The 120,051-nt window shown below is 34.9% G+C and overlaps 5 protein-coding genes across 10 annotated transcripts; 3 read left to right on the top strand and 2 right to left on the bottom strand.

Moving 5' to 3' along the window:
* Positions 1-5,414: 5,414 nt before the first annotated feature.
* On the bottom strand, positions 5,415-28,352 carry LOC120335356 (ATP-binding cassette sub-family C member 4-like). 4 transcript variants are annotated; one of them, XM_078109814.1, is made up of 29 exons: positions 27,973-28,351; positions 27,093-27,203; positions 26,817-26,934; positions 26,443-26,658; positions 25,837-25,926; positions 25,351-25,514; positions 25,003-25,128; positions 24,185-24,323; positions 22,699-22,806; positions 21,965-22,072; positions 20,402-20,506; positions 19,966-20,157; positions 19,502-19,714; positions 19,107-19,175; positions 18,736-18,841; positions 18,499-18,608; positions 18,069-18,244; positions 17,699-17,868; positions 17,431-17,577; positions 17,209-17,288; positions 16,682-16,832; positions 16,238-16,357; positions 15,341-15,558; positions 9,101-9,295; positions 8,466-8,624; positions 8,013-8,102; positions 7,436-7,608; positions 6,269-6,374; positions 5,415-6,137 (listed from the first exon to the last, which is right to left on the bottom strand). In XM_078109814.1, the coding sequence occupies exons 1-29, from the start codon at positions 28,032-28,034 to the stop codon at positions 6,012-6,014; spliced, it is 3,948 nt and encodes a 1,315-aa protein (XP_077965940.1). In that variant the 5' UTR covers positions 28,035-28,351; the 3' UTR covers positions 5,415-6,011. The 4 variants fall into 4 exon arrangements, with proteins under 4 accessions (XP_077965940.1, XP_077965941.1, XP_077965942.1 ...); XM_078109815.1 differs by lacking the exon at positions 26,443-26,658; XM_078109816.1 differs by lacking the exon at positions 6,269-6,374 and having other exon boundaries at positions 6,009-6,137.
* Positions 28,353-35,752: 7,400 nt separating this feature from the next.
* LOC120336874 (uncharacterized) lies at positions 35,753-42,003 on the top strand. The gene is made up of 3 exons (XM_039404644.2): positions 35,753-40,386; positions 40,630-40,972; positions 41,228-42,003. The coding sequence occupies exons 1-3, from the start codon at positions 40,303-40,305 to the stop codon at positions 41,668-41,670; spliced, it is 870 nt and encodes a 289-aa protein (XP_039260578.2). The 5' UTR covers positions 35,753-40,302; the 3' UTR covers positions 41,671-42,003.
* A 14,610-nt stretch (positions 42,004-56,613) lies between these two features.
* LOC120336481 (ATP-binding cassette sub-family C member 4-like) lies at positions 56,614-72,716 on the top strand. Of its 3 annotated transcripts, XM_039404166.2 has the most exons (29): positions 56,618-57,043; positions 57,344-57,454; positions 57,618-57,735; positions 57,929-58,144; positions 58,522-58,611; positions 59,048-59,211; positions 59,496-59,621; positions 60,178-60,316; positions 61,908-62,015; positions 62,740-62,847; positions 63,115-63,219; positions 63,482-63,673; positions 63,975-64,187; positions 64,634-64,702; positions 64,938-65,043; positions 65,156-65,265; positions 65,517-65,692; positions 65,925-66,094; positions 66,246-66,392; positions 66,781-66,860; positions 67,203-67,353; positions 67,639-67,758; positions 68,271-68,488; positions 68,907-69,101; positions 69,695-69,853; positions 70,225-70,314; positions 70,791-70,963; positions 71,611-71,716; positions 71,863-72,716. In XM_039404166.2, exons 1-29 carry the CDS (start codon positions 56,982-56,984, stop codon positions 71,986-71,988), a joined length of 3,948 nt encoding a protein of 1,315 aa, XP_039260100.2. In that variant the 5' UTR covers positions 56,618-56,981; the 3' UTR covers positions 71,989-72,716. The 3 variants fall into 3 exon arrangements, with proteins under 3 accessions (XP_077965938.1, XP_039260100.2, XP_077965937.1); XM_078109811.1 differs by lacking the exon at positions 57,618-57,735 and having other exon boundaries at positions 57,027-57,043; XM_078109812.1 differs by lacking the exons at positions 71,611-71,716; positions 71,863-72,716 and having other exon boundaries at positions 56,614-57,043; positions 69,695-69,827; positions 70,791-70,929.
* Positions 72,717-74,856: 2,140 nt separating this feature from the next.
* Positions 74,857-96,770, top strand: LOC120336482 (ATP-binding cassette sub-family C member 4-like). Its single transcript, XM_078109813.1, has 29 exons — positions 74,857-74,965; positions 75,281-75,391; positions 75,544-75,661; positions 75,849-76,064; positions 76,425-76,514; positions 76,995-77,158; positions 77,314-77,439; positions 77,908-78,046; positions 79,599-79,706; positions 80,513-80,620; positions 81,069-81,173; positions 81,422-81,613; positions 81,918-82,130; positions 82,310-82,378; positions 82,569-82,674; positions 82,789-82,898; positions 83,170-83,345; positions 83,564-83,733; positions 85,100-85,246; positions 85,734-85,813; positions 86,222-86,372; positions 86,667-86,786; positions 88,299-88,516; positions 93,161-93,355; positions 93,944-94,102; positions 94,490-94,579; positions 95,067-95,239; positions 96,127-96,232; positions 96,377-96,770. The coding sequence occupies exons 1-29, from the start codon at positions 74,904-74,906 to the stop codon at positions 96,500-96,502; spliced, it is 3,948 nt and encodes a 1,315-aa protein (XP_077965939.1). The 5' UTR covers positions 74,857-74,903; the 3' UTR covers positions 96,503-96,770.
* Positions 96,771-101,722: 4,952 nt separating this feature from the next.
* On the bottom strand, positions 101,723-112,649 carry LOC144419903 (uncharacterized). Its single transcript, XM_078110112.1, has 2 exons — positions 111,295-112,649; positions 101,723-103,211 (listed from the first exon to the last, which is right to left on the bottom strand). The coding sequence occupies exon 1, from the start codon at positions 111,968-111,970 to the stop codon at positions 111,302-111,304; it is 669 nt and encodes a 222-aa protein (XP_077966238.1). The 5' UTR covers positions 111,971-112,649; the 3' UTR covers positions 101,723-103,211; positions 111,295-111,301.
* Positions 112,650-120,051: the final 7,402 nt, after the last annotated feature.

Below are 120,051 nucleotides of genomic sequence, written 5' to 3'. Positions count from 1 at the left end.
CACATTATATAGCCAATATCGCATTTATTATCGCATTACGGAAGTAATCTGCAAGAAACCTTTGGATATTATCCCAATCTGGAGGTGAAAAACGTAGTTTTACGAGTTGTAGCAATGGAACTATAGATTGACGTTACGATAAACTAACTAACTACCTTTTCCTGCTCTATGACTTTATGTAAGTAGAATTATATGCATATAACGCAAGAATCTCTTCAAAATTGCTTATAGGAGATGCTCGACATGCTGGTTAGAGTTAAAGTGAAACCAGGAACACCGAGATAAGTAAAGTCAGGTTTTATAAATGCAACAGGAAATCATACATCATCTGTAAGCATTCAGAAGATACCAAAGTAAGAACTAATAACACAACAAGAGGTCAACTAAAAAGTAATCAAAGAATAACTTGCAATTCGGAGAATGCCATATATTTCCAATGTAATCAGTGCGAGATTTGCCATTAGGCAAGCAGTGGCAAAATAAAAGATAAAAAAGTTTCAAGAGTCGGTATGATCTGATGGAACTCGGTGTTTTTTTTTATTTGGGTTTGTTAACAATCCCTTAATATTTGAACTCTTTTTGTCCTTTTATGACATTTGCCTACTGCGAAAGACGTGAAACGTAACAACTAGATAAGCCCTCAACTTCAAACAAATTTTTTCGAGACTTGTCATCTGGCTACATTCTTTAGGTAATATGGTGCGTCTGTACCTCGTTTCTCTTCATTCCTGCCCTGTCAGCGGTAATGCAGAAGCAGAAGTCTCACTGACATGGCATAGGAAAAGTAACAATACCCCTTGGTTGAACTGATATTTTCTTGAAAAGTAACTTAATACTTGTTTAAAAGGTTTATTATTGTGCATGTTTGCTTTGAAAGTGGTGCGACGATCATATCTATAATTGTGTTTTATTTATGTATTCCCATATTCATTTATACCACTGGAGTTGCTATTGAGCAATTTCCCAGGTATTTTGGCAGACTGGTAGTAGTGAAGAATTTTCTTGTATGTTAGGTCGTTATTATAGTGTTTTATTGCCGTAAATATATGTAATTCTGGTTGTAAAATGATAATTGTACTACGGAGTAACTGTTTCCGCAGTTTGAAATAGCTCTGTTCTCCACTTCTCTTGTATTTGAAGTTTTTGTAACTAGTCTATTTTCAAAGGTAATTTCCTGTTCGATTTTCGTATTCCTATGCTAATAGTACTGTATTTTTCATTTGGAGTATTCGGTTGTGTTAAGTTCTCACAGGTGTATAATTACCATAATTAGGTTAACTTGAATACTCTGCTGCAGTTGGAACCGCATGTTATTTGCGATCTACATCTATTACAGTTTCATTGTCCAAGAAGCTGGCAAAAAAACTGATTGGTGATATCAACATGATGGTGATTGTATTCATACGACCAGGAAAAAAAAGACTGTACCATAAGAAGAGTGGAGAATGGATTTTTGTAACTGCAAATATATACAGATATTAAAGACGAGACTGAAGGACTCAGAGGAAAACATCCGGAAGTTCTAGAGGACAGGACAGGACTAGTTCTAGACGTTTACAACTGATGGAAAGTAATATACAGCAGATTGGAACTCAACTCGATTCGATTAAACTCCAGAATACGAAAATGGGCTCGTCTTTTGAGCATATTTACAGCATCCTGCAAGATATTTCTGGAAAACAGCTAAAGTTTCTGATCCTGAGGAAATCACGCCATGTCGCAGGACCCATGTGTCAGCCTGATTACTTCAACACCAGCAAGGGTTGTTCCTAAAGCACTGCCTGTTCTCAAGGATGATGAAATTTCAGATTTTGGATCAGGAGATGGACAGCCAGAAGGAAAGCGGAACGCAATGTTGCAGACAATTGAAGTAAAATTTTCTGAAGAGGTTCATGTGAGTAACCTTATCTACCTACAGTTTCTTTTTTGAATGATAATGAGGTCCCAACTGATGATTTCAGTGGCTACGCAATCTTCCCCCTCAGTGAGTTTCAGAGGTGTCCCAAATGTCAATGTTATCAGTAGTGTTCTCAAAAATACAGCCAATGCTCTGATGATGGTAAAAATGCCAAAAGGCCTATGTATTTTGATGGGTCAACAGTAGGGCTGGGCATTTTCGAATATCTTGTGATTTCAGAATCGAATCGAATAATAATTTTCGAATCGAATCGAATCTCGAATACTTGAAAATATATAATTGTAAGCGATTTTATCATAGTAATTGGTCCTCTCAACACATGAATTACCGAAGACATAGAATAAATCACCCAGATAGATTACTGAGCGCTCACATAGAATAACAAACACGTTTTATCAATAACTCACTACAGAAAATAGTCATATGTTAGAATTTCGTTGAAAAAATATGACTCCAATGAAAAAAAAATTGGGGAATTCACCTCGACCATTAGCGGAAAGATAAAAACAAGATGGCGGCGATTCGAAATTTAGCTTTGAACCGATTCGAATAATTTACTATTCGATTCGATTCGAAAATTCGATTCGAAATGCCCAGCCCTAGTCAACAGTCATGTTGTGGCCTAGTTATGTATGCCATTTTAAATTGGTTGCCAGTTATAATCAGTGGGATAAGATCAGATGGGATGGAATTGGCTACTTGCATGACAGGGCTGGCTCTCAATGCTTTGAAAGTTTTACCAGATATGAATCGTACTACCTATCGTGATACTCGCATTTATGGACATAAAAAATGATCCTGAACTTATTATTCATTACTTTAAATCTGCCAGAAATGAGAGCTCATATCGTACACCAGTCCACTGTCGTAAGATTAAGCCAAATATTTAGCGCTACGGGATGACGGCAACAATTTGAAAGAGCTTTTTATTCTTGCTTACCCAAATCTTGATATAGCTGGTCAAGATGATACTCTGCAGTTTCTCGCCGGTTTAACCGATTAAAGCGTGATTGAAATGTCACTATGCAATAGCCTGATACTATTGAAAAAGCTTTGTTTCTTGCGACACTGTATCTTTAAAAAGACATGCGTAAACCTTGCATTGTAGCAGTGAAACAGAATAATACTGGTAATGTAGCTATTCAGGAAAACGATATTTCACTCAAAGGCAGTATTGGCGAGCGCATTTTAGCAAAACTGAATGGGATACCAGGACATGAGGCGCCACGTGCTAACAAAAATCGCAATTTTAGTGGTACACCATGAAACCCATCTCCTCGTTGGGGTAAGCATGGTCATTGGGGTAAGAATTGCAAGGCATGTCCTAATTGCAAACAAACTGAACATCTTAAACGACACTCAGCAGATTTGAGGTCCTCAGTTTCCGCTAAATTATTTCATTATGTAAACTTTTCGTTCGAAGCACCTCCTATGTCGGTTATCGTACTTTATCTGTAAGTGTCAGTTGTGACCCTGGAAATGTCGCGGCTATTAAAGAATGGGAAACGCCCATTTGTGTTACTAATATTCGCAGTTTTCTTGGTACAGCAAACTACTACCAAAAGCTTGTCCAAGATTATTCAACGATTGTGGACCTCTAATTCGATTAGTCAGGGAGAATATTACCGGCGAGTTTGCATTAGATACTGATGCCAGTGGTTTTGGAATTGGTACGGTGCTATCTCAAGTGCAAGACGGACAAGAGCGTGTACTTTCTTATGCCAGTAAAACAATATCCTAGTTTTATCGTAAATACTGTGCTACACACCGGGAACTTTCAGCTGTGGTTTGGACTGTTCGCAACTTTAGTAATTTCCTTCATCCCCTAATAGAAATTGCACAGACAATGCTGTTCTCAAATGATTGAACAATTTTTGCGAACCACAGGGAAAGTTAGCAAGATGGATATTAACATTTGGCGCTTATGACTTTAAGATTGAACACAGACCTGGCGTGAAGTGAAACATGGCAAAGCCGATGAATTGTCACGCCAAGTTTGCAAATGCATACAAGAAGATTATTTTGATTGTGTTATGTAACTGTGAATAATCCTATTGTAGTTGCAATCTTAAACCAGCCCAGTCAATCATCATCAGACAGTTCTGATTGTAATTATTCAGATACGTATACAGATGAGCAAATTAGATCTTGACAAAGTGAAGATTCCGATATTTCTGCTGTTTTGAAACGGAAACAAATGTCAGCTACTAAACCTGACATTCAAGAATATATGCTTGAATCAACAGTTACCAGACGCTTAATTTTGCATTGAGATTTGATTTTTGTAGATAATGAACAGCTTTATCGCCGTTGGATTCCTGATTGTAAATCGGAGGAATCCCATATTCAATTGACCCCCCAATAATTTTGTCTAACTTATATTAAACACATGGTATTTCCGCCTTACGAAATTATCATTTCCAAAAAGTGTGATAGTCGAGCGCGAACAAACGCGATATTATAACTGTTAGCTCACAATAATGTAGACCAGGGGTGTCAAATTCGTGGGTTTTCGAGGGCCGCATTGCATTTTGGAATTGTGCCGCAAACTGATTTTGATGTATTATGATAATGTATACTTGAAGCGTATTTTTAGATAGGCGTAGTTTGTGACATATACTGTGCTGCAATTGTACCGAGTCGAATGAAGTTTTTTTATTTTCTTAAATTTCAAATGCCATTTACATATTAATTATTGCATTTTACTTATATTGAAATTTAATGTATTTACTACAAAAAATCATAAATGTTCATGTCCAACTACTCAAAACATTTTTGAACAAAGTTTTGATAAGGAAAGAATAATACATACACTAAAAATGACTCAATCTAAATATATATCTGACCTAAAATTTACAAAAATACTACAAAATAAACTCAATGTTTTTTCATTACCGCTTGAGTTATGATTGATATTGATTTTTAGTAATTAGGTAGTTGTAAAACTATAATAATATACAAACACATAAAAATTTTCTGTTCGAGGTGTATCCACAATTAGGTCATATTGAAAACAAAAAAAATTTAATTTTCCAAAACTACTTTCAGTAAATTGTCGTTTTCCGTGTGAATATTCAATTTTACTATGAAAGGTTTGAAAAATGTATTACATTTAGATAAAAAAAACTTCAAAACTATTAAAACTATTGTTAAGCGTTCGAGGGCCGCATTGGAAGTTCTCTGGGGCTACGAGTTTGACACCCCTGGTGTATACGACAGCGCCTTCGGAACACCGCACATTATTGTGAAACATGCGCGGCCGCACGGGTAATGCGTCGTCTTCTAATAGTGCTGTGCAGAATCTGGTTGCCGGATTTAAATCCGGCCGGATTTTCATTTTTTTTTCGCTACCGGATTGGATCTGGGTTTGAAAATCAGACACTGAGCCGGATTCATCCGGATTTGAAAAAATCGAATTATTTTGTATACGTTTTTCATTTTTGCATATACTTGTACGACGAACAAACTCATTGCGGTAAGTAGACTACGAATCAAATATTGTTACATTTTATTTATATGTAATTTAGAATTGGGCGTAACTGTCCCCATTCTAGTGATAATACATGTTCTCGTCGACTAAAAATAGATTGGCTAGTCTAGGTGTTACATCGGTCCTTTAAAAAATGTGCATATGGCATCAGGTGACTTCACGGGGTTTAATAATTGAACGTTATTTTGTGTTTTATTGTGAATGGTTGTGTAGGCGTAAGTGAGTCCGATATTTCTTTACAGAAAAAGAATTTTGTTACAATATTCATTCATTTTGGTGATAAAATTTTATCGAAAGTAAAGTATTTTTTCAAAAAGACCATCACGGTCTCAGTTCTGTTTTCAAAATTGGCACCCTAAAGAGATTAATTGATTGCCATATTTATAATAGTAAAAGTTTCTTTGGTATATATAAACTGACAGCAACTGTTATCAAAAAAATGTAGTTCGACATCCTAAAGTGTTTGAAGAGCTAGTACGATCAATTTCGGATATGTAATTGAATGCGCATATCACGCAAGGTATATATATCCTAGCAAGAATTTATGTTTACAGAGAATGAATGGAAAGCCTGAATAAATACATTGATTTTTGTAATTTTTTTCTATTCGCAATTTGATTCTGCTGTAGACAGACCAGCGTTTTTCACTATGCTTGCAAACAGGCCATTCCTTTTCTGTAAGAGAACATTTGGATTGTCGAACTCCTGGACTTGTCCTTCTTCTAGCACCTATACATAGAAATTAAATTTTTTAAACATTTTTACTGCTGAAAGTGATACTCGAATTTGAACTATTTATGTATTAAATTGTAAAATAGTATAATCGGCGACCGACTTTTCGTCAAATAAAAAAAAATTACCAGAATCTTGTCTGAATCTATTATTGTATTTATTCGGTGAGCAATGGTTATAACAGTACATTGCTTGAACGTTCGTCCTATCGTCTTTTGAATCAGACGATCTGTCCTAAAAGTATGAAACATAGATTCAGCAAGCGAATTAAGAATAACTAGATAGTCGCCTTTTTTGTTTCCGACTAAGGGATTTGTGATTATTGTGCGTAAATATGAATGAAAAATATGTTAATGTATTATGAATGGTGCTTAAAATATTTAATCGCGAACTTCGGTAACCGATATATTTTAGTTACAAATAACTTTACCGATACTGCCAGGACAGATAGTACGCCTTTTTCAGTGAATATTCAGTCGGTAAGTTTGTTAACCGAAATAATTTAGTTACAATTAACTTTACCCATACTGCCATGACAGATAGTACTCCCTCTCCAGCGTACATTCAACACTGATAAAAATTAATGGTTTACATCGTTTTTATGAAATAGAATATTTCGAAATCATATAGGAAATGCCAAGATTTTTGTCAAGTATTGCAAATTCGCCAAATATGTATGTTTAATGCTCAAGAGATGTTGGATGAAATTCACAGATCTAGATATGAGATATTGCCATAATACTAAATTTCTCAATTCATTATAAAATAGTTTTTCTGTCATAAATATTCACATCTCCCCAACATTAAAATATTAAAAGAATATTTTATGCAGAATTATGAGGTGATTGCAGAAATACTACTTATGAATAATTTCAAATGTTTTATGCTGGTACACTGTCTACGGACAATTGAATAGAATGGTTAATCAATTGAATATAAATTAAGGCATATTTAGTGGGTTGTGCAACAATTTTCTTATTTTCGTGCCGGTCGATTAAATTTTTACATATCCAATATAGATTTTCATAATCGATCTCATATAATTGGAACCGGTAATAATTTGTTTTTAGGGGTAAATTAAATAAATCCAAAGTGAAAACTATAGAATGAAAACAAATCTTAAGCACGAATCTTACATGACGTCGAATATGGTAATTGCTGTGCGTTAATTACTACTTGACCAGACATTGTTCATTGTTATTTAACTTTTCTGAGTTTCCATTCGATTTTTATCAGTATCAAAAATAAACCTAATATGCATAATTGCATTTCTGGATATTTACCGACTTATGTACCTGATATCAACATTTGCAGTTGCTTCATCAATCACAAGAATTTTACTTTTTCTCAAAACTGCTCGTGCAAGACAAACAAGTTGTCTTTGTCCAACGCTGAGATTTGATCCTGATTCAGCAAGTTCTGTGTTAAGTTTCAAAGGAAACGATTCAACCAACTCTTTCAACTGAACCTGATATAAAAAGCGAAAAAGATCGTTATCTGATAATTGAATGAACGTTATCTGACAAATGAAATAAACACTCTCTCGATTTTCTGTACCTAATAACGCTAGCCGACCAGCGAAGAAGTTCGTTGCACAATACGTTCTCAACGAACTTCATCTTTACACTTTCTGAAAAGTTTGTCCTCGGCTGCTGTCGTTCTGGCATTTACCAGTCACAACATGGGAGTTATACCAGCAGTTTTTCAATGATAGGACGATTATAACTAATTAGAGATTTGCCAAATGTGCTAAGACCATACATCTAAATAATTAAATATACAATGGCTAAGATTTTTCTATTTACACCTAATTACATCAAGTTAGGAAAATATATTTTTCTATTGTGAATTGTATGTATATTTTAGTGGAACCTGCTCCAATGCGTCCCATAAATCTTCATCCGAGTAATTGTTAAACAGGTCAATGTTTCTTCTCATTGTTCCAGAGAAAAGAATCGGATCCTGTATAATAAAAGATTACTCAGTAAATGTCATAAGATTTAAGCTGCTTTGAATATATCGCCAGTTATTGATTCTTGCCAAGGTCTTAAGGTTATTCTCCGAAACTTTCTATAGCTTTTGTGCGTGGTTTCATGTGCTCTGGGGCAAGTTTTCGACTTCGAGAATTTTGAGTATGAGTAAAAAACTTCAAGTGGGTATGCTTTCTTATATAGCAACATTTAACTTGTAAGTGTTTGCTGTAGTCAAATTTTGTAAGTCTATTTTTAATTTTTTAAGACAAATTACTATATTGGGAGTAAACAGGTAACAAAAATTGACTTTTAGCAGAATTCCCTATAATATTAAAACTGAAGTAATTTAGACCTGTGGAATTATGGATAATGCTTTGCGTAGATCTTGAAGTCCTAAGGATGATATGGGAATTCCATCAATGAATATTTCACCACTTGTTAGTTCCGACAGTCTGAAAAGTGCCGATATAAGAGAACTTTTACCTGCACCAGTTCGTCCGACAATTCCAATCTAAGGTAAATGTGTAAAACTTGTTTCATCTTTGATTTTTATGATATTTAGGATTTTTAAACATTCAGTCTAAACGGCACATTTGAAGTGCAACAAAGAGAACGTAGGTAATTCTGTTTCAATGAAGTTCATTGATTTATTTGCCGGGAGTTTTATTCCTTATCTTCATTGTTTTATGTGCCAAAAAAATACCATATTTCATACATCAAACGCACAAGGGCCCAAACAATCTTATGAAGAATAAAACAAAAGTATCAAATATTTTCATTACAAAAATTGCTTGATATACCGTTACTTTGAGCAAAGTTACACAAATAAGCAAAGATGATTTACTAAATATCTTTTTTTGTATAAAGATTTCAATGGTCGTCAGTTTAGGTAATGATAGAAAATTGAATGCAACTATTTAAATTATTGAATAAACATGGCGTGAATCAATATTATTGTTAAATTAAATATATTTTAAAACAACATACCTTTTCTTTTGGTTGTATTACGAAATCAATGTTTCTTAACACATTTGGTCCGCCATCATAATAAGAAAATGAGACGTTTTCAAACTTGATAGCGCCACATTCTGGCCAGCTGTTTGGTGGCTTTTTAGCTGGATTCTCCAACGCGGCTTCTGGCGGTATGCGATAATATTGCTGAACTCTTTCTACTGATGTCATCTGCAAGACATTTAAATAAAATTAAATAAAAATTCTGAGAGTAAAAGAGTCGTAGTGAAGTAGATAAATAAAAATAAAATAGATGATAGAAAATACAGATTATTTTGAGCGCGTTTAAAGGGCAGTTGGTAACGCTAGCTACGACAAAACATTTCATGGCTCTAAAATAGTTTGGAAGGGATTACACTCACTGAGCGACTCATATTTTTGACTGTTTTTGACTTTTTAGCCTTCTCAGTCACGTAAAAGAAATTTGTATATACAACAGAATATGGCAGAACATTCGTTGAAAATTACTAAGCGTGCAAATATTTTATTATTTCCTCATCGTTTTGCCTTGAACGGAAATACAAGCGAGATTGAATGAGTTTCGGAAAATGAACTCAGGTATGTCGATATCGAATGGCATTTCAAAATTTTAAAAACAATCACCTCAAACCCGACGCCATCAGTAGCTAATGTAGTAGCACATTTTTAAGCCACTCATTATGGGTATTGATTACCAATTGAGATTCCAGCCTACATTTACGAATGCCGTCAATCATATTTTGTCGACGTACGTTTGAATCATCTCATTGGCATACTCGACCAGTATAACACATGGAAGTTGGTTGCAAGATGGTGGAGTTCTTTTTGACGATCTAGTCGTGATTGATGGAGATCAGAAAGTGGGTCAAGGGTGAGAATTTGAGGCAGATAGTGCAGTGGATAGAGGAAAGAAAAGTTGATGGAGATATGGCAATGAGTTGAGGATAAAGAGGTTGAAGCGGGATAGGAAGTTTGGGGGAAATAGGACAGTGGATCGAGGATAGACGGTTGAGTGAGATAGGGCGGTGGGTCGAGGATAAGAAGGTTGAGGGAGAAAGGGCAGTACTTCACTGGCTCTGAAGTCTAAACCCGAGGTCGGTAATCTTTTGTCGTTTGCGTGCCAAAAGTACTCCGTTAAACACTTAAAACTGTCCTCGACCCACTGCCCTATCTCCATGACACACTGCCCGACCTCCCTCAACTTTCCTATCCTCGACCCTTTGCTCTTTCTCCCCAACTTTCACATTCTCGAACCACCGCTTTATCTCCCTCAAACTCTCTCCTTTCGACTTACTGTCCTATCTCCCTCAACCTAGCTATCCTCAGCCCCACTCCCCTATCTGCCACAACTTACTTTAACCTACGGTGCTATACTATTCGGTACCTGACCTAACGGCGCTTTATTCACGACCCGATCGCCACACTGAACTTTACTATCTTGCGACCAACTTCCATGGGTTACACTGGTCGTGTATGCCAATGAGATGATTCAATCGTACGTCGACAAAACATGATTGACAGCATTCGTATATGTAGGCTGGAATCTCAAATATTAAACAATAACCTTAATTGGCAGTTTAAAAATGTTTTACTAATTAGGCTACTGATGATTTTTTGTTGGGAATAACAGATTTCTAAATTTTAACAGGACGTTTTATGCCCTTAAAAATTGGCCATGTCGTCAGACTCGTGACAAATATGATGCTGATCCGAAATAAGCAATAGTGTTCTGGTCCGTATAAAGTATTTTTCTTCAACATTTTATAGTAAAAGCGATGCCAAAGATTACGTACTAACTGCGTCCTTTGCAACTTCATTAAGTTGCAGATAAGATAAGCTCAATTTTGGGACTATGCGCTGAATTAAAGGGAAGTTGGCAGCGCTTGCTACGACAAAACATTTCATGGCTCTAAAATAGTTTGGAAGGGATTACACTCACTAAGCGACTTATATTTTTGACTGTTTTTGACTTTTTAGCCTTCTCAGTCACGTAAAAGAAATTTGTATATACAACAGAATATGGCAGAACATTCGTTGAAAATGACTAAGCGTGCAAATATTTTATTATTTCCTCATCGTTTTGCCTTGAACGGAAATACAAGCGAGATTGAATGAGTTTCGGAAAATGAACTCAGGTATGTCGATATCGAATGGCATTTCAAAATTTTAAAAACAATCACCTCAAACCCGACGCCATCAGTAGCTTATGTAGTAGCACATTTTTAAGCCTCTCATTATGGTTATTGATTACCAATTGAGATTCCAGCCTATATTTACGAATGCCGTCAATCATGTTTTGTCGACGTACGTTTGAATCATCTCATTGGCATACTCGACCAGTATAACACATGGAAGTTGGTTGCAAGATGGTGGAGTTCTTTTTGACGATCTAGTCGTGATTGTAGCGCCGTTAGGTTAGGGGCTGAGTGGTGTAGCGTCGTAGGTCGAAGATAAGTAACTTGATGGAGATCGGAAAGTGGGTCGAGGTTGGAAATTTGAGGCAGATAGTGCAGTGGATAGAGGAAAAAAAAGTCGAGGGAGATATGGCAATGAGTCGGGGATAAAGAGGTTGAAGGGGATAGGAAGTTTGGGGGAAATTGGATAGAGGATAGGACGGTTGAGGGAGATAGAGCGGTGCGTCGAGGATAGGAAGGTTGAGGGAGAAAGGGCAGTAACTTAACTGGCTCTGAAGTCTAAACCCGAGGTCGGCAAACTTTTGTCGTTTGCGTGCCAAAAGTACTCCGTTAAACACTTAGAACTTTCTATCTCCATGACACACTGCCCGACCTCCCTCAACTTTCCTATCCTCGACCCTCTGCTCTTTCTCCTCAAATTTCACATTCTCGAACCACCGCTTTATCTCCCTCAACCTCTCTCCTTTCGACTTACCGTCCTATCTCCCTCAACCTAGCTATCCTCAGACCCACTCCCCTATCTGCCACAACTTACCTATCTTTGACCTACGGTGCTATACTATTCGGTACCTGACCTAACGGCGCTTTATTCACGACCCGATCGCCACACTGAATTTTACTATCTTGTGACCAACTTCCATGGGTCATACTGGTCGTGTATGCCAATGAGATGATTCAATCTTACTTCGACAAAACATGATTGACAGCATTCGTATATGTAGGCTGGAATCTCAAATATTAAACAATAACCTTAATTGGCAGTTTAAAAATGTTTTACTAATTGGGTTACTGATGTTTTTTTTGTTGGGAATGACAGTTTTCTAAATTTTAACAGGCCGTTTTATGCCCTTAATAATTGGCCATGTCGTGAGTCTTGTGACAGATATGATGCTGATCCGAAATAAGCAATAGTGCTCGGGTCGGTATAAAGTATTTTGTTTCAACATTTTACAGTAAAAGCGATGCCAAAGATAACGACGTACTAACTGCGTCCTTTGCAACTTCATTAAGTTGCAGATAAGATAACCCAATTTTGGGACTATACGCTGAATTAAAGGGCAGTTGGTAACGCTAACTACGACAAAACATTTCATGGCTGTAAAATAGTTTGGAAGGGATTACACTCACTGAGCGACTCATATTTTTGACTGTTTTCGACTTTTCAGCCTTCTCAGTCACGTAAAAGAAATTTGTATATACAACAGAATATGGCAGAACATTCGTTAAAAATGACTAAGCGTGCAAATATTTTATTATTTCCTCATGGTTTTGTCTTGAACGGAAATACAAGAGACATTGAATGAGTTTCTGAAAATGAACTCAGGCATGTCAATATCGAATGACCTTTCGAAGTTTTAAAAACAGTCACCTCAAACCCGAGGCCACCAGTAGCTAAATTAGTAGCACATTTTTAAGCCACTCATTATGGTTATTGATTACCAATTGAGATTCCAGCCTGCATTTACGAATGCCGTCAATCATGTTTTGTCGACGTACTATTGAATCATCTCATTGACATACTCGACCAGTATAACACACGGAGGTTGGTCGCAAGATAGTAGAGTTCTTTTTGACGATCTAGTCGTGATTGTAGCGCCGTTAGGTTAGGGGCTGAGTGGTGTAGCGTCGTGGGTCGAAGATAAGTAAGTTGATGGATGTCCGACAGTGGGTCGAGGGTGGGAAGTTTGAGGCAGATAGTGCAGTGGATGAAGGAAAGAAAAGTTGAAGGAGATATGGCAATGAGTCGAGGATAAAGAGGTTGAAGGGGATGGGAAATAAGACAGTCTGTCGAGGATAGGACGGTTGAGGGAGATAGGGCGGTGGGTCGAGGATAGGAAGGTTGAGGGAGGTGGAGCAGTTGGGCGAGGGAGACAGGGCAGAGGATCGAGAATAGGGAAGGGCAGTGTGGGTGGCGGATTTGTGATGGGATGACTGTTTAACTTTACTGGCTCTGACGTCTAAACCAGAGGTCGGCAAACTTTTGTCGTTTGCGGGCCAAAATGACTCCGTTAAAGACACTTAAAACCGTCCTCGACCCACTGCCCTACCTCCATCTACTTACTTACCTATCTATACTCGACCTACTGCCCGACCCCCTTCAACTTTCCTATCCTCGACCCACTGCCCTGGCTCCCTCAAACATCCTATCCTCGGCCCACTACGCCACTTACCTATCCTCGACCCACTGCTCTATCTCCCCAACTTTCACATCCTCGAACCACCGCTTTATCCCCCTCAACCTACCAATCCTCGGACCCACTGCCTTATCTGCCACAACTTACCTATCTTTAACCTACGGTGCCATAATATTCGATACCTGACCTAACGGTGCTTTATTCACGACCCGATCGCCACACTGAACTTTACTATCTTGCGACCAACTTCCATGGGTTATACTGATCGTGTATGCCAATGAGATGATTCAATCGTACGTCGACAAAACATGATTGACAGCATTCGTATATGTAGGCTGGAATCTCAAATATTAAACAATAACCTTAAAGGGCAGTTTAAAAATGTTTTACTTATTGTGCTACTGATGGTTTTTTGTTGGGAATAACAGATTTCTAAATTTTAACAGGACGTTTTATGCCCTTAATAATTGGCCATGTCGTCAGTCTCGCGACAAATATGATGCTGATCCGAAATAAGCAATAGTGTTCTGGTCCGTATAAAGTATTTTTCTTCAACATTTTATAGTAAAAGCGATGCCAAAGATTACGTACTAACTGCGTCCTTTGCAACTTCATTAAGTTGCAGATAAGATAAGCTCAATTTTGGGACTATGCGCTGAATTAAAGGGAAGTTGGCAACGCTAGCTACGACAAAACATTTCATGGCTCTAAAATAGTTTGGAAGGGATTACACTCACTGAGCGACTCATATTTTTGACTGTTTTTGACTTTTCAGTCTCCTCAGCCACGTAAAAGAAATTTGTATATACAACAGAATATGGCAGAACATTCGTTGAAAATGAGTACGCGTGCAAATATTTTATTATTTCCTCATCGTTTTGCCTTGAACGGAAACAAAAGCGACATTGAATGAGTTTCGGAAAATGAACTCGGGTATGTCGATATCGTATGGCATTTCAAAATTTTAAAAACAATCACCTCAAACCCGACGCCATCAGTAGCTTATGTAGTAGCACATTTTTAAGCCACTCATTATGGTTATTGATTACCAATTGAGATTCCAGCCTACATTTACGAATGCCGTCAATCATATTTTGTCGACGTACGTTTGAATCATCTCATTGGCATACTCGACCAGTATAACACATGGAGTTTGGAAGGGATTACACTCACTGAGCGACTTATATTTTGACTGTTTTTGACTTTTCAGTCTTCTCAGTCGCGTAAAAGAAATTTGTATATACAACAGAATATGGCAGAACATTCGTTGAAAATGACTATGCGTGCAAATATTTTATTATTTCCTCATCGTTTTGCCTTGAACGGAAATACAAGCGACATTGAATGAGTTTCGGAAAATGAACTCAGGTTTGCGATATCGAATGGCATTTCAAAATTTTAAAAACAATCACCTCAAACCCGACGCCATCAGTAGCTTATGTAGTAGCACGTTTTTAATTGATATAACTCGAGAATGCTGCGCAGAGGCAACTTCGAGAAAATTTATCCGTTTATATTGTATTCACAATATTACATATATATATCAAACAGTTTTAATTTTATTCTAGCAGTCTATCTGAAAAAATACTTGAAATTGCCAAGCGGAAAATGAAAAGCTCAAGAAAGATGTGAAATGTGTAACGAAAAAAACTCTTCGTTAACTTTTATAACTACGGGTTTCTACTTACTAAATTTTCGACTTCTGCACTTTGACGAACTCCCCATTGGAACATACCGATGAGGGATGCTGTGTAAGTTAAGACTAATCCAATTTCACTCGCATTAAGATTCAATAATGAAGCGCTAATTACGGAGAAAAATGTAACGGCTGATATGAACGTAGCAGCTATCAAATCGAGTCGTAATCCAAACCATCTTGTTCCAACAAAAAATAGAAACCATGATGCTGCAAAAAGAAAGGATAAATTTAACTTACGCCACATTATAACGACAACGACCAACTGCATTGACTCGTGTGATGCACTAAAAGTAAAATGGGAGAATCAGTTGAGAGTCTCGAAGTTGAATCTCGAAGCTTTAATTCCCGAAACACAGAATGACCAACGTTTTCTATATTTATTGCATATGATGTCAGTATCGTATCCACGACAACAAGAAGATGCAACAACTCATGCATTATATTAACAGTAAAATGAGAGAATCATCTAAGTGGAGTCTCGAAGTTTCAATTCACGAAACACGGGAAGGTTATACCGAACTTGGAATATCGAATTTCAAAATACATACGAGTCCAGCAAGATCATTTCGCTTCATTTTATTTCTTACATGAATAAAAAATTGATTTTAAATTCTATTTTGTTTTGGTCAGTCATCAAATTAGATATAAATTTATTCTCTTAAATGTATTGTGAATGTTTTAGACATAATTATATAACAATTTATTGTACTAGAGTTTATAAAACTTACAAAAAGTTTATGCAAAATTTATAAAAAACAATTCTTTTTATCTTTACCATGGAATATTGCTTCAATTTCAATTTAATGTAAAATAACACTTTTACATCTCCACAAACAATCGAATAACATGTCGGTAATATTGAATACCATTATAATATAAAAAATACCAGTGTGTAAATCTTGATATTCGTGAAATTTATCTTCGAATTGTTGTTGAACACCGAAAGCACGAACCGTGAGTAAACCTTGTAAAGTTGATGATAGCAAGCTGAAGACTGGACTCCTGCCTGGATAAAATTACATAACAAACAAATAAGAAGACTGCTGATTGGGCTATTTTAGTCAAAATAATGAATGATACTATTTGTAGATCGCCAAGTCATCGTTTCAAAAATTCAGCATGAGAATTTTGTTTCAAAAATTTAGCATGAGATTTACTCTTTGCTAGGAACTGCAATGACACAATATAGAAGCCATATGGACAATTCAGGCATTTCAACAACTGGTTGCCTGTTTGGTGCTGGTATCCCAGATAGTATTTTGTCTATCACAGTGTGTATTTTTGATTTTTAAAATTGGGTAATAGTTTGAAAGATTCAATGCTTCCTTACAAGTTCCTTCTAGTCTTTTTATATCTCTCGAAGTACGCAAGTAATAGTTTCTCAGCCATAGAAAATAAATGACCAATGGAATAGTCACAAGGATCACAAAATAGTTGACGACAGATGTGAGGATTACAACACTGACGATCACGCCAAGAATCTGCAAATTAATAAACGACAAAATAAAGCAGCAGAAGTTTACAATTCTTGAAACGTGAACATCCACGTCCTGATCCGATCTGTTATACAAAAGGATCAATATCTTCTATAATTACTGTAATAACTGTGTTACTGCAAATGTCAAATAGAAGTCTTATTCTCCAAGACTACGTTTCCTACGTCGAAATTCAATTCGTTCAGTCTATTTATTAAGTACGGAATATGGCAAATGCAAAATTTATTAAGCATTGGGGATATGTCAATTAATGTAGTAATTGCTCACAATCAGTCAATGTCAGGGATGAGCACTCTGAACACAAATCAGGTTATTGTGGTGAAAGAAAAGTCGACTTGAAATTTAATAATTCTCCTCTCACCCACAGACAGTCACTGAATGCGATTGGCAAAATCTCGTCTATCTGTCCCATGTCTTTGGAAAATCTGTTCAGTATTCTTCCTAAATAAGCAATAAACTAACGCATTACGATTGTAGATCCATGTGATATACCGCGCATATTAGAATTGATTAACAATATCATAAAAATCAATTATATCCAACATAATCGCCATATATATATATGAAAATATTGCCAGTTCACCTGCTGGATTTGTATCAAAAAATCTGATCGGAGCTCGTAGGATTGCTTCAAACATCTTCTTATGCATTTGAATACCAGAGGTTACGCAAATATAAAAATGTAAATTTGCACGAAGCAACACAATCAAAAACACCATCGTAGATAGAACTAAGAACAAACAATAGAGAATGTGATCTATTATTCGTGAGTATTTTTCGAATATTGAATTTTTTTCCCCTTCACTGAATCAAGATATTCACCTGCCCATGACAATGATGTTCTAGATTACCTGCATATATCTTCATGTAATAGCTGGAATCAAACGTGTTTGTATTGTTAACACTTGTAAACGAGGTAGTGGAATTAAAAACCTCAGACGGTTCATTTTGTCCCGATCCAGAAGAAAAATCTCGATCATTTGATGACAAATTTGACAGATGGTTTTCATATGATGTTGTCCTGTTGATGTATTGGAATATTAACATACAAACAAGGTTTTTATGAAGAAAGTGTTTGGTTGCATAATAGCTTCTTACGATTTGGAAACAGGCAAAAAATGTAGCATTTGGAATTTACACGCGTCACGCCAAACTCTCGTGTACTTGTCTTCAACTGACCGAGCTAAAGTAAACAATTTACCGAGTATTAAGTAGACTCACCATTTAGATAACCACCAGTCATTCATAATATATAGCACGTGACTTGCTATAACAATAATAAAAAATAAGAGAAGCAAGAATGCGTTTGCCGCAACTCTGAAATATTCGAGATAAACTTTTCCTCCAATACTTCCTTGTTCTCTTATTTCTTCTGCAACAATCTTTGCTGCATGTCCCTATATTGAGGTTCAATATTTTAATTTTATAAATTTTCTATAGAAGTTTATTTCATTTATAGAACCGTACTTATTCTATATGAAAAGAGCCTTTATGAACTTCCTTTGTCTACAAGCCAGGAATTACAAACGAATTATTAAAAAAATTATCCGGGCCAGCAGAATATTGGCTAGTACAAGGAAAACGTTACTAGCTGGTGCTGCTAAAAGATTTACAGCAATTTACATATTAAAAATTATTAGATGATTTTAACCTCTATCTCTGTGTCTTCGATCGATAGATCTGGAACTATAGATGTTTGTGGCGAGTCATTTGAATTTGCTCTCAAGCTGAGGGGGAATCCATGAACGGTTTGCCGTGTTTCTGAAAAGTTAAAGATAAACAAATGACGCCATTTTCGTGAAAATAGTTACTATATTTCAATATTATTTCAAAATAGTTTGTATTATTCCTGATACTTAATCCCATATAAGTATGCAAAGAAAATAACCACAGCAGACTGATTCGTTGTCGTCTTCTTTTTTCCTGAGCAAAGCAGCAAAATCAACTCCACTATCCTGAAGTTCGGCATAAGTTCCGCGACCATATTCTCTTCCCTGAATGATGAATGCAGATTAGACAAGATCACCGGATGGATTGACTTGTTTTACCTGTATTAAATACTTCATTGATAACAATATTTCTTCTCCACTAATAGACTTTTAAAAGTAGCAGTGAGAATTGCAGGGAAGAATTGCAGAGAACTTTCACGGGTGACCTGTTATTGAATCATTGTCTACCCGTTCAATGAGAACGATTTTTTCTAACTCGAAGTATATGATAAAAAATCGTGTTAAAATGAACGATATGAAAGCATAAAACCTCTTTGAAAATAAGAATCTCATCCACGCTCTTCAATAGCTGCAGTTGATGAGTAACGAGTATTCGCGCCTAAGTAAGAATAATATTAGTTAAGGTGTTGTAGTGTGAGGTGTTGTATACAGTCAAAAATTTGAATACACCAGCATAGAAACTTCATTTATCATTCGGATCCTATTCAGAAAATTTATTGAAATCCATAAAATTTTGTAGGGTATGAGTAATCTTATCTTTGGTTACCTTTAGGGCATATTCTACTTGTAATCAGCATACTTATAAATGATTTCATTTTTTTTTATCCTTTCTGAGTTACTATTATTTGGTCGTTTGAGTTCAGCTATATGGAATAGCGCTCGCGATGATTAGTTGTACTATTATTCTTCAAAATTGACTCTTACTTTATTTTTCATTATTCCACAAATGCAGTTTTCGAATATATGGCTTGCCACAGTGATATCTACTGCACTCAGTGGATCGTCCAATAAACATATATCTACATTCCTTCTGTACGCAGCTCGTGCCAAGCTCACTCTTGCTTTTTGGCCGCCGCTCAATGTAACACCCCTCTCGCCTATGAGTGTCATGTCTCCATCAATCAGCAGATTGAGATCCTGAGATCAGTATTCATGTTCAGCATTTTTCAAAAGACCAAAATTATTATATCAGAGTGGAGTGGATAAAAATGTATCTTTCAGAAAAAAAGTCGTGTGAAAACGAGATGTATAAGATGATTTACTTAGTAAATCAATACGGAAGCATCATTGTTCATTGAAAATGTTTATTTCGTGAGAAAATCTGATTGAATTTTGTTTTTAACTGCTAAACGACTTTTGCGGTAACACTATGCAATATTCATTCGTACCTTATTCAGACAGCATGCGTGGATTACTTCGTGGTAACGTTCTTGGTCGAATTCCTCGCCAAATAAAATATTTTCTCGTACAGTACCGGAGAAAATCCAAGGAACTTGATTGGAGTAAACAACATTTCCCTGAACTATAGCCTTCCCGTTAGTCGCAGGTAATTCACCGAGAATTGCGCTCAAGAGCGAGGACTGAATGAAACATTTTGTTAGTTTACAGGCTTCGTTGATTTTACAAAAACTTCATTCGTGTTGTGGTAGTTTTTAGTTTTAGTTTTTTCAAATGTGGCATCGAGTCCATGTACGTATACAAACATCTTTGTTAGTGACTTGCGATTTAGGTTTATTGGAAGATTATGATCAATAGAAAATGCTTTCTGTTCATACTTCAACTATTCGTTCCGTAAGAAGAGTGTAATAATTTTTGTTGCGTTACCTTTCCTGAGCCAACCGGTCCAATAACTGCAACCAACTTTCCTGCGTCTACTCGAACATTTACACAATTCAATGTGATATCGGATCTCTCTTTAGCGTCATCGTTCTGAAAAAAGTTGCAAATTTAGAACTTTTTTTTTTTCCTCATCAATTTTTTTTTCTGATGTTAAAGGAGTCAACAAAGTGAACATTGCCGAATTTGATTCACAAATCATATTCATTTCAAAATTATATTCAATTGCATTATACTTTATCGCAATACGTCATTGTATTCTTACAACTAGTTTAATTGATTCAATTACAGTAGTAGGTTACTTTTGATTTAACGCGAAAATTTTCTCTGTTTCAATGCACTTTTGATGTGATATGATATATGAATTAAAAATAATACACGTTATTCGTTAACTTTCTTCAACACAATAGAGCAGGGGTGTGCAACCTATAATACAAGAGGCCAGATACAAATAACTTGGTGAAACCGCGGGTTATCTCAGTTGAGATGTTATCGATAAAAAATTTAAATACATTCCTAAATACTTTGCTGTCAAACCTGTCTCATTTTGACTAGATTTAGAAGAAATCGACTGATACGATGAAACAAAAACTCATTTAGCTTCTGTATCTCTCCATGGCTAAATTCTTTAAACTGCTTTCCAATTGCCTAACCTTCAACCGCCCGTTCTGACTAATTTATTGGCGTCGCCTATGCACTTTTCTTCAAATTGCTTGCTGCTCAGCAAGTGACAGCCTTGTGAATCGCGTTGTTCGCTCGCGCAAAGTTGTTAGAGCAATGTGATGCCGTAGGAATAGATGCTAAATTGGTGGACCCAGGTATAAACTTTGAAACGTAAATGAATTTGAATTGCTTGCACGAACCAGACTGGCATTTCTCCGAGGACCGCACAATTTTTCCTTGCGGGTCGCATTGGGCTCGCGTGCCGCGGGTTGTACACGCCTGCACTAAATCGCTCGCAAACTTAAGAGGCCGAACTAGCAGTTCGGCCTGTACCTGTAGCAGGTGTTAAAGGTAAAATAGTCTAAATTCGGTATTCGCATACATATGAAAATTTTTGTTGGTATAGATATACTACAGTCCAGGGGTCGGCAACCTTCTGTCGCTCGCGGGCCAAAATTAAGGGTTGCAAGTCGTTTGCGAGAAGCACATATTTTTGAAAAGTCAAAAACCGAACGAATGATACTTTTCATAATAAAAATCAAGCAGTGATACATCTCTCGAATAAAATATAGATTTATTTTCTCGTTGCATCGCATCTCAAAAAATTTCATTCGAATATTTTCGGCACCATTGAACCCTTTGCTCTCAGCATCATTTGTCTAATTATCATTGAATTATATTACTACGTGAGCCGGATCCGGCCCGCAGTTCCAACCAATTTATATTTATTTTAATGTGATCAGCAACTGTTTTCACTGGAAGACAGCTCAGGTATACACGCGGACTGGTACCGAGAACATGTTACAGTATTAGTGAATCTGTCAACTCAATGCAGCAAAACCGGCAATAACATCAGTCGGCCTATAAATCCTTTATTTGTATTCTTACCAATTCCCATTTACCAGTGAAGTTTTCAAGTTCTACGTAAACTTCTTGGTTGGAGTTTGATTTTAAATCATTCCGAATATCAGAAAATTCCTCCATTAGCAGATATTTCTGACAAAAGTGTTTTGATGTTATTTCAAAAACAAATCATGAAATATTCCAGTGCAGTAATAATTAATACCTTACAATAGCAATTCAGCAACTGGTATTACCTAAAAAGAATTTCAATGATAATTTCCGTATGAAATAATTTTATAACATATGCCCCAATTAAGTCACGCCGATCTTTTACACGGCATTGCCCTTACACCGATGCGTAACGTGCTCTATCTAGCGATGTATGCAAGACCCAAACAAGACGGTTACATGCAATGACAGGTTTTTAGATGAGCATGCAATGTAGAAATAGTACAATGTAACGTGTAAAATAAAGACGCTATTCAACAACTCAGTAATAAATCATTAATTAACAGGGCTAATAGGATATTTTTAGACCACGCCCGATTCTCTATGGACATGTTTTTGAAGAAACGAATTACCACTGAGAAATTCTTCGCGGAACGGGAGAACATAATTATGGGTGTACACCATGAATAAATTGTTGATAATAGTATGAAGATATTGGCAACGAGTACATAACCGTACAGAAAAAGATGGATATCAAAAATTGATTTAACAAGAAAAGTGCATGCCTGGCGTTTACCAGGATATTGGCATATGACCCAATGTAAACATACCTGTATTCTCTTCATTGATACGTTAGATGTTGAAATATATTCAATTGCTTGCGCGAAAAAAGTAGTAGGAAGTTTCAAAGATATACTGAGTCCCATTATTATGAATATCTGAAGTGAAAAAAGGTATATATCTTGAATAAAACAAAATTTACTTGGGTTAAAAGAACTGCAAATAAAAGTCAAAATATATAAATATCTTTTTATATACAGGATCGCCCAAAAGTAGGTATACAGTTATTTTATTTATTTTTTAGTACCTTCCAAGCAGCTAGAAAACTAATGTAAAATTCACACTAGATATATTATCTACAAAAATAAGCAATTTTTGTAGTACTTAACAATTAACATAAAGTAAACTGCAAGTAGCTTCAAAGCATATATAAAATAGTTTAATAACTGTATGCCTACTTTTGGGCCACCCTGTATATAGCTAAATTTAGAACAAAAACAACACTTGGTCCAATTGAAGTAAATGTTGTCGGAAGTATAGCGTGAAACTTTGCAGCTACTGTTGTTGTAACGTAGTAAAGAATTGTTTGCGGGGAACGAAATTGGGAAAGAAGTGAGAAAAATGCTATTCCAGCCCAAACAAACAAAGTTCGCTATAATATGCATAAAATAGGCTACGCAAGAAAACATTTCATTTGACAAATCTGAGGCGAGTGTTGAACCAGATATAAAATTACCAGTTGTTGGAAAGAGCATCCCATCGATTTGTCCAAATAAAGTACGGATTCATTCAATCAAAAAATTATTTGGAACTTTCACAGGCGTAGTGTTTAGGAACAGGAAAGAACGTTAAAACGTCATTACCAACGTTATTTCCACGGGGGACTAACTGGTTTTCTAAAAGCTCCGTCAATGATTCCAGTATCGGATAACCCACTCAAATTATATTTATAAGAACTTCCAACGGCCATGGTCCTTGGGCGACACGGTCGGCATTGTAAAAAAAGTTCAATCCGAGTTTTTGAGTTCAAAATATGGGAACCCCAGAAAGACTTGCAAAATGTGACCGCATGGTACTGCAGCGATATATACTCGTACGTTGCAAGACTTAGCTATTAGCACTAGTGGGTGCCTCCAGCCCATGTTAAAACTGTTCTTCAATTATTTCTGAGATTGTCGATTTACATTGCGTATAGAACGTAATAATGTAATAATTTGTTTTAATTAGCTCATCTTTATGTAATTGTAATAGAACATTTAAACAAAACAAAAAAACAGAAGCAAAATTTCTTTAAGTTTCAATAGTAGGGAGAAATTCGTAACGCTTCTGATGAGTTCCATATGTTCTTAACTAAAATTTGCACGATTTTAACGAAGAGCGGTGTGAAAATGACGTCTTATCTATTGATATATACAACAATAATTGATACTGATTTTAAACTATAGTTTAGTTGTTGGCGAAGTTGAGAAATATTCAATGTTCAAAAAAATATTTGGATTAGTCCATGAGATAAAACGTTGGTTTATATAAACATACCTCCGACGCTGTTATTGAACCTCCCAATGCGACATACACCAATAACGTAACAAAAGTCAGTATTTTATCTTGGCATGCATAGAAGCAGAAATTAAAAGCTTTCAATGAAGACGATAAAAGAATTTTCTCAACTTCCTTCCTACAGAAAGATAATTGCATAATAAACATTATGTTTGATTTCAAATCGAAAAACGAACAAACTTTGTACGTGGTGCTATAATATCCATTAAAATTGTAGCACAGTTCCTAGAATAGAAATTCACGTACGTGGTATATGTAACATAATGGCCGCCTGCATGGTCTATTTTGGGGGTGCACAGCCTTTTTGCTATTGGCGGCCACATTGCATTTATTTCTATTCAATACGGCCTCAAGGGGGTTGAAGAGCGCGCTCAATGCGCGCGATTTTTTGCTTTTATGACGTCATAACCACGTATTTGACCCATGCGAGGTGCAGTCTGCCCAATTATGAAGTATGTAGGACTACTTGGAAGTATAATATTCGCATTTTGAACGTTTTTTCTTTTTGGTGGACCTATTCTTGAGCAGATATATTGCAGCAAGTTGCATAATGGTTGCACAATTTTGAAAAAAATCGAAAGTCGGGGAGGAGGGAGGGGCGGTCGCCCCCATTTTCTTGTCCCCAAAAGTATAATAAACTGTCAAATATTTTAATGAATTAATTCCATAAAAGTTTGCAAAGCATAGCCGCCAAATCCTATATTTTGAACTTTTTTTGTTTATAGGATTTTGTATTTGGACGGCGGCATTATTTTTTGCAGCAGGTTGCATAATGGTTGCAAAACAACATGAATTACCTCCTAGTGTTCAAAACAAGTTTTGCAAATGGTTTTTCCCAAGCATACATTTTTATAATTCTCATTCCAGTTATCACTTCGTTCATCAGCCGTATGCGTTCATCCGTAAGTACAGCTGTCATGCTTCTGTATTTCAAAAAGTAGCTGTTATATTGAAGTGCTATATCACAACATTGTATGGATGAAGCGGTAAATTTGTTTGAACATATCACAAAGAATGAACAAATAGTAGAAAATTAGTAGAAATTTTTCACTATTTAGTGAATAAAAAAAAAAGTAGGTGGAAAAATCTGGTAAATTTTATGAAGTACCAATTTTTTTCTGTGATAGATGTTTAGTGATAGTTACCTGATTTTTCCGAATGCCCGTCCGCTGAATGTTTGTAAAAACATGATCAAAATCAAGACTCCCATTCCAGACAATACAGCAATTCCAATTTCTTGCCAGAGTATAATTCCAACAATTAAAAATTGCAAGGGTCCGACCCAGAGATAATGCAGAAAGCCAGGGAGCTAATTAAAAAAGAATATACATGTGTAATATGTACAAACCACTTTTCACACAAAAAGTTGCTAGTCATTAAACGATATGGGTCATCTTTATATGAAGCGTGTCGATATGGAGTTGAAAAAAAGCAGTTGGAGTCAGTATCTTTGCTGAAGTTTTTCAAAAGACGTCAGTTTTTGTTTTGTTACAAAGCTACATTTCATACATTCATTTTATTTATTTTACATTTTATTTCTATTGAAAGTCATTAATATGATGAAAATTCAGTTATATATATATATATTCAAAAATTCAGATATGATAGATGATTGTTTGACATATACTCACCAAATCAAATCGAAGAACATCTGTGGCTCCAAGATTGATTATTTGACCTGTCGTGGTATCATTTAATGATTTCTGACTCAAACGGAGGGTCTGCAAAACGAACCCTTCAGATTCAATAAATTGATACCAGAGAGGTTTGCAATTATGAAAATGAATATCCGACAAGAATGTCGGAGAAAAAAAATCTATTCTCACACATTCTCACAATAGCATACTCCCGAATGTGAGGTCAGCCAGTAATAATACCCTTTATTTATACGTGTTAGTGTTCCATTTAAATTTAAAGTAGAAAACATATCTATGAATAGACTTTGTACAAAAATGTATTACTACAAATAGGGGAAAAACAAGCCAATTCTTAGGAGAAGGTAATTGAACCATCAAAGGACTCCGATGATAGTTTTAAGAAATAAAGTACAAGTAGGAGCTGTTATTGATAATAAAATAGCCTCGATTAAAGCGGACAATACTATTCGTCAATTGAATGAAGGTTTTAAATTTTCGATGATTTAACATGTTATTAATAAATACATTTGTACCTGGTATACAATATTGAAGATAGTTAGGATACTTTACAAAATTATCGATTATATGAAAGTATCCTACCTTTTTATACATTAAAGCGCAGGTTGATGCACGCATACGCCATCCAATTCTATGCGCTATGTAATGATATTGATGATGAAAAAATGGCAATAATATTGTAAAGACACTTATTCCAGCGGCATAAGCATATGCATGCCAAACTGGAGTAACCGTTTGATTCTCGAAGTATTTTACGAGATATGCTATCAAGACTGGTACTGCTGTTCGAAGGCATTCCTAGAACAAATGAGTTGGTTTACATTTTTTTAAAACTTGATTATTTTAAAGTTGTATGTGTAACTTAGAAAACGATCTACACGCTTTAAAAAGATTTAATCTGCTTATGATCTTTTGTAAATATACAATAATAACTCTCAACTTTATTCACTACTCACTTCTATAAGAGCTAAAACACCACATAACACAAATCCTCTTCTATATGTCATTGCTACTGCTCGAATTAAACTCGGTTCAGTTGCTTTCTCAGATCTTTGAATTTCTTTCTCCCAATTTCTGAATAAAATTGACAGATGCAGTATTTTTATTGTGGCTTTGCAATATACAATCATGCTTGGTATTCCCCCGACTTTGTGTTTACACTACCACTTGCCCATCATCTGAGACATTGATATTGTACAAGAAATAAACTACTTTATTTTGTGCAAACGTACCTTTCCAAATCCCTTGTAATTTCTGCCGACATATTGGAAGCATCAAGTTCAAACATATCAGACTCTTGTAACACCCGCTTGGATCCTTCAGCAAACAAGTCGTTCAACCACCTGATTGAATGTTGATGCTATTACATTTAGCCATTGTATGGTTTTACTAATTTTTGTGCATATTTTGAATTAAATTTTGACACCACAAATGCAATTAATTAACATTCACATATTATATATCTTTTATTCTAATACCAAAAAATATAAAATTGTTATTAAAGAACCTCTGCAATATGACTAAATAGACTAATCCTTAGGAATGCGCTCGCCACCGCGCACCTCTGTTATGTGCGATAGGATTGCTGAACTCCTGCTGCCATAGGGTGGTTCACCTAACCGCTGGTCGGTTACGGCTTCCTCTACCACCAAGTCGGTGATCCGCAAATAAATAACTGGCTAACTTATTTCATACCCGACATGGACTGGTAACCGGACGAAAGGCCGTGGTTCGCCATATGATTAAGCCGTATTATCGACTTTCCTCTCCCCCGGGATAAATATATAAATCCTATTCCATCTAATGACTATGGATATTTATACAACGCTTGGAAAATAGTCGTATAAATATATTCATTTATTAATTGAAAGAACTCATTTTTATGAATATATATATATTCATCAGTCTCAAAAATTAGTAATTTTTTAGTAGTAATTTCATAGTAATAATTAAAGCGTAAACCGTAAGTGTTGAAGAAAATATTTATGACTATGCTTGAAAAAATGTCTCATAAGAATATTTATTCAACGTCTAATTGAACGCTAATCTCAAAGATTTATAATTTTTCATATCGTAAACCGTAAAAGCTAAAAAAAAAAATATTCTACTTACCAATAGGATAGGTAGGAAAATATATTTGCCCGAGACATTGGATTTGGTCGTAATTTCTTCATTTCTACAAAACATATACGCCTCAAGATTGCTAAAGAATTTTACATTCTTTCAACCGATAACTGCAAGATATTGATTCAGAAGTTATTCTGTCGCCACAAAAACCCAATGTCTACTAAATGACGTTTGTTGCACCACAACATTGAATACTTGACCTTCAAATCTCGTTTGGTTTGAAATTGAAAATCACAAGTCTGCAAACTGCCGCAACAATCATCCAGACAAGGCCACACATCCATAGATTCAACGTCGCGTTTATTCATATGAATATTCATTGAAATCGGTATGGTACAATAGGCTTGCTAGCTTATGATCGTAGTCTGTGCAAGTTGTATTTTAGGTTGCCACAGACTTTTATGTCATTTGGACCATAACGAAACTTCGTGTACTCTCGCTCACTGGATTCGACGGCGTGCTTTTCGCACTTGTTTCTTTCGCTTCTTGCGCTCGTCGTGTGCGATCACGCGCAGCATCGAGCTTCAATTTAGTTGTGACAAAGTGTTTTAAGGTCCCCTAAACTCTCTCCTAACGTTCTTTTTTGGGTACTCTCGTAGTGTGTGTACCAGGTTAGGGTTAGGCTATAGTTTTATTCCGATTTGTCTTATTTTAGTTCTATTACGAGTTCGGCGACTGTCTGTGTTAGCCAAGTGAATATACCCCCTGTTCATATTTTCAGTCCCTTTACACAACTTGATGTAATAGGCGAACAAAATTAGTTCCCTCCATATTGGTCACACACTTCTGTAGCGCCATTTTTTTGTTCATAGCTTACGCATTATTACCATGTAATTTAGTCTATCGTTTCCCGCTAGTTTTTAATAATCTGCTGCTGCATCCCTTTTTTCCACCCTAATTCGTGAAAATAGATAGCTAAATTATTGGAGACTGAGCTAATCTCAAAGATTTATAAGTTTTCATATCGTAAGGACGTAAACCCTAAATATTGAATTACTTACCAATATGATAGGTAAAAACATTGGATTTGGTAGTAATTTCTTCATTTCTACAAAACCTATACGCCCTTCAGATTGCTAAAGAATTCTACATTCATTCAACCGATGACTATAATATATTGATTTAAAATATATTGCGTCGATACAAAAACCTTGAGGCAGTCTAGTGAGGTTTGTTAAACCACGAAATGATTCTATCTGTATATAAAATTGTATACTTGATCTTCAGGTCGTGTTTGTTTTTGAAACGCAGCTTATTTCAAGCTTAATTCAAAGTAATTTATGCTGTTTTATGATTTTTACGTTGTGCTGATAGACTGATCTAAATCTGCATCTGCCATAAGAATACGTCCGGACAAGGTCATCCATCGATTCAGCGTCGCGCTCATCCAAATACAGCGGATTTTGTACAAAGATTTGTATCCAAAGTACTATAAAATCGAACTCTTCCTTAAAGAAGTGCAACACAGTTTTTGAATTTCTTCCCTCTCGGACATTCAAAATGCGTTTTTAATTTTTTTTTTCTGAAATATCAGTTGGTACTTAGTATGCACTCACATATTATCTCACATCATCGTATAGCAAACCTACTTTCATGACAAGTTAAAAACTCGTCTGGCAGGATTTCACAACATTCATTGTGCCTATTGCCATATAGTCTGTATTTTAGTCTAGGCCTAAGATATTCCGAAGCTTCGCACATGTTTTGATTCTATAACAGTATGTGAACTGGCTTTAAACGTATTACTTGCTTCCTGCAGGAAAATCTGATCTTATATTTATTAAATTCAAACGCATTTATTAATTAATCAATACTTTATCCGTGAATTGATGTTTGAAACAAATGACATGAACGTACGTTTTAATGAATTAAGGTATGAATTACGTCAATATGCGCGTACTGTAATAAAACCCACGCATATACTCAAGCATTCGTCAAAGTGCTCGTGTGGGATAGTGTTATTTTGTCACATCACTTTATATGAAACAAGTTTTATTGTCTATGTAGTGAAACCATTCGAGGAAAACTCATTTAGACTGTTTCTTGGCTTTTATTAACTTAAAGATTACTACTATACTAAAACAAGAAAAATAACAAGTTACAAGATGTAGCAATCCTGACGCACGCTAACCAAATAAAACCTTCGCATTGCCACGAGACTATTAACGATGGTGCCACGTTGGCCACATTAGGTGGCGCTAATTCAATTTCATCACAATCACGCCACCCAGAAAGATCATGTATATATAACAGAATATAAAGTAAGCACGAAAATTACAAAATGAAAATAGCACTTCGTACAATAAAGCTAAGAGATTTTATCTCCGTACCGATCCGGGCTCTTACGTATTCTACCAGAGCGACGAAGTTGAGGGCTTTCAGTATCTTCTACGGGAGTTTCCGAATTTTCATCCGAAGTAGAATTTAATTCATCCTGAGCTTCTGGCAAATCAGCGTCATTCAAATCATTTTGAGTCTCGGTTGGTTTAGCTTTAGATTGGTCGGGACATGGCGCCAAGTCTTTCACAGAAACTGTAGTTTGTCTTCCATCTGAGTGGCGTACCAGTGCATATTTGGAATTGGCATTCTATAGATCCACCACGTCGCAGAGAGGTTAGGTCTTTGTCCGAACGAATTTTCGAAGCAACACACTACCCCTTGAAAGTAGCCAATCGGGGAGCGATTGGCCCAGCATCGATCGTCGTTGAAAACCAAACAACCGTTCATGTGGAGTCGAGTTAGTAGACGTACATAATAAAGATCTTACGTTATGCAAGGCATCAGGTAAGACAAATTCCCAGGCGGCCTCTGGTAATTTTTGAGAAGCCAGAAGTAGCTTTATAGTCTTCCATAACGTTTGATTGATCCTTTCACACTGAGCATTTCCCGTTGGATGGTATGGAGTGGAATTGCTGTTAGCAACGCCCCTTTTTGCAAGAAACTCCGTAACATCTCTTGATAAGAATGACCGGCCTCTATCGCTATGTACGTATTCAGGTAATCCCACCAGTGAAAATAAGGAAGAAAGGCACTGTATCACAGTTGTAGAAGTCATATCTTTACAAGGATAGGCAAATGAAAAACGACTGTATTCGTCAACAATTATCAAAATATACTGCTTTTTACCACAAACGGGACCCTTGAAATCAATGCTGATTCGTTCCAGCGAACGAGTTGCTCTAAATAATTCATGCTTGTAATTGCCTATAAAATATCGCGGCTTTAGCTCCGCACATTGCAAATGTGCAGTTGGAGCAAATGTGTTTTACATCTTCAGTAGAGAAAGGCAGATTCTTAGATCTGATGAAATGTGACAATCTCCTAACACCCGGGTGACCAAGTTGTTCATGAATACTTTTGAGGTCAAAATCAGGATTGCCAAAAAGGCAACTTATTCGAGACATAGTATCAGGGGCTACATTATCAATCCCGGCTCTATGAACAACAGTATAATTGTAGCAACTAAGTTCCAATTTCCACAATGACAATTTAGTGTTTTTAATTTTGCTTTTATGTTTTTTTTGTAAAATGAAAGACAGGGCCCGTTGATCTGTAATTAAGCAAAACTTTCTACCATGTAACAAATAACTCCATTTTCTGACTGCTTCTATAATAGAAGCAGCTTCATTCTCAATTGAAGGGTACTTTATTTCACTTTTAGATAGTGTACGGGAAGTAAAAGCCACCGGACGACCACACTGATTTAAAATAGCAGCTATTGCGTTATTAGACACATCACACTCAATGATGAAAGTCTTGCTTTCGTCTATACTCCCGAGACAGGCATTTAGTAGATCGCTTTTCAAAATTTCAAAACATCTCATAGCATTGTTTGAAAGTGGAAACCCCGATTTTCTAGTCAAGGGAATTATTTTATCAGAAAATTTAGGAATCCATTTGGAATAGTAAGCAAACATTCCACGGCAACGCTTTAAACTCTTAGAATCACGAGGAGGCTTCATGTCGATCAACGGTTTAAAATGCTGAGGATCCGGTTCAATAGTGTTATGTGATAGTAGATGACCCAACAGTGATAGTTCAGTAGCAGAATAAACGGATTTATCTTGGTTTAAAGTTAACTCACAATCTTTGGCAGCAGAGAGAAATGCTTTCAGTCGTTCATCGTGTTCTTCCTTGTTCGTACCATAAATAGTGACATTATCTAAGTAAGCCAAAGTTCAAGTCGTATTTGGCAATGATAGAGTCAATATACCGCTGGAATGCAGCTACACCATTAGTAACACCAAATGGAAGCCTGCAAAATTGAAAAAAGAGCCAGAAGCTTCAAATGCAGTTAAAGATCTATCACTTATTGCTAATGGCACTTGGTGGTAAGCCGATTTCAAATCTATAGTAGAAAATACACGTCCTTTAGCTACCTCATTTACTATCTCGTCAATTTTGGGCAATGGGTAGGCGTCTAAATAGGTGTATCGATTTATCGTTTGAGAATAATCAATTACGAGACGTTTCATATGCCGGGCATCTTTGCTCACAATAACTTGTGCTTTCCATGGGGATCTTGAAGGCTCTATACCTCCCTAAAGAAGACGAGATATCTCGGCAACCTTCCGGTTCAAGTGCAATTATGTAGTTTACGCTCGGTTTTCATTGTTTTGCTTAAACGACATATTAAATGAATTTTAAACTAAAGTACTCAAACTTTAAATCTGGTCAAACCAAACATTTTCGGCGATTCAACCCGAGTTCTTTTATTGCATTTGATATATTGTATATGACTATCTATATCAGGGGTATGTAAAATTTTTGTCAGCAGGCAATAAAACCAACTTCAGACATCTAGTTGGGCCACACAAAAAAAAATGTTTTTCCATGTACACAACGAATTGAATAAGTCACACAATGCAAAATTTTATTTATTCAACATTTTAAAACTATGCTCAGAGCAAATTTAATCAGCAACTCCAAGTAATATATTTATAAAATTAGTGATTTTAAAATTTTTACACGAACTACTTGTTGTGTTGGTGAATTGCCGCTATATGTTGATCAAGAGCTATGACTTAATTGTCAAGCGCGTTGCGTTGGGGACATTCTTGAAGAACATTCGAATAGTGAACCTGGTCGCGCTAGCATGTGTCTCACTGGATCTACTCTAATAGACTTTTTAGTCAACTTATAGAATTTGCGTGCTTGCCTCAATTATGCATTATAAATAAACACTACACTAATGAAGTCCTACCAAGTGTATCACATCGTATACCTCTACAAATTGAGGAACCGACATAGTAAGACTTCGGCTAAAACTATCTGCAATTACGGGGACACATCTTGTTTTTTTTTATTGGAATTTGAGAATTTCAAAACTTCGACGTATTCTCGGTTCACGGTCACGTGGGAGAGAGCCAGTTTACAATTAAGACAAACATTGTCCTACATTTGCTTTAGTATTGTGGCGAGGACTAATATATTCCTAAGATAGTTCAGCAGCTACCTAAGGCGCCTTTTGGCAAATAATACGACATCGACTCATTTTAATAAGCGCAGCACATAGCTGTAGAACGGTCGGAAACGTGTTTTTCAATTTTTCTATTATGACGTCACGGATTCGGGGGATTGGATTCGAGTTCATTGCCTATTACTCGGATTCGTCGAATTCGCCCATTCCTACTAGCAACTGACGAAATACATTAACGACAACCAGAGCGCCAAGAAGAGAGAATGCGGCTATAACCAACCAAGCCTTATCGCTCAGCGACAAGGGAAAGGAACGATTATGTATTTCACCCATGTGAGCGTTTTTTAAGCATAAACTGTCGGATTAGAATTTTAACCTTGATGGAAAAGGCTGAGGGTTGACAAGGTCGCCGGGTTTGGACCCGCGGGTCGCCTGTTAAACGCCCTTGATAGTTCAGAGCTTACCATACAACAAACTTTAGATATTGCGGAAATGCAGGGCACGGTATGATTGTATTTAATTTTAAAGTAAAAATATTCTTCAGGAATAACATTCTAAATTTTGAACAGCCCGTTGCCTCTAACATTTTCCTTAAAAATATTTCGGAAGGATTTGGGGTTTTTTCAACAATTATATATTGACCTTTCGTTAACTTTTATATCAGGCCTCAAGTCTGGCGAAAAAATGTTAAACGTTCGTGACTAAAAGTACATAAAGTTAGTAGTATAAATAAAGTAGATCGGATATTACAGAAACTTTCCACTCGAACTTTTTAATCTAATCAATAGCTTGTAACCTATTGACCTTTATCTAAAGTGATAGGCATTTTACTTTTCACTTTTTTTGAAGTACGCTCAAATTTGACTCTGGGCAAACCACAAAATACTGATAATTCTACCCCGACTCCTATTATTGGATGTTACAGATTGCATGTAGTTTATGCATATGGTACTCAGTTTGTTGTGAGCTTTGATATGTTCTCTTGCTTTGCCTTTGTATTTTCGTAAAATTTTACCCGAATATGCTCATCGTATCATTTACTAGTTTCCTTTATCTTCACATAGAAAAATAATCACGTGACTTTCTTTACAACGGCAACTGAAAACACTCACCATTAATCGCTCTATTCTATTTTTAAAGTAGCCAATGTCATTTTTTCCTAGCTTCTAAAACTTGTTTAAAGTATGATTGAATTCTCAGTTTGAATGAGAAATGTAATTCGTAACAAAATTGGTAACTGCATGGTTATATATCGTACTAATCAGTCACATGGTAGATCACGACGGTAAATATGATTAACAATATAGAATTATTTTTATTTCAACATCAGAGTCTATTCCAAAATTCAAAATATAATTTTGGGTTCCGATTTGGGAGTCGGAATCTTAGTTTGAAAAATCAAGTCCTTTTAATAATTCTCTCCAAATCATGATGAAATACATCAGCTCATTAAATGAAAACATTGATTTATGTACAAATCATAAATGTTAACTGCGATGTAATTAAATGCAATTACTTTCGGTCATAAAAGATTGTTTCAGCGCTATCGTTGGTTTATTACACAACTTGAGCGGTATGTATAGGTTCATAGATTAAGCAAAAGTAAGATAGCAATTTATAATAATTCAAATTTAAGAATATTTGATCAGCTTAGCTCAGGCCTTTAATAGGCGAAGGGCTTTGTTAATCTATTCAGAATTTAACAAAATTATGTTTTTATTGTTGTAATATTTTTCAAAAGCAGACAAATGTGGAATATAAGTTGATTGTGTAAGTTAAAACGGTTGTCATTTTGGTTACTCACAATATTAATAAAAAACGTCACAAACAAATATCGGGATAATTGAATACTGATCGAAATTGTTTTCTACTAAAGGCTACTTAAATGTGAACTATTGTTAGATTACTTAAATAATTAATCTTTGTTGTTATTGATAAAATGTTTCGACGTATATACTATATTATTACTTCAACCTGGTTAGATTGATCAATATGTATTAATTACATCGTGAATATTTGAAAATAATGTTTTGAAATCATTAGTGATCGCCAGTGTCACTCAGATAGTTTTGGTCTAAAAATCAGTTCACACAAATAAATGATATTGTTCATTCGTGTTATTTCACTTTAGAAATGAGTGAGAGAATTTAGGACAAATCAACACAAGCCAAGTTTATCAGAGAAAAGCTGCGTCACTGACATTGCCATGGATCGACAGTTTGTCCGCAACCATAGAGCGTTTTCACACGAACCAGTAATTTGAAGGCTTAAAATGCAATTATGCGAGCGCAGTTAGTAAATTGTTTTCCGGTCAACAAACCAATGTCGGATGCAAGTCAATTATTTTATTCATAACTTAAAATATTTATTCATAAAGAAATATCCAACCACATAGTTCAGTGCCAAAGCACAAACAAATAAATAAAGCCTTAGGGCAAAATGAGTGGCAATTTAATAATGCAATTACCTAACCACAGATGTGAAAATAACTACCTCCGAATTTTGTAAGTTATTTTTATGTGGGAGAAAAAGTAGAAAATTACCACCATTGGAGAGTGTATAATAGACCTGTTCTTGATGTTACATGATATCCATTTTAGAGCGACTGTTCATGAAAATGTCAGATATTTTTCACATAACTACCAGTGATTGTTGCTACATTTGTATAGTGTTGAGTAAATATGGATCTTATTCAACCATTCCATATTTTTAGTTGTTTGAGTCGAATATATTTACTTAACATACGCTGGCTGAAAAACGTTAATTTTGAGGTTTATTGCTATTTCAGAGCTGCATACATCTGCATTTTCCGAGCTTTGGATTTATGAATAATTGTTGACATTTAATTGGTGTGAAGAATAATGTTCGCACGTAAATGCAGGTTAGAGTATGATAGCGGTCAATTTTCCCAGAAATTGAAACATTTTTCAGCATTCCCAATCTGAAATTTAAATAGCTTGGCTTGACGTTTTCCTAAAATGCATTTCGGAAAGTTTTGGGTGGTTTTTACTAATTATAAATCGATATTTTGTTAACTTTTATTTTGTGCCTCAAACGAACGAAAAATTTTGCACGTTAGTGACCAAAAGTACATAAATTTAGTAGTATAAATAAAGTAGATAGGATATGACGAAACTTTTCCTGTCAAACTCTCTAGATCTAATCGATAGCCTAGAACATATTGACATTTATCGGAAGTGACTAAGCATTTCAGAGTGACCGATTACCATTTTCATAACGTTCAAGTTGGTATATCAAAAGTTTTCATTCACTGGATATAAATACTGCATAAATTAGAGCTGATTTGAAGTTTGTTATGCGCTCAATTGATCGCCGCTGATTTTGTTTGACGGAATTAAGTGTCTCTCAATTCCTAATTGTCATAAAAGCAGAATTAAGCATTCCTTTCATTTATGCTAACACGCTAATAAGACCATGCTTAATGTTGTGAAAATAACCAATCGGGATTAATAATACTTTCCGGTCACGCACTTCCAGCAATGACACATAATAAAAAGTTTTCAGTAAATTTACCGGCAAATATTTGTAACGAATAAAGTGTCAGCTATAAATAAAAAGAAATTGATTCTACTATTCGATAGACAGATAGTATTACGCTAGCTGTAGCATATTTAGATACGGGATTTGCGAACCATGTGATTCTGCTTCTATATGAATTCTGTAATGATTTACTTTCTATATGAGTTTTTTTTAACAATCACGAATGATACTTCGCTGACTATGTGTCATTACCTGATTTCTAGTCAAATTATTTCAGTATTATTTAAAATAATAACACGTTATAGCTTTGTTAATGATCGAGACTTATTGCTGTAATCAATATTGATCGTCTGGGACATATTAGGGTTGTTTCAGTAAGCCGCGTATTGAACAAAGAGTTATGGTAAATGAACTGTTGAGATCTAAGGACCTGAAAAGTGTTGATCTAAATACGGCAAAGGAGGTTTAAATGTTTTGAAGTTAGGGAGATAAAATAGTCAGTTATACATTGTTTTCTGATCGAACTAGGCCTAAAAGTTGAGTCTTAGGCGTTTTCTTGACTTCAGAAACATACGATTGGCAATTCTTGTTGCAGGCTTATTTCGAAAGCACTTTTCATAGCATCGCTATTGTGTATACATCTTTCGTCAGTCAATTTTTGGCTTGCGTTTGTTTTTGATAAAAAATGCTTGTTATTTGTAAAGGTATCGCCAGAATTGTGTCGCACATCCTGTAAAACATTCGACTCATTTCATGATGTTGGTAGGTACAAGCGGTTTCTTCTCATAGCCGCTTACAATTTTGATTGTTCATTATTCTTTCTAAGTACTTATTATGTTGTTACCCCACAAAGAAGAGATTTGTATGAATATCAAAAGATTAGATTTCACGAGGGCTTGAAACAACTCTTTGTTACACGAATAATAACTCCCCAAGATGCGTTTCTTACAAAATGCTGCCCCTGAATAAATTCTGTCCGGCACACAATTTGGCATATTATTGGAAAGTTTTTGGACATAATTTAGCATATTCTGGGAAGCTGAACTTTTGAACGTCCAATCAAGCACTCTCCTTCACAAAAAAAAAATCATATCTTTACTAAGTATCTTCAAAAATACAAATTTGTACAAGAAAGAACGTCGATCAGTTTGTAAGCTTGACATTCTATTTATGTTTCTGAGCATTCTTTGTTCTCAAAAATACTATGTATATTGTTGTTGTTGTTATATGTTTCATGGCGCTTATAACTTCTGTGGTCTTTTGCGCCATTGATCAATTCGAATTGAAAATACTGTGCTAACATATTATACAATGTTTTCAAATAAATATTTATACAATCAAATCAATTACAATAAGTATCTAGTCCTAAATATTTCTGCCCGTAGACAAAATAAATTTAATAACAGTTTCAATAATGTCCCTGTTACTAAGCACTTCTTCCAAAGTTGGTTCCAATTTAAATTTTCTGGCTTTGCGAATAACTGGAATTCTCTGTTAATTATATTGCTGACAACGCAGTAGAATGTGGGCTACGGCCTCAGGTACAAAACACTGTTCGCAATATCTGTCGAATTGACAACCAATTTTATGTAAATGTGCATTCAGGGCGCAATGGCCAGTTTGCAATCGAAACAAAAGAGCTTGATATTTGCGTGATGAGGTTTCGTTTTCGAGTCGTGACATTGCGGAGGGCAAAATCATATTTCGTCAAAAGTGTGTTTGCTTCTAAATTGAAATAGTGTTTAGAACTGACAAGGTGGACAGAAGTGCAAATAGATTCGTTACCCCTGCTTCAGATACTAATACGATAATCTAATTTGGGCGAATGCTTTTTATTTCCATAATTTCCATTTTACACCATTTCTAAAAATTCATGATAATTTTCAATTTAATGTATATATGTGATATAATGATATTATATTATATTCAATTGTCATTATAGAAACGCGATCATTTCCGTTTTGTATTCTGAAAGTACTTGAAAAAGCGCTTGCCAATTGAGCTATTTCTGTACTTCCTTGGTTCCCCAAAACTTCATGACTTACTTTTCAAAAAAAGTGTTTTTGCTTTCTATTGAATAAATAAAAGTTTTTCAATGCATGACTGAACTTGTGTGACCCGCTTACTCAGCTGGGACTGAGAGAGCCTCTTGCAATGACGAATAGGTTCATTACCCCTGCTCCAGATACTGATAGAACAATCTCATTCAAGCATTGCAAATTATTAAATGCTTTTTATAAATTTCATTTTACACCATTTCTATAAATTCATGATAATTTCAATTTTAATTTATATATGTGATGCAATAATATTATGATATAATAATTAATTGTGACTATCGAAACGTGAACATTTCCGTTTTGTAATCTAGTAGTACGTAGAAAGCTTGCCAATTGAGATAATTCTGTATTATATCATACATCATCTTGCTTCATTTATGACAATACATTTTAAACAGTTCAAAAGTTTAAATTAAAATTAATTTAAACTAGCAAATCGTGTAAATTAGTTTCATTTTCAACATAAACTGTCACTGAAGTATGAATAATATTTCCGTGTACTGTATAACTTTAGAATGCGATGTTGAATATATAGACAACAATGAAATTTTAAAATAAAACGAAATTTTGAGAAAATATATTCTGCTGCCATTTAACTTACAATTACTTGAAACAGCTAAGACGGATGAAGGCACCGAGATAGGAAATATCAGGTTGTCATAAATAGGTGAAATGGGTACAGGTTAAATGCAGAGTCGGTCGAGGTGGTATTTTAACACGAAGTCGAACAGAAATAAATTCATTAAGCATATATATCAATCCCGGACGACATGTGACATTTTATCGGTTTGTCGACGTCTTAATATTTTGAGCTTCAGTTGATTGAGGAAAGTTTGAGGACCGCAGTTGCTCGAATAATATATATGGATGTAAATTTGAATGTTTTTTCAAAGTGCAGTTAATCTAGATATGAATCCTATGAAATCGTAGGAATATTTTATACATAAACCCCACTTTAGTCGCTTTATTTTATGGATAAATATTAGTAATATATAATCAAAATTCCGTTAAGTTAATATTATTTATTGATGGAACAAAATTAAACATTTTTGAAGTAATTGCAATATTTAGAAATGGTTTGATATTATAAAAATATGGAAACAAAATGGGAAATTAGTTTAGTCTTGTTGATCATTGTCTGACATTTCACTAATGCATTTTATAGGCCAAAATTTAACATTTTTGAATGCAGTATTTAGAAATGGGTCGATATTATACGGATAAGGAAATTTAGTTTTAAATTTTGTTGATCATTGTCTGACATTTCATTTGGGCATTTCAGTTCGGAATTTTACAGAAATGTTTGCAAATTATAGTATCGTATGGTAAGAAACCATGTCGACAAATTGTCGATACGAATTTCAGTTAAAGCACTTTGGATTTAAAGATTGCAAACCAAGAAGATTTCAAACTCTTCAGGTTGGTTTAAATTTGTTACAATTAATTTGTAAGCATGCGGTATATCCAGATAAGAATTACCTTGTGGAATTTAGTTCACATGAATAAATTTCTAACTTAACAAAGATTATTCATAGAAAAGTCTTCTTGAACGACAAAGTTGTTTAAAACTTCAATTGAATTTCCTTAGAAACAAATAGTTTTTTTTTAAATTATATTGCAAAATCGTAAAATATATAATTTCATTTTCCCCGTAATTTACAGTGGTCGCGAAGCAAATTTCTTTTCGTCATTTATCGTCTCTTTACCTTCACGTTTCAACTGGGATGGATGATCGCCGGTTGCATTGGAAGATCAGATTCATACTTTTTCAAACTATCAAACTGGTGCATGTTCTATAGCACAATATATTATGGATTTGCCTGTATTTCTGCAATCCATGGTTTGTTTGTCAACAATGAAAAAAATGAAAAAAAGAAGTCATCAGCTACATGTGGATATTATAACAACGCTCTTACTCAAAGTACAGAGGAAATTAAAAAAATAAAATTATCTATTTCTGAATCAATTGATGTTGAAGCGACACAGAATATTGAATCAGATAACGGTATATGAGTTTATAAAATAAAACGTTTATGATTTCACGCTCCATTTTATCTTTTTGAAATCGGTATGACTGTGAAAAAATGTAGTAGTAATATTTTAGTATTAATTACAACAGTTTTATCTTTGTGTGTGCGGTAGTGCGAGCTTTTAGTGAAGCCCATAAAATAGTTTAATTCTTAATATTTCACCGTTTTCTATGCAGTCCTGTCAAATCCTGTTATCTTTTTCTGAAAGTACTGTAATTTATTTTTATCAGACGATCTTCGCTGGTTTCACAGAATCACCTGGATATTCCATACAATAGCATTGGATACCGTTGTTCTTGTGACAGCTGTATACTGGATTGCAGTTTTTCCAACTGAAGCTAAAGAAGATCAAGATATTCACGGCTATGCAAAACACGCTATGAACATAGGATTACTTTTTATAGATATGCTGTTTGTCAACACACCCGTGCGATTTTTACACACAATATACATGATCCTTGCATGTGTTTGTTACTCCGTTTTTCTTGTAATTATTCACTTTGTTGGACTAGAATCATCTGTTTATGGTTTTACAAATTTTGACGAAAATCCGGGTTTGGCAGCTGGCGTTTTGGCTTTAGTAACTTTCGTTGGATCATGGATTTTTCATTCATTATGGTTTGGAATTTACCATTTCCGATGGTTCTTAAGTAGGTCTTGCCATGTTGAATGAAATTATGAAAAAGACTGCTGTTTACAGGCGGTCCAATTTATTTTGCAATCTCAAAATAGTTGAATTTCGAGTGTTTCAACGCTATTTTTTTATTAAGAAACAGCATCAGTACTTCAAACAAGATTAGAAACTGTATAACACAAGTGAAAATAAAACCTCATTTATGATTTGATTTATTTGTTTTATTAATCACTTTGTTTTTATTTCGTTAGAACCGCTTTTGCTATATATGATTAAAACACTTTGCAATTTGAAATGATTTGTATATATAAGATATTTTATCCAATTCAATAAATTTTGAATAAATAAACTATATTTTACAAGTCTAAAGAAGTTTAATCAAGATAGGATGATGGTTACTTAAAGTTCGTTTTGATTTTTTATAATTATCACGTAACAATATTTCAAATGTGGGAACGAATCAGCGAAATTTTAATGCGCATGAATGTGGGAGAAAGGCAAATATGACCCAGTCTGGGTGTAGATTCCATGTCCGAGTGGTTACGTACTTCACACTGCTGATGAAAGCACATTGGCCAGAATGCTAGGGGTTCAATACAGTGTATTTTGCAGATGTTTAACATGGAGGTAATATGTGGTTATTATTTGCTGTCTTATTATCACTGAAAATGTCACATATGTATTCGCAGTGACGTGGTTGGAAAATAGTGTCACATAACAGGCCAATAAAAACTTTAATTACAAAAGGCAATAAGAACTTTAAAGCAGTTTGTTGCCATTTAATAAAGGTCAAATATCTAAAGGTCAAATATTCTGTTTCTTTTTTTTTATTTAATATCAATATTGTGATAATCTTTAATGGCGCGGCGTGACTTGGCAAAACCGAAAATGAAGGTTTCCATCTGGACTAGACAATGATAAATATGGGTTGTATGTGAGCAGACAAAATAAACCAAGCAGCCATGAGTATATTTCCATAAATTTTGAATACAAATACTGAGAAAATAAAATATAAAAAATATGGAGTTCAGACACTTGATAAACCAAGATTCATGTTATTAATTGAATAGTTGAAAAATAGAATTTGTGGTTAAAAGGAATATTATATGGGCAGTTCTAAGTCATATTATCTAAGTCTAGACTCATATGTAAAGAGCTATTATTATTAGAAAACATCAATATTTCCGGATCCTTTCGTCTTCGCAATTTATTACACACTTGGCTAAAGTGGTTAAATTGGTATTGAACAATAAATTGGTTATTGAGCACCATATTCAATAAAAAATATTTGAACAGCCTCAGCAAATATTTTAAATGAATGGGAAAAGATTTTAAGATTCATTATATTCACGGAGTAATTTCCTATGAAAGTAGCACGGGTGCAATTCACGTGTGATAGGGTGAGTGCAATCGGCACTCAGGCAATCGGCACTCTCACTTACGATGTTTACTTCGCAAAACAAAACACAGTATAAATACATAAGCTACTCACTGGATCGATTATCCACGGCAACTTAGCACATGTCTGTATCATTTTGTATATTTTCTGAAGCTGTCAGGATATCGATGGAGAGTCAACAAATATTCATATTTCGCAAACTATAAGGCATTAAAAGTAGATTCATCATATTCCTAAGGCGAGTATAATTCAGTCCATATCGTAGTTAATACGCATCTAAATGTTTTAGGGAATGTATTTGCCTTGATTTGAAGAGGATATTTGTAAATAGCAACTAATTAAATATTTAAACTAATTATTCTACCCCGGTATGGAATAGGACTTTCATATATATCCCGGGGAGAATAACGCCGATGAGAACGCTTCATCATATGGCGTATCGCGACTTCTCGTCTGGTTACCAGTCCATGTCGGGTATAGGATTCATTAGCCAGTTAATATTTGGTTGTATGGGCGTGGCGGTAGAGGAAGCCGTAACCGACCAGCGGTTACGTTAAACGCCATACGCGAGGAGTCCAGGAATCTTCTTGCACATAATTACCCTCTCACGGGATTCGAACCTGCAAACCCGCGTAGGGTAGTCAGAGGTGCGATGTCAGCCGCATTCCTGACGCTTAGCACGATGTGTGATTACTATGAAATGTATGAAACTTTTAAAATAAAATAGACATTTATATAAGTTTCTGCATTTTCCAATTCGCGAAATTGACTCGATAAATATAAAAAAAGGAATTTATCAACATTATGAAACGCCCTTTAATATAGATTCAAGTTAAAAATATCAATGCGGTCGCGACTGACAAAAATTTCGTAGTTTTCTCACTTACTATCCGACAAATAACTTATTGAAAGTGTATGATGAACTTTTCAGAAAGTTGTGAAAATACTGACGTCGAATAAATGCAGCTCTTGTATCTTGTGTGTCTTCTTCGTGTTGCCCTACTAGCAAATGGAAATTATGAAACAAACAATGGATGCACCCAACCCAAACTAGAGGATGTCGTTGGGAACATGGTAATCCGTCATATTAAATATTCAGTGAAGCAAGAATCGACGACTTATAGGAGCAATATTGTGCAATCAGAAGAAGTCCATACTGTAGTCGAGTTTTATACTCTACAAGGTTATACCTGATGACTTACACCCAACAATCGTAATTTTGAAGTCTGTGTAATAAATCAGTCCGAGTTGCTCTCGATCCTATTACCTAATGTTCCTAGTCGAAGATTCCGATGTAACTGTACGTCAGAGAGGGTTGGCCAAAACCTATGAATTTGAATGGTGGGGTATCATACTGCTACCAATGAGAGTTTTTAAAAGTTGAAAGGTTTTGATAGCAAACTTACCGTACGATACATGTTGTTTATACTGTGGTGCAATGTGCCCATTAACGATATGAAAATAAATTCAGACGGGAACTAGTAGCGACTAATTTGATTGCATGAAAGAATCTAAAATGAATTTGAAAATGTAAAGTCTAATTCGCTACTCATAACTTATTTCCAACGTTTTTTATAAGTCAAGTTGAATAAAATTTTCCTTCGATAGTTACCTAACGAATGGTACCAGTTATTAAATCTTGGCGATGACTTTATGAAGGAAGCTCCGTGCTGGTCGTTCACAAATGTTAAAGAAACGCCAAATGGTGTTTACATCGATTTCAAGCACATTTACACAACCACAGTATATTTCTCACCCATGTGTAACCAGAGCAAAATATCACATTTATTAGTATTTTTTATTATAATCTACCAACGCATTTTAATTTTTTAGCTCACTGTCAGATGCAAGTTTGTGTACATTAGAATTTTGTAAAAAAGAAGTATTCAGCTTACGATTTTTTTCTTCATTGAATTTCACTTAGCTACATTAATTAAAATTATTCACTGCTAATCGCCTGCTATTATTTCTTTCCAAAAAAGATTTGAATATGATTTTGTACCAGTGCATTGGTATACAAGAGGAAACTCCATTGACAATCTGAACCCGAAATAGGGTATTCTTGACATTTTTCTACACAATAATCAATTTTCTAATGCTACAAATATTTCGCGCGATACAACCACAATTTAAAACAAGCAATTGCCGACTTCTTGAACATGAACCGACTCTAAACAACATAAAAACACATATCTTTGAAGTTTGATGAATATGAGCCATATAGCAAAATATTTGTGGATGAAGATGATTTTGTGTACGATCATCTTGATTTTAGGCGTAATTTGTATGTAAATTTGTAATATCCCTAATTTTAAATCAATGTAACTTCTAAACCATTAGATATCAAATGGTATGTAATATGTCTTATAAAAGCTAATCTAGTCTTTTATTTATAACTGGCATCATTTCTTACGAGATGTTTTGATGAGATGTGTAAGCCTATTTTTAGCCCCATCTACTAATTTTTTTGTATTTTGGTAAGATTTGACAACTTTTTTAGAAATGTGTCACCAATTTATATAAAATTTTGAAAAGTATACTCAATTACCTATCAGGATATATACGGATGACTTTCTTAAATTACGCATAACTCATTTTATTGCAGAATTTGTGCTATCGATTCCAATGGTTTGTGAACAAAATTGATCAACTATTTTGACGCCAAGTTTGCGTAACAACGCAAATGGCGACGACGACATTGTCGTGATAACGTTCACGCGACGTTTCGTGCTTTGCGTAAGGTAGATTGCGCAATTGCGCATTTCGTTGTTCACAGCTTGAGTTCAGATTGTGCCATTATGCATCAGTAAAATATCCTCGGACGCAGATAAAACCTCTATATTCAGACGAATCTTGATCGAACATAGATAAAATTGCTAAAAATTTAAAGGCCATTCTATATATGTTTATTATCTGAATATGGGACGCAAATGAATGGCCAATTTCGTGCTTTGCGTAAGGTAGATTGCGCAATTGCACATTTCGTTGTCCACAGCTTGAGTTCAGATTGTGCCATTATTGCATCAGTAAAATATCCTCGGACGCAGATAAAACCTCTATATTCAGACGAATCTTGATCGAACATAGATAAAATTGCTAAAAATTTAAAGGCCACTCTATATATATATGTTTATTATTTGAATATGGTACGCAAATGAATGGCCAAAGTGAAATATTTGATTCTCATGCATGTATGAGGTTCCGCCGGAAACACCAAGGCTAATTCTTCACCTTTGGATATCATGAAAATTGAAAAAAAAATTGCGAACGTGAAAGACATGGTGGCACCAGTAGCTCACCTGGTCAGTGTTTTACATTTTGCGGCCTCATTCGATTTTCGAAATTTATATTCATGAATTCGTTCATTGTGGGCATCGTCTATTATAGGATAAAATTCGCCTCATAGCTATTTGACATGAATACAAATAACTCGTGTCTGTTTATATAGGCGCTAATTATGAGGACCTAATTATCTAAGGTAATTTACTTTTGTTATTTTGTCAACTTCTCTGCACATTCTGTCGCATCAACCCATAATCTTACCGAAGCATTGAATGAAAATCACAAAATGTATGCAGGTTTTCAAATTGAGTTGGCTTGTCTGACAATATTTCTCCTACGGAATATTTTTTATCATTGCTTCAAGTAAAGTTAGGATGTTTGACGACTATAACTAGATAAGTATAAATCACTATTTGATTATTAGGTTATCAGTAAACAATGTATGAACAGAAAGTATATGGTGAATAACGAATACCAATAAATATATATACAAAAAGAAATGCATAATGCTACTGATAATCCACTATGCGCTCCCAAGTTTTTGGATAGCGTTTCAGTTTAGACAAAGACTGATATATAAATGAGCATTGTGACAAATAAATGTTTGACACAATTTTGCAATATCAATAATTGCAAATTATTTTAAATTTGTGTCATCAGTCGGTTTTCTTGTGTCTTAATGACCGACGTGGTAGATCTTGATTTAGCAAGGTATCAGGCCTGTGTGAAGTTATTCGTGTAGACCAGGGTTGTTATAAGGTTGAAGCCTGGATAACGCTCTAGGTCATGGTGATCCAAGGTTGTCGGCTCCGCGGGCCACAAATTTATTTTTTTATTGTTTGCGGGCCACAATAGTGCCAAGAATAGGTAAACAGTGCAATACAAAACAAACGCTTTTTTTTATTGTGCAAACACATAGTTATCAGACATAGCCATCCCAGGCTAATAGAATCCGCATTTGATTTTCAGTTTTCTATGATGCCTATATTGTTAGCATATGTTCCCGACCAAAAAGATAGAAAGCCAGATAATAATTTAGACTGTTATGCACATCATTCACCTTCGCCAATTGCCTCAGCTAGCCATAACACTATAGTCAATTCAGTGACATTAGTGTCAAATATATGTATCATTAATATGTAAGAATATGTTTTTCTGATTAATTTGATTACAAAACAACACGAAATGCGATTTATTTATTACTCTCCGAATGTGACGCGGGCCACAGATAATGAAGCGGCGGCGGGGCTGAGTTTGGACCACCCTGCTCTAGGTAGTTTCTTATAGTTTGAAGATGTTGGTGTCATCGGGGACTCAGTTGTTGGTTTCTGCGGGTGGTTGGGTTCGCTCTCTGGTGTTTATTCTTCTGGAGTACGGATTTTTGCTTCATCATCAGGTGGTATTGTTCGTGGCCGGTCAACGCCTTTGGACGTGCGGCCATGTTGAATTTGTGGCATGTATGGGGATGCCATATTTTGAAAGAGTTCGATAATTGGGCTCCTAGGCTCCTCCTCGATTTTGGATTCTGACATGATCTCCAAGGCAGGGAGTTGTCGCATGTGTTCAGTCCAGCGTTCCGCAGCCTTCATGTGACGATTCCTCAAGGCTTCCTCTCTGGCTGTTCTTGTTTCTCGCCATGTGTGTTGAGGTACGTATTTTCCGGGTGGAATAGGAATAAAGTCCCGAATTGGCCTACCAAATACCTGCATGGCCGGAGACATATTAGTATCCTGATCTGGGATGTTGCGATATTGTAGCATCGCTCGCTAGAATGCATCCGTGTTAATTCTCCATTTGTGAATATCTGTCGACTATGACAGGGTAGTTAAACACTTTATAGTGAAAATAGTCTGCACATATAAATTGGAATGGATATACTGGTTGGATTGTGGGCGTAGGTGGGTTGCTTGGCTGAGATGGTGCCATACGATTGCAGTGCTTGCATCTTGTCCTCGCAGCTATGATGCCATTTGGGATGCCTGGCCAGAAAACGGATGTCTCTGCTCGTGATGTCATGACATAGTCATAGATGATACTCTTGATGGGCAGAATGAGTGGATTTTAGGATGCGTTCCCTGAGGTACGGTGGAACCACAATCCGGTTCTTGTAGAGCAGAGTGGGCCTTTTTCGGCTCGGGTGCCAAAATCGGCTAAATTTAACGACATAATTCTTCCGCGTGCCTACCAATATAGAAACAATGCTTTGCTACTGTCAAAACAAAAAACTTTTTAAACATGTACAGACAGATCCACTATTCGGTAAAATATCAGTCCGGCAAATAGATTTGATTACTTTTCTTATTCTATATCAGTGAGCCTTCTGCTGCTGCATTACCGCTGATGGAGACTTTACATTGGTTTTATATTTGGTAACTTTCAAAAAAATAGACAAACTACTCGTTTCATCTTTTGGGATACTCCTATTACGAGACTTAATAAAGTTCATAACTGAGAACAAAGATTCACAAGCATATGTAAATGAAAACAGACATGAGTAATGCAGTTGCAAAGTTTTTAAGACACGAAATATTTTTGGCAATGGCATTCCAATCATGCAATAATTCGTTTTCTGCACTTCTTTCTTGTATTCCCTTCCCTAATCGCTTATAGTTCTTTCGAAATCAATTTAGAACAGTAAGGTAGCAAATAGTAACTCTAACCAACATGAGCTATACTTCATAAATCAGGCAGAAATGAAGAAAAAGGGCAGCACAGACGAACTATATTACGTAAGAATGTAGCCAAATGAATGTTGCGCTCTTCTCGACAAAATTTCTCGGGACCTCACTCTTTTGTTACGTCATAATATAATTCTTTGTAGTCAATTTTGGCACGCGTGCCAGGGGTTGCCTACCCCTGTTGTAGAGTATTATCCCGTCGTAAGTGTGGAGGTCGTTACGAAATCTATGATTTTCGCGTAGTTCCACGGGGAGTTCATACGGAATTCTGGGATGCCATCTTTGATCATAGTCATGAGTTTTGACACGCCTGGGTCGCTATTAGTGGCTACTTTTAGGTCGTCCCATGTAACTGATTGTAGGCTGTTGAGAGCATGGATTGTGGTGGCATTTTCGCAGGATGTGAGAAACTTTTCTGATTCATTAGATATGCAGATGTTAGCAATGAAAGAGCCAGGTAGAAAGGGTATCGAATTATGATCATTAGAATGCTCGATTGCGTTATCTAATGCAGATATGTCATCAATGTCATCTTTGTTGCTTTACCAACTGGATGTCTTGACATGCTGTCAGCCGCTAGGTTTTTTAGGTCTGGAACGTGTATCATTTTGAAATGATAGCGTAGCAACTTTTCTTTTAAGTTCATTAGGTGAGGGTTCGAAATGTTCTCCAGTGATCTGTCTTCAAATATTTTCAAGAGTGGTTTGTGATCAACAGCAACTGTTAGGTTCTCGCACCCAAGAACAAAATAGCGCGCTCTCTCAAGTGCGTCAACAACAGCTAGGGCCTCGCCTTCTACTGACGCATAGCGTGATACCGACAAGTGTTATTTTTCATCCTGATTTGCAGCAGAATGGGTTTTGTGTGGAACATGAACAGTGTTTTTGAAGAAGCCGGAATCCTATCCCGGTTTTGCTCCAATCAGTGGTTAGGCATGTGGGTCTATCTTTGTCATAGATTTCGATTCAATTTCACTTATGACTGTTTTTTTCGATTCCTCGAAGAGCTGGTTGGGTTCTTCCGTCCAGACAAATTTGGTCGACGGCTGGAGCTATTGGCGGAATGGTGACATCTTTTTATCTGATGCAAAAGCGTATGATACCTGGTTCACAATGCCAAACCAGGACCGGGCATAGGTTAAGCTCGAGCCACTGAACAGCTTGGAAAAATGCTTTTTCAATGCTGTCCGACCATAATAATGTGTCATCGATACACTTCGTTTTGTCAGAAATATCAGAGGCGACTTCGTCAAAACGTCTGCTGTAGCCATCGCCAGATGCAATATATCCCTGTGGGGCTGTTTTGTAACGGTATCTGCCCCAAGGTGTGATGAAACTTGTTAGATGGCGGTCATCTTTGTGTAGGTGTGGGCTATGGTAGCCGCTCCAAGCATCGAAAACTGTCTTCTTTGTGATACGAGGTACCTGGTGAGCTTGGTAGAAAGGTGATAAAGTGTGATGTGTTTCACGAGTAGCAAACTTGTTCAGGGGCTGTAGATCAACAGTTCGTCGAGGCTTACCATTTTTCTTTGCGCATATAACCATTTCGTGGCTCCATGTGACCGATAGGGACAGGTTCGATTACTCCTAGTTGAGTGTTTAGGAAACAAATCAGTATTTGCTATTGTTTTTGTATTTGCTGTTGTTTCTGGCTATTTCTGTTGCCATCTGATCTGATCTTATGAAGACATACTCCTGGTTCCGAATACATGTATTGCAATTGTATATTTACAAATACAAAGATCAGTTCAAGTCATGACTGTTAAATCTAAGTTTCACTGCAAGCCCGAGTTCGTTAATTACTTGTCTATCGTTAACCCCTTTTTCTCTCCTAACGAATAGTCGCTTTTATGCTGGTTTTGGTATCCTTAGGGCATGACGCATTATCGTCATCGTACCCTACAGCAAGGGTCTGCAACTACATTTTAGCGCGACCCAAAAAAAAAAATTTTCAACTTCTTGCGACCCAAGCATTTGGTAAACATGTAATTAGTTATCGATTTTAAGACTATTGTCGACACTAGCATTTTTCTTGCACAAAATTATATGAAACTTATCACATAAAATTGTGAATAATAGCGTTTATTATGACTAATGCAAATTATAAGCTTTGTGTATAATACACAACATATCAAATCGAGGTTTAATTTGGGAGAAAGCAACTCGAAGATATTTTTCTACCTCTAGCCTTGATCTGTAATTGTATTTTATGTATGAAAACGCTGATAGGCGGGAAAAATGTATTGGCTTTTTAATGAATTTTGGATGCTTTGCTGTAAGATACACGTGGAACCAATCTTTTTACAATATTCGCTGTTATTCCGCTGTGAAGAAGCATTACCATCACTAATAAAATTTGACGACGGTGGTTTCGAAATGTGGTAGTGATTCAAATATAACACTAGAGCTGCGTGCAGCTTTAACAAGCTTCCCGCGTAAAAAAAACTGAAGACGCGTTTTGCTCACTGGAGCGTGAAAGCGTGGTCAGTCATGCATAAAATTTGCAATTTATGATGGAGGACTTATTATCTGCATGTGATGTAAATTTCAAGTCTCTATTAGTGTCGTTCTCGAGAAGAAGATGAAAATGTAAAATCCTATATTGCTCACTGGAGCGTATCGCCGAGGTCACTCATGCGTATACTTGACAGATCGTATCCGGAACATGTCCATTAATCATTGTTATTAATTTCAACCCAATAGCATGTATCAATTTTGAGAAATCGCAAAAAAACTGAAGACGCGTTTTGCTCACTGGAGCGTGAAAGCGTGGTCAGTCATGCATAAAATTTGCATTTTATTGCTAGCTGAGAACTTCTGCACATTTGTAATCATTGTTATGAATTTCAACCCAATAGCATGTATCAATTTTGAGAAATCGCAAAAAAACTGAAGACGCGTTTTGCTCACTGGAGCGTGAAGGCGTGGTTAGTCATGCATAAAATTTGCATTTTATTGCTAGCTGAGAACTTCTGCACATTTGAGGTGAATTTCAAGTTTGTAGGACCAATTTGAAAAAAAAATAATAAAAATAAATAGTAATAAATAAATAATAATAATAATAAATAAATAATAATAAAACACAGGAATACAACAGGTTCCCTGCTGACAAGCAGCGGGAAGCCTAATTATCTATAACTAAGGGCGCAGCAGCCATGGTTTTCTATAAGCAGGGTTGCCATCTACCCAGAGCCAAAAATAGGCATGAAATCATACACGAGTCTCCCACTTTTTATCATTAGAAGTCGCTTCGAACATGGTTGTACCGTAAATATATACTACCACGTTGTACGCAGCTCTAAAATTGCAAAAAGCTATGGAAAGAGACGAAGTCACTGCCACACGCAATCTCTAAGACAAGGGTCGGCAACTTTTGTCGCTCCCGAGCCAAAACCAAGTGTTACGAATCTTGGCGGGCCGCACTTATTTTTTCGAGAAAGTTAAAAACTGAACGGGTGGCTGATAAACCACATTATTCATACAGATTAGAAATTCAAATTTCGGACTTTAATAGCGAGCGAACACTGCGACAACTCGTTGACTCAAGTCGTCTTATTATACAAAATATTTACAAATAATATTTAATGCGACACTAGGTGACACACTAAATAAAATCAAAATTTTCTAAATGTCTATCACTAATACTAGTTCTTCGCAAGGAAAATTTTATTTTGGTTAAGTAATTGAAAACAAAAGCGATTTTTTTCATAATGATTGGAAAACGAATTATTAATGAAGAACAAGAATAACATAATAACGATCCGTAGGTTTAAGTGAGCACTGTGGGCCGGATTATTTTACTCCGTGCGGCGGATATGGCCCGCAGGCGGCCGACCTCTAACCTAAAGTACTCATACTTTGGTTTCCCACAATGCTTCTTGTGTTTTTATGGTAGTATTGTGGGCACCGATTACTGTTTTCCACCTTTCTCGATGTCGCAATAGCAGTAGTTAATAAAAAAAAATTCTTTTCATGTTCGAAACAGAACTCATGGTTACGCTTACTCTAAATTGCAGTTTGTCCCTAAAAACAGTATTCCTAAAAACTAGCAGCAACTATTGTGTGTGTCACAGTTTGCCTGGAAATACCGCAAACCCCATTGTTGACAGAAAAAGTTCGTCCATCGTTTCCACGCAAGCTTTGTACGCAAAACAAGTATTGGTCATCCACGTTTCTAAGACCAAATACGCACGAGACTCAAAAATAAGCACTTCACTTAGAAATAAGCACATCGTTACTTTATAAGACGCGGGCTAGAAAATAAGCAAAAATCTTAGAAATAAGCACGGTATGGCAACCCTGTCTATAAGGGAGGGGGTTCAGAATAGAAAATTCCCGAGCAACACTCATCGCTCAATCCATGGCCGACCCGTGAATTTAAAATGTCTTGTCATATCTATTCAATTGTGTTCATCGTTGCTCGCCTTTGAGTTGACTAATATACTACACTACGGCAACCATGGAATACTTTTATAACCGTCTACTAGCAAGGAATGGATTGAAATCGTATTTTTGAGTTGCTCTTTCAGCACTTAGGATTATCGCAATGTTTCGTTGTTAAAGGAGAGTTTGCAGTCATGAAGCCAATTATATTTGATACTTTCATATCGAATTCGGTCTATGCATAAATGTATCAGTGATTTCTAGATGCAGTGATGAGACAAATATCGGCCGAAACAGTAAAATGATCAAACTTTCATTGGAGGGTTTAAATATGGGGTCGGCAAACCACATTCGAATTCGGCCCGCGACGCTTCACTGAATTATATTAACTCTTCGAACTCTGAATCCCCAGAACGATGCTACTCTCTCACCCTGACCTCCCACGGCGTCGCATCGATTTGACGCGTTAAAAAATTGTAATATCCCTAATTTCAAATCAAAATAACTACTGAACCATTAGATATCAGATGGTCTGTAATATATCATATAAAAGCCTATCTAGTCTTTTATTTTTAACTGGCATTATTTTTCACGAGATGTTTTGATGAGATGTGTAAGCCTATTTTTAGCCCCATCTACTATTTTTTTGTATTTTGGTAATATTTAATACATTTCTTAGAAATGTATCATCAATATAAGTACAATTTTGAAAAGTATACAAAATTACCTTTCGGAGAATATACGTATGACTTTCTTAACATACGCATAACTCATTTTATTGCAGAATTTGTACTATCGATTCAAATGGTTTGCGAACAAAATTTATCAACTTTTTGACGCCAAGTTTGTGTAAGGACGCAAAGGGCGACGACGACATTGTCGTGATAACGTTCATGCGACGTATCGTGCGTAACTCTTTGCGTGGGGTATATTGCGCAATTGCACATCTGGTCGTTCACAGCTTGAGTGCAGATTGTGGCTTTATTGCATTAGTATCATATCCTCGGCCGCAGATAAAAACCCTTTCAGACGAATTTTGATCGAACATAGTAAAATTGCTAGAATATAAAGGCCATTTTATATACGTTTACTATTTGGATATGGGACGAAAACGAATGGCCAAAACGAAATATATGATCCTCATGAATTTATGAGGTTCCGCCGGAAACATCAAGGCTAATTATTCACCGTTGGATATCATGAAGATTGAATAAAAAAAACTGATAACGGGTACACGGAAGACAAGCACTCAACGAAATATCAGCGTACATAGTGATATTTACCAAATCATAATATTTTTTTAATTCTTCGCTCCAGTTTTATGCGTTTTACCCAAAATTCGAATTGATGTTTTGTCTCCATAGCAGCAGCAAAACAAGCGTAGATGTTTGGAAAATTTTGAATTTTCTCACCATTTGTCGCTATTCTCTTGTTACTGTTGGAACATCACAACAAAGTCTAGATCAGCATATCATGACCTGGGGGAAATTTCTTCATTCTTGGGGGTAAATTTCTTTATTGTGAAAAGAGATTTTGGAAAAACAAAAACCACATCTATTTGCTTGTTTTGCTGCTAGAAATCAGTATCAGCCTATTAATATCAGTAAGCCTATATTTCAAACAAAATTGGAAACAAACTTCTTTAAACAAATCGAGTTCATTGGTATTTTAGCAATTATATTAAATTTAGTCACAAAAATAGCAAAATAAAATTTGCTGAAACCGAGTGGCACGAAAAGGGAGAAAATATCAGGACAAATATTTGGATTTTAGGTTTACGTATCTTACTCAAGATGGTATTCAAATTCCTCAGTGTGTTCTGTGCATGAAATCCTTTTTAAATAGTACCATGAAACCTGCCCCACCAAAACAACGCCTAGCAAATGTCATCCAAGCATAATTAGTAAAAACCGGTCTTTTTTTTAGTCAAGATTGATCTGTCTAAATCTGAGTTTCCCAAACTTTAGGGCCGCGGACCCCCATCCTATACCAATTTATGTGCGTAACCAAGGGGGAAGGATAATGTTCCATTCGGATTTAGAACACAACAGTTACTTGACTCGAGCTCATCTCATCGGATGACTCTAAATAGTAAAAAGCTGGAAAAACGGAAACTATTTGAAACTATTTGGCAGACTAAGAATACTGCTGTACATGCATCTTTTACCATTGCTTTGTATGTGGCAAAAGCCATAAACACACATACGATTGGTGGAAACTTCCTGAAAACTTTTTATGATCGAAATTCCCCCTCACCCTTTTTCCTCCTCTCCTCAGTCTTCCCCGTTCACTCTCCCCACTCTTATTTACCCTCACCCATCTCACTCTCCCCACTCTTGACTTCTTTCGCCACTCTACCACACCAACACTCTTCCACTACCCCATACTGTTTTCCCTTTTTCCCACCCAAATCCACTCTCCCTTTTTTCATGCTGAACTGAGGGACTTCGCGTCTCTAAAGTTAGAACTCTTTATACTTTGCACGACGAATATTTAATAAATATTCCCGAATGACTGTATTGAGGGTAAATCTTGTAATCTTGTTTGATGAAGGGGTAAAAGTTTTAATGTCTAAGTAAAAAGTAAAATTTTGCCAGCTATCTTTTCGCCAAAACATCAAATTTTGGTTTTAGTTTGGTTGTGATAATTGTCAAAGTAGGTTTGAGATGAGATCCGTGTATAGATTTATTGAAATTCATCAAACTGAAAATCTATTACATCACCCGTGTGGACAAAACTTAGTTTTCATTAATTTAGCTATCTATCTTCACGACTTAGGGTGCAAAACGGGATGCAGCAGCAGATTAATAAAAACCAGCGTGAAACGATAGACTAAATAACATGGTAATAATGCGTAAGCTATGAACAAAAAACGGCGCTCCAGAAGTGTGTGTACCAATATGGAGGGAACTAATTTTGTTCGTCCACTTAACATCGAGTTGTGTAAAGGAACTCAAACTTTCACTTGGCTAACACAGACAATCCCGAACTCGTAATAAAACTAAAATAAAAGAAATCGAAATAAAATTATGGCCTAACCCTAACCTGATACACACACTACGAGAGTACCCAAAATGAACGTTAAGAGAGAATTTTGGGGACATTAAAAAAAACTTTTTAGCACTAAATTGAAGCTCGATGCTGCGCGTGATCGCACACGACGAGCGCAAGAAGCGAAAAAAACAAGTCTGAAAAGCACGCCGTCGAATCCAGTGAGCGAGAATACATAAGATTTCGTTATGGTCCAAATGACACAAAAGTCCGTGGCGACCAAAAATACAACTTGCACAGACTACGATCATAGGCTAGCAAGCCTATTGTACCATACCGATTCTAATGAATATTCATATGAATAAACGCGACGTTGAATCCATGGATAGGTGACTTTGTCTGGACGTATAGTTGCGCAGTTTGCAGACTTGTGATTTTCAATTTCAAACCAAACAAGATTTGAAGGTCAAGTATTCAATGTTGTGGTGCAACAAACGTCATTTAGTAGACATTGGGTTTGTGTGGAGACAGAATAACATCTGAATTAATATCTTGCAGTTATCGGTTAAAAGAATGTAAAATTCTTTAGCAATCTTGAGGCGTATATGTTTTGTAGAAATGAAGAAATTACGACCAAATCCAATGTCTCGGGCAAATATATTTTCCTACCTATCATATTGGTAAGTGGAATATTTTTTTAACATTTACAGTTTACGATATGAAAAATTATGAATCTTTGAGATTAGGTTTTTATCAGACATTGAATAAATATTCTTATGATACAATTTTTAAGCGTAATCATATTATTCGTTTTCTAATGGGCATAATCACTTCAGTTGTTTAAGAAGATTGTTTTTTGGCATTTGAATGCTAATTTATTGTATTTATGAGGTCAATGTAGAATTAGAAATATCCACAGAAAGAATTAGTATAACAATACAATGTCATGAATAAATGTAATAGCATCACCATTCAACCAGGTGGCTGAACGACTTTTTTGCTGAAGGATCCAAGCGGACGTTACAAGAATCAGATATGTTTGAACTTGATACTTCCAATATGTCCGCAGAAATTACAAGTGATTTGGAAAGGTGCGTTTAGAAAAAATAAAGTAGTTTATTGCATGCACAATATCAGTGTCTAATATATATGACAAGCAAGTGGTGGTGTAAGTCCAAAGCGGACGATATACCAAGCATGATTGTAAAATAAAAGGCACGATAAAAACCACGCTATCTGTCAATTCTTATTCAGAAATTGGGAGAAAGAAATTCAAAGATCTAAGAAAGCAACCGAACCGAGTTTAATTCGAGCAGTAGCAATGACATATAGGAGGCGATTTATGTTATGTGGTGTATTAGCTCTTATAGCAGTGAGTAGTAAATATTTTAATTTAAGTAATTTTCAATTAAATAATGATGTCGCTTTTTGAGTTATTATTACCATATTTATAAAAATTAGAATATTAAATCTTTGTGAATCGTAAATTTTTTTTTTGTTTGTGTGTGTGTGTTACACTTACAACTCAAATGTAATCAAAACATAAACCAAATTATTTGTTCCAGGAATGTCTCCGAACAGCAGTACCAGTCTTGATAGCATATCTCGTAAAATACTTCGAGAATCAAACGGTTACTCCAGTTTGGCATGCATATGCTTATGCCGCTGGGATAAGTGTCGTTACAATATTATTGGCTCTTATTCATCATCAGAATTTTTATATAACTCAAAGAATTGGATGGCTTATGCGAGCATCAACCTGTGCTTTGATGTATAAAAAGGTAGGATACTTACGTATACTCTATAACTTGAATAGTTTTGTAACTATCATCATATAATTTGAAACCTTTTATCGAATGGCAAAATCTAGTCTCCTATTTAATCAAGGTTACTGTATAACAATAACGGCCCCTACATGATTTTGTACTTGTACTTCCCAAAAGTAGGGTAGTTTCAGGATTTGAACTATCCCTATTGTAAATCGATGAACTATCGAAAAAAAAAAGCCTTTCAATGGGCAATTAACAGCAAAAATCTCCTTGTTTTTCTGCCTTTTTGAGGTAACACGTTTTTGAGCAAATTCTTATTCATTCAATTTTATAATTACAAATACCGTCGATATATTACTCACAATATTACATATAAGGTTGTTTTTCAGACACTTCGCTTGAGTCAGAAATCATTGAATAATACGTCGACAGGTAAAATAGTTAATCTCGGAGCCACAGATGTTCTTCGATTTGATGTGGTGAGTAAATGTAATACATTCATCTGTAATATTTGAATACATATATATTACAAGCTTGTGATCCAATGAAATTTTTCTTCTTTTTTTCAATGACGTTTAACAGGAATAAAATGTAAAACAAATAAAATGAACGTATTAAATGTAGCCTTGTAACAGAGATGGCCAGTCAAGTTCCGACCAACTGCGGCTTTTGAAAAAAAAGCCATCAAACGAAGCAAATTGACAAACAATTCTGATTCCGACATTGGGTTCAAAAACAAACTAACCGCAACTGTGTTAGCAAGTTGTTTTGCAAAAAAAACTCTGAGGTATAATTATTGTACAATCCAGATTAACGTTCATAAAAAATGGCACATATCCTTTCATGGATAGCAATTTTTTCTAGTTGTAAAAAGGGTTTTGTACATATTACACATGTATATTCTTACTCAATTAGCTTCCTAGCTTTCTGCATTATCTCTGGATCGCACCGCTGCAATGTTTAATTGTTGGAAGTATACTCTGGCCAGAACTTGGAATTGCTGTATTATCTGGAATGGGAGTCTTGATTTTGATCATGTTATTGCAAATATTCAGCGGACGGGCATTCGGCAAAATTAGGTAACTATCACCAAAACATCTATCACCGAAAAAATTGGCACACGTAGCTCATGAAATTGAACAGATTTTTTACCCCCTACTTTTTCATTCAATTGCAATGGTGTGGCAGTTAACTCATGTTTGCTGTGTTAAAATAGTGAGAGAAAATTATTTTCTACTAACGTCATACTATGCGTTCAATTTAAGTATTGTTTTCAAATAAATGTCCCACTTCGACCATACAATTTTCTAGTTGTACGTTGTATTCTAATTCTTCAACATTAACACTATTTTGTGAAATACAGAAGTATGACAGCTGTTATTACAGATAAACGCATACGACTAATGAATGAAGTGATAACTGGAATGAGAATTATAAAAATGTATGCATGGGAAAAACCGTTTGCAAAACTTGTTTCAAACACAAGAAGGTAATTCCATTTATACGTATTCAATAAGGCTTTATAATTTGATACGCAATATATTGGAGAAACTTTTTGTGTAGCAAGCGGCGTTGTGTAAGAATCAAACACAACGAGAATCAAATTTTCGTAACGGGGTGTCTAGAACACTGCACTATGTGTGTGTATCGTATGTTCCATAAGTAACGTGTACCATTTATACAGCAAATATCGTAACGTACCATTTGTACAGCAAATATCGTACGTTATGTGTATCGATAATATCTTCTTAATTACTTGCACCATTTATGTCACAACTTAGTATAAGTGGTACATGCGGTACAACTGCTGCAAGTTGTTCAAGTTTTGTAAGGGGGAAAAAGGGTACACAACTCATTCCATTGGCACACGTGCAAGTAGGCCATTCAAGCGTTGCTATGTTACATTATGTTATGCACGTTAATTCCTATGCTATAGGAACTGTGCTACAATTTTAATGGATATTATCCATTTGTGTACCAATCTTGTTTTTCTTTACTCGATCTAAAGTTCAAACATAACATTTATGATGCAATTTTATCTGCAGGAAAGAAGTTCAAAAAATTCTTCTTTCGTCTTCATTGAAAGCTTTTAATTTTTGCATTCATGCATTCCAAGATAAAATACTCACCTTTGTTACCTTATTGACATATGTCGCCTTAGGAGGTACAATAACAGCGTCGAAGGTATGTTGAATGAACAAAAAAATTATAACCTGAACTAATCTAACTCAAATTTTTATTGAACACAAGATATTGCCTAATTTAACTAATACCTAAATTATAAGAGTTTAAAATCAGAATCAATCATTGTGATATATAACTATATATCAATAGATTGGACCTAATTTATACGCCAAACTTCGTTAAAATTTACAGTACAAAGCAGATATCAGTCAAGAACAAATGACACTCATCAGAAGCACGACGAATTTATACAATTTGAATTTTGATCACGTTATCGTACACAAAAAGCAAATCTCATAGAGCCCACGAACATTTAAAAAAAAGAATAAAGTAAATAGCCTTTTAGCGAAAAATACAATTTTTAACCACTGATAATTCCAAAGCAATTGGTCCAGTAGGTAGTGAGAAAAAAATTCACAACAAGAAGAAGAAAAGAAATATTAACCAGATAACAACAACAACATAACAACAAAACAATTCATGTTTACATTTCGTGTCAAAAAAGTCTTGTAATTTCGTTGCAGTATTGCAGTATTATGCTGTCATATTTTTACATAACAATACAATTATTCTGTCCATTTCTCGCAACGTCTTTCGGTTTGCATTAATCCAAGGGGAAGCAGAATGTTTTAGGGATTTACGAAAACTAGATGCCTCTTTGCAATTTCGTCTTTTTTCGCGTATCATAGAGTTTGAAAAACAACATTTGCTAGACTTAAATTAACGAGCCAGATATTATGTAGCAGGCTGGTAATTGCGGTACTTTATTGAGGTAGAAAGCCAATCGAAAATTATAATTTCCTCAGGCTGGAATTTCCTTCCAAATTCTTTTGATACCATCACAAAATTTGCCGTGTCAAATAAGACTTAAGTAGAAGATACAGCAGCAAGTTTCTCATTTATGCAGAATATGATTCAAAATCTGTGACCCACAGTCTGCTATTCGCAATAAAAATAAAATTTTCAGCCGTTCAATGAAAAAGGTTCGTCATCCCTGTTATATAAGCATTACACGCGATGGCTGCCATAACACCATCTGCATAGTTATATAGCATGTTACACGCTGAATATCTCTTCAAGTAAAATACATCACAGCGAGTTAGAAATTTAAGATGTTAGCTAATATTACTATTAAATCTATGAATTTGTATTAATTAATGCTCCTAAATAGTCGGTGTGCTATGTAATTCTTAATGTGAATATAATATATATATGTTTTTGTGCATCTTTTCTGAAGCAGTGCTGATTTGATTTCCTCTTGCTAATTTGATGCTAGGAAGCAAATCTAACTATTTTAGTAGTCCAGCTTCTAACATATTATTTTGAAATCTCTTGTTAAAATATTATAATAGACTTTGTTGCACCACCAATTGCCCATTTGTATTATTTCCTGCTTAGTTTTAATATGATGTTAAACGTATAATTTATGCCTGAAACATTCAGGGCATAAAGCGGTTTATGTTACATAGAATAACAAATTATATATACTGTATTTATTTATAACTGACTAGTTTTGAAACTTTAATTTACAGTTTCTGGTACCCCGAGTAAATTTTTTGTTATTCAAATCATACATCTCTTGTCATTTCAGATATTTATAGTAATGGGACTCAGCTCATCTTTGAAACTTTCTACTACTTGTTTCGCGCTAGCAATTGAATATATGTCAACAACTAACGTATCAATGAAGAGAATACAGGTATGTTCACATTAGGTCATGCGTCAATATCCTAGTAAACGTCAGGCATGTTCGTTTCTTTATTAAATCATTTTTTTGTTATTTATCTTTTTATGTACGCATAATTACTCATTATCAATATCATATTACCGGTATCATTTTATCTATGGCAGTGGTAATCGGTCCCCTTTCAGAACATGTAAAGAGGAAATTGCTAGATTGGCATTATCATTCAAATTTCATGTCTTTGTGACATTAATATCACATTCATTTGTTCACTTCTTCAATAATTAAATATTTATCATTTGTGTCACGAGTATGTTGCTTGGTTGTATTCAATTCATTCGTCTTCTAAAAATAGCCTATTCACACGGTTAATGATTTATTATTGAATTTTTGAATGGTGTAATTATTTTACAAGTTACACTCTACTCGCCTTTATGGCCTATAAAATTAGAGACTATTGCATGGCTATCTAAATAAAACATGTCATTGCTTGTATCCGTCTTCTGTGTACCTTGTATACGTTATTAGATAGAGTACTTTACGCATAGGTGTAAAGCTAATGGCATTTAAAAGTACGGCTTGACATAAACCACGACTGGTGACTTCATAACGAAAGTAACCATTGCAATTATTTTAAGTTATATCAGTTTCTGAATTTGCTATTGTAAGGTATTGATTATTACTGCACTGGAATATTTCATGATTTGTTTCTGAAATGACTTTAAAACACTTTTGTCAGAAATATTTGCTGATGGACGAATTTTCTGATATTCGAAATTATTTAAAATCAAACTCCGACCAAGAAATTTACGTAGAACTCGAAAACTTCACTGGTAAATGGGAATTGGTAAGAACACAAATTAATGGATTCATTTGCGTTGGTTGTATTTGCGTTGAATCAGAAGTTTTAATTGATTTGGATAAACTAGTTATAAGATATGAGAAAACATGCGATCAGGTATTGCCATAAATTATAATGCTATCTAAAATAATTTTTAAATGAAACTGATTGCGAATTATATTTGGTAATGATGATTTTGTTGATCCAGTTGGTATCAGTATAATATTTGAATATTGTAATCAAAGTCTTATAAATGTGCAAATTTTTTTGCAGAATGATGATGCTAAAGAGAGATCTGATACAACATTAAATTGTGTAAATGTCCGAGTAGACGCAGGAAAGTTGGTCGCAGTTATTGGACCGGTTGGCTCAGGAAAGGTTACGCAACGAAAATTGTTGTACTTTTCGTCTAGAACGAATAGTCGAAGTATAGGAACACATAGCGCATATTTTATTACTAATTTCACTCTTTGTGAAAAACGCGAATAGCAAAACACTAACGAAGATGTTTGTAGATACGAGTTCGATACCTCATTTGAAACAGCTGAACTCAAATGTCGCATGACTGAACCCAAACTCGCATGACCGAATTTCTTTCAATAACAGTAAAGCATGTGATTTAACAAAAGGTTTCTTTCAGTCCTCGCTTTTAAGTGCAATACTCGGTGAATTACCTGCGGCTGAAGGGAAGGCTACAGTTCATGGAAATGTTGTCTACTCCGATCAAGTTCCTTGGATTTTCTCCGGTACTGTACGAGAAAATATTTTATTTGGTGAGGAATTCGACCAAGAACGTTACCACGAAGTAATCCATGCATGCTGTTTAAAGAAGGTACGAACGAATACCGCATAATGTAATCGCATAACTCATTTGACAGTTAGAAACAAAATTCAGTCAGATGTTCACACCAAGTTAAAAATTGTAATAAACAATGTTGTTTTGATATTGTTACATTAGATAAAAGCAAAGGCGCGGACAAATGATAAGACTTTCCAAATTTTATTATTTTGATAATAATTTTTCATCTTGAGTTAATGTTTTCTGTTTTGAAAAATGAATTTCTATCCGTTTAGGTAAGACTAATAATAATCCTGGTCTTTTTTAAAAATGTTAAATTAAACACTGATCTTAGGATCTCAAACTTCTGATTGATGGAGACATGACACTCATAGGCGAGAGGGGTGTTACCTTAAGCGGAGGTCAAAAAGCAAGAGTAAGCTTGGCACGAGCTGCGTACAAAAGGAATGCAGATATATGTTTATTGGACGATCCACTAAGCGCAGTAGATATCACTGTCGCAAGCCATATATTCGAACACTGCATTTGTGGAATAATGAAAAAGAAAGTAAAAGTTGTTTTTTAAAAATATATACTAGTACAACTAATCATCACTTCATTTGTTAAATTCAAAGTATGTCAATGAATTATAATATTTTACACCCACTCCGAACACTATTCCATATAATGAAACTCAAACAACGGAGCTCAGCACACATTATAACAGGGAAATCATTTATAAATGAAGAGATTTTGAGTGGAATATTTGAATAAATAATATGTAATTTATCCTCAATCATTTTGCAGACTGTCAAGAAACGCAGTTCATTGATGCTATATATATTTATTAAATTTTATGATTGGATAACGTAGATAACCTATATTCAATCAATCACACTTAATTTGCTGATTACGGTTCTGGCCAATAATTGATTTTTCCAGGAAGTATTCAGACTTTTACATACATACAATTGCCAACACTCGAACTAACATTATTCTTCTCATTCGCTGTAGGCGCGAATACTCATTACTCATCAACTGCAGTTATTGAAGAGCGTGGATGAGATTCTCATTTTCAAAGAGGTTTGTGCTTTCATAGCGTTCATTTTAACACGATAGTTTATTGTATAATTCTGGTAAGAAAAATTGTTCTCTCACAATGATGCAATAACGGGTCATTTTCAAGAGTTCCCTGCAATTCTTACAGCCATTTATTTTTATTTGTCTTCTAGTGGAGATAATTATACTGTAATCAGTGTGATATAGAAAAACAATTCAATAAATTTTTTTGTGTATCCTTGTCCTATTGGTCATTCAGGGAAGAGTAAATGATCGCGGAACTTATGCCGAACTTCAGGATAGTGGAGTTGATTTTGCTGCTTTGCTCATGAAAAAAGAAGACGAAAACGAATCGGTTTCTCGCGGTATAAGTTCTTATTCATTTGAAAAAATGTTTTTGATCCAATAACAATAATAAAATATAACAAATATTTTCACTAGCAATGACATTATTTGTTTACTTTGACTCACTTCCAGAAAAAGGACAAACAGTTACAGGATCCCCCATTAGCCTGAATACAAATTCAAATGATTCACCACAAAAATCCATGGGGCAACAAATATCGATCGGAGACAATAAGAACGAGGTTAATACCATCTAATAACTCTCTATGTGTAAATTAGTGGTTGTAACTTTTAGCAGTAGCGCCTAGTAACCATTTTCTTCTAATATATTCTGCTGGCTCAATTTTTTTTTTCAGATTTGTTTTTAATTCGTGGTTTGTCGATAAGGAAATTCATGTATTCTTTTTTTTTTATATGGGTTGCGTAATGTTCTGTTAATCAAATTACCTTATATATAAAATTTTAAAGATTACAATATTAAACCTCAATATAGAGATATTCAGAAAAGATCGTTGCAGAAGAAATAAGAGAACAAGGAAGTATTGGAGGAAAAGTTTATCTCGAATATTTCAGAGTTGCGGCAAACGCATTCTTACTTTTTTTATTTTTCATCATTGTTATAGCAAGTCACGTGCTATATATTATGAATGACTGGTGGTTATCGAAATGGTGAGTTAACTTATACCTTAGGAAACATTTTTCTTCAGCTTGATCAGTGAGAGTTTTGTGAATGACAATTATTTACCTAAAGTATCGGTTACAGAGTTTGGCGTGACTATGTGTAAATTCCAAATGCTACATTTGTGCTTGTTTCGAATTCCTAGAAATCTATGTAGCAGCAAAACATTTTCATTCGTGCATTTTTTTTCTTGTGATAATATATCAATAAATATATCAACAGGACAACGTCATATGAAAACTACCTGTCAAATTTTTCATCGAATAATTCAGATTTTTCTTCTGGATCGGGACAAAATGAACCGTCTGAAGTTTTTAATTCGACTACCTCGTATACAAGTGTTAACAATACAAACACGTTTGATTCCAGATATTACATGAAGATATATGCAGGTAATCACGGATACGCATCGTTGTCATGGCACTTGGATATATTGATTGAGTAGGAAGATAGACTAAAAACTGGTTAAAGCAAAATTCTAATATTTGAAAATAAATAATCAAACTGATGCAAGAAACAAAGCTTACATACTCTATTGTTTAGTTCTTTCCGCGATGGTGTTTTCGATTGTGTTTCTTCGTGCAAATTTACATTTTTATATTTGCGTCACATCCGGTATCCACATGCACAAGAAGATGTTTAATGCAATCCTACGAGCCCCGATCAGATTTTTCGATACTAATCCAGCAGGTGAGCCGTCATTTTCCTATATATTGCGTTTATTGGACAAGAAATGTACATATGGAATGTTTTGGTAATATGTTGTTTTTATAATTCTTTTACATGTTCTTGTTGTTATGAACAATCGCTTTTCTCATTCCCTACTGGAACATTTACTTTGAAACCTTGTGGTTAAAGATTGTATTTTTCATTAAAAATCTATTTCGTATTTTTGTGTGCAATGACGTCATCAAAATTAAATACCCGTACTACTTCGTATTGGCTTTCGTGTCCATATATATGAGAATCACTCTCTTGTATTGAGAATGAATTGTTCAAATTGTCAGTCAAATGTATTAAGCGCGATATTTCACATGAATCCACAATTTATCAAAGCTTTATTCTATTGACCATCCAGGAAGAATCCTGAACAGATTTTCCAAAGACATGGGACAGATAGACGAGCTTCTACCAATCACTTTCATTGACTTTCTGTGGGTGAGAGGAAGATTGTTGAGTTTCAAATCGAATTTCCGTTCAGCACAATATTCTGATTTATTTTCACCCGGGGCATTGACTGTTTGTGAGCCATCTCAACTTTAATTAGAACTTATTTAATAGCTTTTGCATTGACTATTTTTCTTCCGTACTTGACTAAACTGATTAAATGTCTGCACAGAAAAATATGTTTTGATAAATAAATAATAATATTTCTCTTTGGAATTTTAAGGAATACCATAACCTATGTACAGAGTGAAATCGTCGAGTCATGATGTGAATGCTCATGATTTTCCCAATTGTAATTGTAGTTGCTTTAATTTGTCTATTATTGATTTACAGATTCTTGGCGTGATCGTCAGTGTTGTAATTCTCACATCAGTCGTCAACTATTTTGTCATCATTGTAATTATTCCATTGGTCATTTATTTTCTCTGGCTAAGAAGCTATTACTTGCGTACTTCAAGGGATATAAAAAGACTAGAAGGAACTTGTAAGGAAGCATTGAATATTTCAAACATTTACCAAAAATACCAAAGTTAAAAATCACATATTTAAAATCACTAATTCACATTGTAACAGACTTGATACTCTTTTGGTTTGAACAGGAATTTATAAAAACTAATACATACAATCAAACACAAAACTAGTTGCAATCAATGCCGAATTTTTTAAGAAATGACGTATTAATCTACACACATTATCATTCAATATTTTGACTAGAATAGTTCAATCAGCAGTCGCATTTTTCATATGCTTTATATATTATTTTACCCAGGCAGGAGTCCAGTCTTCAGCTTGTTATCCTCAACTTTACAAGGTTTACTCACTGTTCGTGCTTTCGGTGTTCAACAACAATTCGAAGATAAATTTCACGAATATCAAGATTTACACAGTGGTATTTTATATATCATAATGGTATTTAATATTACCAACATGTTATTCGATTATTTTGGGGGATATGGAAAATGTTATTTTACATTAAATTAAAATTGAACCTATATAACATGGTATAGGTGAGAAGAATTATTAGAATATTTTTTTAATAAACTTCAGTTTATTCGATGATAAGATTAGTTCTAAAACATTGACAATACATTCGAAACATTAAATTTATATATAATTTGATAGATCGACCAAAAATATAAATTGAAAATCAGTTTTAATTCATTCAAAACGAAATGTTGCGGAGTGATCTTGCTGAACTCGAATATATTTTTTGATAAAATTTTACAAAGGACGAAAGTCATATTAAGTTCGGTATCACTTCCCAGAGTTTTGTGAACAAAATCTTCGAGACTCCACATAGTTGATTCTCTCATTTTACTGTTAATGCATGACATGAGTCAATGCATCTTGTCGTTATCGTTATAATGTGGCGCAAGTTAAATTCATCATTTCTCCATCCAGCGTCATGGTTTCTGTTTCTTGTTGGAACAAGATGGTTTGGATTACGACTCGATTTGATAACTGCTACGTTCATATCAGCCGTTACATTTTTCTCCGTAATTAGCGCTTCATTACTGAATCTTAATGCGGGTGAAATTGGATTAGTCTTAACTTACACGGCATCATTGATCAGTATATTCCAATGGGGAGTTCGTCAAAGTGCAGAAGTTGAAAATTTAGTAAGTAGAGACCTGTAGACCTATAATAGAGATAGTTTCGTCAAGCATTTCACATTATTTCTTAAGCTTTCAATAATGTCATGAGCACTTTTTGCGCTTGAAAACTTCATGTATACAATTAGCTGCCACAATTAAGTTAAAACTGATATATATATATATATAGGCCCTATATTTAAGTCGTATGGTACGCGTGCCCGCTGATCTTTTCGCCGTACTCGGTGCTCAGCTACGGCTTCACTAATATCGATGCAAGACCTCTGTGTTGATATGTTGAAGCATTGCGTTCTCGCTATAATTTCTACAACGCCATACTCACCATGATAAATTGATATATTCGGTAATGGTAATCCATTCATTCTATTTAACATCCCCTCGTGTGCTCTTAAAATTAAGCTTTATTATATTGAATGTCTTACAGATGACATCAGTAGAAAGAGTTCAGCAATATTATCGCATACCGCCAGAAGCCGCGTTGGAAAATCCTGATAAACAACCACCAAACAGCTGGCCAACATGTGGCGCTATCAAGTTTGAAAATGTATCTTTTTCTTATTATGATGGTGGACCGAATGTGCTAAAAAATATTGATTTCGCAATACAACCAAAAGAAAAGGTAAATTATCTTTGAAACGAAGTTACCTAACACGAATATTTCAAAATAGAAATAGTTCTCATGCAATGTTTATTCACCAATATTATCAGTTATATTTGATTTTCTATCATTTGCCAAGATTAATTACCTGAAAATATAGCAGTACAGTATTCAGTAATTCAACTTTTATTTCTCTTTTCTGTAACTTTGCTCAAAGTAACGTTAAAACAAGCAATTCCTGTAATGTAAATATTTGATACTTGTGTTTTTTCGAAGAACGCTTTTAAGTCTATTGAAGGTATTGTAATATAACACCATTGTATACATATAAATTAAAGATGTGCGTTTGATGTATAAAGTATAATTAGAAATTATTTTTTTGGCACAGAAAATAAAGAAAAGATAGAAATAAAACTCTCGAAAGATGATCCAACTTGAATTGGTTAAACTGAGTTTAAAACGTTTGTCATACCTCAAAGAAGAAATGATTTTAATGAAACAGAATTACATAAGTTCTCTTCGTGACACTTTAAATTTGTTGTGTAGATGGAATTTAAAAAAATCCTAAATAAAATAAAATCAAGGATGAAACAAGTTTTACACATTTTCTTTAGATTGGAATTGTCGGACGAACGGGTGCCGGGAAAAGTTCTCTCATATCAGCACTTTTCAGACTTTCTGAACTAACAAGTGGTGAAATATTCATTGATGGAATTCCCATAACACCTTTAGGACTTCAAGACTTACGTAAAGCACTATCTATAATTCCGCAGGTCTAAATTACTACTTATATTATACAATATTATAAAGAATTCTGTCAAATTTTGTTTTTTGAATGTTGGCTTTCAATTCAAATTGATTCATAAGTTAGTCGCGGTACCACCACTTTCCTGTAATTGGTCTTATAAACAGTGTGTTTTTTAAATAAACGTTAAGAAGGCATACTTAAATAGAGTTGTTTACTCAGACACAAATTCCTGAAATCGGAAACTTGCCTTAGATTATACAAAACTATGCACGAAGGCAAAATGCTATAGAAACTACAAGAAAATAACCATGATTCCTTGAAGAAATATTGACTGACGATAAATTTTAAGCAATTAAAGTCCTCTGACATTTACTGAGTAATTCGTTTATTTTATAGGATCCGATCCTTTTCACTGGAACAATGAGAAGAAACATTGATCCTTTCGACAATTATTTGGATGACGATTTATGGAACGCATTGGAGCAGGTTTCACTAAAATATACAATTCACAATAACCATATGTACTAATTTTTACTTGACGCAAATATAAGAACGATTTAGCATTACTGAATGCTTACATGTGCTTTTTTAAAACGGAATTTTTGAAAATAAAGTAGCATTCTGGTCTGTGCACGGTTAGCAAAACACAGTTGGTCACAACAGAGCTATCATAGTAGAACTGTCGACATAACTCTTTGGATGTGATTGGTCAGTGTCAGAACGACAACCGTCCAAGAGAAAACGTTTCGAAAAGTGTAAAGGTGGCGTCCTCACGGTATTGTACGAAGAACTACTTTATTAGGCGGTGAAAGTTAATGTATGTACCCAAATAAAGATATTCATCATTTGCATAATTCTAGTTTCGTCTGAAAACGCCACTGTTCTAAAATGAACAACCACAAAGTGCATAGAATATGATTTCGTAATCATCGAATTATCAGATTTCAACTTCGTTTTGTCAGGTTCAGTTGAAAGTGTTGGTTGAATCTTTCCCTTTGAAACTCAACACAGAACTTGCTGAATCAGGATCTAATCTCAGTGTTGGACAAAGACAACTTGTTTGTCTTGCACGAGCAGTTTTGAGGAAAAGTAAAATTCTTGTGATTGATGAAGCTACTGCAAATGTCGATATCAGGTATATAAAATGCAGAATTCATAGAAATTGAGTTTCAGAATCTGTTTCTTTGCGATGTCATTAAAATAGATAGGAAACTTAAAATGGGTGAATAACAGCAATTTTTAATCAAATATAGTATATAATCACACCATTGTGCCGCGATAATCGTAGCATATCGTATTGAAATTAATTCAAAAAATGTGTTTGCTTGTTATTGCAACTGTTAAATTATTAGTATTAGTATTAAAACTAAATTCTACGTTATGGCTGTCAACATTGGTAAAAAATATTTTTATTTCGCTTACTCTAAGTAAAATATGTTGATCTTTCATATGTAGATCGATACAGCCAATATATAATTACGAAAGTATATAAAGATATTTCAAAAGTTTTCACTTGTGATTCAGCATCGTCTTTGTAATAGATACAATCAGCTTATTATTACATATCACAACGAACTCAGCCTTTTGTTTATCGCAATTATCTGTACATTGACAACAACAAAAATGACCCATCAATATATTTACCGTTCACGCAAGTCCGTGTTAAACTAATTTTTCCCATGTATTTCCTTGTCTTTTCAGGCAACAGTCACAAATCTATTAGTTGAAAACAGCAAACATGACTAATTTTTTTTTCTTTCTGAATCTTTGTTTTACTTTTAGGACAGATCGTCTGATTCAAAAGACGATAAGACGAAAGTTCAAGCAATGCACTGTTATAACTATTGCTCACCGGATAAATACAATAATAGATTCAGACAAGATTTTGGTAATTTTTTTTTATTTAGCGACAAATCAGGCGCCGATTTTACTAGTTTAAATTATTTATAAGTATATACTTGAAATTTGTGTGTCAGTTTTCATGCAGTAAAAATGAACTCATTTTGTTGAAACAATGTAATTTTCTATCTACAGGTGCTAGAGGAAGGACAAGTTAAGGAGTTCGACAAACCAAATGTTCTTTTGCAAAAAAGGGATGGCCTGTTTGCTAGCATAATGAAAAGCGCTGGTCTATCTATAGCAAAACCAAATTGCGAATAAAAAAGGCTACAAAAGTGACAGCAATAGTTGTATTTGTTCAGGCTTTCAATTCTATTTTATTCTTTGAACATATAAATGCTTGCTATGAATGTAATATATTCTGACATGATATGAGCTATTATTTTCGTTTGATTTTTTAGTAAATTTCATTGTTTATTTTGTATTTGTATTTAAGTGTAGCCCAATAATAATTGTATATGTGGGAAATAAAAACCTGTCATTAGTCAGTCAGGTAATTTTGTGACATCAAAGGCATAAGCATTATATACCGCCTAGTATTTGATCATATCTTTGAGTTCCGTGGTTTTACAGAATTTAGTTACGAAACTCTTACACCAATGAATTTGTATTTTAGGATGATTCCGTCATTAATTCACTTAGCCCGCCTAAAGTTACCGGGTCAACAATAATTTGGTAGTACTCTTTTACTTTTACGATATCAGCTTTATAAAACAAGGCACAGTATGAATGAGTAAGCCGACAAATATTCGAGTCTTGCAAATTATGAAGCATCGAAGTTTTTTCAAGGGCTTTATTCGTATTGATTCGAGAAGGGCTTTAGTGAAGAGCAACCAATTAGTTCCACTGCGGTATAAGCAATCTAAAACTTTTCAACGAGAAATAACCATTCATATGAATTTCTGCAATTTTCATATGCGCGAAATGCTCTCGAAAGTTTGAAAATGGATTGACATTATAAGATTCATTTTTAAAATAAATATATACAAGTTTAATCAGGATCTGGTATTAATGTTTGGTACAAACGTTTGCAGCCCGCGACCGATTTAGTCACGTAAAAGTGGCCCGCGAGACGAAAATGGTTGGGCAGGCCTGGCGTAGACAATGATAAATATGTGTGATATGTGAATAGACAAAATGAAGCAGCCATGAATAAAAATGTTTCCAGAAAACTGAGAAAATAAAATATAAAAATATGGAGTTCAGACACTTGATAATCAAAGATTCATTTTTTTAATTCAATAGTTGAAAAATATCATCTGTGGTTAAAAGAAATATCTAGAAGAAAGTCTCATAAATAAAGAGCAACTATTTTTAGAAAAGCCTAAATATTTCCGGATCATTTAGTTTGCCCAATTTATTACACACTGGGCTAAGGTGGTAAAATGGTATTGAACAATAAATTGGTTTTTTAGCACCATCTGCAATAAAAACTTTCCAACGGCCTGAGCCAGTTTTAAAGCAATGGGGAAACATTTTATAGTTCAATATATTCACGAAGCAAATTTCCTACTTGGGAATTAACACGGGTGCGATTCACGCGCGTGTGGGAGTGTGAATGCAATAGGCACTCTGGCAATGAGCACCTTTACTTACGATGCTTGCTTCGCAAAACACAGTATGAATACATAAGCTACTCAGTGCAGTGGATCGATCATCCACGGCAACTTAGCACATGTCTGTACCATTGTGTATATTTCCCGAAGCTGTCATGATATCGATGGAGGGTCAATAAATATTCATGTCTTGCAAATTATGAGACATTAAAAAAAGTTTCATTATATTCTTCAGGCGAGATGAGTCCATAGTAGTGGAAACGTATTTGAGTTTATTAAAGGGATAAATTTGTCTTGAATTGATAAGTATTATAGAACTTTTCAACAATAAATATACACGAAATGCAAATGAAAACTTGAAAAAGGGAATTTATTAACATTATAAGACGCCCTTTTGAAATAGAGTTGGAAATATCAATGCAGTCGCGTCCGAGCATATTAAATGAGATAAATATTTGTTATAAAATTTTTTTATTCAGTTGTTTTCGCTTCCACTACTTACAACAACAACTAAATTATTTACAGGTTCAGAAAGTCAATAAAATACTGAAGTCGTAAAAATGCAGCTCTCACATCTTATGTGCTTTCTTTGTGTTGTCCTGTTCGCAAATTAAATCTTGAAACTGAGAATGAATGCTCACTACCCTAACTAGAAGGTGTCGATTGGAACATGGTAATTTTGTAAGAGCGATTATTTAATAAAGGATATTCAGTGGAGCAAGAAATCACGACTTATATAATCCATAGTGCAAACAGAAGAAGTCCAATTCCTTTAGTCCAATAGTTCTTTTTATCCATCTAATTTGGGTCCACCTCAACATCTTAAATATATAACAGTTTCATCTTGCTTGCTCTTATTCGAGTTTTGCACAAGGTTATTTTGGATGACTCAGCAACTGTAGGTTTGTAGATCTGTGTGGTATATCAGTCCAAGTTAATCTTGATTCTTTTACTTAATAATCCTATGGTCGAACATTTCGATGTGACCGTGAGCTTGAGCAGCTGGTCGTAACCCTATTTCTATCGGTGGGGTGCGCCCAAAGTCTATAGGAATTTTAATAGACAGGCCAATCCACAAAATTTGTGAACTACAACGCGATCAAATTATCAGTCAAATGATCGTACACAAAGTGGATAATAAATTGCTGTAGATGTGGGGAGAAAAAAATTGGTGCTGAATTTCTTCGAATCGGTCCAATTGCTTGATTATGTATCTCAGCTCTTGGCCCGGTACACTGGCACGTTCACCCCCTGGAATTTGCAATGTGAGTGTATACTATGTAATGACTGATATTTCAGGAAAAATTATACCACGCTTAGGAATGTCTGAGTGGAATGTAAAAAAGGATTCTGTTTTGTACTCGTTTAATGAAGAGTTCGATTTTCTAGTACTTTTGAAATTCGAGAAACATACCTAATTCGTTTTGAATAAACAAGAAGTGGAATCAATGAATGATCTTATCTGGACTTATAGTGTTCTACAATATACAATGCTGTGGTGCAACAAACGTCATTAATTAGACATTGGGTTTTTGTGGCGACAGAATTATGAACTTATGAATCAATATCTTGCAGTTATCAGTTTAATGAATGTAGAATTCTTTAGCAATTTTTGTAGAAATGAAGAAATTACGACCAAATCCAATGTCTCGCGCAAATATATTTTCCTACCTATCATATTGGTGAGTAATTTAACATTTACGGTTTACGATATGAAAATTTCAAAATCTTCAGATTAGCTTTTAATCAGACATTGAATAAATATTCTTATGTGATAATTCTTCAAGCGTAATCATACATTATTCGTTTTCTAATGGGCGTAATTACTTCAGTTGTTTGGGAGGATTGCTTTTTGGCATTGGAATGAAGTATATGTAATCTGTAAATGTCAATTTATTGTATTTGTAATGTAAAAACAGAATTCGAAATATTCACAACAATAATTGGTAAAATCATACAATGTCATAAATAATGTAATAGCATCAACATTTAATCAGGTGGTTGAACGATTTTTTTGCTGAAGGATTCAAGCGAACCTTACAAGAGTCTGATATGTTTGAACTTGATGCTTCCAATATGTCCGCAGAAATAACAAGTGATTTAGAAAGGTACGTTTAGAAAAAATAAAGTAACTCATTTTTTGTACTCAGATGATGGGCAGTGCTGGTGTAATCCCAAAGTGGATGGAATACCAAGCATGATTGTATATTACAAAGCCACGCCCACAATAAATGATATTTCATCTGTCAATTTTCTTCAGAAATTGGGAGAAAGAAATTCAAAGAACTAAAAAAGCAACCGAACCGAGTTTAATTCGAGCAGTAGCAATGACATATAGAAGGCGGTATATGTTTTGTGGTGTTTTAGTTGTTATACAAGTGAGTAGTGAATATTTTGATTTATGTAATTTTCAATTGAATAGTTCTGTCGCCTTTTAAGGTATTATTTCCATATTTATAAAAATTCATTAGATGAATAATTCATTGCAAATCTTGAATTTTTTTTATGTGTTTTACACTTACAACTCAAATGTTATCAAAATATAGACAAACTTATTTGTTCTAGGAAGGTCTTCGATTAGCAGTACCAGTCTTGATAGCATATCTCGTTAAATACTTCGAGAATCAATCTGTTACTCCAGTTTGGCATGCATATGCTTGCGCCGCTGGGATAAGCGTCGTTACGATATTATTGGTTTTTATTCATCATCAATATTTTCATGTAACGCGTACAATTGGATGGCTTATGCGAGCATCAACCTGTGCTTTGATGTATAAGAAGGTAAGATACTTTCGTAAACTAATAATAGTCGTGTATCTACCATTAAAGAATTTAAAACTTTTTATCGAATGCCTATAGTCTTTTATTTCATCGAGGGTATTATATAACAATATCGTTCCCCACGTGTTCTTGTACTCCTCAGATACAAGGTATAGTTTTAGCATTCCAACTATCCCTATCGTAACTTGATGAACCATCAAAATACGATTATTCGAGCTTTTTAATGGTCAAGTAACATTTAAAAATCACCTTGTTTTACCCTCTATTTGCAGTAATACGTTTTTGTGAAAAGTCATGTTCTTTCAATTTTATAATTACAAATGCTGTCGATATTTAATCGCATACAGATTCGTTTTTCAGACACTTCGCTTGAGTCAGAAATCATTGAATAATACAACGACAGGTAAAATAGTTAATCTCGGAGCCACTGATGTTCTTCGATTTGATCTGGTGAGTAAATGATGTCAAACGCTCATCTAAAATATCTGAATTGTTTGAATACATATATATTTCAAGCTTGTGACCCAATAAAAAATTTTCTTTTTGTATTTCAGCACGTTAATGACGTTCATTAGAAATAAAAAATAAAAAAAATAAGTAAAATAAACATATATATGAAATGTAGCCTTGTAACAGAGATGGCCAGTCAAGATCCGGCCAACTGTGGCTCCAATAAGCCAATAAACGCAGCAAAATGACATCCAATTTCGATTTCAAGATTTGGATTCAGATAACAGGCTAACCTTAACTGTATTTTCCAACTCCATATTGGCAGTTGTTTTGCAAAAATAAAACTCTTGGGTAAAATTGTTATACAATCAAAATGAACGTTCATCAAAAAATGATACATGTCAATTCATGGATAGCATTTTATTTGCTAGTTGTAAAAAGGGTTTTGTACATATTACATGTATATGCTTATTCATTTAGCTCCCTATGTTTCTACATTATCTCTGGGTCGGACCGCTGAAATGTTTAATTGTTGGAATTATACTCTGGCAAGAAATTGGAATTGCTGTATTAACTGGAATTGGAGTCTTGATTTTGATTATGATTTTACAAACATTCTGCGGATGGGCATTCGGCAAATTCAGGTAACTGTCACCAAAAATCTATCACCCAAAAAATTTGAACACGTATTTCAATATTTGTGTCGTTTTCAGATAAATGTCCCACTTCGTCCATACAATTTTCTAGTTGTACGTTGTATTCTAATTCTTCAACATTAACACTATTTTCTGAAACACAGAAGTATGACAGCTGTTATTACAGATAAACGCATACGACTAATGAACGAAGTGATAACTGGAATGAGAATTATAAAAATGTATGCTTGGGAAAAACCATTTGCAAAACTTGTTTTGAACACTAGGAGGTAATTACATTTACATTGGTTCGATAAGGCTATATAATTTGATACGCAATATAACGGAGAAACTTCCTGTGTAGCAAACGATGTAGGAAACAAACACAACGAGATTCAAATTTTCGTAACAGGGTGTCTCGAATTCTGCTTTATGCGTATCATATGTTCCATAAGTAACGTGCGTACCATTTGTACTCGATATCGATAATATCTTTCTGATTACCTGCACCATTTACATCTCAACTTGGTGTGGGTGTATGCGGTACAACTGTTGCGAGTGGTTTTGAGTTTTGTAAGTGGCAAAAGGGGTACACAACTCATTCTATACGGCAGTTGCTATATGTTACGTAAATTAATTTTTATTCTAGAAACTGTGCTACAGTTTTAATGGATATTATCCCATATGTGTACCAATTTTGTTTTTCTTTTCTCGAACCAAATTTCAAACATAATATTCGTGATGCAATTGTTCTGTAGGAAGGAAGTTCAAAAAATTCTTCTATCATCTTCATTGAAAGCTTTTAATTTCTGCTTCTATGCATGCCAAGATAAAATACTGACTTTTGTTACGTTATTGACGTATGTTGCCTTGGGAGGTACAATAACAGCGTCGAAGGTATGTTATATAAACAAAAATTTCATAATCTGTACTAATATAAATCAAATTTTCATTGAACATAAAATATTGCCTAATTATACTAATAACTAAATAGGTTCAAAATCGGTATCCATTACAGTATAGTGTTATTAAAATTATTACATTCTCTACTTCTCGAAGCTTTTGTGCAGTAATAATTAGGGCATGACGTCACAAAATCGAGTGAAGTGTTGAGTTTGCAAATCCGTAAATACAATTGTGAAATTCTCGGTAACTCGGTTACTCTCATCATACAACTCATTACTCGGCTCGGTGTGATAATGGTTGTGGTATTGTTTTGCACAAGAAAACGATCAAATTAAAGTGAATTATTTATAATTAGTGCTTAACTCTCTATCATGCGTAATAACATTCAAGTTCAAAGTTGTGTAGTACAAATTTGTTGGTACTCCTGCAGTATGCGTACCAAAATGGCGGTCAACGGAACGTAGTATGTGTACCAGGTTAGGCCAAAATTTTATTCCAATTTTCTTTATTATATTTCTATTACGAGTTCGGGGACTATCCATGTGACTCACGTAGTATTTGTACCTAAAATTATGTCCTAATCTGGTACACACACTACGTTCCTGTGCCCGCCATCTTGCTGCGCATATTTCAGCAGTAGCAATTTTTTGACATAAGGTTCCCAAACTGTGGGTCGCGACCCCGCATGTGGTCGCGTGAAGATTTTCAAGGGTTGCATGCGCACACAAGTGAGTATGTACACTTTAGGTTTTGATCAGTTGCGAAAGTGCTTTGTTAATTTGAGCACGTGTCCAAAATCTACGAGTCGGTCGCGTGTTTTGTCCAAAACGCCTCATATTGCGTATTTAGTTGTTTCATACATACTTTCGAAGCGTTCCCTGTAGTCAAACAAACAACCCCAACAAGTTCTAGCATAATAAAAGGCATCTGGAAGATGTGATTCCGTACACGTTATTCCTATACTACTTTTATGCCCTGTTATATGTTAGAATTAATAATGGGGCAATCTGTAATATGATGGTAAACTTTTACTAAAAATAATAAAGACACTGTTGGAATATACTAAATAAGATTTAAAGTTTATGTATATTTAGAAGCATCTTACCATTTCCGATGTATCGTACGCTCTCTTACACTCTACCACATTCTATCAAGTCCGTCTGTGTTTCGCCAAAGAACCGTTAAAATTCTGATCTAAGAGATTTTTACATCGTGGTTTTCATACGACGCCTTGTGTTATGAAATTACTTCGAAGTTTTACCGTTTTCCGGTGCTTTGCCGGACTCGTTCGTATATTTTTGGGCCAATGTTCATCGCCAACTTCCATTTGCAATCGATATACAGGTACATTGCTCCCTTTGAGGTAATAAAAGTGATATACAGTACTGTTTTTTGAAGTTGTTCAACGTTTCTAGTTGTGGGGTTCCGAGTATCTGTGGGTTTTGATTTCATGAAAATTGTGGTCGCGAAAAAAAAAGTTAAGGAACCACTGCGTCTAGCATATTATGCTTTTAAAATTATTCGAATCATACACCTATTTTAGATATTTATAGTAATGGGACTCAGCTCATCTTTGAAACTTTCTACTACTTGTTTCGCGCTAGCAATTGAATATATGTCAACAACTAACGCATCAATGAAGAGAATACAGGTATGTTTACATTAGGTCATGCGTCAATATCCTGGTAAACGTCTGGAATGATCATTTCTTTTTTAAATCATTTTCTTGTTATTTATATTTTATGTACGCATATGTACTCGTTATAATGATAATTATCAATACCATTATACCGCTATTTATTTATCCATGACAAAAACATACCTATTATTGTTTTATCTTATTTTGTATGGTTAAAAATATGACCTGTGGTAATCGGTCGGGTCCCCTTTCAAATCATGTAAAGAGAAAATTATTGCCAAATTGCCATTATCATTTAAATTTCAAATCTTTGTGTCATCGATATCACATTCATTTGTTCACTTCTTCAATAAGGCAAATTCTCACAGACGCGGCGTTAAATATTCATCATTTGTGTCACGAGTATGTTGCTTGTTTGTACTCAATTCATTCGTTTTCTAAAAATAACCTATTTACACGGATAATAATTTATTATTGAATTTTTGAATAGTGTCTTCATTTTACACGCTGTACTGTACTAACCATTATGAACTATAAATAAAGAATATTGCATGACTATCTAAATAAAACATGTCATTACATGTAACCGTCTTGTTTGGGCCTCGTATACATTCTTAGATAGAGCACATTACGCAGAGGTGTAGGGCTAATGGCATTTAAAAGATCGGCTTGGCTTAACTACGACATATGACTTTATAACGAAAGTGACCTCTACAATTATTTTAAGTTATATTAGTTTTTAAATTTGTTATTGTATGGTATTAATTCCTATTGCACTGATTATTTGATTCTGAAATGACATTGAACACTTTTGTCAGAAATATATGCTGATGGAGGAATTTTCTGATATTGGAAATAATTCAAGATCAAACTCCGACCAAGAAGTTTACGTTAAACTCGAAAACTTCACTGCTAAATGGGAATTGGTAAGAAGACAAATAAGGGATTTATAGTAATCGGCGAATGATTTGTTTTATATAGCGATTTTGTGAATCCTCTCCTATGAGGCTCTGCGGAAAGTTTTCCACTGATACGTAACCATTTTTTCGTAAAACAAAATGCATGAATTTCGCTACAAAATAGATGGTGTTTTATTTTTAATTTAAATTTGTTTATGTCATAAGTTTATTAGGAAAGTAAAAGTGTTTGCGTTGAATCAGAAGTTTTGACTATTTTAGTTATACTTGTTATAAGATATGAGAGTACTTATAATCGGGTATTGTGATAAATCATAATAATATTGAAGATAACTTTTAAATGAACCGGATTGCAAGTTATATTCGGCAATGTTCACTTTGCTAAATCCATTCATATAAGCACAAAATGTTTAAATATTGTAATCAAAGTTTTCGAATTTTGATTTTTTTTGTGCAGAATGATGATGCTAATGAAAGATTCGATATTGCGTTGAATTGTGTAAATGTTCGAGTAGACGCAGGAAAGTTGGTCGCAGTTATTGGACCGGTTGGCTCAGGAAAGGTAACGAAACAAAAATTATTGTACTTTCCTTCTAGAACGAATAGTCAAAGTAGGAACAAAAAGAGGGTATATCATTTTAATTTAACTTAATTTTAAATAAACGGGAATCGCAAGTCACTAACGAAGATGTTTGTATACGAGTTCGAGACCACATTTGAAACAACTGATTAAAACTGTCAGGGAAGTCACACGACTGAATTTCCTTCAATAACAGTGAATTCTGTGCATAAACAAGAGTTTTGTTTCAGTCCTCGCTCTTGAGTGCAATACTCGGTGAATTACCTGCGGCTGAAGGGAAGGCTACAGTTTATGGAAATGTTGTCTACTCCAATCAAGTTCCTTGGATTTTCTCCGGTACTGTACGAGAAAATATTTTACTTGGCGCGGAATTCGACGAAGTACGTTACCAGGAAGTAATCCACGCATGCTGTCTAAATAAGGTACGAACGAATATCGCATAGTCTTACCGCATAACTCATTTGACAGTTGAAAACAAAATTCTGTCAGGTCACGCGAAGTTCAAATTTGTAATGAACAATGATGCTTCGATATTGTTACACTAATGACTAAATGAAGGAAACGACAATGACGAAAAATAAGATTTTCCAGATTTTATTATTTTGATTATAATATATCATCTTGAGTTATTGTCTTCTATTTTGAAAGATGAATTTCTATCCGTTTATGTTAGACTGACAATAATTCTGGTCTTTTCAAAAATGTTCAATCAAACACCGAACTCAGGATCTCAATCTGCTGATTGATGGAGACATGACACTCATAGGCGAGAGGGGTGTTACATTAAGCGGCGGTCAAAAAGCAAGAGTAAGCTTGGCTAGAGCTGCCTACGTAAGGAATGCAGATATATGTTTATTGGACGATCCACTGAGTGCAGTAGATATCCTTGTGGCAAGTCATATATTCGAACACTGCATCTGTGGAATGATGAAAAAGAAGGTAGGAGTTGATTATATTATAATTACAGCCAATCATTACATCAGTTGTTAGATTCAAAGTAATTAATTTAATTTGCTGATTGCGGTTCTAGTGAATAATTAATTTTCCATGAAGTATTCATACTTTTAGCTACATTACATACCATTGCTAACATTTAAACTTATATTATTATTCTGTAGGCGCGAATACTGGTTACTCATCAACTGCAATTATTGAAAAGAGTGGATGAGATTCTCATTTTCAAAGAGGTTTTATGTTTTCATAGCGTTCATTTTAACACAATATCCTATTATACACTTCCGGTTAAAAAAACTGTTCTCATCGTCTTCCAGTGGAGACAATTATATTATAATCAGTGTGACATATCAAGCAATTCAATCATTTTTTTCTGTATCCTTGTCCTATCATATTCTTGTCTAAATTGTATTCATCATTCAGGGAAGAGTATATGGTCGCGGAACTTATGCCGAACTTCAGGATAGTTCAGTTGATTTTGCTGTTTTGCTTAGGAAAAAAGAAGACAAAAACGAATCAATTTTGGGGGGTATAAGTTCTCATTCATTTGTATGATACAAAATTTTTTTTAATGCAATAAGAATAAAATATAACAAACATTTTCACTAGCAATGACAATATTTGTTTATTTTGATTTACTTAGCAAAACGACAAACAGTTACAGGATCCTCTATTAGCTTGGTAGCAAATTCACATGACTCACCACAAACATCTATAGTTCCAGATCTATCAATCGAAGAAAAGGAGAAAGAGGTTCATATCATCTAATACCTTTTTATTTTTAAATTGCTGGTTGTTACGTTTAGCATCACCGCCTATAGTAACCAGTTCCCTCCTATATAATCTACTGAATAGAATATATAGATTAGATATATATTTTTTTTTTCAAATTTGTTTGTAATTCATGGTTTTTTGATGAAGAAATTCATATATTCTCTTTTATATATGAGTTGAGTAATGTTCTGTTAATCAAATTACCTTCTATGCAAAAAGTTAAAGATCAAAATGTGAAACCTCAATTTAGGGAGAATCGAGAAAGATCAATGCAGAGGAAATAAGAGAACAAGGAAGTATTGGAGGAAAAGTTTATCTCGAATATTTCAGAGTTGCGGCAAACGCATTCTTACTCGTTTTATTTTTTATTATTGTTATAGCGAGTCACGTGCTATACATAATGAACGACTGTTGGTTATTAAAATGGTGAGTCTACTTATTCCTCAGGGAAACATTTTGCTCCAGCTTGGTCAGTTGGAGTAAATGACAATTATTTACCTAATGTATCGGTTAATGAGTTTGGCGTGACTATGTGTAATTCTCACATGCTGCATATTTGCTTATTTCCTAGAACTCCTAGAATCTATTTAACAGCAAAACATTACCACTTGTGCATTTTATTCCTTGTGATAATATATCAACAGGACAACGTCATATCAAAAGTATCTCTCAAATTTCTCATCAACGATTACAGAATCTTGTTCTGGAACAGGACAAAATGAACTGTCTAAAGATTTTAATACGACTACCTCGTTTACAAGTGTTAACAAAACAAGCACATTTGATACTAGCTATTACATAAAGATATATGCAGGTAATCTAGAACAGGGGTGTCAAACTCGCGTCCCGAGAACTTCCAATGGGGCCCTTGATCGCTTAACAATAATTGTAATATTTTGTAAGTTTTTTTTATCTAAATGTCATACATTTTTCAAACCTTTTAAAGTGAAACTGATTATTCACACAGAAAATTTAGTGATAGTAGTTTTGGAATAAAATTTTGTTTTCAATTTAACCCAATTAGGGATACACCTCAAGCTATCAAACGAATACTTGAATAAAACACTTCAGGGATTAAATGAAACGCAAAGTACATATAGAAAAGTGCATTTTTGAAGGAAAATGCAAGTTGCAATTTTTGCATTTCTCAAAATTCTGAAGCACATTTAATTTAGTTTAGTTTAATTTGTCACATTTCCATCAGTACAATGAAAGAAAACAATATAAGTAGACATTATCAGAATAAGCTCAGCAGTCAATATGATAAATTTAAAGATAAACTTCGAACAGAAAATGTTATGTTCGGTTCGTATATTATTATAATTATACAACTGCCTATAGTTACTAAAAATCGATATCAATCATAACTTAAGCGGTCCTATGCCACGTAATGGTAGGAAGTGTCGCGAAATTTCTGGTCCGAAAAGTCAGTCATTTGTTTGCCTACTGATCTATACATGAAATGATAAACGTAATATTTTTGCATTACTGATATTAACAGAACATTCTCAACGATCCAGATTAACCGATGATCATGTGACCTCTTAAATAGAGTTGGTACTGTAAAATCATTTCAGCCTGATATTAGAAAGCAGGTGGCACAAAAGAGATGCCGAACGTCAGGACATATATATATATATATGTGATGAAAAAAAACATTGAGTTTATTCTGTAGTATTTTTGTAAATTTCAGGTCTATATATTTAGATTACGGTTAGTCATTTTTAGTATGTATTATTCTTTTCTTTACAAAACTATTTGCAAAAATGTTTTGGATAGTTGTACATAAAAATTTATGATTTTTGGTAAAAAATACTGCAAATTGCAATTATAGTGAAATGCAAAAATTAAAATGTAAATTCATTGAAAATTCAAGAAGATAACAAAACTTCATTCAGCTGTTCAATTGCATCCCAAATCAAAATATATGTCAAAAATATACATTATGAAAATATATCAAAAACTGTTTGCGGCCCTTTTCACAATTCCCAACATGCAATGCGGCCCTCGAAAACCCACGAGTTTGACACCCCTGATCTAGAACATCATTGTCGTGGGCATTAGCTTATCTTGATTGAGTAGGGAGATAGAGCGGAAACTGGTTGAAGAAAAATTCCAATATTTGTAAATAAATAACCAAACTAATGCAGGAGACATAGTTAACATACACTATTTTTTAGTTCTTTCGGCGATGGTGTTTTTGATTGTGTTGCTTCGTGCAAATTTACATTTTTATATTTGCGTCACTTCCGGTATTCACATGCATAAGAAGATGTTTAAAGCAATCCTACGAGCCCCGATCAGATTTTTTGATACCAATCCATCAGGTGAGCCGGCATTTTCCTATTTATTGCTTTTATTGGACACGATATGTGCATATGGATTGTTTTGGTATATTGTGTTATGTTTTCTATTATGAATTCTTTTACATGTTCTTGCTCTCGACTTGAAATTTTTCAGACATTCAAAATTGTATTTTTCGCTGAAAGCTATTATCTCTTTTATTTAAAAAAAATTCTTGGGCTTTAAGGGATTCGTTTTTTGTGTGCATTGACGTCATCGAAATTAAAAATTGCTCACGTTGTGGCGGTTCCGTGTTTGCGTGGGCTATCTGGTGGTCAGGCGGTACCGGTAGCTTACTGTGACAGATTGCATACCCGTACTACTTCGTTCTGGCTTCCGTGTCCATATATTTGGAAATCACTCTCATGTATTGAAGAGAATTGATTCTGCAAATTGTTAGTCAAATGTAATTTGCGCGGTATTTCACATAAAGCTACAATTTATAAAAGCTTTATTCTGTTGATGATTTAGGAAGAATCCTAAACAGATTTTCCAAAGACATGGGGCAGATAGACGAGATTCTGCCTATCACATTCGTTGATTTTCTGTGGGTGAGAGGAAGAATATTGAATTTCAAATCGATTTTCCGTTCATGATAATTTTCTGATTTATTTTCATCCATAGCATTGACTGTTTGTGAGCCATCTCATCTTCAATTGGAACTTATTTAATAGCGTTTGCATTAACTATTTTTTATTTGTACTTGACTAAACTGATAAATGTCTGCACAGAAAAAATTATTGATAAATAAATTTTAATATTTCTCTTTGGAAATTTTGGAAATGCCATACTGACAATATAAGCAGTAATTTAAGAAGATACTGTTTCTTCTGTATAACAGGATAGCACCAATGGTAAACCTTTCTACAAGGACAAATCGTCGAGTCATGATATGAATACTCATTATTTTGACAATTGTAAATTTCTGTTACTCTGACCTGTCTTTTATCAATTTTCAGATTTTTGGCGCGATCGTCAGCGTTGTAATCCTCACATCTGTTGTTAACTATTTTGTGATCCTTTTGAATATTCCATTTGTCATTTACTTTCTCTGGCTAAGAAGCTATTACTTGCGTACTTCAAGAGATATAAAAAGACTAGAAGGATCTTGTAAGGAAGCATTGAATAGTTCAAACAATTAACAAATTTTAAAAATCACACAATCACATTGTAACAGATAGGATTTGGAGGGAATTTTGAAAACTTATACAGACCTGCAAGCGGACAACTAGTTGTTGGAATAACCTAGTTTTCCTTGTGATTGGGCACTCATGTTTAATTTTTTTAAACGATGACATGGAAATCTACAAATAGAATCATTTAATATTTTGTCTAAAATAGTTCAATCAGCAATCAGCAGATTAGCAGCATTCTTATTTGTTTATTACATGTAATTTTACCCAGGCAGGAGTCCAGTCTTCAGCTTGCTATCATCAACTTTACAAGGTTTACTCACTGTTCGTGCTTTCGGTGTTCAACAACAATTTGAAGATAAATTTCACGAATATCAAGATTTACACAGTGGTATTTTTTATATTATATTCGTATTAATTATTACCGACATGTTATTCGATTATTTTTGAAGATGTGAAAGGGGTTATTTTACAATAAATCAAAATTGAAGCTGTACAGGTTCAATTTTAACAGTGTATAATATTGCATAAGTGAAAAAAAATTATAAGAATATCAATTTTTATTAACTCTAGTCCATTCGACACTACTCCACTCCAATTAGCTCTAAAACATGAATAAGAGAGCTATGCTCAAATATATGGACACTTAGAATAAAACAAAATATATTATCATCACTTCACCGAAAACCATATGGGTACCCTACGCCTTCGGTACGGTATCCTGCACGAATTTAAACAGTGAAACAGCTACATGGCTATGGTAACTGACTTACTAGTACATGGGTACAAATAACGGTACAGGGACTGTCATAGCTCTTTCATGTCCTGTAGTAATGATCTATTCTTCTCCATCCAATTTCAACGTGAAATGATTACCAAGTGATCCGTCACTTCTCCATTACGGTACCAAGCCAAAATAAGAAAAAAATATCGATCCCCCGATAATCATATGCGGTACGGTAACTTACCAGTATCTAATATTCATTCGCGGAACGGTTCTTTCCTGTCATATAAGAACTCAATTCATTCAAAAGGTAGGCTATAAAATTTATGTTGTTTACATCAGAACTGTAACGAAAAGATGAGAGCGTAATTCACAGAGGTACCAGTACGGTACCTTATCAGTACCTGTTGCTGTACTGTAGGCCCGCTATTTGATCGTGGAACGGTTCTTCTCTGGCATATAAAAACTCAATTCAATTTGCTCTTATCAAAATTAACAAACACGGTAAGCTAGATTTGCTAGAAAACCTACATTTGACATTACTGCAATAGTAAGATCGCGAAAAAAATAAGTCAATTTCACTGTGGTACGGTAACTGAGCAGTACCGTATCTGCAGGCTCGATCACGCAACCGCTTGAAATAAGTTTCAAAACAGTGTTCCCATGAGTAAATTTTAGAACAGCGAAATTTTGAAGGAAATATCAGATCTCATAGGAAATTTAGGAATAAATAAAAGTAATAGTCTTCTGAAAAATAATCAAACTTTAACCACTGAAAATTTCGAAGCAATTGGTACAGTATTCGAAGAGAAAAACGATTTTATCATGATGATGAAGAATAATATTAACAACAACAACATAATATTGAAACGATCGTTATGTCCACTCAAGTGTCCAACAATACATTTAGGAGATTGAATTTATATATATATGATGATAAATGGACCAAAACATCTATTGAAAATCAGTTTTTATTCATGTAATACAAAATGTTACAAAAGGATCTTGCTGAATATATTTTTTGATAAAATTTCACAATAAATTCGGTATCATCTTCCAGAGTTTCGCGAACAAAAGCTTCGAGCTGATTATCTCATTTTACTGTTAGTGCTTATATTAGTCAATGAGGCTTGTCGTTGTCGTTGAAATGCCAGCTAAATTTATCTTTTCTTCTTCCAGCGTCATGGTTTCTGTTTCTTGTTGGAACAAGATGGTTTGGATTACGACTCGATTTGATAACTGCTACGTTCATATCAGCCGTTACGTTTTTCTCCGTGATTGGCGCTTCATTACTGAATCTTAATCCGGGTGAAATTGGATTAGTTTTAACTTACACGGCATCATTGCTTACTATATTCCAATGGGGAGTTCGCCAAAGTGCAGAAATTGAAAATTTAGTAAGTAGAAAAGCTTATTCAGAAATGTTAATAAAGAGTATACCCTTCTTTACACATTTCACATTCTTTCAAGCTTTCGATAATGTCGTAAGCACTTTTTTGGTTGGAAAATTTTATGTATACCTAATAGACCTTATTCATTAAAAACCCATCCTACGCGCAAAAAGAAAAGTGATGTAAAAAAACAAATTTAGCATTAGCTCTTATGGGGAATGTGATCACCAGAGCAGAAATTTACATTTTTTGTAATTTTCTAGATATCTTTCATTGTATACGTGAGCAGTTTTAGGGATAGAATATTTTTTACATCGTTTTTGATATTTTTATCATGATAAACATGGTCAAGATTTTTGATAATCGTTCATTGAAATTTTAATGAGCGCGCTGTTTCCGATGACGTCTTTCTCACTAGACCATGAGATTCTGTCAACGCGCCGTGCTCTGTGGGACATGCGCTCCAACTGCTTGTGATAACAGAATACTGGAATACCGGTACCGGGACCACAACTGGCGTTCAACGAAAGACCTATTTTGTTTTTTTATTGGATGTTATATATTTCACGAATTCCATGTAACTAGGTACATTTCTGGTACACCTTTCAAAATCCAATGGCCTAACTCAGTTCATATGTTGACACCATGTACCTATCCGGGATAGGCTATCTCAAAATCGGTGATGTTCAGGGCTGGATTTAGACCATGAGAGGCCCCTTCAAATATTTGAGCTCATAATTTCTCTCTGAACAACACCACATGTCATTGCTTAAAATTTAAAAATATGAGTGCATTAAACTTTTTATTCTCCCCATTCATGGGTGTGAATTTTTAATTAAAAGAATAAAAATTTACTTGAGGCAGTTTTGCTTTCAATTTCTTTGATCAAACAACCGCCGCTACAGCCATACTTTAACATAGAAACTTCCAGCAGAATGTGAATAATAATAATTTTCCTCATTATGATGCAAACGACGCAATAATGGCTGTTTACAATATGGTTGAAATCAGTTGTGTACAGAATTTTCTACTCTGAAAACTGGAAAAGCTTGATATATATATATACTTTCCGTAGAGTTTAAACTTGTCAAGTTTTCAAAAGAATTACAAACATCGAAACCGAATTTCGAACCGATGGTCCCTACAGCAAATTTCTGGCCCTAATCACTCAGCAGATTGAAATAAATGGTTTTCAGCATTTATTAGCAAAGATAGATATTTTAATTAAACATATAGTTCAACCTAAAGCCTGTATAATGATATTATAAATATATGTCCCATTATTACTGCATTGTGAGAAGGCTTTCCAAACTATCAAGTCTATAAGGGCGTCTTCCAATGTCTCCGATGAAAAATTCAGTCTTCATTTCGCATATTCTTTTCATTAATGCCATTAGCATTTGAAGCTTGACTGATTCCAATGTACCCTTTTTCATTGTTGTCCAATGTAATATTCTAAACGTGACTTCAAATTTTTTTCTCACTTCAATCATCACATGTTTGAATACCCGAGCTGACTTCTACTGAATTGTTATTAATTCACCATTTTTTTTATAAATTAACTGTCGTACTTGCTAAGTGTCCACGAAGTGAAAATCTACAAAAAAAAAAACAGTGGTTTAATAATGGACTACACTTTTAACCGAATCCAAAAATATTTGTTATTAATTTACAATTTTTTTTATAAATTAACTGTCGTACTTGCTAAGTGTCCACTAGGTGAAAATCTACAAAAAAAAAAAACAGTGGTTTAATAATGGACTACATTTTTAACCGAATCCAAAAATAATCCGTAACTTAGTCAACTCTTCCTCCAAGGAGTTTTTGTTAAATTGTTCAAACATCTTAATTAACTGTTAATCTTGATAGCGAATATGGGGGGCAGGAGGGAGCTGACTGTGATGGTCGTATCGCTCCCCAGTCTATACCGAATAACTGTGTGTTTTGTGTATACTTTTTATTGATTCAATGCTTGTATTCTGGTTGACGAAATAAATCTCCCTCTCGTATTCAGTCATGTTTTCACGTTTCAGTCACGGTAACCTAGTTAGGAGACCGGTATTGTACCATTAGAGGTTGGAGATATTCATCTTTTTTGTATACCGGTACCGTACAACTTATCCTGCCTATTGGCAGGCTGGCCAACATTTTTGTTCGTAGGCCTATTTCAGTATTTACTAAATAATTTAGTTTTCACCTCTTGCAGTCTTGGTACGGTACCGGTAGTTTAAATAACACGTCAGCATGCCTTCAGTAAATGATTGCTAGCTGTACAGGTATAAATGCGTAAAACCAGTAAACAAACGTGATAGAAATGGTATGGGTTATAGATTGTCAATGTTAAACGCTTCCAGTACCGGTACCGTACCCAAAGCGCATATCCCACAGCGCAGCGCATATCCCACAGAGCACGGCGCGTTGGCAGAATCTCATGGTCTAGTGCAGGGGTTCTCAAACTTTTTGTGTTGCGGAGCCCTTGAAAAAGTTGACTATTATTCACAGAGCCCCAAAATAAATGTTAAAATTGTTACTTTCCGATTAATATCCCTGATTAAGTTAAAACTACTTTACCTAATTTAAACGCTAAACCCTTTTTAATAGGGTTATTACAAGTCATAAATAAATCTAAATTTCAAAGATAAATTATATATACTAAAGCTGTAAATTTGACACTTGGCAAACATATTAATGAACTAGGGGCCGAATCTTGTCCCTTTTGACATTTTCGGAAGACCTAAAAGGTCGCTAATAACGTGCGCGATTGCATTTTGTTACAATTGCCGATTGTTTTCGTTAGCATGGCGTGTTTTTAAACCTTCAACATCTTTACGCCGGTGTTTATTCTCCCTAAATTGAAAATTTCCCTTGGCATATACATGCATTGTTCCACAATGACGACGATAATTGCTTTTTTGTTCTCGTGGGGAATTATGTGTTGAATGTGAAAAACATATTATGATCATCGGCGACTAAATGCTAAAAATAATACCTAATAAAGAGGTAAATCCGCAACTCAAATTTCTTGATTGGAAAGCTGCACTCTAAAATATTAAAACTAAAACTTAAAATGAAAGATCACACTATAAGTTTGGTTTCAGCAGATTTCAAAACGCTTTTTTAAACATTATTAATCACAAAATTTGGTGTTATGTTAGGTTTTCTTTGGTTATTCGTCGTAGTAACTGCGAAATCAAAACACAGTCAATTGTGCGCGATGTATTTTTTTTCATTCTGAAACTACAGACGGAGCCGCATGCAATAAAATAAATTTCAATCGTTCGTATTTTGCCCAGACCTTGTGATTTTTCAAACGCGATATCTTGCCTAAAAATAATCTCGAGTGCGAAAGGACAAATCAAGTTTGACGAATCCCAAGATCGCAAAAATACGACTCCAATTTGTTCATAGTTGGCAGTTTATCACGTATTTTATGTTATTTTAGAATAGTATTCTTTCATTTTAGTAATAATAGTAATAGTAATCTCGAATCAAACGTGAGTAGCGATGAGCACAATTAAATTATAACGACAAGACACTTTAAATGCTCGCATCGGTCATGGATTGAATATTTTAAGCAACAGAAATCTCGTTATCCTTTTTTTTTAATCGTGGAGGGTGTTGCGCGGAAGTTTCCTATTTCAATTTTGAATCTCCTCCCTCTTAAGAATCCTGGCTTTGCTCCTGCTTATAAATAATGTCATTTTTTTAATTCCGCCTCTTTGGCATATTTCGAGGCTATATTGTTTTCAAATTTTATCAAGGCTGTTATTGCTTCTTTGAACAGTTACAAAATTAGCCAAGTCAGTATTTTAAAAAGTAATCGAATAGCTCGCCGAGCCTCTAGGTTTCTCTCGCGGAGCTCTGGGGCTCCGTACGGAGCACTTGGAGAACCTAAGGTCTAGTGAGAATGACGTCATCGAAAACAGCGCGCTCATTAAAATTTTAATGAACGATTATCAAAAATCTTGACCATGTTTTATCATGATAAAAATATCAAAAATGATGTAAAAAATATTCTATCCTCAAAACTGCTAACGTATACAATGAAAGATATCTAGAAAATTACAAAAAATGCAAATTTCTGCTCTGGTGATCACATTCCCCATAAGAGCTAATGTTAAAATTGTTTTTTTACATCACTTTATTTTTTGCGCGTAAGATGGGTTTTTAATGAATAAGGTCTATTAGCTGCCACAATATATTTATATACTACTGTGAATACAATATAAAAGGCTCAATGCTTCTTTGCAGCATCTTTCGAGTTATATCTATTGAATGCATTCTATATCTGTATAATACAATTGGAAGCAAATTGTTGGAAAAAGAGATAAACATAGATTAAAAACCCGTTGACAGTTATCCCATTAAGATGAATTTATCATAATCTTCTATTAAACCAATATATTAAAATTCAATTTAAACTATTATTCATTGCCTACAAATTTGACTTACCGTATGCCTGAATTAGTGTTATTTTTTCGAATTTCTTACGAGTCGTATGGTACTCGTGTCTGCTGTTCATTTCAAAGAACTCGGGCCATATTCACCATGACAAATCGATATATGTCGTTAGGGTAACCCTTTAATTCTATTTTGCATTCCCTCGTTTGTTCTCAAAATAAATCTTTATTCTACTTGAATGTCTTGCAGATGATATCAGTAGAAAGAGTTCAACAATATTATCGAATACCACCAGAAGCCACGTTGGAGAATCCTAATAAACAACCACCAAACAGCTGGCCAAGATGTGGCGCTATCATGTTTAAAAACGTTTCTTTTTCCTATTATGACGGTGGACCAGAGGTGCTAAGAAGTATTGATTTCGTAATACAATCACAAGAAAAGGTAAGTTACCTTTAAAACGAAGTTACCTATTTACCGAAGTTAGCGAATATTTTAAAATATTGATAGGACTCACGCAATGTTTATTCACCAATTTTATCCGTTATATTTTTTTTATCATATCCTAAGACTAATAAACTGTCGACCATGGATTATGGTAACACAGTATTTATTAATTCAACTTTTCTTCGTCTTTAATGAAACTTTGCTCAAAGTATAACGTTATAACAAGCTATTCCTGCAATGTAAATATTTGATACTTTTATTTATTCAAAAACTCTTTTCAGCCTATTGATGGTAATGTTAGATCACATCATTGTATATATTCAAATGAAAGATATGCGTTTGATGTATATTGAGAAAATACTTTTTGGCACAGAAAACGAAGAAAAGATAGAATCAAAACTCTTGACAGATAATCCAACTTGAATTAGTTGAACTGAGTTTAAAAACGTTTGTCGTAACTTAAAAAGAAATGAATTTTAATGAAACAGAATTACCTAGGTTTTCCTCGTGACACTTTAAATGATTTGTGGAGATTGAATTTTGAAAAATCCTAAATAATATAAATATGAAAACATTTTACCTTAGATTGGAATTGTCGGACGAACGGGTGCCGGGAAAAGTTCTCTTATATCAGCACTTTTCAGACTGTCGGAACTAACAAGTGGTGAAATATTCATTGATGGAATTCCCATATCATCCTTAGGACTTCATGATCTACGCAAAGCATTATCTATAATTCCACAGGTCTGAAGTACTATTTATATTATACAATATTATAAAGAATTCTGCCAAATTTCGTTATTTGAAAGTTGACCTTCAATTCAAATTGATTCAAAAGTCAGCCACGGTTCCACCACTTTTCCGTAATTGGTCTTACAAACCGCGTGCTTTTTCAATGAACGTTAACTGTTGCTATATAAGAAGGCATACCCAAATGGAGTTGTTCACTCAAACCCAATTTCCTGAAATCGGAAACTTGCCTTAGACGACACAAAACCATGCACAAATACAAAATGCTATAGAAACTACAAGAAAATAACCATGACAGTTTGGCAAGAAATATTGACTGACGATAAATTTGAAGCAATTAAAGTCCTCTGACATTTACTGAGTAATTCTTTCATTTTATAGGATCCGATCCTTTTTACTGGAACAATGAGAAGAAACATTGATCCTTTCAACAATTATTGGGATGAAGATTTATGGAAAGCATTGGAGCAGGTTTCATTAGTCACATAAGTCACAATAAGTCAAAGGCATTTTTTTTTAACTTGACGTTAATACAGAACTATTAACATTAGGCTACTGCATGCGTACAAGTGCTTTTTAAGACGAAATTTTCGAAAACAAAGTAGCATTACGCTAAGTGCACGGTTAGATAAACACAGTTGGTTTTACCCGAGCTATCATTGTAGAACTACCGACATACCTCTTTGGATGTGATTGGTCAGTGGCAGAAAGACTGTCGTGCATGAAAAACGTTTCGGAAAGTATAAAGATGACGTTTTCACCATATTGTACAAAGAACTACCAAACTAGACAGCGAACGTTAATGTATATATATACGCAAATAAAGATAGCCATCATTTGAATAATTCTAGTTTGCCTAAAAACGCCACTATTCTAAAATTAACAACCGCGAAGTACATAGAATATGATTGCTTAATCATCGAAACATAAGATATCATATTTTTCTTCGTTTTGTAAGGTTCAGTTGAAAGAGTTGGTTGAATCTTTTCCTATGAAACTGAACACAGAAATCGCGGAATCGGGATCTAATCTCAGTGTTGGACAAAGGCAACTTGTTTGCCTTGCTCGAGCAGTTTTGGGGAAAAGTAAAATTCTTGTGATCGATGAAGCAACTGCAAATGTTGATATCAGGTATAAAAATGGAAAATTAATAGGTATTAAATTATATTAAATATGTTGATCTTTCATATGAAGTTGTCACCGATACACCCAATATATAAATACGAAAGTATATAATGATATTTTAAAATTTAATTGGCATCCTAAAAACAACAGAAATATTGTAAAATCTCTGAAAATATAAGTAGTTTTCACCTGTGGTCCAGCATAGCCTTTGTAATAGTTTCAATCAGCTTATTATTACATTTTACAACGAAATCAGCTCTTTGATTTCACGGAATTATTCGCCTACAAAGTTAGTACATTCACTCCAAAAGAAATGACCCATCAAGATATATATTTACCGTTCACGCAAGTCCGTGTTGAAATAATTTTTCTATTTTAGTTATGAACTCAGCTTCATAGTTGATATAATTGGCTTCATAGGATAAAATCGAACGATAACCGCAGCTTGCAAAAGCTTTGATTCAAAATATTCTAATTTTAAAAAGGCATTATTCGTATTGACCGATTCGTGCTAAATTAACCAACACTTCTTGTTTGATTACAGTGTATCAGCGTTGAAAATTTAAATTCATTCAAGTAGATATTTTCGCAGTTATCTTAAAATAATCCCTCACATTTAATGTTACATAGTGAATTGAAAACACACTGGAAAAGGGAGCACTATCTGGGATGGCAGTTGACAGTAAAAATAAATTGTAATCAGTTTAAATTAATAACTAAATAAGTTCGGTCAACCAATCTACCGGTTAACTATTCTCAGCGATACTCATAACGCATTACCGTGTTTTTCTTCGTCTTTTCATGCAACAGTCACAAAGTCATTAGTTGAAAACAGCAAACATGACTCACTAATTAACCCTTGTTCTCTTTCTGAATCTTCGTTTTACTTTTAGGACAGATCGTCTGATTCAAAAGACGATACGACAAAAGTTTAAGCAATGCACTGTTATAACTATTGCTCACCGAATAAATACAATAATAGATTCAGACAAGATTTTGGTAATTTCTTTTTATTTGACGAAAATCGGGCGCCGATTTCACTAGTTTATAAGTTATTCAAAAATACTTGAAATTTGAGTGTCAGTTTTCATACAGTAAAAAAAAACTCATTTGTGAATACAATTTAATTCGATCGATCTATAGGTGCTGGAGGAAGGACAAGTCAAGGAGTTCGACAAACCAAATGTTCTTTTGCAGAAAAAGGATGGCCTATTTGCTAGCATAGTGAAAAGCGCTGGTCTGTCTACAGCCAAATCAAATTTCGAATAGTACAGGCTACAAAAGTGGCAGCAATCAATGTATTTGTTCATGTTTTTAATTCTATTTCATTCTTTGTACATATAAATGCTTGATATGAATGATATATATTGTGACGTGCATGAGCATGCTATTACATTTTCGAAATAAATCGTACTGAAACTCTTAGTCCGGCACATAAGGGGACCTTTTTGGCCCAAGTTTGATTTCAGACATAAAGTTTTTTTTATTTGTGATTATTCATCTTGGGGTCATTGCCAATCATTTCTACATGGGTGTGGAGTTTGCAGCCTTGAGCAATTTTTTTACGGCTTGATATTTGTATTAGTGTTTTTCGTCAAACCTGTGCATCATAATGACGCACAACCCGAACCATAATCTGTTACAATACTATGTTCAGGTTGTGCGCAATATTGGTGCACAAACTACCCAAGCACCAAATGTATTAGAAAATAAAATCAATAACTTTTAGGTATTTGTTGAGATATTTGTATTAGTGTTTTTCGTCAAACCTGTGCATCATAATGACGCACAACCTGAACCATAACCTGTTACAAAACTTTGTTCAGGTTGTGCGCAATCTTGGTGCACAAACTACGGAAGCACCAAATTTACTAGGAAATAAAATCAATAACTTTTATATATTTGTTGAACCCAGCTTTTGGTCGCGTTCCATACAGAGAGAAATACTGTTGAAACGTACGCGTAAAATAAAGAGTACTATTTCAAAATACCCTCTATTGTTGCAATTAACAATACAAGCCTGCTAATGCAGTCGCCAGTGGTTCAAGGGGATATACACCCGGTGGATAACAGTCAATTATTTGTTAGCGAGAATTGTTATGCAGCGGGATGATCACGACGACGCAGTGAAAGATAATGATATCACGAGAACAAGAATGAGAAAATTGCTACATTTTATAGTATTTCCCTGGGAAAGAATGTAGTTCATTCTTATGTTCCATGCCAATGCTTTTCAAACTACCAAAGACTCTCAACACTTTTGCTTCTTCTCCTCTATAAAAATACATTGTTATTATATATTCGCATTTCCATCTGTTTGTTCGGGCTCCCAGATAACCGATCAGCGGCCTCCAAGGAGGACGGGGTCCCCTTTTAAGAAACCCTGTCATAAACTAAAAGAGGCGACCGTGCTTCTCTTGCCTGTTGTCATGCTGTCCCTGGAATTCAGCTACAACAAAAAATTCACGAAAACAGATTTTAAAATTTTATGATTTCATTAATATTCTCAACAATGAATGATACACGGGTGGTAAAATGCCAAGTTATTCCAACAACATGATCATGTTTTTCAATTTACAACCAATATTTTGTATGTAACTTTGTTTGACAGAGCCCCAAGACCTCTAACTACAAATATCAAAAATGTGAGGCTAAAAAAGTCACACTACAACATTGTCAAATGTGCTGTATTTACATGAAATGTAATTACATGAAAAATGGTAAAATAAAGATCAATTCAGCAATATCTACTTGGTGATATGCATCTGTTGATGATTTTATGTGTTTGTTTCGGAAGTTTAATAACAGAATTAATTGAGGTTGTTGGGGATGTTTTAAAAAAAGGGTGGATGGAAAAAAAGTTTTCATAAAATGTTAAGGTTTGATAGTAGTAGAAAAAATACTCCCATGTTTTTTTTTTTTCATTTGATAACCACGCCACAGAACTTCTCCGATAAGTATACGCAGCAATTGCGAGAGGCAGAAATGCCAAGATGGGATTTCATTGCATTGCAAACCAATATTAGCAATTCTTATATATATTCGCGCATTCCTATCTGAACAGCGTGGAAAAGATTATACCTATCTTTTACACACTTATCTACACACTCTAAGAACTATGTCAGATGAGCGTCATATTATCGAATATCAGTAAAGGAACAGTGCAATGGGAAAAGACATATGAGACGGAACTTTCAGTAGTATGCAATCAAATAATCTTATTGTAGAATATATATTTAAAAACATTTCGTCACGCCAACTGCAGTCCAAAACTTTATGTCTCTGGCTGAGCTTAGACACCAATTGGCACTCATGTAAACTGGTAAGACTGTGAGATGCACGATGAAGCAGATACTAAGAGTATCCACCCCCCAGCTGTCATTTGAGTTGGTAATACTGTTTTTATTGCAGATGTTACTGATCTTTTCGTATTAAAGATTTACTGGCATCACCGATTTAAGGATGTTGTAAACCAACACGCAATGCAATATTACAAAACTTACTTTCAACACGCGGTTTGAATGAATGAAAAAGCTGAAACTAGTATTCTTTAGAACAGCATACAATTCTATGGAATGAAATCATACACAAAAGCTCGTCAGAAACCTATAGCTCAATAATCAAGTGGAATTTGATGCATGTGCGCGCATAAATGTGCGCGTTACTACGTACAACCGAAGCACGCAGGAAAATGTGTGTGATGTACTAGCATTCAAAATGTTTGACTAAACTATGTTGGCATAACAGGTGCACATCTCGGTCTCGCATACGCATACCTTCTATCTCCACAAGGATATATTAATTTTGCCAAAGTCAATGCAGCACTGAAAGGTACCGGTTCTTCCAAAAGAAAACACGTTACACATCGTTAGATAGTTTTACATGGCCTTGTTCGGAGTGGAAGACGAGGTCAAATATTCCAATCCAATTCAACTAATAAAATATTTCCAAGTCCCTAAGCTTACTAGGAAAACGAAAAGCGCGCGGCAACGCAAATGTAGTTTGAAGAGCGCAATAGAAAGTGGCTAGATGCTGTCGATGGATCTTGGCTTGTATTAGTGAAATAAACTACCATTTATTCTACTAAAATTGAATTTCTGACATTGTAAGAAGATTCAATGTTACCATGTATGCAAAACTAAATCGTGTAGGTATGAAATAATTGTTTTTACCAAAAAGGTGCTCCTGAAGGTTCCATTACATTTGAACCCACGTACATTTGAACCCATGACAATTGCACCTGTATGCTATTGTACCTATGATTTTTTTTTTGTTTTACGGATAGTTGAACCCATACTAACCCTAACCCATGGGTTTTAGCACCCGCATATAGATTGAACCCGTAGATATACACATGGGTTCAAATGTACGGTCACCGCTCCTGAAGTATTCGTACCAAGATGACGCACAACCTGAACATTGTGTGTTTACCAATTGCTCAACATTATATACTCCACACCCACCTGGGTATCATTATATATGTCATCTACATTATATCTGAACAATAAAAAAAACTTTATGTCCCAAAACAATGTTAAGGCCCGATTCTGCCGGACTATCTTGAGTATTCTCTTCCACAAACACAAGTTCAGGCGCGGGCAAAATTAAATATATTTTTTTCATTTTCGTAAAAGTGTTTATGGGTTCTGTTTTTGTTTTGAGTTATAGTTTTGACTTTTTTTTGGACTTCCTAAAATATGCGCACCAAGATGGCGCACAACCTGAACTCAGGTTGTGTGCCAGGTTGAGGTACAGGTTATGCGACATCTTGGTGATCATACTTCAGGAGCAGCTTTTTTAGTAAATAAGTCCTTGTTTTTACAGATCCTATTGACCCTAGGCAAAGATTTCGATCTGACTGTATGCCAAAAATTCATGAATTTGAATAGTGGGGTGTGCTTCAGCTACCCACCAGATTGGTAGAGTTTGTAAGATGTTATGAGAGGTTTTGATGTACGGACTGCGTCATCCGTACCCTTATTAGTGCAGTCATCCACAACTCTTTTGATGTAGCAGAACCCCAAAGAAACATTCTAGACCAGTGTGGTTCAAATCCAGGCCCGCGGGTCACATGTGGCTCGAGGCTTCATTATCGTTGGCCCGCTCGCATTGGGAAAGTAAGCAAAAATCGCCTTTACTGTTGTTTCGTCATAAAATTAACTAGAAAAATCTTTTGACATATTGTTATATCACTAATTTCACTGAATTGACTAGAGTTACGGCTAGCTGAGGCAACCAGCAAAGTTGAATCATGTTCTTCGCAGTTTCGATTGTTATCTGTCTTTCTATCTTTTTGTTCGGGATTATATGGTAACATTTTTGGCATCGTAGAGAACTTAAAATTGAATGCGGATTCTATTAGCCTAGTTTGGCTATGACTGATAACAAAATTCATCCCATAACTTGCGTCGCTCTACACGGCCCTTGTCCGTTTGTGGGAGGTTGTAGCTCACCGAAGGGCGGATTCAAACAACGAACCGCAGACCTGATTCCAGATATAGTATGAGTTTGAGAGCTGATTCTACTGTGCCCCATGTCCCACCGTGATCCACCTTCCCCTACTGTACAACAAAATACAGCAATCCTCAAACCTATTCAACTAATATGTGAATAAACCTAATCTAAAATCCCCAGCTAAGAACCATTTGGTAATATAACTAAAAAAATGGGAAAACCTATCAATAATAAAGTCGCACAAAATGCTCCTTAATCCGTAAAGTGCAACGAGCGTCTACCTCGTGGCAAGGAAAATTCTAGAAGGCCACAAAGCGCGGCGGAATAAGTCACTTGTTACGTCACAGTAAATATGGACGAAGTAAAATCATAAAGCGAGACTAATTTGACAGTGCTTTAAAGTAAAAAACTTAATGTTCCATAAAATGGGCTTGCAAACATTTCGTACAGTTAATAAAGTGGCCCGTTGGTGCAATGCGCCCATCAACGATAAAAAAAATTCAGATGGGAACTGCAAGCGATTAATTGTATTTATGAAAGAAGCTAAAATGAATTTGAAAGAGTACAATCTGACTCATCGCACATAGTTTAAATTAAATATTTAACAAAGTTACCGCGTACATCGTTATATTTACGTAATCCTATTATTTTAAAGTTTTCTACTCAATTTCTTCAGAGCCAATTAAAATTAAAATAATTCCTGACAGTTTCCTGATGAACCAGGTACCAAGTTGGCGCTGCATTTTTAAAACGCTAATGCCGAATAAATGCAAGTACGTAAGCCGAATAAACGTAAGTTCAATGAAGTTTACGTCGAGTTCAAGCACATTTACATTACCCAAGAGTGAGTCTATTTCTCATCCATATAAACAAATTCGATCGACAAGAGCAAAATATGAAAATTGATCAATTTTTCATCATAAACTACAATTGTAATTTTAGAGCTCACTGTTAGGTGCGGACACGTATGAATTAGTAAAAACTAAGAATATTAAAATAATTATTAGAAATTGCGTCATAATTGACTAAATCAAATTGTATTACTGAATTATAGCGAAACACCCTTGTTAATAATTCTTGCCGAAAACAAAAATATATTTTTCCAGAAATAGGTCACGTGTCATACATCTTTGGCTGTATGTATATGACACTATATATATGCATAATTGGTGGGCTCTATATGTATAGGATTTGGCTGTATGTGCTAGATAAGATTGTTAACGTGGTATACAAATAGGGTCAAAATATGAATATACGCCAACTCATATACATATAAAGCCAATGCCAAGTACAGCCAACTAGATATACACCTATAATCATTTGAGTGATGTACGTACATACACAGTCAATGCGATAAGCACATACATGCAATGTCATATGGCATACACATGCAATGATTTCAAAATGCCAGTAAAATGTTACATCGTGATTCAAAAGTGTATGATTATTCAACAGTCATTTAAATGGAAATTTAATCTTGTAAGATGCAATTTTATACTTATTACTTGTAACTAAACTATTATTTGACTATTTTACTACATTACAAGATGAAAAGTTGGAGTAGATGAAACTTTCTATTTACGTAGTGTAATCAATCAATCAATCAATCTTTTATTTGTCAACACTAAAAACAAGCATATAGAAAACTGTTACAACAAACGAAATATACTGATCATGTTAATTGTGTGACTGGAGTCGCGAGGGACCTACAAAGGTCTTCGAGCAGCGACACCTAGCTGATGCAGGTTAGTATAAAAAAGTAACTAAATGAGACACAACTACTGAATACCAGTAGTTGCGGCAGTATACATAATTGAGGCTACTGTGCAAATTATTTAACAAAATAGATATATAACTATCACGAGGGAATGCACTGAAGAGAGAAAATGAGAGGACAATAAGAAAAAATAAAGAAAAACTTAAAAAGAATGCAAATTTGGCAAATGTAAAAAACTAAGAACCATGGAAAACGAACAATACGCACAAAATATTTCTAGCAAATACAATTTTGAAAGCTTATATACAAATGAAAAGAGGGAAAATTACCACTCTGATTAGGTTACAGCGAATTTTATATTGCAAACAATACCGGTACGGTATCCTATTATACGTGTATAAAACTTGCAGTAAGGGGGATAAAATATGACAAGAAAAAAAAACGGTCATAAAATTTGTAAATAACAGTAAACATACTTTCACTGAGTCATTAGGAGTTACCAGATTTAATACGGCGGGTATTCAAGAATTAGACTCCTTGCACTTATTTTTGTTTGCCCGACTTGCTTAACAGCGAGCAATTTCATAGGCGACACTGTCGAGTACCGGTACGGTACTTCAATGGTTACAGGAAGAGAGATAGTTACTAATGTATTTATTTTTCAGATTTTTTTTAAACATACCATACGATAGCGATCTAATGGCATTAGGTAAAACATTCCAGAGCTTTACACCCATATATTTGATTGACTTTTGTGTTCTGCTTGACGAGTATCTTGGTACGAGGAATGAACCTGACGAAGCTGATCTAGTGGAATGGGAATGGATAGTACTCTGCTTCGTAAAAAACTCAGTGAATGCTATGGGAAGTTTACCATCAAAATATTGATGCATAAGTTTCAATATCTCGATTTCATGAATATGACCAAGTTTAACTATGCTGCATCTGTGGTATAAAGGGTCAAGTCTAGACCGAAATGGTGCATTACATACAGCTCGGACTGCTTTATTTTGCAACACCTCCAATCTTTTAAGGAGAGTTGTCGAAGCGCTACCCCATGACATGATACCATACTGTACATATGACTGGAAAAGTGAAAAATAGACCATTCGAAGAGCTGGCATGGTAAGAAATTTTCTGAGTGTAAATAATATTCCGGAAGCACGGGCCAGCTTTCCAGTTATGTAGTTAATATGTGTGGCCCATTTTAATTGGTCATCAATATAGATGCCAAGGTATTTATAAGAGTTGACATTTTCAAGCTGAGCTTTATCAATGCTAACATGAAACAGAGGTTTATTTTTTTCTTTATTTTTGGGACTAATCAATAAGCATTTTGACTTTTCAATATTTATTGTGAGCTTATTACTGGTCATCCAATGTGCAATTTCTTGCATTTCACAGTTCATATGCAGTTCCAAATCAACTAATGAAGCTGAACTTGCGAACAATCCGGTATCATCAGCAAAGAGTTTGACAAGCAATTTAGTCGCGTCAGGAAGATCATTAACAAAAAGGAGGAACATCAATGGGCCAATTATCGAGCCTTGCGGAATTCCACATTGTACAGTTGCAAGTTCGGAGCAACTTGATCCGATTTTTACAGACTGCTGGCGAGAATAGCTCTGGAGAAATTTTAACGCATGACCGCGAAACCCATAGTGACTCATTTTTCTGATTAGTATGCTATGATCAACGGTATCTAACGCTTTTTTGAGGTCGAGAAATATGGCACTAACGTATTCCCTTCTCTCTAACCGGTCATAAAGGTAAGTCATCATATCTAAAATTGCATGATTAGTAGAGTGCTTCTTCTGGAATCCAAACTGAGATTTGTTTATAATACTATGTCGCTCTATGAATTGTGTTAGTCTAGCATGTAAAAGTTTTTCGAAGACCATAGTCAATGTAGAAAAGACTGATATTGGGCGATGATTAGATGTACTTTCCCTATCGCCACTCTTATGAACAGGTGATACTTTGGCGATTTTCAAACTATTAGGGAAAATTCCATGCTCTATAGAAGCATTAAAAAATTTACAGAGAATTGGGGAAACTAAGTCAGCAGCATATTTTAAAAATTTGGTGGGTATATTATCATAACCGACTGCTTTATCTTCTGGTAAACTTGCTATAGTACTATACGTTTCGTTGAAAGTTGTGGGTCTAAGAAAAAAAGATTCTTTGATAGGGTTCCTAAGATTACTCAGAAATAATCCCTCAATGTAGGAAATTTTCTCAGAAAGTTTAGGGCCTATAGAGATGAAATAATTATTAAAATAGTTAGCAATCGCACCTGGATCGCTTACTTTGAACCCACTATCCGTTCTTAGGGCTTTGATTGAATTTATAGGGGTTTTCGTTTTTTTTTATGTTGACTAGTCGGCCAATTAGATTCCATGTGGATTTAATGTCACCACTGACTAGTTTGAATTTATCAAAATAATACAATTTTTTTGCCTTGGCTATCAAAACCAAAAGTAAGTGGCTATAAGTTATATACAATCTATGTTGCATATTGTTACCATTTTTGAAGTGAGTTTTGTGCATTTTACGTTTTATTTTAATTGAAGTGCGAATTCCCTTGGTTAACCAAGGTTTGGCTAGAAGTCTAGTCTCACGCCGACTCAGTGGTTTCATAGGTGCATTGGCATCAATTGTTGATTTAATTATTTCTACAGATGAATCAAATAAAATGTTTAAATTATCATGCGTAATTTGGCAGCCTGACATAGAGAGGAAAGGGTTTCTAGATCAAATCTATAGTTATCAATGGAGAAGTGTCTCATATCACGCCTAAATACTTGTTTTTGACTTTTTATAACAACAGGAGCAGAAACTGTGCAAAGTTGTGCATAGTGATCACTGATATCGCTTAAGATGACAAAGCTAGACAGATAATAATTTATAGCGTTAGTGAAAATATTATCGATCAGAGTACTTGAAGTTCGAGTTACTCTTGTTGGCTTTGTAATTAGGGGTAACGATAAATTAGCAAGATGCATATCTATGTACTTCATAGTGGTCAAATCTGATGATTGACTTAATAAGTCAATGTTCCAGTCTCCTAATAAAATAAACAACTTTTTGTCTTTGTTCAACTTCTCTAAAACATTGGAAATAGTTGCAGTAAATTTGATAATATCTTTCCTTGGGTGTTTATAGATTATTCCAATTATGAATGAAATGGTTGAATTTAGTTTTAAGTTTATCCACAGATCTTCACAGTCAGGATGCCCTAGGTCATATTCATGAATCTCAGAGAAATTGAGGTCTTGACTAACATATAGCCCCACTCCCCCAGCAGAAGTTTTGGAAGGTTTATGGATGAATTCGTAATTGCATAATGATATGTTTGAAGTGGGAGTTGGCCCAAGCTTCGTTTCAGATATTGCAATGAGCTGCGGAGGTGTAATAAGTTCAGCCAATAGGTTAACAAGCTCATCATGATTTTTCGAAGGGATCTGATATTTAAATGAAAAGCGATAAGACTATTCTTTGGCATGGACCTACTAATGAAATTAAGATTGAAAACTTCTAGATTTTCACAATCACAACCACTTATTTCATTTAGCACTTTGAAATTACGGGAAAAAGCACTATGAAGATTTTGAAATGATTGAAAAGGCGGTGTTAAACACTTTTGGCACAAATATGACTGAGCTTGGGTTGCCGACCAGTGTTAACTCTAAGCAAATTATGAGTGCGAAAGTGCTTCGCAGTCCAAAAAAAAAGTGCGAAAGTGCTTTTGCCGATTTTAACAAGTTAGGTGCCCTAGCCTTTCATATAACCCATTTAAAACGGCATAGATACTCAAAAAAGCGCTCCTCCGGTTAATATTATGAATTAAAGAGAAGCCTTTTCGTTAACCGAGTTCCCTTCAAGCGAATTCATGTTTAATTAAAACAAGCGAATTCATCGGCAACGAAATGACATCTGCTAACACCTGCCGGGACAAAACTTTCATGCAATGTATCACGGTGTCAGTTGCTTACTCGCGTAAACAGCAAAGCCTTTCACATTTGTTACTCCTTCCATCTAACAGACACGAGGCAGGCTGGAAACCATATTAATTACAGGGTGGATCGTTTGTACAAATCCCGTGCAAAATAATCCCCCCCCCCCCCCCCCCAAACATAAATAGCAATCAACTAATTAGGGTTAGGTGCGCTGGAAATTCAACTTTTCGATTTATCCCTAAACCTAATCTGATAATTATTAATTTGTGATTTCGAACCACTTTGAAAGTCGCCACCGGCTGTTTTAAAAGATAAGTTAACCTACGTTCCCTCCGAAATATTACGCAGGATACTCCCCTGTTTTAGGAGATAGGTTGACCTACTTTCCTTTCAAACCTTTTTCTCCGAAATATTACACAAGATCACTTTGAAAATCCTCCCGTTTCGTGAGCTAGCGTGACCTAATTTCTCATTTACATTTATATTATACTATTTCAGAGCTTACCCAAAGACAAGTAATTTTTAAATGTCGACATGCCTTGGTTTGTGTGCGAGTTAGTTTACATCGGGCAGAAAACTTCATATATTGGCAAAATGTTTAGTAATGTCATGTACTTTCAGCATTCATAAATAGCACTCTTTGTAATGCTGCTGACCTAGTATCAAATATTCGCATCACAACGCCACTTGCGAGGTTACCATATATTTCAATCGGTGACCGTACATTTGAACCCATGTGTATATCCGCGGGTTCAATCTATATGCGGGTGTTAAACCCATGGGTTAGGGTTAGTATGGGTTCAAATATCCGTAAAACAAAAAAAAAATTCCATAGGTGCAATAGTAGGCAGGTGCAATTGCCATGGGTTCAAATGTACGTGGGTTCAAATGTAATGGAACCATTTCAATTACACTAATAGGAACGATGACACCAAAGAGTTTTCTTTTGCGAAGGTACACTAAATATAACGAGGGTGATTCTTGAGAAAAACATGAATATAAGAAATAAACGAATGATATGATAGTGGATCCCAAATAATTTTGAGAGTGTCTCGAAATACCAATCCATTTGATAAATAGTTTTCATTCGACCACATGAACGCTGATATCCTGAAAATTAATGTTGAAAGTGAATTACGCATTCTCAGATATCGGACATCCAGTCGCGATATTCAATCGTTCATATGCACAAATCTCACATTAATAGTAATTGCTACCCAAGTTTGTAAAGTTTAGAAACCAACAAACAGAAAATAACTTATATTAAAACACAATTAAAATTTAGTCGGCAATAAATTTGTCGCCAAGACGATGCCATACAAAACAAAAAAGATTTGGTCGCGAGAGTTACGTGAGATGACTGCCCTTGTTTTTTAAGCAGAATGTAAAAAAATTTATAATTAATAAACGGGAGTTACGACGCCCTTCAAACATCGTGTGTATTAAACTTCCCTGGTAAGTACTATTATTATTGTACTTATACACCTGTTGGAGTATTTCGGACAATTTCGAATTTAAAATAAATGAAAACCCGACATATAATAAAGACGCAAAAGTAAAATGAACATTTATTGAAAAAGTTATTATTTAAGAAAGACAACATGATCGTACAATCTCGCCAAAACCTCGATGTTCGCAAGTGAAATGATAAATAAATACTTCCCTGTATTCGATCAATTAACTTTAGCGTATCGTTGTTCTGCCAACAAACAGCCGGGTGCAAAATATTTCCGTCCTGTGATATGCTCACAAATATTCTCGATATTAATATCATACCCTCGCGTATGTACTTTCTATTAGCTCTTTAGTGATCCCTTCCATCCTTGACCAAGTCATGTTTCGAATATGTGAACATTTTATTCGACCATACGTGGCCGGCGGAATGTTAAAATTGTAAACAAGAGAGAGGTAAAATCAATGCGAATTTCGTTATAACGGCTCGTTTACGAATTGTTGCGCCTGTTATCGTCGAAAATGATTACATTTGTTGTATTTTGAGGCATTTAAGCAGTAATAATTAGGGCATGACATCATCAAAATCGTCAAGTGAGATCTTGAAATTGCAAATTCCGTAAATAAAATTGTGAATTATTCGGTAACGAATTCAGCTTTAATGACCGTCGGGGTATTGTTTTGTTGAAAATTATTATTAATGTGAGAGCGCCATAAACATACAGTCCATACCGATGCGACTGCAATTTATATGGTCGCAATTGGTCTGGCGCGTTTATTAATAGTGTAAAATAAATTAAACGAATATCAGTTATAACCAAGCCTGTCAGCGTGTTTATTTTCTGTTGGCAGGAATCGTAAAATACCATCTTGAGACAAATTCACTTCTATTATAAAATCTTAATTTTCAGTTATTATCGTTATACAAATAACGTGTGGCAACTTTTTAATTTATCGTCGACCAAAAAACCGCCCCACACTCGTCCAAATGTGTGTCGAGCTTGAACGACAGGAACAGATTCATCGACGACCTTAATTAGGGAAAATATGTATTTTATTGGGAATGCAAAATAAATGTAACAAAACGCATTTTTTTGTGATATAACTTTGTATTTTTGGAAACGGGTTGCCGTGAAAGGTAAAATTTGATCTAAATTAATCGCAAAATGTTTTATTTTAAATGTAACAAAACACATTTTGCGATATAACCTTGTATTTTCGAAAACGGGTGTCCTGAAAAGTAAAATATGATCTGAATTAATCGCAAAAATGTTTTATTTTAAATGTAACAAAACACATTTTCGCGATATAACTTTGTATTTTTGGAAACGGGTGTCCTGAAAAGTAAAATATGATCTAAATTATACGCAAAAATGTTTTATTTTAAATGTAACAAAACACATTTTTCGAGATACAACTGTATTTTCGGATACCGGGTGTCATGAAGAGTAAAATATGATCTGAATTAACCGTAAATAATGTTTCATTCCAAATGTATCATAACGCATTTTTTGCGATATAACTTTGTATTTTCGAAAACGGGGCGTCACGAAATTTATTAATCTAATGTTTTATCTATCGTCTAACTAACGTCTGGAACACATCATTTTCGGGGAGAACTCTAGCCCGCGAAACGTCATTTAATTTAAAATAGAGAATGTTTCACGCATTTCAAAACGGAAAATCACCAGTAAGTGGACAGGGATTCAACCCTCCGGATTCAGTATTCTATATCCCTCTGTCAGAACTTTCTGAAGAATGGAACAAAGAACCCGTTAAACCGCCGCAGAAGAAGGGGAGTATTTTTTGCACTAATAATTAGGGCGTGACAATATCAAAATCAAAATCGTAAAGAAACTGGTGAATTTGCAAATTCCATAAATAAAATTGTGAATTGCTCGGTAACATTTTAGCTATAATTATCGCCGGGGTATTGTTTTGTTGAAAACACGTTGAAACTTGAGGGAATTAGTTACAATTAGCGCCTGACCTCTATTAGGCACTCGAGCACTCGAAAAAAAAGCACTCGAGCCCAATCTTTTTAGCATTAAGTCGCATACGTAAAATATCCTGTAGAAGAAGTGCTGTTCATTAACGTCATCTCGTCTTATGACCAGCCAAAATATCTTCATTGCCGAATTATTCAATCACTATTTTAAATCAACATTCAGGATTGGCACAATTTCAGATTTGCGAAGTTTATCTCCATAGAAATACACGAGGAAGTTAATTATCGTCCTAATAAATATCTGCATCACGGTAAGGACAATAATATTACCATTCGCATAAAATTGGGACGGTAAATTTACAAATCTTGATAGGTAATATTAAAGCCAACGTAAATGGTAATTTGAGTCCTCAATGTCTTCAACAGCTGTTGCCAATGTGAACGAACGGGTAAACCCGAAATATAAAACTTCGATGTCCGCCGACCCACAACAATTCATATTTGTAAAAAAGAGAGGGCGGGGAATATAGATTACCCAAAACCTGGATATCGCCGCCAAAACGATCGGTGACTAGAACAATTAGCGATTACAACGGAATTAACCAGTAAAAAGGCTTTGTTGCCGATTTTTTAATGTTTCCACCACGTTTATTCGGTACTCCTTCAAAAAAATATTGAATTTTGCCCACCCGTCCTCGCATATCAATGAGAAATAGTTGTGTAAATATCGCAAAATTACGGAAAATGCCACTCCTTTCAACATTGTGATTACAATAAAATGGCACTTAATGGTATTTTGTGAATTTGGTGATTTTGCAAATCTGTGACATGCTGCTTAAAGTTTCGTCTGATTTGAAAATCGTGCAGTTTGGTCACAATTCATCCAAAGTGACTATAAATGAAACACGTAACACTTTTATAGTCATTTTGAATTCATCGATATCATTGATAGTCACATGACCACTCTCTTCAAAGAAACGCACTGCGTATTATTCCAACATCTGGTTTCAATCACCCGAGAGCGTTTTTTTGGGGAGAAGCGGAATCGGTGTGCTTGTATAATAATCATATTATAAACAAGAATTTTGCCGTTAATGCAAAAGCTTTATCTCCTATGTCTGCATCTCATAGGTTAGAATTCCGGTAAATATCGTTATGATATGCAGAATTGAGTTACAAAAGTACTAGTATGTTGCTTATTTGTCAACTTAATACTCGAAAATATTTGTTAACTTTGAATTTTTATTCCATTCAAAATCGGAAAAAAGTGCTATTTCTCTTCAAAATCGTAAAAAAGTGCTATTTCGCAGTCCCTAAAAAAAGTTGCGAAAGTGCTTCGCAATTTTCGCAAAAAAGTGCGCTAATAGTGAACACTGTTGCCGACACAGAAACCTGGGTACATTCAGAATGGAATCGTTCGCCACATATTTCACAATTTGATATAATTTGATCCGATGTTATTAATCTACTACGTAAATGACATGTTAAATCAATATTAGTCATACTGGAATAGATAATAAGTTACACTCACATAATGATTATTTGATTTTAGCGAGATCTTCTTCGCATCTTATATTTAGAGAGTTTCTTACGTCACTGTTCTTTTTGGCAAATACTTTCCCATTTGAGGTCCAGATAAATCTATATCCACAATTGTTTTTTGCAGCTCTAGCTCTGAAGTACAGGTCTTTGTTTAGAGCGGTTAGGTTTTCTGCTATGAATATTTTTGATGGTTCTTGAAAGTTATCACTTGATTTTATAGTACGCAAGAATTTTCTTTTTTCAAATATCTCCATTTTGTTTTTGCGGTGGATGAACTTGGCAATAATAGCAGGAGTTCTATTTTCTCCTGCTCCTGTTGGCATTCTATGCGACACAGAGATGTCGTTTTCTTGGATGTTAACACCGATCATCTTAGCTATGCTGCAGAGTATTCCATCTGTGTTTTCATTTTCAGTGACAGGGACTCCATGGAACTCCAGATTTTCAAGTCGGCCTCTTCTTTCTTGATCCGCCAACTTTTCAAAAACATAATACAAATCATCCTCAAGATCGTATATGCGATCAATGAGATTTACAATGGACTCTTTGTTCTCGGATGCTTGTTGTTCCAATATTTTGTTCTTTTTTGCTAGGTCGTCATACATTTTGGTATGAAATGTTTGACTCTCTTTAATTTCAGTCAATTCAGATCTTATTACTCGCATTGAGTGGCTTAGGTCGTTGAGTATTTCTTGGATATTCGGTGTTAAGGGTGTCAGAATGTCCGAGTTATCTGAAAAGTCATAGCTGGAAGTTGTAGGGTGATGCCATTTATTATATTTTTTGTTATCAGGGGGAGAATCCCACTCACAATCTCGCTGTTCTGAGATAGATCAGATGTAGTAGACATGTTTAGGGGTCCCCAAGTTTTCCCAGATTGCAGTTGCTCCTCTTTATCAGCACATTTTGTTGTAGTTTTGGCATGCACCTTTTTGGTCTTGGAAGGTGTTTTCTCTCTTGGTGGTGGCTTTGATGGATTCATATTTAATTTTAGTATAAAGTTATGCTATTTTAGACTAGAACCTCAATACAACCAAATACTCCAATGTATTGAATTGTTCGCTACTGTTTCGGCTCAGCGGTACATACTGGTGTATACAAATATCACACAGGCCACTTATGGTATGATGGTTCCTAAGTAGGTCATGCAATGTTGAATGGAGTTAAAAAGAAGACTGTTGTTAACGGCACTGCCGATGAAAGCACATTGGTCAGAATGGTGGGGGTTCAAAACACTGTCATTTAAAGATGTTAAACATGGAGGTATTATGTGGTAATTAAAAATGTCACGTATGTTATCGCAGTGACATGATTAATAAATAATGTCACATAAAAGGCCAATAAAAACTTTTTTTTACAAAAAGCAATAGAAACTTTGAAGCCGTTTTTTGATGCCATTCAATATAGGTCAAATATCTAAAGGTCAAAAATATCGTCTCTTATTTTAGTTGTAAGTCATATTCTCTAGGTCAGCGTTTCCCAAACTCTGTTACGCGGAACACTAGTGTTCCCTGAGCGTTTTCGAAGTGTTCCGTGGAAAGGGAATCAAAAATACGTCTAAAATGGTAGCCATGGCGATCTATGGAACGTGAAGTAGTTGCCCGTCCGATATCGCGTCGCCGTCGGCCTAACTAGGGTGGGGTAGTGGCATTTTCGTCAACCGTCGGTCTAGCTTTTTGACTGCTTATGTTCATTATCAAGTTTACAGCAATCTTTTGGTTATGTCATAGCCAAATAAGTAGGTTTAAAGAATAAAGGCAAAAGGTCAAATCTTCTTCCTTCATCTCTGCCTGGTTTTACTTATTTGAAATGCTGAAAACATTACAAAACGCGAAATTGCGACAAGTACTTCAGTATCCATTAGAAGTAACATTAGAGGCAAACACTAAGTAATGAAAAGTAAGCGACATAAAATGGTAGAATGAATGAATTGATTAATATACACAGCATTTAAATTAGGAAACTATAAACATTATAATAAATGCAATATGTAAAATATTCATCCATACTTTAGTTATGTTACACAATTCTGTTAGTTTTCGCGGCGCATTTGGCAACTTGCCACGGCGAACCCATTGGGAATCGCTACAGTACACACTTTTTCTTGATCAATTCTACCCTTTTATTTTTTAGTGTTCCGCGAGGCGAGATAAAAAGTGTAAGTGTTCCGTGGCCGAAAAAGTTTGGGAAACGCTGCTCTAAGTCCAGACCCATAAGTAAAGAGCTACTATTTTTAGAAAACACCAAGTATTTCCGGATCATTTCGTCTTCGCAATTCATTACACACTGGGCTAAAGTGTTTAAAATGAGTATTGAAGCAGAAAATTGGTTATTGCGCACCATTTAAAATACAAAATTTCTAACAGCCTACGGCAAGGCCTAGGCCAGGGGTGGGCAATCTTTTTCGGCTTGCGCGCCAGAATTGGCTAAATTCAATGAAAAAATTCTTCCGCGTGCCGACCAAAATTTTTGAGATCAGGCTGCTGCCATTCTTAAAAGTATATGTGAAGTGCCTTTACTGTAAAATACGTATGTACTAAAATACTACTGTAATCAAAATGTATTGAACAAACATGCGCCGTACAACTTCATAAAACAAGCAGAAATGATGAAAAAAGATGTCACGGACGTACTATATTACGTGATAATGCAGTCAAATGAATGCTGGCAAATATTTCGACAACTAACTCAGTTGTTACATCATAATGTGTATCTGTTGTAGCCATATGTCATATAAGGTCAAAAAGAGTTCAAATAAATAACGGATTGCTAACCAACGATATACTGTATAATAAATAAACGAACACCGAGTATCATCAGATATTTCAGAGTCTTGAAACTTTTTATCTGAAGGAGAACGATCTCGTTTTCGAGGCCTCGCTCGCGTGCGAATAAATGGGCTCGCGTGCCAAGCTTGGCACGCGTGCCAGGGGTTGCCCACCCCTGGCCTAAGCCTTAAAGCAAAGGAAAAATCTTTCAAAATTCAATATATTCACGGAGTAATTTCCTACTCAGAAATTAGCACGGGTGCAATAGACCTTAGTCATTTAAAACCCATCCTACGCGCAAAAATAAAGGTGATATAAAAAAAATTCTTTTAACATTATCTCTTATTGGAAATGTGATCACCAGAGCAGAAATTTGCATTTTTTGGGATTTTCTAGATGTTTCATCGTATACGTGTGTAGTTTTAGAATATTTTTTACATTATTTTTGTTATTTTTATCATGATAAACATGGTCAAGAAATTTGATAATCGTTCATTAAGATTTTAATGATCACGGTGTTTCCGATGACGTCATTCTCACTAGACCATGAGATTCTGCCAACTCGCCGTGCTCTGTGGGATATGCAGGGTTGCCATATTGGCTTTTTTAACGCCAAATTTGCCATTTTTCAAACGCGTTTGGCGTCAGAATTTCCGTTTGGCTTTTTGGCGTTTTTTTGGCTTTTTCTCAAGCCTATTCTATTGTCTATCATCAAAATCATATGAAATACAATATACCTGTACTTATTACCGGGATGCGGACAACTCGAATACACGGACAACTCACCAGAGACAACTTGACCGGTCTTACTACTTACTGAATACACCGCAAAGAGCGCGAAACAGCGCAAAATAGTGGGAAAACCGCGCGAAAGAGCGCAAAACAGAGGGAAACAGTGTGAAGCAGAAAAAAATTTTGCAATGAGTTCGGGGCACCTTGTTTTGAGTTGGATTACCACGGCAGCAAATTAAAAACACAAACCAACGTATGTAGCCAGTAATGCTGTAATGGTAGGTCTGCCCCTGCTGGTGACACATTTTGGGTACCATAATTTAGAACATTTTCCATGTGGATATGGTTGGCTTTAGGGTTAGGGTTAGGTAAAAAGGGACCTCCAGGAGTATGTGCACCAAGATGGCGCACAACCTGAAAATAGTATGTGTGTGTGTAGCGGATTCAGGTTGTGCGACATATAGCTGCACATACTTCTGGAGCACCAAAAAGGTAGATAAAATTTCGCATGATGACCTATAATCCGGTACATAACCTTGTAAATATACCGGAAATAGCGCCATAAAACCATGGCGAGAGGCGCCGTGGTTCTTTCGTGGCAGGAGGTGGTAATGACTGCGTCTCCTGTTTTGCGCTGTTTCCCTCTGTTTTGCGCTGGTTTCCTTCTGTTTCGCGCTGTGTTGCGCTGTTTCGCGCTATTTTGCGCTCTCTTGCGCTGTTTCGCGCTCTTTGCGGTGTTTCGCGCTGTATTCAGTAAGTAGTAAGACCCCAACTTGACTACAGAGAGGCCTGGTGAGTTGTCCGTCTTTTCGCATTTTCTACGGCGGTGTTTTAGGTCTATAAAAAATGCGTGATGATGATATTTTGAGTGCTCAAATGTTGAGAAAAATACAAAAATATTCTCTAGAAAGCATTGTTATTTGTGTAAGTGGCTTATTTTTCTCATGTTGTATGAATACAAATAAAATCTACAGACGAGATGCTCAGACAGATGTTCAAGCAGGGTTGTAAACATTGCCTCGTTTTTATAGTTTTGCATGTTACTTGTCAGTTTTACGTTCTGTTTCCAAAAAATAGTTGTATAACTTAATTTTCATTACCTAAGCCTGATATGGTTTATGTGAGCTTTAGTTTAATTCTGCAATTGCAGTAACGATGTGATTAACTACGCTAAAATTACTGAATTAGATATCAGTGGTCCACCTGTTTTGAAAGTAAAAAAATGTTCAATAGTAAAGTACGATATAGGGAGAATTTTTTAAGGTATATCGCAAGTTTAGGTACAAACATGTAGGTATATTATAGACTGAAGCGGCACCCTGTATTGTATATATTGAATGGTAAAATATTGCTGTCCGCTTGATATTTATTTTACTTTCTACAGTTCTATAGGAACTTTACTTTCTATTTGTATGCCTCCCTGAATGAACTGATGGCTCCACATCATCATCAGTACGTTGCCAAGGACTTAAAATCTGACAAATCATGGGGCTTTTGTACTGTAGCGTACCGGCAATGTATGAAATAATTATCCAGGTTCAGAATATCCTCTAATATGATCTGACGTCAAGTTTTCTCTCAATAGTCCAAGTCTTTATGCTATTTTATGTCATTTATTAACAACTCGAACAGTAAACGATCCAAAACAACCAAACACTCCCCAAAGGAACGAAAAGCATAAAATAAAAATAACAGATACCAGGCAGTAAAATGCAAGAAAGACCACATACACAACAAAAACACTGACCAACCCTGAAATCCAAGACAACTCTGAATAAAAAACCAAATGACCCCTAGAATCTGGTACAATGAACTAGCTACTGCAATTTGCAAAACAGGCCGAAAGTAACTTATGACAGGCATTTAAAAAGACTATGAACAATTCTATAGGTGCACAACATTTGAACAATACTGATGAAAGCTAATTCCACGATAAAACTGAAAATACAACACTACGGTAAATGAACTGTAATGGCACTGTACTGGTAAAAACAATAACATGGTCCCTACGTCAGCCCACTGTCCAGCACAAAACATCCGACAGTCACACAACACAGACAAACATCCCTGAAGATCAGAGGCATTCACACAGACATTCAAAACCCACCAATCAAACCGAAACACTCAGACGACTGCCCTCTGTCGCACACCATACACCAACAGACCACGCTGCCCCCGAGAACCGATCGACCGTGTCGCAGCGTCTAAACTGCTAGAATACCAAATATGGAAACGATATCACATGACGTCATTTAACAGGCAAAACAAGGGTCGTCACAGTACTTAGTAAATTGTTGGCTTTTTCTGGCTTTTTTCATGTCTTGATTTGGCTTTTTTTGATCGCTGGGGTCTGGCAACCCTTTGGATATGCGCTGCAAATGCGGCGCTAATGTCGCTTTGGGTACGGTACCGGTACTGGAAGCGTTTAACATTGACAATCTATAACCCACACCATTTCTATCACGTTTGTTTACTGGTTTTACGCATTTATACCTGTACCGCTAGCAATCATTTACTGAAGGCATGCTGACGTGTTACTTAAACTACCGGTACCGTACCAAGGTTGCAAGAGGTGAAAACTAAATTATTTAGTAAATACTGAAATGGGCCTACGAACAAAAATGTTGGCCAGCCTGCCAATAGGCAGGATAAGTTGTACGGTACCGGTATACAAAAAAGATGAATATCTCCAACCTATAATGGTACAATACCGGTCTCCTAACTTGGTTAAAAACATGACTGAATACGAGAGAGAGATTTATTTCATCAACCAGAATACAAGCATTGAATCAATAAAAATTATATACAAAACACACAGTTATTCGGTATAGACTGGGGAGCGATACGACCATCACAGTCAGCTCGCCCCAGCCCCCCCTTGTTCGCTATCAAGATTATTAACTGTTAATCTTGATAGCGAACATGGGATGTTTGAACAATTTAACAAAAACTTCTTGGAGGAAGGGTTGACTAAGTTACGGAATATTTTTGGATTCGGTTAAACATGTAGTCCATTATTAAACCACTGCTTTTTTTTTTGTAGATTTTCACTTAGTGGACACTTAGCAAGTACGACAGTTAATTTATAAAAAAAAATTATAAATTAATAACAAATCAGTAGAAGTCAGCTCGGCTATTCAAACATGTGATGATTGAAGTGAGAAAAAAATTTGAAGTCACGTTTAAGCTATCACATTAAACAACAATGGAAAAGGTACATTGGAATCAGTCAAGCTTCAAATGCTAATGGCATTAATGAAAAGAATATGCGAAATGAAGACTGAAGTTTCCATCTGAGACATTGGAAAACGCTAAAATCTTATAGACTTGATAGTGTGGAAAGCCTTCTCACAATGCAGTAATAATGGGACATATATTTATAATATTATTATACGGGCTTTAAGTTGAACTATATGTTCAATTAAAATATATATCTTTGCTAATAAATGCTGAAAACCATTTATTTTAATCTGCTGAGTGATTAGGGACAGAAATTTGCTGTAGGGACCATCACCAGGGCTGGATTTACCAATAGGCTAGGCAGGCTGAAACCTAGAGCCTCGAAATTCGGTTTCGAAGTTTGTAATTCTTTTGAAAACTAGACAAGTTTAAACCATACGAAACGTATATATATATATATATATATATATCAAGCTTTTCAGTGTAGAAAATTCTGTACACAACTGGTTTCAACCACAGCATCATAATAAGGGAAATTATTATTATGCGCATTCTGGTGGAAGTTTCTATGTTTAAGTATGGCTGTAGCGGTTGTTTGATCAAAGAAATTGAAAGCAAAACTGCCTGGGGAGAATGAAAAATTTAATGCACTCATAATTTTAAATTTTAAGCAATGACATGTGGTGTTGTTTAGAGAGAAATTCTGAGCTCAAAAATATGAAGGGGCCTCTCATAGTCTAAATCCAGCCCTGAACATCACCAATTTTGGGATAGGTACACGGTGTCAACAAGACTCAACTGAGTTAGGCCATTGGATTTTGAAAGGTGTACCAGAAATGTACATAGTTGCATGGAATTCATGAAATATATAACATCCAATAAAAACCAAAATAGGTCTTTGGTAGAACGCCAGTTGTGGTCCCGGTACCGGTATTCCAGTATTCTGTTATCACAAGCAATTTCCACTAAGCACGGCGCGTTGGCAGAATCTCATGGTCTAGTGAGAATGATGTCATCAGAAGCACCGCGATCATTAAAATTTTAATGAACGATTATCAAATATCTTGACCATGTTTATCATGATAAAAATATCAAAAATAATGTAAAAAATATTCTATCGTCAAAACTACACACGTATACGATGAAACATATCTAGAAAATCCCAAAAAATGCAAATTTCTGCTCTGGTGATCACATTTCCCATAAGAACTAATGTTAAAAAAAAATTTTCAAATCCCTTTTATTTTTGCGCGTAGGATGGGTTTTAAATGACTAAGGGTTATTCACGCGCGTGTGTGAGTGTGAATGCAATGAGCGTTCTGGCAATCGGCATTCTTACTTACGATGAATACTGGATTCCATCATCCACGGCAACTTAGAACATGTCTGTATCATTGTGTATATTTCCTGAAGCTGTCATGATATCGATGGAAAGTAAACAAATATTCATGTCTTGCAAAATATAGGGCATTAAAATAGTTTCATTATATTCTTCGGGCAAGATGAGGCTATAGTAGTGGAAACGTATCTGAGTTTTCTAAAGGGATAATTTGTCTTGAATTGATTAGTATTATAGAACTTTTCATTAAGAAATATACATTTATGTGAGTTCCTATACGCGAAATGCACATTAAAACCTAAAATAGGGTATTTATTAACATTATAAGACGCCCTTTTTAGATAGATTCAATGCAATCGCGTCCGAGCATATTAAATGAGATAAATATGTGTCATAAAAAATTTTTATCCAGTTGATTTCTCTTCCACTATACTTACAACAACAGCTAAATCATTTACAGGTTTAGAAAGTCAATCAAATACCAAAGTCGTAAAAATGCAGCTCTCACATCTTATGTGCTTTCTTTGTGTCGTCCTGTTGGCAAATGAAAAATTTGAAACTGAGAATGAATGCACACTTCTCAAACTAGGAGGTGTCAATTGGAAAATGATAATTTCGTTAGAGCGATTATTTAATAAAGGGTATTCAGTAGAGCAAGGAATCACGACTTATATAAGCCATAGTGCAAACAGAAGAAGTCCAATTTCTTTAGTCCAATAGTTCTTTT

Source organism: Styela clava, chromosome 2, assembly GCF_964204865.1.
Source record: "Styela clava chromosome 2, kaStyClav1.hap1.2, whole genome shotgun sequence".
In the NCBI taxonomy this organism is placed as follows: Eukaryota; Metazoa; Chordata; class Ascidiacea; order Stolidobranchia; family Styelidae; genus Styela; species Styela clava.
Note: the sequence above shows the minus strand (reverse complement) of the source record. Positions and strands in the feature narration are given on the sequence as shown.

Coding starts and splice junctions, on each gene's coding strand:
- LOC120336481 (XM_039404166.2), top strand. CDS start 56,982: ATGAAGAAATTACGACCAAATCCAATGTCTCGGGCAAATATATTTTCC. Junction 62,848..63,114: donor TCACTGGTAAATGGGAATTG/GTAAGAACACAA, acceptor ATTTTTTTGCAG/AATGATGATGCTAAAGAGAG. Junction 69,854..70,224: donor CACTATCTATAATTCCGCAG/GTCTAAATTACT, acceptor TTTATTTTATAG/GATCCGATCCTTTTCACTGG.
- LOC120336482 (XM_078109813.1), top strand. CDS start 74,904: ATGAAGAAATTACGACCAAATCCAATGTCTCGCGCAAATATATTTTCC. Junction 81,614..81,917: donor ACGCATGCTGTCTAAATAAG/GTACGAACGAAT, acceptor CACCGAACTCAG/GATCTCAATCTGCTGATTGA. Junction 83,734..85,099: donor TTACATAAAGATATATGCAG/GTAATCTAGAAC, acceptor ACTATTTTTTAG/TTCTTTCGGCGATGGTGTTT.
- LOC120336874 (XM_039404644.2), top strand. CDS start 40,303: ATGTCGACAAATTGTCGATACGAATTTCAGTTAAAGCACTTTGGATTT. Junction 40,387..40,629: donor GAAGATTTCAAACTCTTCAG/GTTGGTTTAAAT, acceptor CGTAATTTACAG/TGGTCGCGAAGCAAATTTCT. Junction 40,973..41,227: donor GAATATTGAATCAGATAACG/GTATATGAGTTT, acceptor TATTTTTATCAG/ACGATCTTCGCTGGTTTCAC.
- LOC144419903 (XM_078110112.1), bottom strand. CDS start 111,970: ATGCGAGTAATAAGATCTGAATTGACTGAAATTAAAGAGAGTCAAACA.
- LOC120335356 (XM_078109814.1), bottom strand. CDS start 28,034: ATGAAGAAATTACGACCAAATCCAATGTCTCGGGCAAATATATTTTCC. Junction 19,176..19,501: donor GTGGAATAATGAAAAATAAA/GTAAGAGTCAAT, acceptor ATTCTTACTTAG/GCGCGAATACTCGTTACTCA. Junction 8,625..9,100: donor TAATACAACCAAAAGAAAAG/GTATGTTGTTTT, acceptor CATTTACCTTAG/ATTGGAATTGTCGGACGAAC.